Source organism: Gadus morhua, chromosome 6 (assembly GCF_902167405.1).
Source record: "Gadus morhua chromosome 6, gadMor3.0, whole genome shotgun sequence".
Lineage (NCBI taxonomy): Eukaryota > Metazoa > Chordata > Actinopteri > Gadiformes > Gadidae > Gadus > Gadus morhua.
The window spans coordinates 9,470,257-9,612,928 of NC_044053.1; the positions used below are offsets into that span (position 1 = coordinate 9,470,257).

At 44.6% G+C, this 142,672-nt stretch overlaps 8 protein-coding genes and 2 long non-coding RNA genes across 17 annotated transcripts in view; 4 read left to right on the forward strand and 6 right to left on the reverse strand.

Annotated features, from left to right (window-relative positions):
- Positions 1-2,746: 2,746 nt before the first annotated feature.
- On the reverse strand, positions 2,747-8,545 carry rchy1 (ring finger and CHY zinc finger domain containing 1). Its single transcript, XM_030358139.1, has 9 exons — positions 8,450-8,545; positions 7,373-7,492; positions 7,114-7,229; positions 5,586-5,664; positions 5,426-5,470; positions 5,247-5,305; positions 4,973-5,002; positions 4,674-4,794; positions 2,747-4,303 (listed from the first exon to the last, which is right to left on the reverse strand). Exons 1-9 carry the CDS (start codon positions 8,540-8,542, stop codon positions 4,004-4,006), a joined length of 963 nt encoding a protein of 320 aa, XP_030213999.1. The 5' UTR covers positions 8,543-8,545; the 3' UTR covers positions 2,747-4,003.
- A 3,290-nt stretch (positions 8,546-11,835) lies between these two features.
- On the forward strand, positions 11,836-14,577 carry kcnv2b (potassium channel, subfamily V, member 2b). The gene is made up of 2 exons (XM_030357930.1): positions 11,836-13,379; positions 13,961-14,577. The coding sequence occupies exons 1-2, from the start codon at positions 12,030-12,032 to the stop codon at positions 14,231-14,233; spliced, it is 1,623 nt and encodes a 540-aa protein (XP_030213790.1). The 5' UTR covers positions 11,836-12,029; the 3' UTR covers positions 14,234-14,577.
- A 313-nt stretch (positions 14,578-14,890) lies between these two features.
- Positions 14,891-15,551, forward strand: LOC115545106 (uncharacterized). The gene is made up of 2 exons (XR_003977058.1): positions 14,891-15,165; positions 15,493-15,551. It is a non-coding gene; the product is annotated as an uncharacterized LOC115545106 (long non-coding RNA).
- Positions 15,552-18,655: 3,104 nt separating this feature from the next.
- Positions 18,656-22,235, forward strand: LOC115545105 (purpurin). The gene is made up of 6 exons (XM_030357931.1): positions 18,656-18,801; positions 19,002-19,116; positions 19,482-19,618; positions 19,912-20,024; positions 20,763-20,975; positions 21,881-22,235. The coding sequence occupies exons 2-6, from the start codon at positions 19,003-19,005 to the stop codon at positions 21,889-21,891; spliced, it is 588 nt and encodes a 195-aa protein (XP_030213791.1). The 5' UTR covers positions 18,656-18,801; position 19,002; the 3' UTR covers positions 21,892-22,235.
- Positions 22,236-22,243: 8 nt separating this feature from the next.
- On the reverse strand, positions 22,244-28,835 carry idua (alpha-L-iduronidase). Of its 3 annotated transcripts, none has more exons than XM_030357927.1 (14): positions 28,519-28,834; positions 28,208-28,348; positions 28,042-28,124; positions 27,806-27,913; positions 27,281-27,376; positions 26,841-27,043; positions 26,228-26,407; positions 25,372-25,594; positions 24,515-24,727; positions 24,101-24,222; positions 23,793-23,918; positions 23,473-23,549; positions 23,030-23,130; positions 22,244-22,606 (listed from the first exon to the last, which is right to left on the reverse strand). In XM_030357927.1, exons 1-14 carry the CDS (start codon positions 28,668-28,670, stop codon positions 22,506-22,508), a joined length of 1,926 nt encoding a protein of 641 aa, XP_030213787.1. In that variant the 5' UTR covers positions 28,671-28,834; the 3' UTR covers positions 22,244-22,505. The 3 variants fall into 3 exon arrangements, 2 of the variants coding, with proteins under 2 accessions (XP_030213787.1, XP_030213788.1); XR_003977057.1 differs by lacking the exon at positions 22,244-22,606 and adding an exon at positions 22,723-22,881 and having other exon boundaries at positions 22,919-23,130; positions 28,519-28,835; XM_030357928.1 differs by lacking the exon at positions 22,244-22,606 and adding an exon at positions 22,723-22,881 and having other exon boundaries at positions 22,956-23,130; positions 28,519-28,835.
- Positions 28,836-29,113: 278 nt separating this feature from the next.
- tnksb (tankyrase, TRF1-interacting ankyrin-related ADP-ribose polymerase b) lies at positions 29,114-48,549 on the reverse strand. Of its 4 annotated transcripts, none has more exons than XM_030357921.1 (28): positions 48,069-48,549; positions 47,009-47,233; positions 46,614-46,709; positions 46,213-46,249; positions 46,036-46,111; positions 44,345-44,365; positions 42,740-42,834; positions 42,340-42,406; positions 41,859-42,045; positions 41,279-41,400; positions 40,777-40,868; positions 40,008-40,086; positions 39,454-39,625; positions 39,106-39,185; positions 38,609-38,754; positions 37,917-38,082; positions 37,032-37,251; positions 36,549-36,658; positions 35,991-36,179; positions 35,131-35,389; positions 34,643-34,725; positions 34,105-34,225; positions 33,721-33,818; positions 33,326-33,400; positions 32,961-33,075; positions 32,554-32,740; positions 31,329-31,485; positions 29,114-30,897 (listed from the first exon to the last, which is right to left on the reverse strand). In XM_030357921.1, exons 1-28 carry the CDS (start codon positions 48,508-48,510, stop codon positions 30,811-30,813), a joined length of 3,804 nt encoding a protein of 1,267 aa, XP_030213781.1. In that variant the 5' UTR covers positions 48,511-48,549; the 3' UTR covers positions 29,114-30,810. The 4 variants fall into 4 exon arrangements, with proteins under 4 accessions (XP_030213781.1, XP_030213782.1, XP_030213783.1 ...); XM_030357922.1 differs by having other exon boundaries at positions 32,970-33,075; positions 48,069-48,548; XM_030357923.1 differs by lacking the exon at positions 44,345-44,365.
- A 219-nt stretch (positions 48,550-48,768) lies between these two features.
- On the reverse strand, positions 48,769-79,476 carry piwil2 (piwi-like RNA-mediated gene silencing 2). 2 transcript variants are annotated; one of them, XM_030357926.1, is made up of 24 exons: positions 79,287-79,476; positions 78,454-78,910; positions 78,270-78,369; positions 71,529-71,628; positions 70,043-70,221; positions 69,759-69,843; positions 69,414-69,527; positions 68,684-68,801; positions 68,322-68,446; positions 67,166-67,246; positions 66,917-67,030; positions 64,304-64,492; positions 63,753-63,837; positions 61,498-61,587; positions 60,910-61,050; positions 57,777-57,890; positions 57,347-57,535; positions 57,070-57,171; positions 56,552-56,668; positions 56,177-56,265; positions 55,326-55,431; positions 49,541-49,794; positions 49,227-49,334; positions 48,769-49,114 (listed from the first exon to the last, which is right to left on the reverse strand). In XM_030357926.1, the coding sequence occupies exons 2-24, from the start codon at positions 78,907-78,909 to the stop codon at positions 48,958-48,960; spliced, it is 3,213 nt and encodes a 1,070-aa protein (XP_030213786.1). In that variant the 5' UTR covers position 78,910; positions 79,287-79,476; the 3' UTR covers positions 48,769-48,957. The 2 variants fall into 2 exon arrangements, with proteins under 2 accessions (XP_030213786.1, XP_030213785.1); XM_030357925.1 differs by having other exon boundaries at positions 78,454-78,945; positions 79,287-79,474.
- Positions 79,477-85,210: 5,734 nt separating this feature from the next.
- On the forward strand, positions 85,211-112,755 carry htr7c (5-hydroxytryptamine (serotonin) receptor 7c). The gene is made up of 2 exons (XM_030359490.1): positions 85,211-86,112; positions 110,600-112,755. Exons 1-2 carry the CDS (start codon positions 85,646-85,648, stop codon positions 111,339-111,341), a joined length of 1,209 nt encoding a protein of 402 aa, XP_030215350.1. The 5' UTR covers positions 85,211-85,645; the 3' UTR covers positions 111,342-112,755.
- A 19,009-nt stretch (positions 112,756-131,764) lies between these two features.
- Positions 131,765-133,237, reverse strand: LOC115545704 (uncharacterized). The gene is made up of 2 exons (XR_003977141.1): positions 132,746-133,237; positions 131,765-132,256 (listed from the first exon to the last, which is right to left on the reverse strand). It is a non-coding gene; the product is annotated as an uncharacterized LOC115545704 (long non-coding RNA).
- Positions 133,238-133,935: 698 nt separating this feature from the next.
- The window catches only part of atad1a (ATPase family AAA domain containing 1a), a 10,382-nt gene continuing 1,645 nt past the window's right edge, over positions 133,936-142,672 (reverse strand). For both annotated transcript variants that reach the window (XM_030359108.1, XM_030359109.1), the window contains exons 5-10: positions 140,562-140,762; positions 139,234-139,340; positions 138,687-138,776; positions 138,249-138,299; positions 137,507-137,676; positions 133,936-136,503 (exon numbers count right to left, since the gene is read on the reverse strand). In XM_030359108.1, the coding sequence (XP_030214968.1) occupies positions 136,374-136,503; positions 137,507-137,676; positions 138,249-138,299; positions 138,687-138,776; positions 139,234-139,340; positions 140,562-140,762 (749 nt within the window). In that variant the 3' untranslated portion in view covers positions 133,936-136,373. The remainder of the gene's footprint in view (positions 136,504-137,506; positions 137,677-138,248; positions 138,300-138,686; positions 138,777-139,233; positions 139,341-140,561; positions 140,763-142,672) is intronic.

Genomic DNA, 142,672 nt, shown 5'->3' on the forward strand with positions numbered 1-142,672 from the left:
CAACAGCAAGAGTCGTCTCGTATGCATGGAATAAATCAAGTTTAATGATTTGACAAACCACAAAATATGTTTATTGTTTCCTCCAACCAACCATACTTGTGTCATCCTCTAATCTGAGCATGCCTGGGTTTTATTTTAGTGAATCATAAAAAAGGAAGCAGCAGCTCTAGATAGGAAGTATTTGTACAGCAATTAGCCAGCAATGAATGATGCGTTCTTGCACATAGCGTGGCAGTATATAAGGAGAGGGGCCATTCAGATTGGTAGTACCAGACTGTTAGTGTAAAGCAAACTGGGGAAACTAAGCTGAAGTATTTTTGTGCTACTAGAGGGGCTTTATGCCAGCAGGATAAAACGATAAAAGATATAAAGGTAAGCTCGATGCAATTTATATTCAAGTCATGAAAGGTTCAATCTTATTTTGCTTTTCTGAGTACATGGGACAAGACAGATCAACGCTTCCATTGTGTTACTTGGTGTGGAAATAATTTGATTTATAAATGCATGTATGTTTAAGTGCTTACATTTAGTTAATTTCTCTTCACTTTATGCAACATTACATCGCTTTTGGCTCTGGTATGTTAAGGCATAATTGGCATCATTTACTGATTAACTGATTATCAGCAATGTTAAATTTAATTAACTGGATCCCTAGTTGTATTCCCCATACCAATTTTTTGTTGGATTTGTATTATGCAGGTAATAATTCATTAATACAGATAACTAAAGGAACTAACATGAAACATAAAGAGATACTAGCAGTAGAAGAACAGCACTTTGGGCCAGACCAACAAGTTGAAGAGAGAACATTTTCAAGCAGAATGGTTCATCTGGCATTATAACATAAGCACTGTTTAATTCTTTCAGCAGACAAGAGACTACCATGTCGTTTCAAAGGACCTTGTTTTGCGTTTTCTTCATTTTCTACATTAATGTAGTGGTTTCCAAACCTGTAAGTAAAGATTTAATTTGATATATTTCTCAAATGCATGAAGAAATCAAAGCTTTTGTCTTGTGTCCAGTATTGTAAACCGTTGTCCTCACTGCAAACCCAGGTGAAAGAAGAGTCTGAATCAGAGTCTAGTGACTCCGTGTCAGACGAGGAAGCAGAGAGCTCTCTGGAGCAGACCGAGCCAGAGCAGGAGGAGCAAGAGCAGCCCGGGCCAGAGAAGCCCCAGCCAGAGCAGGAGGAGCAAGAGCAGCCGGAGCCTGAGGGGCCAGAGCAGCCCCTGCCAGAGATGCCCCAGCCAGAGCTGGAGGGGACAGAGCAGCCCCTGCCAGAGATGCCCCAGCCAGAGCTGGAGGGGACAGAGCAGCCCCTGCCAGAGATGCCCCAGCCAGAGCCGGTAGGGCTAGAGCTGCCCCAGCCAGAGTTGCCCCAGCCAGAACAGCCCCAGCCGGGGCTGCCCGAGCCAGAGCTGCCCACGCCAGAGCCGGTAGCACTAGAGCAGCCCCTGCCAGAGCTGCCCCAGCCAGAACAGCCCCAGCCGGAGATGGCAGAACCAGAGCTGTCCCAGACAGCGATGTGCCAGCCGGAACAACTCCACCCGGAGCCGCCCGAGCAAGAGCAGCCCCAGCCGGGGCAGTGCCATCCAGAACAGCCCCAGCCGGAGCAGCCTCAGCCTCCCCAGACAGAGCAGCACCAGCCAGAGCAGGCAAAGCTGGAGCAGCCCACTCCGTGGCATTGCCATCCGGAGCAAGCAGAGCTGGAGCAGCCCCAGCAAGAGCCGCACATGCCGGAGGAGCCCCAGCCGGAACAGCCCCAGTCAGGGCTGGGAGAGCCAGTGACCACAAACGCCCATATTGACCCCCTCTGGAGCGAATCCCCGCTGCCTGAATCTTGGACTGGCACTCCTCTCAGCTCACACCTGCCTGCCACTCCCTCGGCTCTGCCTGAGATCGCAAGCCTACCGATCTCTACCGGGATCCCCGACCTGATGACGCCCCCACCGGATAGTTATCCTACACATGACCCTTTTGGGGAAGCTGTCACTCAGAGCATGCCAAATACAGATCCCATTAATGCGGACAATGCATATGCAGTGCCCGAAGTCGCAGCCTCAAATAGACACGGGTGTACAGAGACGGGGTCCGTCGCTGGAGACGTTGGCGCCGGAGAAGATCCGCTACATGTTACCATATTCCCCCCAGACACTGCTACACCCTTCCCACACGTTACCATGTCAACGTCTTCGCCACACTTCCACACCCCCCAACAGCCAATGCCAGTCTCGTGTGCCGAGGCAGCCGCAGGCATTCCCATCTGTTTCACTATCCACTATCCACCATGCAAAACAGAAGCAGCAGAAGCAGGGCCACTTAGAGGTGACGTCTAACCGTTAGTGGGAAACAGATGTAAATCGTATGTTTACTATTGGATTCTCCCGTTCACTTTTTATCGCCACTGTTTTGAGTTTTATATTGAAATTTGCAAGGCAATTTTAGCTAGTGTACACATATTATTGGCTGGAACTTGTTTTAGATTTCATGTCATGGAACTGAAACCTTGTGAGAAGAAACACTGATTCGATTTAACAGTTTTACCGTGGTAAAATGTATCAAAAACTGACTTGAATAACGATAAAGGAATGAGTTTGATCCTATGGTTTTTGGTGCTGTTGCTTCCTTCAATCTGTTCTTTTTATTTGAATTGTATATGTGAATGCATGTTTATGGGCAATCAAAAAAATGATTGCAGTTCAATTAGTTGTGCTTCAATATTAAAGAAATCATAGTAAACACTGCCTGGATTTTCTTATTAATCGCATGAGTTTATTTTTGTCATGTTAAACCATAAATCCTCTGAATAATTTGACAAACGATTAAAAAACAAATCTGTTGAAGCATAGAAGTTGATAAGACACTTCCACCACACACTACACACTGACCGTGTGTAGTTGCAAAACATCACGTCAACTAAGTAAACTGAATTTTGCAACAGGAGTATACAGAGAAGTCCCATTCTCCATTCACTGTGTAACGTCTCCATGCTTAAAGTGTAAGAAACATAAAAAAAATAGTTCAGCCTCCAGCACAAAACAAGTGCAAACCAATAAAGGATAGCACAAAGATTTAACTTATCATTTGAAAGAGGACCCTGAAACAGAAACTACAAGTGTGTGTTAGGGGGCCACTCACACTAGGGCCGCAGCCCCGTGCCCGAGCTCATTTGCATACTAAAGTCTAGAACGTTTGGCTAGTGTGACCACGCCCTCCGTATTCCAGCACGGAACAGCCCCTTGGCCACGGCACACTCGGGAGAGGTGTGCCGTGGCCAAAGTACAAATGCTAATGAGATGACACTTGCGGATACGAAACGTGAGCTGGATGACGTAGTCCTTGCGCGACACTTCTTTCTTTATAGGTCCATGCCCTTCTTCCCAGCAACAATCATTTTAAACAATGGCGGCAAGCGGTTCACGAGTGGGTTTACGTTGGTGCGATAGTGAAGTCGAGTGTTTACTTGAAATTTGGGCCGACGACAGCATTCAGTCGCAGCTGGACACCACTCTTGGTGATGACGTATTTATCGTATTCACGACGTGATGACGTATGCATGAAGGAGTAATCATGCCCAGGCCACGGCCTTTGGGAGCAGTGTGACCACGGGCCAGCGGGGGGAGTGGGGAGGGGGGGAATCGTGCTGAATCTTCCTGCAGCACGGAACAGGCAAACAGCCCTAGTGTGAGTGTGCCCTTATTCAGCCATGACTTCTCAGATCGTTCCTCGTTATGGTCAAAAACTTCAAATTTACAGTCAGAGAAATCCCCCATTGAACACTTGATCAGAGTGCAACATTACCAGAGTGTTGAAAGTGTTATTCTAAGACGTAGCACAGAAGCGCAACAGTGAGGAGAGTGGGATTCATAATGGGGGAGAAGTTTAATCTGGAGGAGGAGTTGAAGGTGATTTCAGTTTCATGTGTCGGGGGAAAAGTTCATGTGTCTGGGGAGGGGGTAACGGTCAGGGGGAGGGGTTTAATGGTGGCGGGGGGGGGTGCAGGTTACTGGGCTGGCGCTTCCTCTGCGGCTTCCTCTTCGGCCTCGGCGTCCATCCACTCGTCGCTGTCACTGTCCGGTTCAAACTCAAGGGGTTCACCTCCTTCTACCTCCTCCTGCTGCTCCTGCGGCTCCCCATCGGGGCCCGCCTCCTCCGCCCCCTCCCCCTGCTGTTCTTGAGGGGGTGCTGGAGGCTGGATGAGGCCTCCGTCCTGCGCCGTGTTGTAGGAGCCGCAGCCGGTGCACTTCATCCCCAGCACGTGGAAGGCCACCGTGCAGTGAGCCTGGCAGTCGTTGCAGATGATCTGCAAGCAGACGGGCAGAGGTGATGTCAACGGGAGGCCCAGCAACACGGGAGCTCCTGTACCACGGGGGGACGTGGCAAGATAACATCCGAATACACCTTGGGGGTTTTAATGAGAGCAATCTGGAGCTGAAAACTGTCTGCTCTACTATCACATCACACCATTTATTTGTGTTCATAAAGGTAAGAAGGTCAAATATTTCACTTGCATTGTCCCTTTGCTCAAGGCCTTCAAATTGAATGCATCCCAATCCTGCTTTGGATTCTACCGATGGTGTAAGAACCCAAGCTAAAACCTTGTTGAGCCTTCGTCGACTGCATCACAGCCACTTCGAGCCAAGTCTCAACTGACAAAAAAGATGTGTACTGACCTTGACGGTGGCGTCCTGGTACTCTGTGGGCATTGGGGACAGGGCGATCTCTTTGTCGATGTGCTCCCAGTGGGTGCCCATTTCCCAGGCCGAGTGCATGCAAAGAGGACAGCGGTACGCTCTGGCCAAAAATATGACAGCTTTTATCAGATCATTATTATCCCAGTGGTACACACTGACACAAAATATAACAAATGGAAAAAATGACATGAGAGATCAATAATGTTGTTTATTTGATCAATAATAATAATAATAATGCATATCTATCTAGTGAAATATGAATCCTTCAAAAGACTTACCCGGTTTTGATCATGTCATCGAAGCATGTCCTAAAAAGAAAATATCGTAAGCTTATTTAATAAGGGTTGTTGATCTGAAGATAATCTTTCGTAACCAACTGTTATTTCAGGTATGCCATACAAGAAACACCATATGGGGACGTATTCCCTTATTAAAAGGATTTCTTTCCCATTTCCATCATATTTAAATTGTTTACATTATTTATATCTCTCACTAAATTAAGTCGAACACTTTATCATCTCAATGAAATATTGACAACCAAACAGCGTGTACTTGTGTAGAAGGTGACCGCATGGAAGAACTTGAGCTCCGATTCTTGAAGTGTGGATATCCTTAGAAATTAAGTACAAAGATATTTAATTCAAGGGTTATGGTTCATTCAAACCAAACCAAAAACCAAATCCCCTCTTTGAGATGTGAATATACAGATCATAGGTAGAATATAAACCTACCTCCATGCACACTGGGCAGTTCTGCCGAGAAACATTTTCAACGCACTAAAGTAAACGATAAAAGAACAGTAAAAATTAACATTAAGAGTTGATGAAACAAAATAATGAAGGATTATTGATGATTATTCTTGGCATTATAAAGATGAAGGCTTAAACTGACCTTGTGGTTTCCTCTCATGCTACTGACGAGACAAAGATTACACTTGTCACAATGGAAATACTTCTCTCTGGGTCCTATCCTGCAGGGTTCAAAACAAGACATGGATGAGGCTGCAACAGGCTGCTAGGGTAGGCGCCTTGTAGCGGGGTTCCATTCAGACCATCTAGTCCTATGCTACATGTTATTTCTTTGAATTTATTTGCAATTTCTACACGCTATGTCTTTCAACCCACTTTCCCTCTTCTTAAGTGTCTTTCCCCTGAATGCATTCGAGTGCCTTAATTTGGAAAGGTGATTTATTTCCTGGTATAACAATGAAATATATTTAGACATATTTATTTAAATGCTAAAAACATGACTGCACTTAGTAGTTAATCCAGTATCCCCGTTTGGGGCTTTTCAGAGCGCGCTTACATCCGGTTTGGGGGGAGGGAGGGTGGGCAAGTCTTTTGTGGAAGCAGTGACCCATCCGACGACAACATGCTGACTTGCTGTAAGTATTTCTTAGACCGTTGCTATATTTCGGATACATCATGACCATGACAATGTGCATCTATCGTCTATATCTGACTGATGACTAGTACTTTATTAGTGATATCCAGAGATGCCGAGGGGGCCGTGAAACACCAACCGGACCCACGACCACGAATGTTATTATTTCACAGCGTCTACTCTATCACGCTATTATTAGTCGTTATTATAGTTTATGTGTGTAGAAAAACGGCTAAATCTAATTTAATTATTTTTTGAGGTCTGTCTGATACGGGGTCTCCAAGGAAAAAACCGGATGGGTTTCTTTGGCAACAACTATGGCTGTGAATATTACTACGAGAGCATTGCGCACCCCGCTGTACCATAAATGTCCATTATTCGGTAATGTGTGTCTACAGTTTATGTTGTTAGGTGCAATGATCATGACAAGTGGCATATTTAGGGGGTTAAGGAATAGAGTACAAGATTAATAGTCCTTGAATTTTTCAAAGAAGCGATATGGGAGCTAGTGTGTGTGCGTGTGTGTGTGTGTTGGTGTATGTGTATGAAATTTAATTACAGGTACTCAAATAAGAATAACACAATCACAAAATAATGTATTTGTGGACGGTATATAGTGTAAGTTTGGAGTTGTTTGTGTATTTATTATGGAATCAACTACAACTATGTTCTGCAGATAAATCTGTCTGTCTCTCATCCCAGAGGGCCACAGCCTCCCGGGATAATGGATGTGAAAAAGGAAATGTATGATGAACACTGTGGGGAACCGGAGGAAAAGGTACCGCATGACACGAGATAAAGACTATTCTTAACAAGAACATAATAATCATTAGCCTGCACCCATTTATTTTTAACCGTAAGCTAACTATTTTCTCACAATGACATTTGTTTTGCACAAAGTATCTAATTTCACAGATCTATTGTCTTGTGAATAGTCGGATGTAAGCGAGCTCTGAAAAGCCCCAAACGGGGATACTGGATTAACTACTGCACTTAATTTTGCTTCTTTCAGATATGTATTAATACTGCTGCTTACCTGCATATGCCGCATGGCTGACAGTGATACTGCTTTTTATCTTTGTCGAACAGATGGCATATGTCACAGTAATACTCGCCAAACTCAGCATTACACTGTTGGCAGGTCTGTTGGGCCTAGAAAGAGCATAACACATGATCAACCATCGGTCTGCAGTGCACATTCAGTTTTGATGACGATATAGCCTTTCAACAATGACAGGCAGCCATAGATTTGGTGTTCTTAAAAATAACATGAATCCCGAGGTCGCTAGCCCTACCTGTTGCACTGTCAGGCAGTCAGAGCATTGCACCTCTGTGACTTTAAAGCGATCCATCTGGTGGTTCTCCTCGGCATCGTGGCAGAGTCTGCAGACATACAGTTTGCCACAGCATGGCGCCTAGGAGAAGACGTGAAAGAAAAACAAAGGGGCCTCAACATCACATACATATTGGGGGAGGGAGAATAGAGACCTTGACATTTTTATGTAATGGCTAGTCTTATGAGGATTTCAGGCAATGGCAAATGGTTATTAAAAAGGTTAATTGATGTTGGTCAGTTAGACTTGAAAGATGTTGTGAAAATCAAGAAGCCATCTACTTTCAAAATGTAAATAAACTAACTTTTAGTGAAGTACACTTGAGAGTCACGGTTAGTTAGCCACCTTAAAACGCAAATGGCAGGCTGGCCTCTATCATTAAAATGTGGGCAAATAAGGAGGAATTCAAAGTGCAAACTGTCCATGATGTGCGGCATTGAATTACAGCTAGACCTGCACGTTGGTCTTTAATTCGTGCTTTGCGTATAAGGATGTCTTTTAAGTCCCTACACCTGCCGGGTGGAGGTCTCATCCGAAGTTATACAATCCACAACGTGTCGGCTTCTGTCACTGTTTTGGTAAAGGCTGTTGTCAAACACGGTAGTCTAGTCTGTTGTCGTGGTATCACCTCCTGCAGAAGCCACACTGTACAGAGTACTAAGCGACCATGGTTCAAGTCAAGTTACCAAAACATTGACAGTCTCAAGAGATATTTTATGGATTTAATCATTTGTTTCGCTTCGAAATAACCAGATCCCACGACGGGCAACGAAAGGCCATCCATGCAAACCCTTGGCATATGTTAAAAGACCACTGCTACCCAGGAAAGATGGTAGAAACACGTTTCATACACACGTAACTTATAAGTTTACAAGATTTTCAATGGAAACACCTTGCGACCCAAAGGACTGCGTATTATTATTATACACCGACGTTTTTGGTCACAAATGGGTCTAAATGTAGCCATACATTAAGCCATGTGATAAGTAGCAAGCTGTTTTACGGAAAATGTTATGCACAATTCTGAAATATTCTCACTTTTAACAAGCAGCTGCGGACGTAATGTTCACATCCAGGAGGGGAAGCCATTCTTGTTCTTCTTCTTAGTGTTTGTGTCGGTTGAAACAACATTTCGGTGCGTTATCGCCACCGTCTGGACAGACGGTGAGAATAAACCAAAATAATAAACATAACTAACCATAACTTCAATTCGATGGATCAATGTTGTTATTTTAACAAACTCATGTTGTTGAAAGTTAAAGCACTCATGGTGGTTTAGTAAATATTTTACTACTATTTCGTACTTCACTTCTCAGTTATTTTATTACTGCTCTTCCATCACTATATTTTTTAAATTAGAAAAATAGATGTTAAATTATTTCTTTCAGCTCGTGGTGCACTTCGTCCCCTTCGGATGCTTCTTTCAAATAAAAAAAATGCTATTTGATTTATTAAATTGCTCATCCCTTAATTTTCTTATCCTTATCGCTCTGCCATTTGTTTTTACTATTTCTCTTTATAAGACTTTTGGTTTCTGCTTAACTGAAGTCTGGTCTACTTTGGTTGAATCTTTTTCCCATTTATCAGCGTTTTAATTTCCACTATCGAACCACCAATGCTGGATCCGATGTATTGTTAACTACTATCCCCATCCTCTGGATTCTGGACAGTGATTTTAAAATGTCATGCAACCTATCTTGCCTGATTGACCTGATAAGACTGTATACTCTTCCATACTGCACATGGATCCGAACAAATCAAAGTATGAAGTGATCTAACTTCCTCTAATGCTAGGCTTATTGCAATCATCTTCCCATACTGATAGGATTACTTGTGATTTATTTTTTCATTTTGAAATTAAATACTTGTACAACATGATGACCTTTCCACTTTATTCCTCTTTTGACCCATACGTAAACACATTAAGGGATACATAATATATACAGTTCATGGCATTATCTATTTTCCCCTCCATATCTTTAGCGGCATCAAGTAATTCTATGACTTCTCCACACAATGGTAGAGGCCATGGTGGTTAGCTAGGCAGGATATACAATGGTTGTGCTATATTAGTCCCTGACAACCCTATTTCAAACGCCTCCTTCTCCCACACCCATCCAAAATATTTTATCATTCTCTATCTCCCAACTTGGCTCTAAGTTTCCTATTGTTTAGATGAACATTATACACTTCTATATTAACCAAATGAAAGTTGTTTCCTTGACATTTCTCACGACAATTCCCCTCATCTTACCTGCAGGGCTGTCACTCTGAGTGTTTTATGTGAAGCACAGCTAATCCTGAAGGCCTAGGCTTCAATGTCATCTAGTTTTTCTTAAGTCTGGTGTTTGCAGACTAGCTGCTTGTCCAAATGCCACCTACCCAAATTGTCCAATTGACAAATTGTGTGATCTCATGAGGCAAATATAAATTGCACGTCTATCTACTCCCCACTACCCACTCGGTCCCAGACCAAATCTCATCTCTATTGTTTTCCATCTTTGAGTTAAAACCACATCCCAAAGAATTTAAATCCGGTCATCAGTTCCAACTCTCTTCGGTTTAGTGTCAGCTCCATCTTGGTCCCATCTTCCTTCGGGTAAAGAATAAACGTTGTGTCTTTCTGCTGAACATCTAAATCCACTTCTCACAGACCACATTATGATGTACTCCAATTATTGCATCTTAAATGTAGGCAAATCACTGCCTCACGTTTTTTTTCTTTTAAATGCCATTGAAATTAGTTTTTGAAAAGTAGACACCTTTGAATTTATAACTTCTAAATATTACATTTAAATATACAAATTCGTGGACTTCTAAAATTCAAAACATCTTGAAAGTGATTTGCTTCAGTTTTAATCTGTGTTTGGGTTCTGCCGTTTATAGATAGTATGAGATATGTATGTGCATCAACAAGGATTATAGCCAGATGTCCTCTATGCCTTGTGGCTCCCACTGTTTCCACATGCTGATTATAACCTACATTCTTGATCTACTAAGCTGCTTTCTGGAGAATTAGCTCTGCAAATCTTGCAAACAATTGTTCCTGACAGAACAGTAGAGTTTGGTGGAGGAGGAGTTAAATCCAGAAATTGGGAAAACATAGAAATTGTAGATAGTGTATACAGGAGGACACTGTAACTCGACGAGATTAGAAAAATAAAAAACGGTGTTAACTGTGGCAAATATTTCTTGAAATAAAGAAGTGTATTAAAATAGCTGTCCGAACCATTACAAATTAAGCCGTCTGTTGTACATTTAAAGAAAGAAATAATAAAAAATCTATATATTTAATTTAATGTGGAAATAACCCCTATTAAAAACATGATTTTGGGGGAGTGGCATTATGACTGCCATGAAGAGCGGGTCAATTCGCACTGGGGCCACCCATGCTCAGAGTACCCTCCAAATGCTATATTATTATACATAAAATGAGGATAGATTAAACATAATTAGGAATTCCCATTTCTATCATACATTATACTGAACAGACTGCAGCTCTCTTTAAAAGGTATGTTTCTGTTGAGGCTGGCAGAAGCCCTGGGTGGAGGTGAGTCGTAAGCAGGTAGTGTTGGCTATGGTCTGTGGGCTGTGTCTGGCCCAAGAGAGGATGAGTGAAGGTTAGTCACACACACTCTGTTCCCGCCCCCATCTGATACTGGATTATCTTTAATCAGCATATCAATAATCTGTCCTATCCTAAGAGGATTCCAGCCTCACGCAACATTATGCAATGCATTAACCAATGGTTCACATTCTAAAAATGAATATGGGTATGAATAGGTTTCTGGTCACATTAATATCTTCCAGAATCAAGAATGGGACTGTAACTTTACCCCTAAATGTTAGTGCTCTTGATTACTTGGTGACTCTGTCCATTGATTCCTTTATCACTACCTCCACAATAGGAAACAGGTTTACACATAATGCCTTCATTCTGTTTAATGTGGCTACCCATTGGGTTTCCTTCATGTTGTTCATGTTTGCCAAACCCAAAATACATTTAGAAATATGCTGTAAAATGTCCATATGCTTGATGTCCATTAATGTTGTGTTTCTACTTAAACTAAAAATCCATGGCATTATAAGATATGCAGTGGTATTTCTCCATAATACCACTCCAAGATGACTTCCTTTAAATAATCTACAGGGATTAAAAAATAGATTAATGACTAACAGCACAGTGCCAGAGACTTTATATTACACACATCAAACACATTAGAGGACCATGGACAGTTGTTGACTGCTGTTCTAATAATAACTCAATTTAATACAACTACTATTTGAGCATTCAATTGACGACCAGTTCATATAAAACACAACTTCAAAATGGGACATTATTGAAGTTGTGTCGACGTATACCTTGGGTTGTGCCACACGGCTGTGCGTCACATGCTCGAGGGAACCGGGCAGAGGATAATGGTACTTAGACATCCTGTAAGCAGGCCGATCCTCCCAGTCAGCAACATTAACAGGGCCACGATGCATCCAGCTCCTGCCCTCCATCCACACATAAGGGAGGGAAAGTATTAGCCGATGGTAATGCCGACGGGGTTCCGTGCTGCACTGTCTGCTGTGTAACCCTGGAAAAGGGGAGGACAGCGGGCGGGCATCAGACATGGGTAGCACGGCCAAGATGGTCAACCTTTGGAACAGGAGACAGAGCCTTTTCCCCAACTACAAAGTCTCAGGGGATTACGACAATCGACGGCCGTCGACGGACAGCGTTGGGCCGCTGGTCAAGGGGAGCTGCGTGAAGTCATGGAGGTCCATGCAGGACCTGAGCCGGGACATCTACGACATCTACGCAGAGTACGCAGACTACGAGGAGGACGAGGTGGACAAGGATGAGAACCTGTTCTTTAGCTCCTCGAGACACGCCCCAAAGAAAAACTACATGATCAACATCAACGTGGGCGGCAAGCCGTACCAGATAGCCTACAGGATGGCCGCCAAGTACCCCAAGACCCGGATAGGAAGACTGGCCACCTACACGGACCACAACATGAAGTTGGACCTGTGCGACGACTACACCGTCACCAACGACGAGTACTTCTTTGACCGGGACCCGGACGTCTTCTTCAGCATCTTCAACTTTTACCGGACGGGTGTGCTGTGGATCAAGGATGAGCTGTGCCCCCGCAACTTCCTGGAGGAGATCAACTACTGGGGGGTGCGGATAAAGAACACCCACCGCTGCTGCCGCATATCCTTCGAGGAGCGGCAGGACGACCTGAACGAGCAGCTGAAGATCCAACGGGAGCTGGAGGCCGAGGTGGAGATCGAGGAGAACGAGGAGCTCTTCCAGGACATGTTCCTGGGCCACTTTCGCCGGGTCATCTGGAACCTGATGGAGAAGCCCTTCTCCTCGGTGCTGGCCAAGCTCATGGCCGTGGCCTCCAGCATGTTTGTGCTGATCTCCCTGGTGGCCATGACCCTGAACACCGTAGAGGACATGCAGTACAGGACCCCCACGGGGACGCTCAGCGGGAGGACCTACTGCGAGCACGTGGAGTCCATGTGCATCGCCTTCTTCACCATGGAGTACCTGCTGCGCCTGGTGTCCACGCCGGACCTGGAGTCCTTCTGCAGGAGCATGCTCAACACGGTGGACCTCGTCGCCATCCTGCCGCAGTACCTGCAGCTGGTGCTGGAGTTCTTCGACAACGAGGAGAACTACATGAAGCACGAGGCCGACATGCAGGCGGTGCGGCAGGTGGGCAAGCTGGGCCAAGTGCTGCGCATCATGAGGCTGATGCGCATCTTCCGCATCCTCAAGCTGGCCCGCCACTCCACGGGCCTGCGGGCGTTCGGCTTCACCCTGCGCCAGTGCTACCAGCAGGTGGGCTGCCTCTTCCTCTTCATCGCCATGGGCATCTTCAGCTTCTCCGCCATGGTGTACACCGTGGAACACGACATGCCCCAGACCAACTTCACCAGCATCCCTGCAGCGTGGTGGTGGGCGGCGGTAAGGACACAAGACAAAGATACTCTTCATTCACTTCTCTGTTGTCGTCTCTGTTTGAAAGCAAATGACAGTAGGTTAAGTTACATTCATTAGATAGGTCATTGATGATGGTTAAAGATGCCCCGGAATCCATCGCAGTTCATCAGCTCACATCACATCAAACAAATCTAAGGGAACACAGGGCACTTGGGTGAATTTGTAAAAAATTGGGTAAGCCAGGAGCATCCATGAGGTAAAGAGGGTACAGGGGGGAATAGAGACAGAGAGGAGCTCCAGGTCTCTCGAGGCAGAATAGAGAGGAAGGAAGGGGATGTAGTGGTTGGTCCTGTTGTGTTCAGGATGGCCTAGTGGACAATAAGTTGACTCCTAGCTGAAGGGTTCTTGGTTTAAAACCCAAGGTCGTCAACTTCGTACCTGTCGTCATCCTTCAGCGAGATGCCTAACCCAAAACCTGCCCCTTAATGACCTGTATCTGAAATCAATGTAAAACACTCACTTTGTATGCACGCATCTTCTGAGGGACTCATAGCAACAAGTGACAAAAACAAAACTTAATCACAACACACCTCTCTCTTTCTCAGGTCAGTATCTCCACGGTGGGCTATGGAGATATCTACCCAGAGACCATCCTGGGGCGCCTCTTTGCGTTTATCTGCATCTCCTTTGGGATTATCCTCAACGGCCTGCCCATATCTATCCTTTTCAACAAGTTCTCAGACTACTACGCTAAGCTCAAGACCAACGAGTACACAGCTAACATGAAGAACCGAGGAAAGGTTAGGTTCGCCAAAAGGACAGCGAGAATAGTAAACCTTTGTTGTCGTGGAACAAGGGTTGGAGAGGTTGATACTTGATTTTTGTTGTATCATTTCATATATTTTGTTATGAATTTCGCACAATATGTATATGTTATTTATGTAGCCCAATGTCCTCCTTTACTTTGCAATGTTATGGGCTTGATTTTTCAGCTGAATAAAGAAAAGTCAATCTGACCAAAAAACGAGGTATATTTTACAAATATTGTGCTTTCTAGTTCTAATACAAATATCTGCTGTTTTGTTAGCTGAATTAGAGAAACTTTCTATTTGTGGCCTCTCTTGTATCACATCCATAATTTACAACGGAACATTAAAAGGGGATATGTTGGGGCTTGGCCTCATAAAGCTGTGTATACAATAAATTGCTGTGTTATTACTTATACTTTTGTTTGTCTCTTAACTACACGGGTGTTTTTGTAATTGAATAGAACTACATCTGTCTTAATTGACACATAATACACAGGATTTCATACAAAAAAACGGTGAATTCACAACAAACTAACTTTGCGCAGTAACAAGTATTTTGTGATAAGTTTATGTAGGCCTATAAAGACGTATATTCGTGCATGGTAATTCATTCCTTATTATAAATCATTTTTAATGCATGTTGGGTTAGAGTTTTGATACGATAAAAAAAAGATTAGGCCTATATGAATAAATACAGACAATTTATCCTCTTGTAACTGGAAATCTACTGCCCTCTCCTGGAAGTCTACAGGTCATGCAGAATCGAAATTACGGAAGATCATATTTAAAAAAAATACGTAAAATATATATTTCCTTCCAAACTGAGAATTTCGTTCGGTAGATAAAATTAATTTTGATATAATATTTATATAACCATTAGATATTTACGTCACTGTCTCCCACAATCCCTAGCGCCGGTGAAGTGACCTCTGTAGTGCACAAACCGGTATTTGCAAACTGAAGCTATGGCTCCTCCCGTCGCTGTATCTCCACTGATCAAGGTTTGACTTTTATTAGTTATCAACCTTAATCGGTTGTATGACACTCTAACTTGCTGTCTAATTGCACCGAGATCGTCTTTGATGAGCGAAAGCTATATACCCAGCTAATGCTAATGTTATTATGCTATTAATGTGAACCAGTAAGCTAACAGTGGACGAGCATGAAACATGCATCACAAAAACAAAGATACAACAAATACACTATTGAACTGTGTTATAACAAGAGATTTAAATGCGTGCGTTGAATAAAGATATTTCAAACAACTTCAAACATAAATCAATCGTGAACAAGAATGTGGTAAATTAACATGTACTATGTGTCCGTAGACCGCCAGGTATTCAGCATTAATTGCTGGGATCATCTATGGAAAAAGGAGATATGGTGAGTCACTCCAGATGCAAGTGACAAATGTCCAAAACAATTGCATTTAAAACGTATAAGAATCTAACCATCTGATTGGATGAATGGATTTGTTTTCTCAAACGTCCAATGCAAGTAGTTATTTTTGTTTAGAATCAAATAAAAGTTTCTTTCTGGCAATGCATGATACAGTTCAATTATCCTGTTATGTAATTTGGTACAGTACTTGAGGTCAGTACTGAAAAGGAAAACAAGGGTTTTGCTTATTGTACATCTTGTCCTTTCTCCTTCTCAGATGAACTGAAGCCCATTGCTGCAGAGGAGAAGAGGGTTGAGGAGGAGGAGAAAAAAGTCAGGGAGGAGAAGGAGCGCATCGCCAAGGCGATTGCCGAAGGTAGTCTCTTGCTTTCTCTCTACACCAGTGACATTGGATTTACGATAGTTCGAGTGTATGAGCTGATGTATAGTTCAAATCGATATTAGTGTGTTGTCCTGCATGTTTTGCAGTGTACTAGACATGGCATAATACGTGTGTGTGTGTGTGTGTGTGTGTGTGTGTGTGTGTGTGTGTGTGTGTGTGTGTGTGTGTGTGTGTGTGTGTGTGTGTGTGTCTAATGCCAATCTAACGATTCCACTAACCTTAAATTATTTAGAGAAATCTTTCATTTTAGAAACGTGGTCATTTAGCTCTTCTATTTTTGGTTGATGTAGCTTCTCAGATTTCGCTGGTCTGACATTTTTGTTTCATAAACAAGTCACTTTGAAACTTGAAAAGTGGCTATTAAATGTAATGAATGTCTCTTCTTTTGCTTTCAGCCTCTGAAGAAACCATCCTGAAGTAAAAGCTCTGGACCTGAATGTAGTCTATGTGTACAGATCCTAACAACCTTGTGCAATCCCCCTTTCCCTCGCTCGTGCTCGCTTGCTTTGGAACACCAGGTCACACCGTCTCCACTCCCCAGTTTGTAGACTCTCACTGTACCTCTTCTGACTTCGTGGCTACCCTCCTAAATACCATACTTGTATAAAATGCGCTGTTACATTACAAATGCATTTGTTAACTTGGGTTATTCGTATATATTTAAATATTGATATTAAAGTTTGGTTATGAACACAAAACCAGAATATTACCCTCTTGTATGAATGGAACTTTTTCTTTACCCAGTATTTTATGTTAAACTATGCCAAGCAAGCAAAAGCATTGACATATTACATTTATTTTTGATAAGAGAATGTTATATTACATATATTTGCAAACTGTCAATGATACTAAATGTGTCATTCCTGTGTTATTTGGGAATGGTTCCTCCAATAAGAAACATGAGGCTTATTATATTACTTATATATTCAGCAAACTTTCAGCACAAGTCAACACTTTCAGCACAAGTCACAGGGGTAAAATTAAGACCCTCCCGGTTTGAAGGCGGGAGACCTTCGGAATTAAAAACTCAATAACCACTGTCCAACTTTAACCGGCGCTCCCACATTATGAGACCACCATCGATTAAGCTACGAGCATGTTAAAATGTTACATGGTGCGACTTTTAATTTATCACGTCAATTATTTGGGCAGCCAGGAAGACACCTGCTTTCTTTAAGAAAGCTTTCTTAAGTGTAATACTTGATATGACCTTGTACTTAAGTCTGTTCTCCATAACATGGCCGGTTAAGATGTCTGTGAGAGAGAAAGGCAACCCAAATATAGGCTAGGTCTATATTTAGTCAGCTTTCCTCACTTTGCTCACACAAAATTTAGTATTACGTGTCATAGAACTGCATATGGTGACTGTGGTCGGATTAACAAAAAGTTTGTTTGAATATAATGTATCCACAACACACTTTTAATAGATTTAAGTCTAAATGTCATCTACACTTAAATCCCCTTTACAAATTAATTGCAATTTTCAATTGCAATGTACATATGATAGTAGGCTTAATTTACACACGTCTCATGTATATAGCCGTACACATAGTTCCTATTGTAATCCATACATTATCAAAAGTATAATTCCGACCTGATAGTGGGGTTTAAATCTCTGTATTTAGCTACCTTTCACGTAACTTGCTTCAGTTGTCTGGGATTATAAACTGAAACACTAGACTGCCCTCTGTCACCTGGACAACAGGGGTGAGGGGGTATTTGTACCGTGTTTGTAGGGCCAATACAGAGAAGCTCAGGCGGTGCCTCCTGCCGTGCCTTACTCTGTGCTCCCCTGCCCCAGCATGCTTACATGCCCACAACAGAGTATAACAGGCTACTATCACAAGCTCTCAGTGGAAAACTAGAACTCTTATTTCACTTTGAGTTAAAAAAACTGTCAAAGGAGCAGGAAAAGTTAGCATTTCACTGCTAGTTGAAACATGTCTGACTTTGAATGTGACTTATACAACTTGTACTTGAACTTGAGAGAGGGTTAGGTAACTCCAGATGAATACTAAATGGTAAATAGCAAGAAACTAGAAATAACTATTATGGTTCTGTTGAAAGAATATGTGAGATACGTTGAAAGAAACTACAAAGCATATAACATTAGATTGTCAGAGGAATATTTCTGCTCCAGGCCACATAACAATTCTCTTTCTGTTAAACTGGCCTACAACATACAAGCCAGATAGTTCCCTCATCTTTCAGACTATGAAAGTAGAGAGCGTCATTTCACTGGCCTAAAAGTATATAAATATCATATAATATAAGTATACAAAAAACACATTAATTAGGTTGATAGTTACAGTGATCAAATACCAAGTTTCATCACATATACATAATTTACTCCATATATTTATGCCTTCTGGACAGGCTATGCTACAGTATATAATAATGTAACATTATTTTGTAATTTAAATAATTTGAAGAAACAAACATTATTAAGTCTGTCTCGAAAGTATTTGACCTAATGTAACTGGCTTACGCAGCCATGTAACATCCACCTAAATACACCTGTGGTTGTGTCATGTAAACAAGGGTGAGTGTATGCGCAGGTCAACTCATTAACCTGAACACAGCTATTATTGTTATGTACAGCCCTGCAGTCATTACATAAAGCCTATACTGCTGTATGCAAAGGCTCCCACAGATTACAGTGAGGATTTGCTTTAATTGGATCAGTGATAGACTTAAACTCTGCATTTAGTTGCAAGATGTGAAAACAAACAGGTGGGCTTGTCTGTTGTCTAGGCTATAAAGGCTCCCTCTTGGTGTTTACAGGGGCATTCTCTACAGAGACATTTTGACAGTGAACAACGTTTGGAGATCTACTACCTTTCTACAGCTCCATGTAAGTTGGCTTGGACATTATGTCTGGAGATTGGTGGCTTGCAGCAGCCTCGTTTTTATCCTTACTTTTGTAAAGACTAACATATGTATGAAATCCTAAATGGGAAAGCAACCAGACCCTTAACTAAATTTGTATTATTGTAAGTGTTGATTTTCAATAAATATATGAATATAATTATATTTGTGCTTTCCATCACCCAGAATGGACTTCCAAATGTTGTCTCTGTTGATGGTGGTGCTGGCCTGCGTGGAGCAGAGCCTGGCCTCCTGTGTGGTGGAGAGTTTCACCGTGAAAGACGACTTCGACCCCAAGAGAGTGAGTCAACAGAACACAGATAGACCTAGACCATAATTACTGCATTATTAGTGATATCATGTTTATACCTCTGGTATAGTCATTGAAACATTTACATAATATGTTAAAATCTTATTTATAGTAACCAAATAATATATAGAGCAATTTTAGTAGTTTTAGTAGTTTAGTAGTTCTTTAACAATTTTTATTTTCTGAAATTTTCTTAAACTTTTTAATTGATTTACCATGTGGTTATTTTGCTGTGACCACTAAATGTACCGTCTGAGATTAACAAAGTTAATTTGTATCCTTAGCGACAAAACGAGGAGAAATATACATCGTACTCACTGTGCCGTCTTGTAAACGCTGGTGTTTCTGTGCGGCAGTACGCAGGGAAGTGGTACGCTTTGCAGAAGAAGGATCCGGAAGGTCTTTTCCTCGAGGACAACATCTCAGCCGAGTACACCATCGGGGACGACGGGTCCATGGTCGCCTCCTCAAGGGGCAGAGTCACCCTGTTTGGGTGAGTTTTCAAAGTTTCTAGAATGATAACTTGCATATAATTGAATCAAGTTAAAGTGCAACACAATGGCATTTAGAAGTAGGTTTGGCCATAGATCATTTGATCAGTCAGTTCGACTTATTTTTAAACATTGGAGAATAGCGAAAAAAGGACATGGGTTCAACAGTTTATCTCCTTGTGCAATTCGTCTTAAAGTATATCCTGCCAGAGTTTCTTACACCATGGGTCAGACAGCTTATGTCCGACAGACAGTATATGTTAGACTGACGGTCTTCTGCCTGAAACTACTTAAGGTTCTGGGTGGTGTGTGCCGACATGGCAGCCCAGTACTCCGTTCCCGACCCCACCACCCCCGGCAAGATGTTCATGAACTACCAGGGCCTGGCCAGCTACCTGTCCAGTGGAGGTGAGTCCCAGTCCAATCACCACTCATGCTGAAGGTGTCGCCTAGCAACAACCCTGGTGGTGGCACCGCACCTGAGGTCACGGTGGGGTTGCTGACTTATAAGCTGTAGATATGTGTGTGTGACCAAAAAGACACGCGCACGCGCGCACGCACACACACACACACACACACACACACACACACACACACACACACACACACACACACACACACACACACACACACACACACACACACACACACACACACACACACACGTCTTTCCTGCTGCAGTAGGGGAGTTTCTCTTTCGGTATCCCACAATTTACATTAAAAATGGATTATGGTTCCGTACATTTGGTACCAATTTCACAATCACGTCCGTTGTGTGCTTAGAAAGGAGGTGTGGTAAATGATGGCATGAAAGCATAGTGAAGTTAACCAAGAGTATAGATTTGAAATAGTAATTTCAATGAATCGCAATAATCTAAAACATACAAAGGATAAATTAAGACAAACAGGGAAATAAATAAACCAAAGAAAATAATTTTGGGGAAACAATTCCGAAATGATAGAAGATTGAAATGTGACCCTATTATTTTTCTTAAACTCCTGTTCTGCTGACAATTTGCACAAAATAATCCTATATCTGTTTTCCATGCCAGTATGTTTTAGGCTCACTTAGTATTTTTTTATTTTCAACGCCTTGTAGACACATCTCACACACAACCACACAGACTAATTGATATTCCTCTCTAGGTGACAACTACTGGGTGATCGACACGGACTACAACAACTACGCCATCACCTACGCCTGCCGCACGCTGAAGGAGGACGGGAGCTGTGATGACGGCTACTCCCTGATCTTCTCCCGTAACCCCCGCGGCATGCCCCCGCCCATCCAGAGGCTCGTGAGGCAGAAGCAGGAGGAGCTCTGCATGGTGGGACAGTTCTCACCCGTCCTGCAGTCCGGTACGTTTACATCACCTGCCACACCACTGGCCCCTCTGCCACACCACTGGCCCCTCTGCCACACCACAGGGCCCTCTGCCACACCACAGGGCCCTCTGCCACACCACAGGGCCCTCTGCCACACCACTGGCCCCTCTGCCACACCACTTGCCACACCACTGGCCCCTCTGCCACACCACTGGCCCCTCTGCCACACCACAGGGCCCTCTGCCACACCACAGGGCGCTCTGCCACACCACTGGCCCCTCTGCCACACCACAGGCCCCTCTGCCACACCACAGGGCCCTGTACCACACCACAGGGCCCTCTGCCACACCACAGGGCCCTCTGCCACACCACAGGGCCCTCTGCCACACCACAGGGCCCTCTGCCACACCACTGGCCCCTCTGCCACACCACAGGGCCCTGTACCACACCACAGGCCCCGGCTCCGGGACTGCAGCTGGATGCTACTGCATTAGAAGAACACACACTGGACTTCCACACAAAGAACTGAAAATAATTCATTTAATTTACTAAAGGGCAAGTTTGAAAAGTTCAAGTCGATTGGTAATTACAAGCAATCTTAAAACGACCCTTAAGTGAGTTGGGAGTGTCCACCCAGATGTATGATGTCTAGATCAGCCAACCAGTTGGGACGATCACTGGGTAGCCTGGGAGATTGAACTGTAAAGCATGCATCTGGGGCGAACCTTTACAGGTGTATTTTGGTACAGTGTTACCTGGCTGCTTGTTTGGTCGCCAGGATGTTGATTTTAATGGCTCATCAACGTCACACCTGATGGTGATGTCGGGATCATTTAAGAAACAACCAAGACGACATTCTGGATTTCAATAAGAATTAAAGATACAAATAATAGAACTGAACTTATATAAACCGTTCTCCTCTTGTGTCTTCTCAACAGGAGCTTGCTAAACTCACCCAAGCCTAAGGTTTTCCGGTGAACTCCTGCATTGTGCTGGACTGCTCTACCTGCGGGGGCCATGGTCTTCTCAAAAAAACAACGTGGATGGTACGAGTGACCAGTATTTCTTTAACACCGACCGTGATTATATCTGAATGTATACACTTATGCAGTACAAGTACAATACTATCTCCCCTCAGTAAAAAAAAAACTTTCTCAATGTTTATCAGTGTAATGCCAAATACAATAACTACAAATAGGAAAGAATCCTTTACAGTATCGACACATTATTGAGGAACACCTTCATTGTTTCATCAGTTTGTTTTGGTGACAATAAATTTTACAGAAAAAACAAGTCTTCGGTGGATGTCCTTCTCTTTTATTGTGCAAGAACATGCAGTCGTTATTTCAGAAAGAACATGTTCCAAATACCCGAAATCTAAAAACAGAATGCAAAAAGGTGCTTAAATTGTAGAAAAAATAAAAATGTTCACACACACACACACACACACACACACACACACACACACACACACACACACACACACACACACACACACACACACACACACACACACACACACACACACACACACACACACACACACACACACACACACACACACTAGTGGTCCTGTGAGTACGGTTCGGCCAGAGAGTAGGACCCCGGTCGTCCCCAGTAGTCCAGGGCCCGGACCCTGTAGACCCCCCTCACCTCCTGGTCAACTGTGGAGACACAAGGCACCCCGTATCCTAGTTAACATGAACCCCATGATCTCGGTTAACATAAACACAACAACGATTACCACCCTTTTAATAAGTTGTTCCTTAATGTTTAGGTACTGCATAAATGTTTTAAATGTTTATTAATGAACACTTATTGTAAAGTGTTACCAATGACTCAATATAGACCATTCCATGACTATCTGTAGTTGATCAGTATGAGTCCGGTGGTCAGTATTCATCCTCAGCAGGTTATTCAATTTACCGAGGGTATTTACCTAGAGAGTAGACGTAGGTTATACCGAGGGTTCTTACCTAGAGAGTAGACGTAGGTTATACCGAGGGTTCTTACCTAGAGAGTAGACGTAGGTTATACCGAGGGTTCTTACCTAGAGAGTAGACGTAGGTTATACTGAGGGTTCTTACCTGGCGAGTAGACGTAGGATGTAAAAATAGAGTGCCGGTCGTTGATGCGATGGAAGTCCTCGCCATCCCTGGAGAATTCTACTTCAAATGTAAGGAGGCACCTGTGGGGATACAATCAGCAGCAGAGAACGTTTGGCTTCCCCTGTCTGGTAAGAGCCGGAAATTGAATATGATGCAATACACTTCCTTAACATCGTTAAAGTTCCTCCTCCCTGGAGGAACTTCCTCCCTTGAGGAAGTTAAACGATGTTAAGGGAGTGTATTGCATCATATTCAATTTCATTGTTGTTTTTGGTGCTACAACAAACAAAGAAAGCTCATTACATATTTGCAATGAAAACTTTGTTGTTCTGACTCAAATATAGTCAAATAGAAAAATGCCTGAATCTGTTTGAATGCCGAGGTGAACGTAATAAAGTGTTTCAGGGTCAGGAGAAACCTACTTAGAATCCACACAGTGGTCGGACCAGACAATCAGGACTTGGCCTTTGGTGATCTTGATGAAGCGCAATCCATTGACCTGAAAAAGAAAAATGAGCAAACAGAGACACAACACATGTACTTGCAATTGTGTTGAAATATTGCTACACCTACTTTTTGCAACAGTTTAGCCAGTGACACCCAGAATACACACAAAGTGCTTATACACTACATAACCCAGAATACTGTCTAAGTAAATCACTACCATTCAAGCATCAAGCATGGTATTTTTATATAGATAATCTCGGGGGCCAAATTGATGGTGTGTGATGGGAGGGCTGACCTGATCGGGCACTGCCCTGGGCTTGGCACACACGTGGACCAGGAGGACGGAGGGCAGGGACAGCTTCAGATCCAGGGTCAGAGTGTCCCCTGCAGGCACCGGCCAGGGCCCCTCAACATGGGGGTCCTAAGTCAGCCAAGGGACACACACAAAAAAAAACATTTGGTGTGTGAGTTGACAGTAGTTGCAGACACATGCGCACACACGCATGCATATAGATGATCACTAGGTAGACTACTGAACACACTGGACTGACTGGACTGGTTGACTGGCTGTGCGTCTTTCGTTAGTATGGATGTAAGCCTGACCTCTGCGGCCCTGAGCTGCTGGAACTGCTGGGCTGAGGGGAAGTCGGGACTGCCCATGGCCCGCCACAACTGCTGGGGGTTGGTGACGTTGTTGTCCAGGGAATATGTGACGTAGACCAGGTCTGGGAATGGAAATTATATAGGGGGAATCTCTGGGTTATTCAGAGATATACATGTTCCTTGATTGGCCATGTTGTCATGGTGAAGAGGTTACTAGGACAAGTCAAATTGGGGTAAACAAAACAAGGGAATGTAGCAATTTTTCCACCAATTTCGCTATCAATTTGAGCTCTGCCAAAGCATGATAATGAACATAATACACCAAGGATAATACTGCATGCTGCACAAAAGTAAAATACACATCAGCACCTTAGTCGAGCTATCAGATAAAATAAATAAATTCTTCAAATGAACCTTTTTGTGCTGCCAGTCCCTTTAGAGTCAGGGTTGCACGCTGAGTGCTGGCGGAGGAGCTGCTGTCATTGCTGTTGTAGATCAGCACAGCCGCCTGCCAGCTGTCAGAGGTCCCTGGGACCCGGGGCCTCTGGGAGCTGGCCAGGACCCCCAGCATGCTGCCGTTCAGCGCCCTCCCCGAGTCCACCACCTCAGCTTGGACCTCGACGTCTCCTGAGGAGTCAAGCACACACCACTCCCATGAGACCCGGATTCACCCATAGGACAAATGTCAAGACACAAACTAAGACATTTGACAAACTTATTACATCATTATGTTGAAACAGTGAAAAAAGCTGGGCACGCATGACGGCCTTTGGTGTAGTCATACATAGCCAATACATATACACTGTATACATATAAACATCGTACATTCAATATATAAATAAACGGATTTAAATAGATGAACAGTTAAATATAAATGAAGGCGAGTATTGAGACAGTGAACATTGACGCTGTTTGCTTCGGCAAAACTGGTTTATATTACATTTAATACAGCACTTCATCAAGAGCAATGGGGGCAGAACTCCACAGGTTTGTTTCCTGGGTCGTGACCCAGGAAGAACAAAACACTTCCTGGGTGGCGATCATAGACATATATACTGACGACTAAATATCGCAATCGACCTCAAAGCATGCGTCAACAATGCCGCCATTTATCCGCGGGGTAACCACCCACCCAAATGGTTGTCTGACGGGGCAGAGGTCCTGCCCAGTCAGAAGCCCCTTCTCTTTAAGCACTCCACTGAACAGCCCAGCTCAGGCACTATCCAGTCAGTATACATCTATGGGTGGCAGTGACCGTCTCCCCCCCTCACCTAGCAGAGCCAGCAGGCCCATGACGGTCAGGACGGGCTTCCGGACCAGCTGGACGTGGGGCGGCTGGGTGTTGTTGACCTGGAAGCGGGCGGTCAGGGTGCGCTGGGCGAAGGGGTACGGGTGGTAGCTGAGGAAGGCGTTGTCGTTGCTCAGCAGGGTGTAGTTGATGCTGCTGCCGCCGGCCGCCCCGAGGGACACCAGGGCCTGGTGCTGAGCGATCACCTGGCAGGGGGAGGGGACAGAAAGGGGGAGGGGACAGAGTGGGAGGTGACAGAATGGGGAAGGGGACAGAAAGGGGGAGGGGACAGAGAGTGGAAGGAGAGGCCGCTTTGATATTTTGGAGTGCACGTGGTTCTTCCAGTTGGATGACTTGAAACAACTGGTCACAACACGATTCTAGTGTGGAAAAGGACAGTGTTTTCTTTTCTTCACTACAAAGTGTTATATGGAACAGCTCAACAGAATTATTAAAACAAGTAAAAAGTTAAAAGAAAAAAAGAATACAAAATGATAAACAAAAACAGTAAAGTAAAAAATATTTGTCTGGTCATATCTCAATGTTCCATCTAAAATATTCAGATTAGGCATTTATTTATAATGTGTCATGGCTCTTATAAATGTTCCATTTTTCCCAAAGCTTTTCAGGAAAAGGACTTAAAAATATATATAATTTAAATAATCAGTTTTGTGTTCATGGACAAAAGAAGAGAAATCTTTATTTTCTTTTTGTCGTACATTTATCTGAGGGAGCATCCATGAAGACTGTGCTGTTAACATCTCCCCTGTGCGTTCCCGGACTGACCAGACATTACCGTAGCCCTCTGAACCATCTCCACCCAGCAGACGTGGTGCTACCTTGACCACCATGGCGGCGTAGGTGACGTCGGCCCTCCACGGCAGGGGCCTGGACCAGCCCACCATGGGGTCCGCCTCGTCGTTGTAGACGGCGAGGCTCCGGAACAGGGGGAAGCGGTCCTGGATCTCCTGCATGGTCTGCACCTCCTGCTGCAGGATGGGTAGGGAGAACCCCCCTCCCTGGAGCCGCAGGAAAAAAACGCTTATTTTAGTTATAAGCACGACAACGTGGGCTTTTGGACCTTGTAGATAGATGACTGTGATTAAAATGTCCCTGTACAGAACAACCAGGTCCTCATTTGATCATAAACACTGATGTTAACCATAAGTCAAATAATGCTCTTGTCATTGTTGTTTTTTTCTCCAATAGGAACTTTAATTTATCCATCCATTCATCCAACTTTTGTTGTTGTCCGTGTGGGACCCCTGTCTATTCTGTCTATGTTTGCAGAGCCACCGTTCACTGTTATCATCCCTTAAGGGGACTCGACTCCACGCAAACACCAGGAGAACCCACGCTAGAACTCAAACCCACGTCCTTCGGCCCTGGCTTGTGGAAACAGAACTAGTTTGCACAGCCGTCTTCTGGCTTGATAAGTCCCCTCCTCCTCACCTTCTTGTGCAGGGCGATGTAGTCCAGACGGACACCGGTCTGGCCGGTGAAGAAGTTGGTCCCGTTGTAGCAGTGCTGCAGCATGGCCCAGCAGTAGGGCGAGTGCGGGGGGCTGTGGCACGAGTCCCCCGGGCCCCCGAACCCCAGCACCGGGCTGGCGGCCCGCAGGCCCTCCGAGCAGGCGTCGTAGTAGTTCAGGAACCCTAGAGGAGGTGCAGGGTCGAGAGGTCAGATCACAGGTTATTAAGGCCAGAAGGCAGATTCAGTTGTAAGTCCAGTGTTACAGCAAAAGAGCGACGCAAATTATTAAGTGGGAAATACTGCCAGAGGGAAAATCTGCATATACCCACACACATTTGTTTTTTGACATTTGGTGGCACATAGCAAAATGAAGTCCACTTCATGCACACGGAAAGTAATTCTATCCAACAGCACGGTACCTTGGATGGACATCGTGACGTTGTCAAAATCGTGGTTGTTGGGTTCATTCCATGTTTCAAAGTTCCACTGGGAGACGACCCCTAGACCATATTTGTCTGCAAGATGGTTGAATACAGGATATAGGTTGCATAGGTTGTCTCTTTAAGTAGTGAAAGTAGTGAATAACATATCCTTAAGGATTTGGTCGGAACACTGTGATTTGGGATACAATGGATGTCAATGGCCAAATGTCCAGTTCTGAACATTTCTACACCGAGAGATGGGGAGAGTCTAACAAAAAACATTCTGATCAAGCTGATGAACGTCTTGACATAGACCATTTCAACAATTAAACTGGAGTCTTAACAAACTGTCTCAATCCTTTTAGGATATATTATTTCATTACTTTTACTACTCAATGAATGGCCAACAACCCGAATTACAGAACAAAGATCATGGCTGTTTTCATCTGGACATAGACCTCAACAGTTAACCTGCGGTCTAAACAGACCCGTCAGCTCTCTCTCGACCATGCAATAACTCACCGATGTACCGCTTGGCAACAAGGTACACCATCTTCCTCCACTCCTCCACCTGCTGCTTGTCCTCCAGGTCACTGAAGAAGTTGGAGGCGCTGCCCATCAGTTCAAAACCTTGCAGTGTAACAACAGGTACAGGAGGCCATGCGGGACAACAAAATGAGGACTGTTCAACATTTAAAAGGAAAGGTCAAGCACAGGGAAAATAGTACTTTTATGATTGGACACGGTTCGACCTATACCTGGTCTCAGTCCGTTGATCCACAAGAGCTCAATCAGCTGATCCAGCTTTGTGAAGTTGTACCGTGTTCCTCCTTCACCATATCTACACAGGAAATCAGAAATATGTCCATAACTACATGCTACTATGTCACTGATCATTAAAGTCCAACATCGTTCTCATCTTACTGTATCGTTACTAGCTCCAGCATCCAGTGGATGCGGACCTGCTGGATCCCTCCGTGGGGAACCGACCCCACATAGGCCAGGTTCAGTTCCTGGTCTCTGCTGAGGACAAACTGGTGGGCCTCGGTGTGGGGGAGAGGGGGGCTGCAGTGGAGCCATTGAGGTGTAAAGATTAGGGTGTTTCAGTATAATCATTTGTAAACAATTCTTAACATATGAACCAAGACAGGATGGCTAATCAAGTTATACCGCGACGCTTTCTTTGCCATTTAGTTATGTGATTTAACTGTGGATCTCAACAAGGATTTACCTACCAAAAACCAGTACTGGTCCAAAAGTGTTTCAATTCTCCAAGCGGCTTCTCGACATCCACTGTGATAGTAAACGAGGAGCCTGCCGTGTGGTCAAAGTTTATCAGGAAAGCTAGAGTAAAAGTCCACTTAACTACTTGTTTATAAGTGAGCATGTTGGCGATGGCTGACAAAAACAGAGACAAATCCGCAGGGGATCAATCTGGCACGGATTATTAGCCGCTAAAGGAAAGGATTTGTATTGTAAATTGTGTCATTTTTATTTTTGACAGAACTACAGCAAAAACGATCTTCCAAAGTGAAGTAGCAATGAGGAATGACGTTTTAAATACGCGACCCCATTGGTTGAGTTGCACAGTGGGCGTGTCTACTGAAAGCGTCATTTTCACTTAACTGGTGTGCTGCAAGTTTTCACTTCTTTAATCTCTGGATATTTTGGACAAATTAAGTAACTAATACTTATGGTTGCATTCCGTCCCATTCAAATATATGTATGTTTCATCATGTTGATAGCTAGTGGTTTACAGATCCAATGCAAGACTACTTTCATGAACTCACGAAACTAAATAAAATAAAATAATCAACGTTCACACTGAAATAAAAATAACAGGCTGTTACTGGGACGTTTATTCAAAAAAGAAAAAAGGGGAGATAAAGGCATGAAAGAAAATGTAATTTACAGTTCGCAACAAGTTTTCTGTTAAACATCGACAGTTATACACATCCATTTACACAACCTGTACATCAAAATAAAAGAAAACTACACAAGGCCCCACCCTCGAGAATTAAGGTAACATCTTGAGAATTAATTTCAAAATAACTTAAATAGGTTTTCTAAGTGCAAATCCATACGTGTGGGAGTGAGACCCAGGTGGGCTGATGAAGGCGGGGGGGGGGGGGGGGGAAGCTCTCATGAGCCATACTGACCATAGGAGCAGCACCCAGGGGTCGCCTGCTTATGTATAGTAGGTACAACAAAAAGGCATCGTTAAAAAAAACAAAGCAGGGGTGCACTGCAGTCTGTACTCAACATGATATGATACCCTCACATACACACGCAATAATATTAACTCCACGCCGTTCATACAGCTTCTCTGCCGATAGCTCTTTGCATTGGTATAAATACACATTTACAATGCATGGCGTGCAATACGATGCATTACTAAGCGTTTGTTGAGTTGCCTTTTGTTCAGGTTTTATATGCTTATTTAATGGTGATGAGCCCTCACAATGCACTCTAAACGTTCACACTCCTTCACGGCCTTCCGGTCTCCTACAGGAATACACGCCTCCTCTCTTGATCACACAAGGGGCTTGCACAACTATAAGCCTTTAAAGTTCCAACTGCAACAATGTACACCCCTGAATGAATTACCTTGAAGAAAAGACAATGACCGTCAGACTGGCTGCATAATAACATGTGAGTCGCGTGAGAAGCCGTATGTACAGCAGAACTATGTCGTCGTCGTCTGTGCTGGTGCGTGTTGCGTTACTTGTTAGCGTTAAAAACACAGTCACAAGAGGATGCTTTGTACAGGAGGAGCCAAGACGTCTGTCCATCTGATCCAGGGGCAGTAGTGCGTGGTTGTGTGTCCCATCTCGACACACAATGCTGTGTGTATATGTGTGCACGTGTGTGTGTGTTCATAATAACAAGGCAAGGAGATAATTTTGGAGTGGATTGTCATTAAAGGAAAATAAACACAAACACTTCATGGTCTTGGCAAGCGTCCTTGCTGATGTAGTGGTTGATTTGTGATTGGTGGAGAGTGACGGGTAGGGGGAGGGGCAGTAGAGGAACCCATGCAGGCTATTGGGCCATACATGCATCTGTAGCACATGCCAACGCTAACAAAAACAACCGTCAGCTTGGAATCTGACGTGTCATCACCAGGAGTAGGAAATTATTATTATCCCATGGGTCATCATGTAATACAGACCATGTATTTTACTGAGATATACCATCTACTATATACACCTTGTACTGTACTGAGATATACCATGTAATGTATACCCTGTACTGTATTGGGATATACATTGTATTATTTACCTTGTAGCGTACTGGGAATATAACATGTTCTGTACTGGGACAGAGCTGAATTGAAGTATGTGTTGCAAATAGAGGGAAGAGTGCTTATTCAGCATTTTCATAATAAAATAAAAGGTTGAAAAAACTATTGCGCAAACCGACAGGGTATAGCGTCCTTGTGTAGCACGTGGGTGTGTGTTTGTGTAGCGCATTTGGGAAGCGTGTGTGCGTAGGGCGCCTGTGTGCGCTTGTGTGTGTGTGCGTGACTAGGACTTCTGCTCGGCTGCTGCTGCAGCCTGTGGTGTGCTCTCTGGCTTAAGGATCTGGTAGGTGATGAGGTACTCCGGGAAGGCCTGAAAGAAACGCACAGAATTAGCACTGTTGAGGCCTCTGAGGAGCATGTACAGGACGCCTTGTTGACATGGTGGATGTCCAGATGGAAATCAGCCATGACACGTTTGTTCAATTCAACCACTCTCGCTGGTAGATATGAAGTGCTAAATCCAAGGTTGTAAGAATGAGACTGGTGGATGGTGGTCGATTGATGGCAAACTGCCTAATTACTAAATGCATCAACAACGCGAGAGGGGTCGAGCAAAAATGATGGCTGGTTATATTCTGGACATGGACCATATCAAAATAAAACATGGTGCGAGAAAAGTCCAAAGGCATTGAACATATTTACACAACGTACTGTACGAATAACAAAGTGGCGTGGGTCGAGGAAGAGCGTGGTCTTAAGTGACCGCTGTTCCCCGTCACGAGGCGCCGCGCGTCACCGTACCTGCTCTCCGCGGTAGATGACGTACTCGGCGTAGGCCAGGCCGTTGACGCTGGGCCGGCCAATCACAGAGTGGTGTCCGGGGGGGGCGTGGGCCATCTTCATGGCGCTGAATTGGAGGAAGGACTTCCCCAGGGTCACCCGGCAGAACAGCATCTGTCTGTGGGGGCAGAGGGGGACGGCGCACATAGGAGGGGGATGTGGAGAGAGTGGGAGGAGTAAAGGTTAAACACTGGGTACTGAAGGGGTGTGGGGAATGAATAGGACTATTCCCAATTCTATTCTAGCGGTTTGTCTAGCAGAAGCCTGAAAGGATGGCGTTGGAGTGGGGCGACGCCCGGTCAGGTTTCAGCAGCTAACACAGCTGGACCCATGTTGAATCGGATCGCTGAGTCCAACTTTTGCTACCCGCTTCAGATCGCTTTAGTGCAGAGCACTTACTGCAGACTTTATGTGCTTTAAGGACATTAGTGATTTTTAACTGAAAAACCTACAAATGCCGCTTTTCCACCGCACATGTAAATCGACTCGACACGGTAGCAGCACGGGTCGTTTTCCACCGCAAATAGTACCTCCTGGACGTGGGCGGGGTCGGCTGCGCGAAAGGGCCGTGACGTATTTTTGTACGCGACGCAAACAACACCTACGCAACCCACACATGGACAGAACCCACATAACAACAATGGAGGACATCGATAACATTACTATTATTAGCTGGCATGTTGAAGAAGTTGAAGAAGTGGAATATGTTGGCTGCGGCGCTGCTATGGCTGTTACCAGCATGGTTGCCATGTCGCTCTCGTGACTTCGTCACACTCTCTGGCCAATCAGTGGCCGGCCGTCTGCCGACGTCACCTTTTAGCATCAGCTCAGCCGCTTTGAACCTAGAGCGAGGCGGTACTAGAAAAAGCAGCCACTTCAGGTACCAGATACCATGTTTTCGCGGTAGAAACGCAAAAAATGCGAGCTGAGTCGAGTCGAGTTGGGTCGAGCTGGCAGTGGAAAAGCGGCAAAAGACACCGGAGCTGTGTCTCCACAGAGACCGGCCACGTCTAACTCCATAGATGAACTATCGTTAAGAATAATTTCCTATATCCCAGTACATTAGGCTAATAGTAACCTATATTCAATTTTATGCAGATTCCGACATTGAAGGATGTGCGCGCACAGAGGACCCTGCGCGGGAACAACCACACCGATGCGTCAGCGGTCGACGGCGGGCACTGACCTGTGGCAGAGATAGCAGGAGCGGTCTTTGTGCGTGGGGCAGCCCGTGCCGCCGCCGATGCCGTACACGTACTGGTTGCTCTTTGACGAGTTCTCGGCGAAGTAGATCCCGGCGCCGAACATGCCCCCGATGTAGGCGTGCCGCTCGTCGAAGCCCTTGTGGATGATGGCGTTGATGAAGGGGGAGCCTGGCGGGGGGAGGGGGTGCGGTTAGTCGCGCCGCCGCCAGTTATATGCTTTGCCTGCGACTGTGGTGTGGCTTTCATTCAGACCTGAGGAGGGGTCGGGTATGTGGAGCAGGGGCCTAGGGTTTCAAGAGATGGAACTTGGGGGGGGGGGGGGTGCATGAGAAGGAGCCTAGGAATCAAGGGAAGGAAGCGAGCGAGCGTCCGAGGGAAGGAAACTAGCCTTGGTTACCGTGGAAGAGCATGCGCTCATTGTGGTGGTTGTGGTTCTCGTCGGCGATCTCCTTCTGCCGGTGGGTGTAGCGCTCCCGCAGCTTCTTGTTCACCACCTTCTGGATCTGTGGGAGGGCATGAGACACCGGTCAGGACAAACACTGTGAGACGGACGGGCCTCGCCGCTGACATTTGTCGTTGGGTTTGGACTTGAAATAAAAGCTGACACAGCCTTTATTTTATGACCCACTCAACTTGCAAACAACAAGATGCGTATTGAACCAGCATCCTAGCTCATGGACCAATCAGAAGAGCCTAGATGTAAGCTAAGGGAAACAGGAAGTGGAACTAAATGGTGATTGTAGAAGTAAGGACCTTGATGATGTTGTAACGGCTGAAAACGCCCCCTGCGTTGCCCCCGTCTCTGTGCTCTCGGATAGTGCTTTGCATCTGAAACACAAACACGCAAACACTTAGCAGCAGCCATTGATTTGATCTCGGGGAGGAAGACAAAAAAGAACCCGATAGTGTACATTGACAGACTTTGACCACTAGACATGATAGTGTAAGATGATCAGTATGATCAGTCACTGGCATAGACAAATCAGTTGACAAGACTTTTTAGAAGGTGTGGTTTAGCCTTTTTTTTAGAGAGTTACCCATGTTATTAAAGTATTTATACAGAAACCAGAGTACCGAGTCCAGTTTATACAGATATCAACTGGACTAGAGAAGTACCAGAAGGTAGAAGGTTCAACGCTCCAACCCACCTCCTCCTCCACAGACTGGCACTCCTTGTCATCGGAGGCCAGGTCGATCAGGACCGTGCCCTGGTTGGCACAGTGGAATGTCAGGTAGGGGTTGGCACCTAGACCCCAGAAAAGAGAAACACTGTTAAGTCACAATGGGGGACGCGATAGGCTGAAAGAAGACATGTGACCTTAGGGTTACAAAACAATAAATAAAAAAAGTGATGTAACTAAAAGATGTATTGATCTGCACAGTAACCCTGAAGAATCCATTTAACCACTGGAGGAAGGCATCCAGACACATCGATACTCTCCCTAGTGGGCCGTGCACATGGACGTGTGTGAGACTGTGGTGTGGAGGCTGATTCAGGACGAGCACGGAGAGATGGACGGCCCGCGCCTCACCTTGCTGGCCCCCCAGCAGCCGCTCGATGCCCTTGATGAGCTTGTGGCGATGGCCGTAGGCGTTGATCCCGATCTCCTTCAGCTCCTCGTGGCCCATGTCTGCTAGCACGTCCAGCGTGATCTGAGGAGAGAGATGGAGGAAATGCACACAGACACAGAGAGACGCCCACAGAGACGCACACACAGACAGAGAGACGCACAGACAGAGACAGAGAGAAACAGGAGTTCATAGTTTAGTAAATCGTTCAGAATCCCAAGAAGACAAATTTAAAGCTTTTAGAGACTTGAAGCCAAATAAACTGGTATATTTAGTCACAGTAGTCCTACAGCCAGGAGATGGGTTGAAATTAACTATGAACTAATCTGGTACCCAATGTAAAATTAAATATCCGTATTTGACTCGAATAGAACACAGCAGGTCAGTATGGCTTTAAAGCGAATCATGGTCCTATAAAACAACCATTAAAAACGGATGGGATGGTCATCCTTTCCTAGAGAGGATGATGAATGTGTCGGAGGCTGGGTGAGCTGGGCTGACCTGTTCCCTCTCAAAGATGTCCCTGAGGTGTTCCAGGCCCAGGGTCTTCAGGAACTGGCTGATGTTCATGTCCAGCATCGCCACTGCAACGCAGACCAAAAGACCAGGTTATCACAGCACAACACACCACACCACATCCTCCACAGCGTCCAAACCACCACAGAATCCATAACCGTCTTCAAGGATCACTGCAAGCCTGGTTGGAGCATACTGACCTTTTCAAGACACTGGTATGTCAAATTTGACCTTATGTGCAGTGTTGTTTTATTTTTATTTTAGGAAAACAAATAAAAAAATCGTACATTTTTATCCTTACAATTTTTACCAACATATCCGAATCAAGTGACCTCAAAACCTCTCAGATCGAGCCACGTGCTGCCTTGTGTGTTTTCCCATTCCTCGACACACTTCCCACCATAAACATCAACAGGCCCATCTAGTGGTAGTGAGTGCCGCCATGGCCCCCCTGAACCAGAGCCCCCACTCACTCTCTCCGTCCTTGCGGTCCGAGCCCGAGGCGCCGTCAGCCACCCCGGAGGCGCCGCTGCCCCCCGAGGCCCCCGCCGCCCCGGCCAGGTCGCCCAGCGGGCCCGACAGGTTGTCCATGCTGCTGGCCGCCGACAGGCAGGAGGGCGTGGAGGCCGGGGAGATGACCGAGGCGCTGACCACCGTGGCCTGGGGCTTGAAGCAGCTGGGCAGGGCGTCTGGAGGCATGGCGTCTGTCAGGAGGGCCCGGATGTCGTCCGCCTACGGGACAGAGACACAGACGGACAAACAGACGAGAGACGTCAGGATCCAGGAGGGCAGGAGTGTGGCTTACGTGGGTCTGAAAGGGGAGCAGTGCAGCTAGCATTACAATGCTAGGCGAGACACTATCCAACTCCAAGAACAGGGTTGTAACCCATACTTCAAGTACTTGGTGCTTAATACTTAGTTCTTTCTTCAATAGCTGGCACTTAAAGATTTTTTTATGTGTAGCGTCTTATCCTTGCAATCTTTGTTGTCTACGGAGAATGGGTTAAACTTGCATTTGTAAGTGCCTGGCACTTGTTTCTATGAACATCTTCACCGTACCGACAGCGAAACATTGTTGTTTCTCTTTCTTCTGACAAATGTACTTATTGCTTTGGATGAAAGCGTCTGCTACATTCCCTTAATGTAAATGCTTTTTATGCACTATTAATACTCATAAAGCAGGTCTTCCATTTAGCGGCTTCCTCTCTCTCTCGGTTGGATCGGTAGAACCAACCCATCATCATGTTAGGCCCTAGCACTGCTAGGACATGTTTGTGCTGGACCAGGGTCTCTCCGGGGCCCTCTAGGGGGGCAGTGGGGGGCCGGTGCCTACCGTGGCCAGGTCCAGGGCCGTCTGCCCCTCCTGGTTCTTCATGGTGGGGTCGGCGCCGTGCGCCAGCAGCAGGGCACACAGCTGCGTGCGGCCCTTCTGGGCCGCCTCATGGAGCGGCGTGAAGGCCCACTTGTCCGTGGCGTTCACGCACGTGTTGTACTTGATGAGCAGCGCCGCGATGTCCACGTGCTGCCGGGGGGGGGGACGAGACGGAGGTCAGAGGAGCAGACGGGGGGGCGCAACGCGACACATGAATTGATAATTAGGTGTGGCTTGTCTACAGTATAATTGCTATCATGTTATTGTCATAGTATTAGTCATAATGCTATAATTATTTTTAATTTGTTCTGGCAGCCTTGTTGAATAGTTTTTCATGCCGTCGTGTTGGCTTGTCCGTGTGGGCGACGCAGACATTGTTTATTAAACTGAAGGCGAGGACACGTTTTAAAAGGGTTTGTGGAGGTCGATATCATGCTACAATGTGTGGGCTACAATGACACGAGTCCCATTGTAGCATTAGGTTAGCCTAGTGGGGTACGTGGTGCGGTGGGACCTCACCCCGTAGGAGGCGGCGTTGTGTAGGGGGATGAGGCCCCCCTTGTCCTGGGCGTTGACGTCGGCCCCGTGCTCCAGCAGGTACTCTGCCACCTCCAGGTTGTTGTAGCCGGCTGGGGGACACACGCATACACTTTTTGAACTTGGAGCTATAGCATCAGCATTTTGCGAAAATACACGCTTTTTAAAGTCAAAGGTCAAATATGCAAGCTTTGTGATTTCAGTGCCAGTACACAGAAAAACAAAACGCTGAATTCTCTACATTTCCGCTGAGCAAGAAACCTTGATCCCTGTAGCCGTTCAATAAGCAACATCACAGAACGCGTTGAACACATTCAGTCACACCGTTTGAATGCATGAACAAATACTTTATCGACAACACAACAAACCATACACCGTTCTCCCCCACACATTCAACAACCCTGCCGCCATGACCTCCGACCCGTCGGCCCGCTGGGCTCAGCCGGGGGGCCCCCCCTGACATACCTGCGAGGTGCAGCGGTGTGGAGTTGCGGCCCTGCGTGTCCCTGCAGTTGATGTTCTCCGGGGAGCAGAGCTTCTGCACGCGGGCCAGGCAGCCCTTCTTGGCGGCGTCCAGCAGGGCGGCGTCGCCGCGCAGCAGGTCCTGGATGTCCGTGTCCCCGTCCTTCACCATGTCCAGGGGCATGTTGCCGTCACGGTTCTTCTTGGTGGGGTCCGCTCCGTGCTGGTTGGGGGGGGGGAAGTGTTTTTTAATGTGTGGTCAAAGGGTTTCATTGCCAAATGTGAAGTCTAGGCTGGTCGTTCTTATGACAAAGAACACGGCCCTGATTGATGATAGGAGAATCAGTTGATTGAAGTGGGTTTTCATTTAGATTTTCATGCTAGGGGGGGCTCATTCTCCATCTTAACGAAATGTATGAACAGGAAGATTATCCGCTCCTCAATGAATCCAGAAGCTCTCGCTCGGCTCCAAAGCACCTCGGTAACAAACTGGAACACGGGAACATTCAGGAGCCACTGAGGTGCCGGTAAGGGGGGGGGGGGGGGGGGGGGGGGGTATCCGAGGATACCGAGAGGAGGTTGCGGTAAGGGGGGGGGGTATCCCCAGGATACCTAGAGGAGGTTGCCGGTAAGGGGGGGGGGGTATCCCGAGGATACCGAGAGGAGGTTGCCGGTAAGGGGGGGGGGTATCCCCAGGATACCTAGAGGAGGTTGCCGGTAAGGGGGGGGGGGGGTATCCCCAGGATACCTAGAGGAGGTTGCAGGTAAGGGGGGGGGGTATCCCCAGGATACCTAGAGGAGGGCGCCGGTAAGGGGGGGGTATCCCCAGGATACCTAGAGGAGGTCGCCTGTGGACCTGGGGGCTGGCCCAGTGACCCCGGGCCTCACCTTGAGCAGCAGCTTGCAGATCTCGTACTTCCCCTTGGCGGCGGCCTCGTGCAGCGGGGTGAACTTCCAGAGGTCCGCCACGTTGACCGAGGCCCCGTGCCGGACCAGGAGCTCCGCCACCTCGTAGTGGCCGTAGGAGCACGCGTTGTGGAGGGGCACCAGACCGCTGGGGGGGGGGGGGGGGGGGGGGGGGTTAGGGGTATGGATGTTAGGATTAACATCTACATGGACATATAAATATACTTATCCCTCGCAATGTTTGGAGCGCGTCCCGGAAATGACAGACCGTTTGTGTGTGAAGTTTGACAGCCTTGCGGCAACATTTGTCAGACGGTTGTTGGGGTACGTAGGACAGCCCGGAAATTAATTAAACGTCTGATTGACTGTCAGAAGCTTGTCAGAGGTTTTGACAGCCTTGGTGGTAAAAACCTCCTCCTAGCGTCGAGGTGTCCCTGAGCAAGGCACCTAACCGACGGCTCCCCGACGAGGTGGCTGTCGCCTCGCATGGCTGACGCTGCAGTCGGTGTGGGAATGTGTCTAAGAATGTCAGGCTACATTGTAAAGCGCTTTGGGTGGCCACTGGTTACAAAAAAAAAAACGCTAAATAAATGCAGCCCATTTCACCAAATGCTATATATTGTGTTGTATTATAACACAATAAGAAGAAGAACTCAACCCTCTGTGGCGCTCACCCCTTGTCTTTGGCGTGGACGTCGGCGCCGTGGTGCAGCAGGTACTCCACCACCGCCACGCGGTTGTAGCCGGCGGCAAAGTGGAGCGGCGTAGAGTGGCGCCCCTCCAGGTCTCGGCAGTTGACGTTCTGCGGCGTGCACAGTTGCTGCCGTGCACAGAGACACACGCACTATGATTAACACACACCCTGTGATTCGGATGTATTCCGCAGTGTGGTCTGGATGGGCTCATTTAAATATTTCTAAAAATGGGATTGATATTTCATGAGATGCACTTCACTGGAGAGCTGAAGAGCTCTCCAGTGAAGCGCTCCTAATGAAATATCAATTTAGAAAAAGGGTTTTATTTTTCAGTTTCTGTATATTACCACCATCCAAAATCCTTAAACTTCCTGGCAATCAAGCCACAGTGGGTGATGTGTAATGGACTACAGTATATTACAGTGTAAGAAGGCCAGCAGAGGAGGAGTGCCCGGCCACTCAGCCAGAGGACATACCTGCACCGTGTCCAGGTCACCGGCTTTGGCCGCCTCCAGGAACCGATAGTCCACGTCGGAGTTACGGGTGGGGACGTTCTCTGGAGGAACAAAGACATAGCAATCATCAGCTACCATTCATTAACCAAACGTCTTGAGCAGCGTCAACACACCGTTGGAGATCGGCAAGTTTATACCATTTACTACTTTTTTTCCATTTAGCAAAAACAAACATACTCAACTCAGTGAATTGCTCGTCTTTCTGCTGATTCTAGGTTAGCTACAGTCAGGTAGATTGTGGAGCATATGGGGAATCAAGCCCAGGGCCTTTCTGCGCTGGGAGGGGCTCCCACCCAGACCAGGGCTTACCGTTGAGGATCTGCTGCACCGCCTCGTTGCCCATCTGGGCAGCAGTGAAGCCCTGCAGGGACACGATGGAGGGGTCGGCGCCGTAGCTCAGCAGCAGCCTGCAGGTCTGGATGTGGCCCGCCAGCGCCGCCCGGTGGAGGGAGGTCTGCCCCAGCGTGTCCACCGCGTTGACCTGGTGGCGCGGGGGGAGAGAGGGGCAACAGAGAGGCCTTTAGCAACGCAGGACTGGTTCAGGAATGAGGATCGAGGTGATGATTTACAATTAGGGTTGTATTGCCCATCGTTGGTGATGTACTTCACCAAACAGGGTAATGATTTAGCGGAGTAAGGGAAAACCATGCTGGGCTCAAATCAAAGTTGTTCTTGTGTGCCTTAGTTGAACTATTTTCTACTAGAGGACGTGCAGAACAAGCTGAAGGTTGATTTCTAATTGGCACACATCATTAATGCCCCGAGTGCTACGATGATCGATGTTCTCATCCCTCCGTAGCTGTGCGTCTGTAACGAGAGGCTAGCCAGGGTCAACGCGTGGTGAACAGGGTACGGGCCGGTACCTTGGCTCCATGCTTCTGCAGGACCTCCAAGATGTCGTTGTGCGCCCTCTCAGCGGCAACATGAAGTGGCGTCATGAAGCTGCAACACAAGGAAGGGAGTGATCAGAGCCCACGGGTCAAGGAAGGGAGTGATCAGAGCCCACGGGTCAAGGAAGGGAGTGATCAGAGCCCACGGGTCAAGGAAGGGAGTGATCAGAGCCCACGGGTCAAGGAAGGGAGTGATCAGAGCCCACGGGTCAAGGAAGGGAGTGATCAGAGCCCACGGGTCAAGGAAGGGAGTGATCAGAGCCCACGGGGCAAGGCGTTGAGATGAGGCAAAGTCAACACTTAAAAAAAAATAAAGGCTTACATTACGGCTTATCAATCAACTCAGTTGTCAATAGTTCCAATTATATAATGTTTTCATTTAGCTGAAATGCTATGGCTTACATTTTATGTTGTTTCGTTATAACGCCATGTGTGTTAATTTAACCAATTAAATTTGCTGTTGCCAAAAAGGGCTTGGATGCAAAAACAACCGCGGTGACTCAACTACAACCGTGTCTAATCTAGCCAGAAGCATCTAAGCTCGCTAGCAACATAGTTACAGCAGCTGTTTGATCTTGCATCAAAGGAGCCCTGTATCAGGTTTGAATTGCGGTTTCCCCGAGTCAAGTCAACCACCACCCCAAACGTCCGTGGGGAGCGGTTTCCCTTGGAGGAGAATCCAGTCCACCGGCACACTATTATCCTGGCAGATAGCAGCCGTCTCATGATTGGCTGTTCTTACTCTTTGTTCTTCTCGTTGATGTTGGCTCCCTTGCGCAGCAACAGCTCGGTCACCTGTTTGCGCTTGGGGTGAGGGGAGGCCACCGCACAATGCTGTGAAACACAGGAGCAGCTCGTTAACACTCGGGTCAACACACAGGATTAGGATTTGCCAGGAGTCTCTTTGTGCTAATCTACTCCTCCGAGCACGTTAATTAAACCTTCATTTTTTCACACTGAGGCGCATTGGCTGCGCAAAGGGACCAATGACGTCTCAATCTAAATCATATCAATACAGCAAATCGAAAAATCCAGAAAGCGTGCTGTAACACAAACTTTGCCATCGGATACAGGCTAGTGTCTACCAGGGCGGTCTCATTGGTCTGGGGGTGCTTTCTAATATCAACAGTACGTTGGGATAAAGGGTGCGTTGGAATAAAGGGCGCTTCCTCCAAGGGCTTTCTTGTTGGCCTGGCGGTGCTTTCTAATTCGCACGGTGCGTCGGGACAAAGGGTGCTTCCTACCAGGGCCGTCTCGTTGGTCTGGGGGTGCTTGAAGCTGATGATCTCCAGGGCCAGGGTCTTCTTTACCTTGGCCATGTCGGCCTCCCGCGCTGCCTGGAGCAGCGAGTGACCTTTGAACTCGTCTACAAGTCACGGAAAAGACAAAGAGAGATGTACAATTGTAAGTGGGCCTCAAACATACTGCCATGAAAAACTGATGAGGATTCTTTTTCTGAGTCATTTATAAGCGTTTTGTACAAAATGTCAGCAGGGTAGGGGTATAATAATCACATATCAATCTTCTATCATTTCTGAATTATGTTATTCTTTACTTTATTTATTTCCCTGTCTTAATTCATCCATTGTGTTTAGATTTTTACGATTCATCGTAATTACTTTTTCTAATCAATAATCTTCTTCTCTGCTTTCATGCAATAATTTACCCCACGTCCTTTCTTAGCACACAGCGGACTTGATCCTGAAATTAGTACACAATGTCCCGAAACATAATCCATTTTTAATCTAGATTGTGAGATACCGAATGATTACCACCCCTACTGCAGGATTGACAATTACAGTGTGTGTGTGTGCACATGCTCACAGGTGAGTCTCTCCTTGAGCTCCGGGGTGGGGGCCATGTCCACGGCGCTCTTGCTGTGGCAGTTGAGCAGGGTGGGGTCCGCGCCGTGGCTCAGCAGGAGCGAGCACACCTCCACGCGGTTCTTGGAGGCGGCCTCGTGCAGCGGCGTGAACTGCCACAGGTCCATGGCGTTGACACAGGCCCCGTGCTGCGGGAGGAGGGACGGGGGACAGAACATACGTGTTAAGAGATAGGTCGGGCCATGTGATGTTCATGCTCTGTGGTCCCGAGTGGCTCAACTGGTAGAGAACGCCATTAACACTGCTAGGCTAAGGTGTCTGATTTTCCACCGAGGCAAACCAAAGCTCAGGATATATGAACCCATGGCCACTAAATGTTTATAAAATGAGTGATTTATGTACATTCATGGCGGATGAGAACATTCCCATTATCCAATGAGACTGAAATAGTGTTTGTAAGATAGCGTGCACATGGGCCTTACTTTAAGCAGGAGCTCTGTGACCTCAAAGTGACCGTAGGAGCAGGCGTTGTGAAGTGGAACCAGACCTCTGTTGGGGGAGGATGAAGAGGACGGGATAGGTCAGCATAGATTGTAAAACTTCCCTAGCCTAACATAAGGTCAAAAAGGTCAACACCCTTTCACACCACAGGAATTCCCCCCCAAAAAAAAAAAGAGTTTTGTTAATGTGACAAGTGTGATATTTGGCTTATGGCAGATCAATATCCGGAGGGTTGGACCATATACAAATAGAGTAGTCCAATGGCTCAACAAAAAAAAGTGATCATATTTTTTCTCAATGCAAGTAAAAACAGCCCTACTTTATGTGAACACCTCTACATGGTTTAAACAGGGCCGCCAGCGACCCAGAGAGGCGCCTCACCCTTTGTCCTTGGCGTGGACGTCGGCACCGTGCTGCAGGAGGAGCTGGACGATGCGGACGCGGTTGTACCCGGCAGCCAGGTGCAGCGGCGTTGACTGTGGGAGACAGAGGGAGACAGGCACCTCGTCTGGTTAGGGCGCCAGTGGCACGTGGGGTGCGGGAGTATGTCAGGTGCTGCCTTTGGACTGAGGTGGGGTGTAAGGGATGCGGAGGCATGAAGGGCAGGGGGGGGGGGGGGCTGATTAGGGCCGGAAGCAATGTGCTGCGCAAGCCTTCACTCTGTAAGTTGCGGATGGATGGTAACGACGACGACAACGACGGTGGTGGATGGAGGCTTTCCTTGGGGGGGAGGCCCTGCCCCCCAAACGCTGAGCCACTCTGGGCAGCGGGCTGGCTGTCAACGGGAGCCAGCAGGGCGTCAACCTCGACTAGCACTGACCCACCGAGGGAGAACCTTATGGAAGCCAAACTTTCCTTGGGGCACTGGGGCTTTTAAAAAACAAACCAATCAAACTGAGGTGACCCGGCTAGTCGGTATTGGAGATTAAAAAAGAATAAAAAAAAACTTTGCGAAAAAAAGCTTAAGAATGCGTAGAGGGATGAGGTAAGTAAGGCTGTTATAGAGCGGTTTTTTTTGGCAGACAAAAAAAATTGATGTTAGTTAAAGCGAAGCCGCAAAGCAGATTCTTCAAACAAATTAATCCTCCAAATCAAGTGCAGGTCTACTCCACCGTGAAAGGGTTGGGGTGATGGGGCAGAACGGGGGGGGGGGGGGGGGGGGCTATTTAACTCTAAATTCTCATGCACATGGCTGAAGATCAAAACCAAAATGCCCATTGTACAAGACAACCTCAACACACTGACAGCGTCTGTTGGGCAAAGAGCAGGCAAACAAATCAAGGTGGCGTCATCCAGTGTTAGGATAATGTGAACGATCAAAGGGAGTCAAATTACTGAGGGCTGCACAGCACCAAAGGCAATGGTACAGTATATGCACTACAAATACTAGTACAGTTACAACATGGGGAGGGGGGGGGGATGCACACATTCCCACATAAACATGTATTAAACATATTGACACAATGCAGGGTGCAGGCCTTTGAGCATGCATGAGTGATCATAGAGCACATAAATACAATTAAATGATTATAAAGAATAGACACCGTGGCTTGGCGAGCAAGTAGCTAAAGACCGAGTGTGAGTGAGTAGGAGGTTTCATTTGGAACGGGTGCAGAGAGTGAAGAGAGGCATCGAGAGCAAGCGATGGAGAAATATGGCGATCCTCTCCAAGCCGAACACGGTTGGAGGGTGTCCGCTCAACGCAACTACCACCCACGCACACTCTTCCCGTCCCCAACACAGTCCATCCTTTTTCCTCACACACACACACACACACACACACACACACAGACACACTCAGACACACACATACGAGCATTAGGGCGGGAAAGATGAGGGTGACCCATACACCAAGGTCCGTGGTGTGCAATTAACGTGTGACAGCCAGCTCATTGGTCAAATAATGGATTAACAGACTAAAAAATAAAAATAAATAAAAATCACAACAGTGCATCAATCAAGTGGCAGTTATCAAGGTCAACTTACCAGCATTTTTTGGGATGTTGACTGATCGACAAATGTTGCCAGAGTCACACGGAAAACAAAACGAAACAAAAAATTACAAAATGATAGCATCTTGGTCACAGCAGTTCTCCCTGAAACACAAGCCTAGGTCTACAGGTCTAGGTATATAGTCCTAGGTCTATAGGCCTAGGTCTTCATTGAGAGCAGGGCAGAGTACAACAGCTTTGGGGTTACAAAAATTATTATTGGGCTCTCTAAAAATAATAAAACAAAGCAGGGGTGTTCATGGCTCTCAGTGGTTCAGTCGGGGTCCACGACCACCCCCGGGGGCGGGTCTTTCATGGCGGTCTGGGTCCACTTCCCCCCCCAGACCTGCATTGGAACCCGAGCTGCAGCGAGGGGGGTGGGAGGCTGAGCCCAACTGTTTGACTTAGTTAATGTAGAAGCTAAACTCTTGAACTAAACACAAAAAATGAGAAATCTTTTCTCAATATTGAATGAAGGGCACGGGCTAGTGGGATTTATAATGGCCACAATGGGGGTTCAGTTCAGAACTTTTTCTTTTTTTATATGGATTTTTTAAATATACGATACAAACATACACAATTATTTATTATGGTAACATAAATAACCCGTCTCCGGGTTCTTCCAAGTAAAATGTTTTGATAAGACCATGTTTCAATAATTAATTCCATCTACACTAATGCCTGGATAAATAATGTCGGTTGAATGTAGTTATACGAGTAATATGAATCCTTAAGCTAGTCCTAAATTATTCAAATCAGCACATCACCAGCACTTTGGGAATCAGACATCCGCCAAATGTAAAACAACTTGTCTGGGTTTGTTTATTCCGTCAAGTCACGTGAGAACATCGAAAGGGAAATTCACAGAGCCAAAACTAACCCAAACCACTTTTCCTATTCCCCACTCGAAGATAGTCCCAGTCTTCAGTGTGAAAAAGTCAACATTTACACACAAGAAAAATCACTGCAGAGGGAGACCTGCTGAAACTACACGGGTTGAACTAGATAAAGAACCACACATCTGGCCCTTTTTAAACGGTGGCAGCAGCACTAAAAATATCTACTAAGCAGTGTACTTTTCTGTACCTTTGCTAACAAAAGCAAATTATCCCGAAAGGGAAAGTTAGGCCAACCATATGACACTGACCCCTTTGGGCTTCAAGTTATCAATACCCAACAAATATGTGCACATAACACCATATTCAAGAGGTTATGAACAGAAGGGAAAATCACTAAGTGACAACCTGAGCCTACACTGTGGAGATGATAAAGACAAAACAAATTATACGTCAGAGCAAGAGGTGTTATGTGAATACCACAGGCTGTATAAAATGGTTTGAGACTCAATAGCTTATTAAAATAAAAACATGTATTAAGACTAGAAGCGTGTATCATCAGTTTACTAAATGTGCAGGATCCCCTGCTAAAAATCCTTCTTAGTAACAACATTACTTCATAAATTTCAGTACTGTTGTTTATCCATCCACACTCAAAGGGTGCTTTTTCATCAAACACACATTGCTTTATATATATATATATATATATATATATATATATATATATATATATATATATATATATATATATATATTTTTTTTTTACACATGTTAATATACACTTGTTATTTGTTGCAGATAGGTATTTCCTGACCCGTCCTGTGATGCGTCGGGGCAGGCAAAGTCTTACCTTGCGACCGTCGCTGGCGTGGCAGTTGACATTCAATGGAGTAAGCAGAGCCATGAGCTTCTCCTCATTCCCACTCCTGCGGGAACAACCAGAGCAATGGGTCAGCGTGGCTCTGAGGGGCTCAGCATGTGGACAATAACAGAAAATGTGATGGGAAAACTTAGTGTATGTTCCCACCTGGCTGCCTCCAGGAGCTCATCCTTCTTGTATTCACCTAGATCAGAATAATGACATAGTATATTTAACAGGAATGCTGATTTTGTTTATAGTGATAGGTTGCATGTTTGCCCATGACATAAAAGTCAGCAAGAACTAATTATTGTCAGATGGTTATTTTGTATCGAGTTCACGATTGTATAGCTAGAGAAATACCGCACACAACCTTGATGCCAAAATACACAATGATTTATAATAGCACCTAACTTTTGAGCCTTGCTTGCTAATAGCCAAACAGAAACATTAACACCAGTCCTGATTTGTATGGATACCTAATACGTTGATGACAAAATAGGACCTTACATAAAATACAATAAATCTGGAAGTGTGACAGTGGAGAAGATTTGAGTTGAGATACTGACCGGTTAGTACAGCTTTGGCTGAGGGGTCAGCCAAATCCAAGGCAGATTTACCATCTGTGTTGCGGATATTAGGATCAGCTCCGTGCTGCAGTAGGACTAAGCAACGACAAAAACGTGAGAAGAAACATGATGTTTTCATTCTAAAAAAAGGGATTAATTAAGCCACTACATTACATTATTCATTAGGCCAAGTAGTATAATTATTTCAATGTAAAAATCCCTAATTATTAATCTATTTCACTGACAAAAGCAATTATCATTAAGAAATTAACCAAAAGCATCCTTTTGCTTCAACACATACTACACCGCCAGCCAGTCAAATAGTAATTTTGAACAAAGACAGAAGCACAAGGAGTTGCATTAATTTGGAGCAATTCTTAAACTTTAGAACTCACCAATGCAAACGTCTATCTTGCCCTTGATTGCAGCTTCGTGTAAAGGGGTGTAATTCCAGTTATCCCGGGCGTTGGGGTCGGCACCTTGGCATAACAGGAGACTGACCACCTCGGCGTGGCCAAACGAGCAGGCATTATGCAAGGGAATGAGTCCTCCATCGTCCCGGGCATGGACATTGGCCCCTGTCTGTAAGAGATGCTCAACCACATCTTTTCTGCCAAAACCTAGGGATGCAGGAGGGGATATCAATTGTATTCACACGTGCTCCTCTCTGTGTTTAAACAACAGAGACGCTGAGAATACATTTAATTGCGTCACCATTTCAGTTCTGGGTTATTCTCACTACTTTTCTAACGTTTATTGACAATACTTTATGGCAGCCGGAAAGGGTGAATTCTGGAAGCGGGCCGTCTCCTGTTTCAGTTGAGGGTCCTACAGCTGAACACAGACCACCCCTCTGAATTACAGACTACAATAATTAGGGGGCCAAAGTTGACTAAATTAAAACGACATAACATCGTAAAGTGGAGCCTACAGGCACAAGTACATACACATTATGGTCATCGGCATACGGTTCACTGTACGTTTTTAAAACGTGTAACTGTAAACAGTAAATAAACCCTAACGCTACAATGAATTATAGTGCTATGTACAGAGACAACCACCTGGAAATAACCAACCAGTAATACGGTGCAATCGGCGAAGGAAATAGTCCCGCTTCGTACAGCACTGACGAAATGTGTTTTCCTGCTGAATGCCGTTCATTCAACGGGAACAGCGTGGAAACATGGCAACACGATACAGTTGCCATTTTCTAGCCAATGGAGCTTTTGTTTAGGGATGGGTGGGGGCATGTTGTTAAAACCAAGGCCTACGCAGACCCAGTCCGCACAATACCCTTAAAACACACGGTACACCACGGGTAAAGGTTGCGAACACTGCATCGACATGCGATGCAAGAGGGTGCAATACAGAAGGGAGATGACACGGCGATGGCTAGCACGGTCGCGTATATCGCACAATCAGCGACGAAAATAAATCGACACGGCGTCAGCTTACCCGCAGCGAAATGAAGGGGGGTCGATTTTCGCCCGGCCATGTCCTTAGCGTTTACATTCACCGAGTCGACGAGCCTCTTCACCCGAGAGACGTCTCCATTCCGACAGGCCTCGAACAATTCCCTGAAAGCTCCACCGATGCCACTGCTCCCGTCCGTGGGACTCGTACAGCCGGAGCCCGGACTCGAGACGCTGCTACCGCCACCCGATGTTGTTGTGGTGGAGCTGGCACTGCTCGCCAGGACCGCGGCTGGTAGATCCGGAGAGGCCAGACTTATCTCCATTCCTCCGCTGCATTCCCGTTCGCCTTCAGGGGGTACGGTGGTCGAAGTCAACAACGCCATCGGCGGAGAGCCCGGCGGGCCGGCTATAAGAGAGCTATTCCGTGGCGGGGACTGAATGGTACTTTGCTGTTGCTGCGAGGAGCGACGAGACACCGCCATTATCGCAGCTCTCTGGCAACAATAATAGTCCTCCCCGTTTCCTGTGTAAGTGGTGCTGCTTCCGGTTACGAAGACTGTCAGCTGTTTCTACGAGGTTACAGATAGATACCTGGAGAGGTCCAGGGATACTTATATGCTTAATATGAATGCAGTTTATTTTAAGAAAAGCCTAACGCCAAATAAGTGTTCATACATATATGGTGTCAATTACACAAGACTCAATATTAAGGAGCAAATAAAGCCGAACTTCATAAATGATAGGTTTCATTTGGTTTGTAACCCTGTTTATTATAGTATTATGAAAAATACTTGGAACAAGTAAACATAAATACTGGTTGGAATTCAAATGAAAACCTAAAAGGAAAAAGTAAAACCAGTAAGAAAAAACAACAAGATTAGCTAACAATTACAGTGAAGGCACTGTAGTTAAAGGAAAAATAAAAAGAGTTAAAGGAAATATAAACGGTCCGATAATTGGATTCCTGGTTCGGCATGTAGATACATGCCCGCAAGAAAGGCCAGCTTGTGGGCATATTTGCAGGGTGCTGGTACTCGGATGGTTCCAGGCCAGTTCCAGTAAATGTGGCACATCTTGAAAGTGAGCCTAGAATCACATAAGTTACCACGTTAAGACAAGGTGATTTGGTTTGCCCGTGAGCAAAATTATGACCAGCTCCAGGTCTTCTTAACACCAATTTGTGAATTTGTTATTTTACCGTTGCAAGTGGTCAGGGGGCAGATTGGCTGTGTTGTACACCGAGACGTAGTGTGTAGGGAAGCCACATCCTTGGCGGATGGAATGTGCCATCAGGAAGAAGTCCACCCTGAAGTGATACATTTTTGTTATCATGGTTAACATTGAAAGGCAGAATAATGAAAGGACAGATGTTTTTTATTTAAAAAACTTAATAGAGCCACAAGCCAATCTCCCCCTAGTGGACAATAAAGCTCTTATTCTTATTCAGGGTGGCTATTGGCTCTTGTAAGGCCGTTATGGCCAGTCTACCAAAGATATGAACTGGGAACCGACCATTCTCTCTGTGTCAGGGTGTGGTCCAGAACAGTCCCAGGTGGAGGGGTCACGAGGCGGTCCCCGGCCTTGGAGTAGAGGGTGGTGTTGATCCTCTTCTGCACCACTATGAACACCAGCTTTGGCTCATAGCTCGGGAACGTCCTGAAAGACTTGAGCAGCTGCGGGACCTCGTGGGCGGCCACCACATTTAGCTGGCTGTCTGACACCCCGTCCCGGTACACCACGATCTTCTCTGGCAGATTGTGGTTCACCTTAAGGAAACAGACGTATGAATCAGAGTGCAAGGCTCCAGAATAACATTTCACATTTTGGAATGGTGCAAAATGTTAGGTGCACTAACCCGTCATTTCGGTGCACCCAATATTTCCCCCCCACGCCTTTTACCGCTGCAATAATACATTTGAAGTGTACCTGTCGCAGTACACGGCGTGTTTGTTGGAGACAGTTTTTTTTAACGTTTCAATTAGAAACGTGGATGCTCCGACAGCAAAAGCCCTTTTCCCAGCCATGCTTTAACGCACTCTTTGCAATAAATACAGAGCATATTTTTAACCGTCTGATCATACCCGAGCCACAACAATTGGACAAGCCGTTCTTTGCGAATTGCATATATTTTGGACTTTTTGTATGTATAAGACTCAGGCTCCGATGATCCCGTCTCCACCCATGTTGGGTAGGGATTAGGCATTTGACCGGGGAGAGGGGAGACGGGTGGTTGAGCGGTTACATCCGCAGATGATGAGGTCAGGGCTGGGCCGTTCAGGGCCGGGGACAAGTTGAACAGACACAAGCATTTTTAATTGACGAAAGAAAATGATCAATAGTTCTAATTGTTCACGGTTGTGATGTCGCTTGAGGTACGGTTTAACACATGCCTTCCTTTATTTTCCCCACCCGCATTCAGTGAAGAAGAATATTAGGTTCTGTTGCAATCAGAAGCAGAGTAGGGGCACGTCTTTGCACGTCAGAATGTGGGAAGGAAATATAATAATAATGTGACACATACAGAGACCAGTGCTCGAAGTGGGCCGGCACTTCTACAATTTACCCTTAGGCGTACTTTTCTTGCGTACCGGCACTTGTCACAGGCTGCTGGTACTCTACTCTGCCCTATCAAAGTCTGGTTGTCTCTCTATCATATTATGATCCTATAAAGTGGACCGAACAAACAATAAGGTGAATAGGCTAAATGTAAAAAAAAACTACTTTACCCAGGGGGCACTACTGCGTTCCCATGGTGCACTGTGGCGATCACCGGGTTCCATTGTTTAATTCGCGCCAGTCTGCGTTGGCAGCTAGTCAATGTAATGACTGCGAGAATAACCTTTCCAAAATGTTAAACTGGCTCCACAAGAGCGAAAGGACACGAATGGATTCAGAAGAGGACACGTCCGATCTTCTAAAATCAAATGACTTGTCAACATTAGCTTTAGCACCGCTAACGAGAACGAGCGTTAGCACCGCTCCTAGCTGTCCAAAGCCTGACATGCCATCAGCCGAACGACCAGACCGACCAGCGGCTCCCGATAACGCAGTGTTCTGTGCAGTAATAATAACCCGGTGAGTCGTGCAGATGAATGGCCTGACTGTTGGGTCAAGTGACCAAATAATGTATTTATTTTTTTAATCACAAAACGACTGGCTCATTGCCAAAGGAAAAACGCTAGGCTGCGAAGTGTGCAGCAAAGTAAAATTGCTTGCTGCTCACACAGAGCAGGGACTGAGGCTGTCACCTGAGTGGAGTGGCTGTTCAATCTCTGCCTTTGTTACTGACAAGGCTAAGCAACAGCATTCACTGCGTAAGAAAATCAAGGAACACAGATTCCAGATCCCATTTAAAAGCAGCGGAGACAGAAAAGAACTCAGAACGTAATGACATTCACCAGAGTGTTCCGAAAAGCCTACAAAATCGGTAAGCATGGGCGTCCATTTACAGATATGCCAACTGATGTGACCTTGCAGGAGTTAAATGGAGTGAACATGGGGCGAGTTTTGCACAAAGACAAGACATGTGGTGATATAATCGACCATATTGCTACAGACATGCAGAAGAAAACGACATAATCAAAAAACAGACGAAAATTGTGTGTGTGTTGATTGACGAATCCACCACAATCAGTGGCAAGACTGTGTTGGTGGTCTGTTTAAGGGCAGCTATTGCTGATGCAGTGCCGGACACAATCTTCTTCGATCTTCTTGAGTTGGATGGGACCACAGCAAACATAATCGTACACACATTAATGACATGCCTTCATAAATATGGATTCGATGAGAACTTTTTGGGTGAGTGTTTTGTGGCCTTTGCATGTGATGGAGCAACTGTCATGCTTGGCAGACACGCAGGGGTTGCTACACAGTTTTGTGCTTAATTCCCACACCTATTTGTGTGGCACTGCTCAAATCATCGCTTCCACTAGAGTTCTACAATTCCAGCCTGAAGACTTCATTGCACCACACACTAAATCCTTGTGTAATTGGCACTAAGCATGGTGATGCAGATTTGCTCACTAAAGCAAGTGTACTCCAATAATTAGGTGAGTGCTGCATGCAGCGCTTAACTATTGTTCTTCATAAGTTTTATTAGGTGAGTGCTGCATGCAGCGCTCAACTATTGTTCTTATTAAGTTTTCTTAAGCTTTCTTTCTTATTCTCTACAAACTTTGGGACCTATCTCCTTCCTCAATTTTTCACCTAGAGACTCCATTCAAATTTTGAAATATTTAGAATAGCTTGAAACGCCTCTTTTCAGATTTTTTTTTATATTTTATGCTTTTTAAAATATTCTACTTTTAAAATACTATCTTTTTTTTTAACATGGGAGTCAATGGGAGGACGGCAGAGCCATCCTCTGTAACTTCAACAGTTTAAGACGTAACTAGATACATTTTCAACCGTTTATCTTTGTTCCAAGCATTAAACAAACGAAACAGAATTTCGATATAATTTAAACTTTCTTCAGAATCACAGTTTTAGTTTCAAACAGTCATATTCTACAGTTGGTCCCATTGAAGCCTTCTGCCCATTCTGACACTTAAATTACTTAAGACATCTTAACTCGGTCAAATTTCAACCGTTTACCATTGTTCAAACCATTTAACAAATCTACACACTTGTATCTTCAATAATATCCAAACGGAATTTTGTTATCATTTAAACTTTATTCAGAATCACAGTTTTAGTTTCATACCGGGTTCGTTTTCAGTTGGTCTCATTGATTTACGTTGACGCTGGAGCGTGAGGACGATCAGCAGTGTTGCCAGATTGGGTGGTTTTTCTTGCCGGATTGGGCTACTTTTGGAAGGCGTGTTGCAGTGTTGCCAGATTGGGTGGGTTTTCCCCACTCTATTGAGCTACTTTTAATCACGCACCGGCTTGCCACACACACACACACACACACACACACACACACACACACACACACACACACACACACACACACACACACACACACACACACACACACACACACACACACACACACACACACACACACACACACACACACACACACACGTTCAATTCATTTTACATTTCTGCATTTTTAGCAGTGGCGGGCCGTCAGGGCCAGGCCTTCTCTGCTGGCCTAGACACTTTCAGAACAATACATTATTTTTATAAAATATATAATTTACCGGTATACCATATATTTTTTTTTCATTCATTTTATCCGTTTTAATAAGTTTGTTCACATAAGTCTAAATACCTATTTATTTGTTTTTCCTTCAATTGCTTTGCCTCCAGCGCGATAATATATATATTAGAGCCCTTATCCAATCAGATTATTTAGCCGAGGCCTTCAGAAACCTGAGAGAATCCCCTCGCTGATAACGCTAATGGGGACTATGTTGTTGATTGACATGTTCATCAACCAATCAGATTTTGAGTATGCCGAGTTGGGCGTTTCCTTTTACACGTCTAGGCCTTCTAGCTGGCCATGTTTGGCGCCATCAGGAGGAAAACAAAAGGAATTACAACTAGCTAGCAGCGAAATTATATAGATCATTAGGTTCGATGTTTTTAGATAAGATTCACTTTAATTACAATGGATGACAGAGGAGAAGGACTGGATATTGCGGCCGACTTGTTAAAAAAGTCTTTTTCGAGAAGGATTTTCTCAGAAAAGCTAGAAATTGTGAAACACCAACACCGCAGCTAGCTGCTCTGACCCAGCGGGCAAAGGAATTGTGCGGTACTTTCAATCCAGCAACTACGAGAGGCATAGTTGGCTGACAGCGTCAAGTGGTCATTGTAATCTGTATTGCTGCCTGGGAATGCTTGCTATTTGCAACAGATCGATGTGGTGTTTGGAGCCACGGTGGGTTTTCCAACCCGAGTTGTCTCACAAAGTCGGCATTGAGACACCAAAGTACGGTGGGCTACTTGCATGCAACAGTCTTGTTGAAGACGTTCGGTGACACCCGAGTGGATTTCAACTCAATGAGCAAGTAAGAAGGGAAACAGAGCTCCACAACGAAATCACACTTGATTTGTAAAGCCCATATTATTATTCTTTTGGTTTAAAAAAAACAACCCGTGTTTGTTAAAGTAACATGGGATTGTTTTGAATTGGTTCTTGTTTGGTAGTATTGAATATGTATGCTTTTATTGCAAAAGTCCTCTAAATCAAGCACAGGTTCTAAGAAAGAAGCACGTACTTTACAGCGTTTTTACGACATAACGGAGGGTTTTTGGCTGCATTCACGGACAGTCGGAATTTGTAGAATCTGAAGAATATTACGGTCTTTTCAGCTTATGACTAGGGTAGGCTACGTGCGTTTTGTTGTGGTTGTTTCGGCTTAAAGAAAACAAAAAACATTATTCTTAAAGCCCGTTCAGTTGTCAGGGTCATATTGGGTGGTTACATCAACATGGCAATAACCCTGACGTCATTATTAAGTCATTTGAAAAGCGGTTTACTTCAGGATGATTGGATCAAAGGCCTCATGGTAAAAGTTACGGCCCATTTACGTTTTCTTAAATGGTGAGCATGTTTACATTGTTTACTCCATTTAGACTTTTGAACTTTTGTTCAAATCCCTTCACTTGATTTAAGCCATTTAACGTTTCTTTATGTCTAAATCTATGTGGCATTATTAAAAAATATTTTCAACCTCACTTTGCTGCAGAAAAAGCATTTTCTGCAGGAAATGCAGTTTTTAGTTGTAATGATTGTCCCTTTGATTAGTAGCTGTTGAGAGGAGGTGTGTTTTTGTCAAGTATATTTTAATTTTTGTCTTGTTAACCCATGGATATTAAAGCTGCATTAATAATTTTTTGGTCACTTGGGGGCACACAAACAACCTAACATTACAGCTGCACAGCCCGGTCATTATAACTATCACTCAAATTCTTATGGCAGGCATGTTAGCTAACAATTGCTACAGTATATATCCATGATATTTAAATCATATCTGACATATTACATTTACCTACCTTTTAGATTGGACTGGTTTAGTTTACATCAATTCCTAGGATTTAAGGACTTCCCAGCCTGAAGACTTAATTTCATTACACACCAAAGCAAGTGTACTCCAATAATTGAAATGGTTGCCAATTTGATTAAATAGTTTTTGAAGCTCAGCATTACCTCTTAGTTATTTTTTATACTCAAAAAATCCAGAATTTTAAAATGGTTTACTGATTTGCACGCGTCACTTACATGTGAATAAGGGAGTACCGGCACTTATTTTTTTCCACTCCAAGCACTGACAGAGACAGACCTGCTAAATGTCCGGCGTGTCATGTTCAGTAGTTGAACGGATGAAACTGTATGTTAGTTTACCTCGTAGTACTTCTGCAGAGCAGCCAGGAGGCACACCTGGAAGCCGTTGATGATCTCCTCATGGGCGGACTGGAAGGTTACTCTGGAGTACCACTGTGTGAGCAGGCTGAAGTGGAATCCCACAAGTGTTAGTGGAGCATTGTTTTTCCGCAAATTTCAGTCATGTGAAAAAAATTGTAAAAATATAGATGCTCGTCCTTTTATATAGACATTGATCAAGGAACATTTCTTAAAAAAAAAAAAAAGGATAGAGCGCGTGAGAGGCCACTTGTATGCCATGGCGTCATTCAACAAAATGTATTACCAACAAAACAATAATTATACCCAATTATACAGCATTCTAAAAAATAAATTAAGAACATTGTTAATGGGTTTGGAGTAGAGCTGTCAAGCGATTAAAATATTTAATCGCGATTAATCACATTAATGTCAGTTAACTCACGATTAATCGCAATTAATCACAAATAATTTTTCTATGCTAAATATCCCTTGATTTTTTTGTCCCATAATTCTTCTCATTTTAATTCTCTTATCAACATGGTGAAGTGCATCGGCTTGCCTTGTGCAAATGATTTTTTATTGATAACAACATTGGCATATACTGATCAAAGCAGGGCGATAAAAAAAAGCGCCTATAGTGCAATTAAACGACTGCTTTCAACAAATGTCATTTGAACATAGCAGTCAGGCTACTGCTTCTTTGTTTTGAGCCAAAGAAAAAATAATTTTTTTTTTTTTTTTTAAATATAATAATTACGTTAATCGCGCGATAAAAAATTTAACGCCGTTAAAATTGGTTTGCGTTAACGCCGTTAATAACGCGTTTAACTGACAGCTCTAGTTTGTAGTACCTATTCAAGCTTGCTACAAAACCCATGGCAGATCTGTTCCGCTTGCTGGGATCATGGTGGACATCAACTCCGATCACCATGAGATGTTTCTGGTGAACAAACAACATCCTTATACATGGCAGAAACTAACCAAGATTAAGACCTCCTTGCAGTGTATAATCTATAATCTTTAAACAGGCGAGCCACCTCTTCATCTTAAAAAGTTAATTTATTCCACAATGATATTGGCATAATGTTATTGATAATTATTGTTGAAGGGTAAAAATGCTTGTGTGTCAAAACCATAGCCAGTTGGCCAAAAACAATGATATAGTTTTCCTAACTAATTGTAATTTGTGTAGATTTCTGTGTCAATTATATTAAATATTAGCTCACCAGAGGGACGTTGACCGTCCACAGCTCTCCTCCCACCTTGCAGTTCATCTGAAGGAGGATCTTTTGGGCAATACTTCTCAGCTTCAGAGGCTGCGAAATTGTCCTAGAATTGATCACCTACGAAGGGACACATTTCAATATGAGTGCATACAGTCTAGGGGAGGAATGGTTCATAAAGTTATTGGGCCACGACCTCAAATTTTGGGAAAGGCTGCTGTAGTGGTTTGAGTGTCCGACGGCCAGTCAAAGAATACTGGCTGGGTTTAATGTCGGCAGTCTGTCCGTAGGCATCTTTGAGCAATATGTCTAGCCCCTACCTTCTGCCTTTCAACAACATCTAAATGATGCATCAAAACCACAGAAAAGGAAGTTGAAGTGTCAAGTCACTTTGGATGAAATAGTCTGCCGAATTACTATTTGGCAGACTAGAACTGACAGGAACATCGGTTCCTGTCAGTTCCTCTTCACCACATACTTTGAAGAATGTCTACAGACGTGAGCCATCACTTGTCAACGACCTGCGAGGGGACGGGGTTCTTGACGCAGCACAGCTTCTTGATGGCACTGTAGAGGTCATCCCGGTTGCCTGGGATGATGCAGACAACCATCTGCATGTTGGGCTGCACCAAGACGGGGAAAGGGGGGCAATAGTGAATAGGTTCAATCTCTCCATGACACAATTTAGAAGACAAATATATTCTAAATATAGAGCTTAGTTAGATATTTTTACTTCTGCATTAGTAATAGGTTGTAGAGTATTTTTAACCTAAAGGCAATTCGTTTTTTGGGGCAAACCTCGCTGGTGAGCTGAGAGTGGATACTCTTCACGTAGTTCTCCGTGCGGTCGTCGCGCAGCTCTATCTTGATTGGTCGCTCGATGCGCATTCCCATGGCGCCAGCCACCTTCTGAAAGGTGGACAGGAGCTCCTCCGCTTGCTCCGCACAGCGCCGGGTGTAGAAGATGGCCCAGACTTGTAGAGGGATCTGACGTGCAAAGACAGGTAACATGCATCCCTTCAATCTATTTAGCTCACGGCTGGTAGAGAGGATTTACAATCTAGGGTCAATTGGCTGCAACCAGCCGAGGAAATAGGATACGAGACAATAAAACCCAACTAGCAGCATAAATCTCACTGGTTTCAAGTGACCCGTTAGTCAATCTTTCATTATCGAGTTCAGACACAATGTTCAGGTGTAGCGGGGGTAGATACACCCCCTGACTCACACAGCTGATGGAAGCCTCTCTGCCGATCTCCTTGGACCAGGACATATCAGCACCAGGGACAATGGATGCCGACTGCATGCAGATCGTCTCAGGTGGAAGAATTCGGCCTTCAGTCTGGGAAGGTAAACAAGGAACAGGATAGTCGGGTGCTTAGAGTGTTTGAGTTTGGAACCAAATGTCCACAGTCTTCCTGTAGCCATCCCTGGTCAATATGATTGACCCCAATTGCTCCTGTCTCATCAAATTACATTTGGATGAAAAAGTCTGCAAAATATTTAATATTCGAATACTCGTTCCAGAAAAAAACACTATCAAGAACAACTTTAATAATCCCTATATACTCCCTGGAACCGATTTTGACAGTATATGCATGTTTTGTTGAAGATTTAATAGCTTTTGAACGTTAATTAGTAGGCCTAAGTAGGTTGAAGTTCCTTAGTTTTTCCCCGTGAAAGCGAACAGCTGTTGCTCCATTCCAAATCAGCTGTTCTCTGCCATCTCAGCCCTTACGGGAGCTTTTCAATTCATCCTGGAATGTGCATCTTTTCAGGGAATTTGTACAATAAATCCATAACAAATACCGAACATTGATTGTCTTATGTGTCCATATTATATCCATTATATTGACCGGGTATTCCCAAGACGCTCACGCTCTGCAGCAAGCCAGTCACAGTTGATTGGCGCGGCGCTGAACAGCGAACGTAAACAAACAACTAAGCTAAGGTTTTAAGTATTACTTTTCCTCCAGAGATCCCGCTAATGTGTTATAAAGTAAAGGGAAACAAGATATCTATTCTTCCTCCACCTCTCTCGCTTCTCTACTTGGTGTCGCCGACGCTTATAGTTTGCCTCCCTCGCTCTGGTAACGTCACATACGTGAAAAAAAACAACAAAAAAAACAAAACAAAACAAAGCTCCGAACACTGATTTAAGCTTCGAATACTAATTTTCCGAACGAGTATTCGAATAATTCGGGCCAGCCCTAGAAACGGGAGGTATTCTAGTCCGCTCAGGTATGCGCCAGAGACCCAACATTATGCATTGTACATATTTATAATTCGAAATTCGTCCCAGCCTTAATAACAAAGATGCTCAAGGGTCTATAGCGTATAACCGCGTTGTCTGATTAGTTTGATTCATTTTTCACAATTTACCAGGTCTCATTTTGAAGACCGAATCACCGCGCCAATTGTTTCAATGGGAATTGCCTCGACCTATACTTTCAACATAAAGTGTAAATATATATATTTTTAAATTCTTCCCAGCCTTTATAGCACAGATACTTTAGGGTCTAAAGCAGGCATCTCCAAACGGCGGACCGCGGTCCGGGTCCGGACCAAGTGAAGGTCCTATCCGGACCAAGTGAAGGTCCTTTCCGGACCCATGACCAATTTAAAATAATAAGAAAAAAATAAAAAAGATTTCACTATACAAAGTATGATTATGTTAGTAAAATTATTTCTCACTGAAATACAAATTGAAAGGCAGAATAGTCTGTAGTGCAGCATAAAAACAGCAAAAAGCAATGATCTTCACAGAGCGAAGATCATGCCTTCACCGAACTCCCCCCCTCCCTCCGTCTGTCACGGCATGTGCGTAATAGCGTCACTCAGAAAATAGCCAATCAAATTTTTTGTTTACCGGAAGAGCGATTTGGAATGAGAAAATGGCTTGCTCGAAAATAAGGCAAGTTGACCCCGAAAACAAACATTTTAAAGATGAATGGACTGACCAATACTTGTTGATTCTCCCCAAAGGCAGTACAAAACCTTTGTTGTGTCTTTTATGTGTGGAAACCGTGGCGCTGATAAAAAGTATCCCCAGAAGTCAGAAGTAAGAGCGTGGAAAATATCCGAGCTGAGAGCTCAGTATGAGAGGTCTACACGTGTCTTCACGCACTCATTTACAGGCCAGCAACGTGCAAATGAATGCTCACTTAAGATTGCATAGATTTTGGGGCAACATAAAAAAAGATTCAGTGACACGACTGTTGTGAATGAGTGCTTGAACGCCACTGCCGAGACGTTACTTGAAGGTAAACAAAGGAATGAATTGTGTGAAAAAATAAATGCAAATCCCAATGTGAGCTGCAACGACAACCAGTAGAATCCAAAATGTTATCAGATGACGCACTGTCACAGCTTCATGCGGCTGTTCCGAGTGCCCCATCCTTAGCCGTTGATGAGTCTTCAGATGTAACGGATAATGCCCAGCTTTTGGTTTATGTGCGGTTGTTTCAAGACAAGAAAGAGATCTGAGGACCTGTTGGGTCTAACACCACTTGAGACACTGTTTTGCTCACTTGAAAGGAAGGCCTAATGCTCTTTTTGTGTTTATTTGAAATGTAGGTCTGGTGTACCTGTTTTGCTTACTTGAAATGTAGGCCTAATGCACTTTGTGTTTATTCGAAGTGTAGGCCTATTGTTCATGTTCTGCTTACTTCACATGTAGGCCTTATGCACTTTTTATGTTTACTTGAATTGCAGGCCTAATGTACCCGTTTTGTTTACTTGAAATGTTAATATGCGTTACTTTGTCTTACTAGTTTTTCATGGTTAAAAGTAAGCTATTTGGAAATTGAAAATAAATACATCTGAAATTATAAGGTAATATGCTGTGTTGATTGTATTTGACAAAAGAAGGCTATTAGGACGTGGTAGGTTCGGACCTTTCTTGGAAGGAATCCTTAGTAACTGGACCTTGTTCAATTTTAATTGAAGACCCCTGGTCTAAGGCATATAACCGCGTTTTCGGATTGCAGTTTAATGCATTTTTCACAATTTACCAGCTCTCGTTTTGAAGGTTGAACAGATAATTTGACTGAAACTACTTAGCAGGTATTTTTTTTGTTTTTGCGTTTAAGATACTAATTGATTTCTTGCCGACGATCCATGGCTGCCTTTGTGAATGTCGGCACACATCGAATAATCGATTATTCGTTCATACCATCCACCAATTAAAAAATAAATAAATTGACAGACAGCGGTGGAGCAATCCCGTGCGTAGCCCTGTATGTTTATGAAACACGACGTGCCTGGAACAAAACCAAGTCGTGCCACGCTAAGTCATAGCGAGTTGAGCTGGTACTGTCTTTGGAAAAGGGGCATTAGAATGATGGATCAGCTGGGCTTACAGTGATATTCTCGCTGTTGACGTCCAGTCCCCAATTTTCCAGTTCTTTTATCGTCTCGGGGTTGTTCTTTATTTTGTATAGGAGCTGGTTGATTGAGGTGGTGTGCTGCTCACTGCTGACGTTGATGTGCATCGTCAAGTCCTGCAAGAGACAGCCCGTCATTCTTAACCAGCCCAAAACAGAAGCGCCCTCCCAATACAAACTACTACTACTAGATAGTCATCTGACCCAACGTTTTACTGAAGAGAAAAGTTATTCTCTCCCATCCAGATGCTGAGAAACTTGCTCATGCAGCGCAATAGTGGAAGTTACTCCACGCTATCAAATCATGCTTAAATGGTTGTAATTTAAATGTACTATAAATGCATTATACATTGTGCATACACGTCCAGTATCACATCTTATTTATTATTTCTGAGAATCACTATTCTTAACAATCTCTGATTCATTGATTCTACACATAAAATCAATATGGCACATTCAATTGTGGATGCAGAGGTATACGGAATAGTATCATGGCCAAAACAGTCAACCCTACCCTATGGAGCCATAATAGGGCAATGCACAGCAGGCCACTGGGGTTTTTACCTTCATGGCACGGAAATCCTTCTTCATCCTTTCAGGGATCCCCGTCATGAAGCAGAGCTCGGGTACCAGGAGAAGCTCCCCTGTGATTTGCTGCATAACATCAACAGTAAGTTTTCATTTCGAGAGATACATTTAGTAGAATTACCGTGACATTTGTTGCCTGAGGATTATAAACATTGCGCTGCGGTTCTTGGTAGGGTTGGGCAATCGTCTACAAGCTTCCATCGTCCGATAGCGCCCCCTGGCGATCGCCGATAGTCGATACTATCGGGGGCAGCAACTTTATAATTGTTTTATGATAATAATTATTTAAAATAATTTATCACTTTGAAAAAATACCAATCTAATTTTTTCTTAAAAACGATAACGATGGTCTTCCCCTTGGACCAGCGTGAGCCTCCACTGATTTAAGTTTCGATACGTCGGGGCCGGCGGCGCTGTCATGATGACACACGCAGATGACATGACACACAGCTCGTAGCTGTGTTCGAAATCGTTCCGTATCACGGATATAGTGCACTATATAGGGTGCTCGCCATTTTGTTGTGTTATTCGAAATCTCACTGGTTAATTTCAAGCACTAGTATATAGTGCACTTAAAATACCCCAAATTTGAGTGTACATATGATGTTCCCTACGTGTTACTCGCGTATACCACAATGCAATGCGGTCGTGTTTTTCCGGAGAAGAAGAAGCTGAATAACCGCGAAAACGAATACATTTAATGATCTCCGGCTTTCGTTTAGAAATGTCAACAATTTATTTGGGATTTAACATAGAATATTTAACATTCAAAATTAATAAGAAAAACCTTGTTCAAGGAAATGTAATATTCAACATCAATACAACCTCCAGCTTTCCTCGAGAGTGCCCGGTTTGTTTACATGATGTGGGCGCATCTGTCTGCGTCACACAAATACCCGGCGCATTTACTGACGCATATGACGTTTAGAAATGTTCAGCGTAATGTCCAAATTCTCGTTTGTTTGTTCCCTATGTAGTGCACTATATCATGAACACTATAGGGAATAGTGAGTGAGTGAATAGGGAACGATTTCGAACACAGCTCATGTACCACAGCTGTGACCCGGAAATGGTGCAGCAGGGTGTGATGTCATTTCGCCGTGCGAGCAGACCGGTAGGTTTCGAGCCCCTCCCCTCTCGCAGCAGTGAGTGAATACGGCAGGTCAGCGCTACATAGTGTGTTTTCCACCTGTGCCAGTTCATTTCAATTACAATTTGCGGGGCTTTTTAAGTTGTAAAAATAGCTACCACAGCGCTGTTTTTCAAAAAAAAAAAGATAAATAAAAAAATAATAATAATTAGCGGCTATTTATCGGCAACTTGAGACGATTGACGATAGAATCCATCTATCGTCGATAGAATCGACTATCGGCTCATCCCTAGTTCTTGGTTTCACAGTGGGGAATGTGTGGCTGATGGCTGGTTTATATCTGCGTGCCTTGATTACAGGGGCGACAGTTACTCAGGAGGTAGAGTGGGCGGTCTGGCAACTGGAAGATTGCTGGTCTGATACCCCGGCTAGTCTTAGCCAGGTGTAATGGTCTTTCTGAGCAGTACCTTTACCAAAGTTGCTCCTGACGAGCCGTCTGTTGCCTTGCATGGTAGAGCCATGTGCAAAGGCGTGAATGAGTGGGTTTGATTCAGACATTGTAAGGTGCTTTGAGTGGCCATAGGTCGGAAAAGCGCTGTACAAATGCAGTCCATTTACCATTTCTCAATGCACTTCAGGTATGCAACCTCACCAAGCCCAAGGGTCCAAGCAGCTTGATTCAAGCCAGGTAAGGCTGCCTAACCAGCCAACAACCACACACATGACGGGACACAATACTTCTGTTCTTCTTGCCTGCTACTCACACAAAGTAAGCTAAATAAATCGAATGTGGAAAATGTATCCTAAACATATTTCACATAAAATGACAGAACTCATTATACACAGCCCATAACATTTCCCACAGAGTTTGAGTTCAATAACTCTCATTAGGGATATTATGTTTGATTTGAAAACTCATTCATAATAATTATAATAGTGTGAGGCTTGTCATTACGTCATCAGTGACAGCATTTGTCATATCCTTCAAATGGAAAAAGAAATGTAAAGCAGTAGATTCTAGCCACAAGAGGGCACACTGCCGTAAGAATTGAGCCTCAAACAAACAAACAAAACCGTGTTCGACTGTTGGGAGGACTAGGATGTGTTTTCTGTGAATGTGATGGTAATGGGTTCAGTTCACCTTCCCTCCTGGGTTGGACCTCTCCTTGGGTCGATTGACCAGCAGGGGTTGGTCCAGCTCCTTGATTGTGATCCCATAGTTCTTGCTGCTCGGCCATGTCACACATAGTACATGTGCAGTTGAGTATTAAACAGCTGTGGTTTTACTTTTTGGGCCAGGTATTCTGCTTACAATAAAAGCCTGGTATTCAAACAAAACAAGAGGCCCACTTGCCTCTTGAGCCTCTGGTTCAAAAGGGCATTTTAAAAGCGATACGAGTTAGGCATGCTCGATTATGGAAAAGATCATAGTCACGCTTATTTTTCATAGTCACGCTATATTCAGCATTTCTCTCCAAAAAAAACACTTGGTAACTGAGAACAAAATTTTCAAATAGAAAAGTTCAAATAATGAAAAATATAAAATAATGGAGAATATGTATCCATTATGTATCCAAATGTTTGACTAAAAATACCTTAGAAAGATGTTTTGACCAAAAAATCGAAATTACGATCAAAATTAGAATAATTGCACAGCCCTGATAGCAGCTATGAAAAGGCGGTTGGTGGTACCTGTAGTAGTCTACGAAGGTGGTGGTGGAGCCGTCAGCGAGTGTGAAGATGTCTTTAGGAGCCTTTTTCCACTCAATGTCATCGATGCGGTACGTGCGGTTGTTGTAGCGCGTAATGACGATGCTACCGACCAGCTCCTTGGCACACTCGTCCTGGAAGTACTCCGTGCTCTGTTGATAAATTATGTTCCTGAAAGACAAACAGTGGTCATGACACGTTTTTAGTTTTAAGTCAATTAAGTAGGGAATTTCAACTCTGTGCACCGCAGTTAACTTTAAAGGTTAACCTTCATTATATACAACCGCTTATTGTACTCCCGAGTTTGTTGTCTTGTTCTCTTGTCCTGTCTGGTTGTGCTGCGACAAAGCAATTTCCCATTGGGGATAATAAAAAGGTACATATCCATCCATCCATCTTCTAGCACCATTTTCTTCATGTACCAGCAAATCCCACGATTTAGTCAATTACCGGGCACTGTTCTCATCAAGCACTCAAACTCCCCGACTGGTCTGAAAGGTCAATCCAGATCGCCCCCGCCTATTGCAAGCCTAGCCCAGGATGGCTTAGCGAGGTGTCTTAATGAATATTGCACATCTCTTCTAAGCATATTCATAGGACAAGCGGATTTAAAACATTTATATTTCTAGCGCTTGTGATTTCTGTATGAAACAAGACATCCGGCAAAAAGGTCCATCATAGACATCTCAATCCTAGATTTGTATGGAAGGGGCAGTATTGACATGCTCCGTGTAAAAACTTGCAAGAGCATGTTACATATCTTGGTTGGCTGATCGATTGGTCTTGATTTTTTTGGCACGTCTAGGGCTGTGCGATATGGGAAGAAATTAATATCCCGATACAATTTCTCCATTTCACGATATACATCTTAATATTTTGAAATCTCCTTTAAAGGACCCCATGAAATCACACTTTTACCCTTTACTGTCAACACTACAATCCCTGCAGACAATATACCATTCTTGGTCACTTTCCAGGTGGTTTCCATCAAAACATTTTATATTTTCATGTTAGTGATTAATCACAATTGAGCTGAAATAAGACACTTTTTTTTCAAACAAAGCACAAACTGCAAAAACAATCTTCAAAATTACAATAGAGGCAAAATTAAACTGAGAAGCTCAGGAGAGAGAGAGAAATAAACATTAATAGGCTTATAAACATTAAGGCTGAATCATCTAAAAATATTTTACACAAATAACTAATTTAGGCAGCATTTTCTTTATATGTAGGCCATTGCAATGAATTAAACTAAAATATTATAAACTAATTTTGATACAATGTGTCCGATATTTTTGAACCCATTGAATTAATTTATTTAGGAATTGTAGGTGTGCTGCCCTCTACCCCCAGCGCCTTGCCGTGGTCAAACAGATAACTCCTCTCCCCAACAAACCACGCAGACACGTCCCAGTTAACTCTTTATGGTTGCTTGAAGTAGGGTAAAACAAAGATGTTTTCCGAGGCTAACTTATAGCTAGAGAAGTAGCATAAGACGAGGGAGCACCTTGTATTCCGATTGTGTGTAACTGTTACGGAGTGTGCAGCTGGTAACCATGACGACATCATATCAGACAAGACGTTACAAGAATTGGCGCGTTTTGCTCCATGTCCTCCTCTCGATATCCAAAAAACTGCCAGATCACTGATCCCTTATTAGTTATTTTCGGAACCAGCAGTTCCGAAAATAACTAAAAAGGGAGCCGGCCGGCGTTGCAAACTGTAAGAAACTTGAAAATGAGTTCCCTCCCTTCCGCACCTAGATGTCGCGTGGGATTGGTTGGCGAGTGTGTGACGCAAGTGTTTTTTTTACCCCTCACTCACGTTACGGCGTGAGGGAGAGGGAGAAAGCCCCCGGAGAATGTTTTAAACACGAAACCAAGGCAAGTCTCGGCTGCTGCTTGAAAAACCCCAGATGACCCTAAAACACTCGATACTTACGAAATAATAATTTTATGTATCTCACACAGCTATTTCAGAGATATATCGAGTATATTCGATATATCGCACAGCCGTAACGTCAACTAGTCTTCGCGACCCGGTACTGGCTCCTGGGTTGGGGGCCGTTGGTATAAACCATACGATTACTCAAACAAACATTTGTTTGGTCAAATATAATTGAATATGATTTGTAATCATAATCAATGTTATGTCTTACACAATAAAGCCTATCCTTAAAGATTAAAAACCTTGTCTGCATCAGTCCCTCCAGCCACCGAAAAAAATGGATTAACAAGTGCTTTTCTCCTTATAAAGATAACGATGATTGTCCGACCGATGAGAATTTGGTCAGGCAAGGGCACATCGACCAACCGACCAGAAGGCGTCAGCCCTAATGCATTCCAGATTTGTCGCATACTAAACACGAGGAAAGATAACACGACATCTGTATTTCTAGACGACAAGACAAGCGTCGCATTGACTTTGGATTCAGATATGATACTACACTGTTACTACATGTGGAGTTATTTAGCGTTAATACATTTAAGGTTCCTCTATATAACTACATGTGCTGTGACTCATTGTAACTCCATGTTTGGTTACCCATTGTTACCACGTATGCCGTTCATAGGATGTTTTGAAGAGTGAACTCACATGGCATTAAGCACCGAGTCGTTCCTCAGCACTTTGTGGGCCACGTCCACCGACAGAAACAAACCGCCGTCCGTTCTCTTGATGCTGGTTGTGTACCCAGGCCACACCTGCAGTCTGCAAGCACACACACACAGACACACACACACACACACACACACACACACACACACACACACACACACACACTAGACAATGGTTCTTGGCTGTCTCCTGGGCATTTAGAGAGCAATGCCAGATCTGGCAACTCACCGATGTTTTCCCAGAATGATGGCACTTTGTGGGTCGAAATGATTGTGTCCAACAAGCTTCAGCCCAACCATTTTCATGATCCTTCGGTTGGTGACACAAGTTGGCAGGAAAGAAGACGTGAATGTTTTTAAGTGTCTTCGTCAGGATGGGAGGCATATGACACGCATACAATAATTTCCTCCTTAAGTGCTTGGCTTATTTAATCGAGAGGAAAATTATTAATAAAACACCCTGCCGCCACCTGGCTTGCTGGAAACGCTGTTTAATAATGATGCTACAGATGGAGTGCACTTTGTGGCAGTTTAAGACAATGTTTATAACAAATGTATCCTCGATAGACCTTTAGCAGACCTTCCGGGCTCCTAGAATTATTTTTTAACAAAAGAGTGATCCCTGGAGATGGAAATCAATTGATGAGTTTATACACTACAAGCGGACGACATACAAGCTTTCTGAAACCTCAGAACACTCAATCTTTCACACACAAAGCCAAGCTTGTCAAATTAACATCAGTGAACTCGCTGTGGTTAGGTCCCATCTTCACTCCCGGATAAGGAGAAACTGCCAAGCAATTTTCTATTTTTAGGAATTATGAGTAGATATCTAACATGATTCAAAAATATTTCAAAATGTCATCAACTTGTCTGGGAGCTGCCCGCTATAACAATATGCAGTCTGCATGACATCACTACTTGGCTTTAACCCAAGCTTTTCATCATCCTTAACCATGAGAAACGGACAGCATTTATATTACTTTTTTTATCCCCTCCGTGACCACCCTAAGTATTGAACGCTTCCCATGGCAGCCATTCACACGTACCAACAGATTCAGTCGCTCATTGATCCCCATTCATTCACACATTTAACATCCTCTTTCATCAAAGATGACCGGATACTTCTTGAATCAAAAACCTTTTGTTCGCCGCTACACGGTTGCCAGAAGACCTGCTCTCTTCAGCTACTGGCGCTCTTTCCGCCTGAACTTACATTTATGACATAACTGGCAAATTCCAACTCGTTTTTTCCACTTCCAAAAATCAAGTCAGAAATGCTAACCAAAGGTTTGGGGCATGAAAATAACCATATTGCATCTCCATCTCCTGCAGCTATATTTGACTGCTTCTATATTCGTTCCCATCAGCCTCTGCTCTGGTACCTCCTCAGCACCACGTTGTAGAAGGTAATGCAGAGATCCGAGTTGGGGGGCAGGATCTTGGTCATCTGGATCTTGACCTCTATTTCCTGGTTGTCGGTCCGCCGTTCGCTCTTCAGGAGCACCACCTGCGTACCGACGAGAGAAGTCCAGCCTCAGCGAGTGACTATTGTTCCACGAGTTGCTTTGATTCATTCATCAAGTCACATTCCCCATTAGGTCCGTGAATGATGTTTTTTGACGATTAGGTCACAAACAATTTTGTTTCTTTGCCTTTTCAGTCACAGCAAGAACATTTAAGACATCAAACGTAGCTCATGATGGACTTCTGCCATTGATGGCTTCTTTCATTTGTAGTCACTCACATCCTTCAACTTCATCGGTAGGAAGAGGATTGAGCCATCAAAAGCCACAACTTCTCCGGTGGTCGGGCGGTGAGCCTTCATCATAGCAAACCGCATCGACATTGACTCAATGTTGGGCCTAAAAACATACGACAGAAATACAGACCAGCTGTTAACGTAAAAAGAGAAGGCAACGACCTTTCCTTCAGAGTGAGTTTTATACAAAAAGTAGAATTTTGACTTTATAGCCCCCTTTGATTGTATTTGGGGACCGTTCCTGATGGATGGTGATAAAGTGAGTTGAGAGCCCTGGCACTCGCATGCCATTTTCTGTCGTGTTATATTGTTAAATCCTTGTTTTAGATGATCTCTGTCGAAGTGCACCAAAGCCATACTGGAACCAGTTATGACACTAAAACCATTCTGCTCCCAGACACATCCCCAACGTGCACATCTGCACCGTGCACACGCACATCTGCACCGTGCACACACACATCTGCACCGTGCACACACACATCAGCACCGTTCACACACACACACCCACAGCACCGTGCACACACACACAGCACCGTGCACACACACACAGCACCGTGCACACACACACAGCACCGTGCACACACACATACACACACATCAGCACATCCACACAGTGCACCTCAAACACACCTCAGTATGGCCGCTGGATTTTTTTATTTACGCGAAACTCTGAAATGTATTCCTTATACCTCCATCAGCTAATTCATATACTTACGTAAATGTAACATGGTATTGGTACACTGCCTCGTTCTTGAGGCCGATGGACACGTGGTTTGATCCTATAGTTATGGGTCGTCCTTTGGTCCCCACCTTGTTCAGTGGCTCTTTGCTGGGGAGAAGAGTAACATGGAGGAAGTGAAGTTATCAGCAATTAATCAAAGATAAGGCGTGGCAAGTTTATTAATATTGCACCTATTCCAACACAAAGAACATTCAGAGAAAAACAAAAACAAGCATTGGCACCAAGCACCAGAAACACTTTTCTAAACCAAACAGAAGGCAATATAGTGTTTATATTTCTATCCACATATAACACCCGTGAAAGTTAAGTTCCAAGTACCTTGTTTTGTCCATGGCGAGAGGCACTTTGGTCGGAGTGCCGATAGGGTGCCCTGGAGATTTTTGAGTTGGAGCCTGCATAGTTTCTATGGGTTAAAAAAACACTGAATTTTGTATTAGGCTGAAAAACCTACATAAAATACCTAACGATAACAAATGGTTACCAACCCTTTGATCATAAATGACACGCCTCCACCAATCCTTACAGGGCTGTGTGACAAATAACCCTTGACATACCGAGGCTTCGGATGCGTCATATGACGATGAATCATTTCTGTTTCCTACCTGCGGCAGGGCTGGTAGGGGGTGTCGGCAGACTGAATGTGGTGGAGGCGGCAGGACTCGGGGGGGCCTGGAGGAGAGGGGGAGCCACAGAGGGTCCCCTGCCCATGCCAAGGTAAGGCATCGCAGCCCGTCCAAGGCCCATCATCCTCGCACTGGGTGGCAGGCCTCGGCCAAGGAAGCTGAAATAGGTCATGACATTCGAGTTTCACGGACATTCCCGTTTAATTATTTTTTTACCAGTGGCCGCTGGAAACACAGACGGCTTTGTGCCTCACATTCACCCACGTCGTGGGACTGATTGGCCTGTCTACCATGCAAGGGAACGGCCAGCTCATCGGGAGCAGTTGGGGTTAAATGTCTAGCTCAGGGCAGAGCATGTGAGCGGAGCGGAGCGCCGCGCAATTCCCGCTCCCCGCTCAGGAGGATGTCCGCTCATTCGCTCTGCCGCTCAACGTTGTGCCAGGGCGCTCCGCTCAAAACCGCTCCGCGCTCATCTTAAATTTCCTGCCGCTCCGGCGAAATCACTCCACGCTCCGCTCAAATTTACTTCCCAAACTCCATCTTGCTACTCTCGCGGGCACACGAGGAGCCAGTGTTGCGGGGGGGGGGGGGGGGGTGGAAGGGTCTCACGTGACGCGATTTATCCAATCAGGTTGCTTGGATGCTCCCATTGAAACCCATTCTATTCTACGTGAACCACCTACATGTAAGCCGCTAGAAGCAGTTAAAATCGGAGCGGACTGGAGCGGAGTGAAATCCCCGCTCCGGCCTTTGAATTTAAAACCGCTCTGCGCTCCAACCCGCTCCAACCCATTTCTTCCGCTCCACGCTCCGCTCACATGCTCTGGCTCAGGGACAACTCACCACTATGAGGAGCCAGGGACCTAACCTGCACCCTTCCGTTTGCCAGACAACCCGCTCTCCCTCTGCGAGCAACTTTTGTGAAACACTAGAAGCCGGCAGTAAAACATGGTGTGTAAATAGGAAGCTCAGTGTGTGCTCAAGCACTACCAAGCAGTAAAGTAGGAGCAATAGGTTTGTAGGCGTTGTGTGCTTATCACACTTTGCAGTATGATCGGCCCTGTAAACTTGGTATTAACACCCCCATTTTTTCTAACAAAGCTCAAATGTAGTTAAGTAAATTAATTAAAACCTTTAAATAACTTTTATTAATCATTACTTCACTACTACCACCACCACCACCACAAACAGAAGAATGTGTAGTTTTATGCCTCTAAGGCTGTGCTACTACTTTCTTCTGTGTGGGCGTGTGTTGGGTCGTAATTAAACTTTAAAATTAGATATTTGTATCTACCAAAATGAAAATAAATAAACTAACCACCCAATTGCTCAAATATGCAACATATGCTAAATATGCAACCTTTTCGCCTGGCAAAAGGTCAAATCAGAACGAATTTGGCTGGTGGCAGGCATAAATTATGGGCCCTGTGTTTACGTTTATAGTATCAACAGCCAGGAGTCCTACCTGCTGACTGGAACCGTGTTGTCCTGCGGTTTCTCACCCGTCCCTGGGCTGCCTGGTGGCAACCTCATTTCTGCAGTTGGGTCTCCAGCCGCCATCAGTCCTACGAGAAATACGGATTTATAATGACAATTAATTTATATAATTAATACATTTGATTTGTAAAGCATTTTTCATAAAATAATCTCAAAGTGCTAATTAAAATCCAGTGATATAATAAATTAATAAAAAACAGTTTTTTGAAGTGCAGAGTGAGTTGAAGTGCAGAGTGAATTTGGAAAATTTAAGAACGCCTGCTTGAACAAAAAAGTTGTTCGCCCTTTTTTAAAAATGTCCAAAGACTGGGGTTTTCGCAGATGGTCAGGGAGGGAGTTCCAGATGTGAGGGGCAGAGGAGCAGAAGCCTCGGTCTCCTATGGTGTGAAGTCTTGTGCGGGGCTGATGGAGATCTGTGCTTTGGGACCGGAGGTTATGGGAGAAAAAGTGAGGTGTAAGGAGGTCTTTGAGGTATTGCGGGCCGTTGCTGTAGATGCAAAGGTGGGTGATGAGGGCGATCTTGTATTGAATTATTGTGGTTATGGGGAACAAGTGGAGGTTCTGAGGTTGGGGGTGATGTGGTCATATTTGCGGGTTTTCATCAGAGTTCGGGCAGCGCAGTTCTGAATGAATTGAAGTTTCTGAAGGTGTTTATTGGGTATACCGATGAGCGAGAGAAAGTGAGGAAGGGGAGGAGTTAAGAAATGTTCTCGATATAGAAAAAGCAGGTTTTTTACAGATGTTTGGTGTGGTTTGCAAAGTTCAGTTGTGGGTCCAGCTTCACAACGAGGGTGCTAACTGTGGTTGAGAGGGGGATGTCTTGAACGGAGAAGGAGATGGTGGTTATGGGTGATGACTGGACCTGATGAGGGGTGCCAATTTGTATGGCTTCAGTTATAGAGCTGTTCAGCTGGAGGAAGTTGTGACTCATCCACGCCCTAAGTTCCTCGAGGCAGTTGAAGAGGGCTAGAGATGACGGTGAAGAGGGAGAAGATGATGATGATAAAGAGACCGGGGTGGAGCATAGGTTGGGGTCGTTTCTCAGGTACAACTGAGTGCCATCGGCATAGCAGTGAAAAGAGATGCCGTGTCGGCTGATGACAAGACCCAGTGGCAGCATGTATAAAATGAAGTTCAGGGGTCCTAGGACAGATCCTTGGGGGCACCAAAAGTGATGGGGGCTGTTGAGGACCTGGCAGATCCCAGGCTGAAGTACTCCGTCCTGTCAGTGAGGTACAAGGTGAACCAGTCAAGTGTGGAGTGACGGAGACCAATGTTGGTGTGGAGGCAAAGGGTCGTCTTAGCTCAGGAGGTAGAGCAGTCGTCTTGTAACCGAAAGGTTGCTAGTTCGATCCCCAGCTCCCCAGTGTTGATGTGTCCCTGAGCAAGACACTTAACCCTAACTGCTCCTGACGAGCTGGCTGCCTTGCATGGTTGACTCTGCCGTTGGTGTGTCAATGTGTGTATTAATCCATTTAAATTGCTTTGGATAAAAGCGTCTGATAAATGCCCTAATTGTAATCGAGGCGGCTTAGGAGGATATGGCGTGAGTGTCAAAAGGCGCTGAGAGGTCGAGGAGGAATGAGCAGGGAGGGGGATCCAAAATCAACAGAGATGAGAAGGTTATTGTTTACCCTCAACGACGCTGTCTCTTTACTATGGGCAGTGCGGAAACCAGATTAGAATGTTTCAAACAGTGAACTACATAGTTGTTCCTGTAGCTGTGCAGCAAACAGCTTTTTCCAGCACCTTGGACAGGAATGGCAGATGGGGCCGGAACCTCGGCCCAGACTGCCAGGAGAGGCAGTCTGGTTTGAGGTTCGGTTTTTTCAGAAGAACAGTTTTGAGTGAGGGTGGGACAAGGCCAGAGTTTAACGAGTGTTATGTTATTTGTGTGATGAGAGGGCTTATGGCAGACAGGTTAGATTTGATGAGTGTTGTAGGGAGGGGGTCCCGGGGGGAGGTGGAATCTTTTTGATGAGCCCATCAACTTCGATCTGTGTGACTATAGCGAAAGTGCTGAAAAGGGCTGGTTGTGGGCAGGCAGATAACAAAGATGGAGCTGGGGAGCCTGAGAGATCGGTTGGAATTGATCTTAACTTTTAAAAATACAAGAAACCTGTTGCAGTGTTCTGCTGTGGGTTCGGTTTTTGGGATTGTGGAGATGGTTTATGGTGGAGAAAAGCTGTTTGGAATTTCCTGGACTGTTATGGATGATGTTGGAGTATTAGATGGACCGGGCATCTTTAAGTGCCGCTGCATAGGCCTTCTGGTGATGTTTGTAGGCCAGCTTGTTTTCCACCAGGCCAGATGATTTGACATGCCTCTCTTGTAGCCTGTGTTGTACTGAAGGCCTATCTGGTGTAATAAGTGTAAATGTATCATACTTATTAATAATAATTCATAAAACTAATTCTGTGTGTGTGTCGGTTATGATGGAGCCTTGTTTCATCCTGCAAACTGTCTCCTCTAAAACCACGCTAGTTTTGAGATTAGACCAACACGCACAAAATACGCAGATGGAGCTTAAGACGCCACGTGACTTCTTGAGTTTAAAACCGTGTTAAACTCTAAAATGTTTTAAACTATATAGTTTTAAACTTCAACAGACTCCCGCCCTCAAGTGAGTTAAGGTTTGTCAATTGAGTAGGTCCAGACTCTCTGTATAAATTAAATGAACTACGAGAGTCTTGTAGGACCAGGCTAGGTGAATACTAAATTTATTCAAAATTTGATCCGATATTGATATCGGAAATCAGTCCGATATCAGCCAAAAAAGTGAATATCGGATTTGATCGTTACTAAATCTAAAAAATCCGATATAAGCGCTCCGACATAAGCTGTCCATTTACCGCTCCAGGACTTCTATAATAGGTGACTCTGGTTTGATCACACTCCAACACAGTAGGTGGTAATGCCCCTTAATTAACGTTGGTGCCGGCCGCGGAAGAAGAGCGTCTCTGATCCAGCATGCACAGCCCACGTGATCACAACAACGACAACGTGTGTGCCTGCAGCAAGGTGTAGTGATGTCGGCTGTGTGGAAGTATTTTACCGTAAACTCGGACAAAGATGTTGCAGCTAAATGCAACATTTGTCAGGCGCAAGTGTCCCGTGGAGGGACAGAACCGGGAAGGTTCAATACAAGCAACCTCATCGCACATTTGAAAAAACACAAAAAAGAACATGAGGATTTTCGCGAGAGCAGCAAGGCGAAGCAACAAGCCTCTGGCTCGCTTCAGCAACCCACGCTGGCCGAAAGCTTTGCAAGACGTGACAAACTACCACGGGACAGCAAAAAGGCAATGGCCATAACAGAAAAGATAGCCCAGTTTATTGTGCTTGATGACCAGCCCCTGTCGGTGGTGAGTAATGTCGGGTTCAAACGCTTAATGGAGCACCTCGAACCTCGCTACATTATTCCTAGCCGCCACTACATTGTAGACAAAACTATACCCCGGAAGCACAAAGAGGTTAAAAAGTGTATTGCCGCACACGTGGAGAAGGCAAATGCTATAAGCTTCACCACCGACATCTGGAGCTCAGACCATCGTCCGCTGTCTCTGTTGAGCCTGACTGCGCACTGGGTGGACATTGACTTCACACTGCAGAGAGCAGTGTTACATGCACGTGAATTCAGGGGATCGCACACAGCTGATGCAATCACGCATGCCATGGAGGAGATGCTGCATGACTGGAAGATTGAGAAAAATAAGGTCCATGTCGTTTTAAGAGACAATGCTGCTAACATGAAAAAGGCAATGAATCAGCTAGGTGTGTCAAGCTTAGGATGTTTTGCTCACTCTTCAGCTTGTAGTCCATGAAGGGGTCTTGTCACAGCGAGCTGTAAGTGATGCACTAGCCAACGGGAGAAAAATAGTGGGCCACTTCAAACATTCCCCCAAGGCTTATTCAAGCCTTGAAGACCTGCAAATAGAGCTGAATGTCACACCAAAACGTCTCCAGCAGGATGTCCAGACACGATGGAGCAGTACAAAGTACATGATTGACAGCCTCATTCATCAAAAACGGCCACTGCATGCCTACTCATCTGAAGAAAACCACACCTTGCCAGCCATTCTAACAGCAAACCAGTGGGGGCTGTTAGAGAAGACCTCAAAGGTTCTGACCCCCTTCGAAGAGCTAACAACTCTAGTCAGTGCCGCCTCTGCTACCAAAGCCGATGTCATCCCCTCTGTCCATGCACTGGTACGGTTTCTCAGTAAGGAGAGTGAAGATGATCATGGGATCCTAACTATGAAAGCCACCCTTCTGGATGCAGTCCACAGACGTTTCAGGCATGTGGAATCCGAGCCCCTCTACACCGTGGCAACACTGCTGGATCCACGTTATAAAGACAAGGGAATTTATGTTAAATTCTTACATTTATTTAGCCTAATCTGATGTATATGAGAAAAACTGTACTGTTTACAGTGAGTTGGTTGTAGCCTATGTGACTGTGTTGTGACTGCATAAAATAAGATTACAGGTTACAGATTAGAATCACTGTTTACATTATCATGACTGTGTTTCTTTCTGTGAGCACAAATGTGTGGGGACTGGGTTTGAAAAGCTCTAAAATATACATGTTACATTATTTTATATATTTTAAATTTATGCCAGGTACTTCACAAACCCGGAAAACCTGGGACATGCAAAAGCAGCGTTAAAGGCAGCGGTATGTAAAGTAGAAGAAGAGCTGAAGACCACGCCTCCACCTGATGTGACCGAGCCAGTGGACAGGACTCCACGGATGGCGGGTGCAAGCAGCAGCCTTGGCAGCATCTTTGACGAAATACTGGAGGAGAGCAGCACAGCAGCAGGTCCGTCTGACCAGATCACCACAGGGGCAATCTGTGAAATGGAGAGCTACTTCTGTGAGGCTCCGATTGAACGGAAGAGCAACCCTTTACACTACTGGAGCCTAAACCAAGCTCGACTCCCCACCATGGCAGCAACAGCAGCTAAATTCCTCTGTGCTCCCTGCACGAGTGTGGAGAGTGAAAGGCTCTTCAGCACAGCGTCAATTATCATTGAGGAGCACAGGAGCAGGCTGACAGCACAGTAGGGCTGTCAAAATTGCTCAAAAATGACATTCGAATGTTCGTTTGGAAAAAAATCACGAATTCGAACTATTCGAATATCTGGTTGCCTATTTTACGCAGTTGCCGTCAATATGTCAATAATGCGACAAAACCATGGTTCAAATTAGTGGGAAATATATATATCATATAAACAGCCCAGTAACGTGGAGGCCTAATCATGAAAAGCCACAACTTTGTATCGCTTGCATTTCACCACCACACCTGCAAGCGCGCAAACTATAGTAATCTGAAGAAGACGCCCGCTTCTGAATGTTACAAAGTATGCTAGTGGTAACGTTCCTTGCTTTGCTTACCATTTATCGAGAAGGCCTATTAAAATCGATAAAGAAAAAAATGCATGTCGCCTACGTCTTCCACCATGCCAGCGAAAGGGCCAGCACTACGCACCGTTCGGATTCATGAAAAAAAAGCTGTCTCGGACTTTGCCGAGAACATTGCGTTATAGCAGCTTTCACCAGCCAGACTACTAGCTCCCTGAGCTCTACTTCGGATGCTTATTGAATGGCATAGCCGAGCTGGAATACCTATATCCAAGTACGGAAACCCCGAGGGGATAAAATACATTCGCTCTTCACAATACTAGTCTGTTACACTTGTACCGCGGGAGTGTTTTTTCACATTCGAATATTATGAGGGACATCGCGAACAGACAGAGGCTCATTCACAAAGCAGATAGAGGCGCTTGTACCGCGGGAGTGTTTTTTCACATTCGAATATTAATTTTCACGTTCGAATTCGCGTTTTTGGATACATTTCGAACGAATATTCGAACTTCGAATATTCGTTGACAGCCCTACAGCACAGCATGCTGAAATGCTTATCTTCTTAAAAAAAAATCTCCACATTATGCTCGGACTGCAGAAAGTGGAGAAGGAGGAGGAGGAGTAGTAAGGGTAGTCAGCACTGACTGATTATTATTTGTTTTATGTTCTTGTTATTAGAGTGATGTTTATTGTTTTTACACTCTATTCTTCAGTGAAGACTAAGAGTAATTACTACATTGTTTTGGGCACAGTCAGTCAGTGAAACTGGAGCTTTGTGAACTCTTAACTTAGAGCAGTTGGACAGTGGCCAATATTGTGTTGTTTTTGTCCCTGCCCACAGTTGTTTCCAACATATGCTGACAGTAGAAAAATAACTGAAGTGAACTTGAATTGTTTGCACTTTAAAATTTAATTTATTCTATTCAATTGTATAATGATGTTGGTAACCAGTGGTTATTTTGCACTTTAAATATAAAAAATAATAATATTTTTTTTTGTTTTTATTGGATTTGTTGAGGTAATACTCTTATGTTGAAGGTTAAAATTTATGTAACCAATTGGTTAATAATAAATGAGTCAGTTTTTCCTATACCTACTGTTGCTGACTATTGTTTTCTGTTATATCACTACAACATCAGTAACAGTAACATCACTTTATCAAGCCTTTTCTAACATTCCACACAACAAAATAAGGAATAAATATATGCATGATTTGTGCCTATATCGTATCGTATTGATATCGGTATCGGCCAATACTCAAGGCTACAATATCAGTATCGTATCGGAAGTGAAAAAGTTGTATCGGGACATCCCTAATAATAGTACAGTATAAATACAGACCCCCTGGTGGTCGTCCTCGTCCCATAAATGCTTTGGATGGTTCCAGGCCAATCCCCCGAAACATGGACACCAGAGAGGAGCCTTGATTGGTCAGGTCAATCTGGGAAGACACAGGGATGGAATGTTAATCAGTGAAAGGCATGCATCCTGGTACATTTTCCTTAATAACAACGTCAGTACTAACCGTTCTGGCTGTCACTTCTCCTTGGGCCACATTCTCAGACTTCTTCTCCGTTTTATCAAGCACCATAGGTTCAGACGGTTGTCCATGCCCAGGTTTTGGATGCAAGCCTGGCAAACTGGGCGGTTCTGCTGCGGTTCCTACCTTAGGTTCAGCTACAGGGAGCCGCATGCCTCTCGCCAGGCCGATCCCTACTCGGTCTTGAGCCGTGGGCATTCCTCTTGCAAATCCAACCAAAGGTACACTGGCGAGCATTGCTGCTCCTCGGCCAAACTGCATAGGTGATGAACCACCAGGAGTAATGAAACCTCGCCCTATACCGATACCCCCTGTGGAGAACGGTAAGCCTCCACCACGACCTGCGGCCTGTTCTTCGGGCTTGAGCACGCGTCCCATCGGCGGCAAGGGCATACTCTTCTCCCCCGGGTAGCCGGGCGTAGGCGGCTTGGTAGGGTCCATTCTTTGGTAAATTTGATGTGGATTTATGTTTGCTTTCTGTGTGACACAAACAAACTAGTTCGAAACAGAAGGCTAGTCTGATTGTATTTTATGACAGACACGTGTTACCCAACTAAAAGCTAACAAGCTAACCTTACACCAGACATAAGGTTACGCTAACGTGGTCAGTAGTCCCGTACGGATCGCTCGGTGGGCCTCTCTAGATATTGAGTGCGTTTTTCATGGCTCTAAAGTAATTAAAATTAGAAAGATAACGGTTCTGTATTTGATTGAGTTGTAGCTTCCCGGTTAAACAACGAATTTAACACAAGGCATGGTGACAAATTGCATCCGCCTTAGCAGCTCACTCTTCTTTGTAAACTTATGACTTAACTCACCTTCATATGCGTCTTTCGGCTTGGAGGAAAATTATTATAGCTGTACACTATACATCGAATTAAAAGTTGCCGTCTGCCCTCGCTCGATGGTGGCCGTAATACTGTTAAGAAACACGCTGTCACAGTGACCTTGCTTCTCAGCTAATGACTGAATGAACGTTTTTTTTTTCTAGATTAGTAAGTAAGGCATGCCTATTGGTTTGATCACCTGTCAATCTAATATGATTGCAGCATCTCGAAGAGTCGCCTTTACTACAAAAATCGCCCCCTAGTGGCTCAAGTATTACCTGCAATTACTTTAAAACCCTCAGCAGATACGAACATCTGCCATAATGTATACTGTATGTTGAGGAAATTACAAGATTGCACAATGACAGTAGCACGTCTTGTCACTTTTTGTGATGAAAATAGGTCATCCAACGCAAGTGTCTCCTGTTCAGCTTTTAATACATCTGTATTGGACCTGTTGTACTGTAATGCATATTATATTAAACAATATATCATATTATATTATATACTATTGAGAGGGGGAGGGGGAGAGTGAGACAACATGCATAATACATATTGAGATGCATGTAGGTTTAGATTCTTTGGATGTTAATGGTATTCTATTTTTATCTCATGATTATTTGCTTTACCATGCAAATACATGTGATTTTAACAGCATTGAGTTGAGAGATACAGTATAGACAGACAGACAGACAGATGGATAGAAGGCTAGAAGGATAGGTAGATGGATAGATCAATGGAGAGAGAGGAAGATAAAAAATATAGTTTGATGATAGCAGGCTATAGAGCAATAGATGGACACTGGACAGATGTACAAATCACATCACTTTGTCAAACACAATGATGATATGATCATTGTGATTAGTGTCCTATAATGTGGGTGACCAGAAATCGCCAAAACTCAGGTTTCTGGGTCTATTTCATACCACCAAAGTCGCCATCATCAAAAGTCTGATAGCTTTCTTCAAACCAACATTATCCTTCCATCTCTCTTCTACCCAAGCGAAGCCTTGCCTTCTGGATCCTAATCAGACCCTTCCTATCAGGCTGCTCCTGGGATTATAGTTTCTTCATTGGAACCATATTGAATCGAAGGAGGGAACATCGCAATCCTCAATGACCCTGCCTCTCACGACGTCACAACATGTAACCAATGGACATACATGGTGGGACACATTAAAGTTTGCATTGTAATACAAAATTGAAGAGAAAAAATTGACCTGACAATTAGTGTGTCCTTTGTCCCACAGATCTGTAGAAAAAGTAAAGAGAACCCACTAATATAGGCCCCGGTGTCGCAGGATATCTCTGTACTGCCAGTGTCCAGTCATTCCTCATGCACCTGACTGCTAATGAAGTGCAATCCAGACCTTATCGCGACCTGGGCTTATCTCCGCCAGGTGTTTCACTCTCTCACAACGGAACAATCCATCACAATCCATCTCTTTATTGCATCAAGTAAGTTCCTCAAGCGGATGCAAGGACCTAAGGGGGTAAAGGTTGGCATAAGCACACACTCTAAATGGTCACTTCCAGAGTTATGCTGTGTTTATTTATTATGCACACGATTATTATTTTTTGTTTTGTCTGTCGATGCTTTACAGTTAGGTATATGTTTGAGATCTGGGGAATTATATGGAGAGTTCAGCTGTGCTGTTTCTCCTTTTGAATAATGTGTCTTTGTCAAAATGTATCATGGTTCATACCCTCTGCATGTGGTTGGTAGACCCACAACCAAATACTGTTGCTTAGGCATCTTGTCTCTTCACTCTGCATAAATATGTTGAGATGTATTAGGATGCTCTTATTTAATTACAGAGTTTCACTGTAACTCAAAAGGCACAATTGGATGGAGACATAGTTTTAGCACGTTTGTTGCAGCCTTTTAGAACTTGACACAAACTACATTTTGCATGACTGATGTCACATTCCAGCCGCGTCAAAGCCAAAGCTTTTAATTCTTCACGCTTGCTTAATGTCTCCTGCTCTCTGACATGATCTTTTTTTGGCCGCGGCTTTGCATCCCACAAGCATCTTTTACGTTTAATACACCCATTGTACATTTAATTTAGCATTAAAAAATTGCCTCTGTATAAACCCACCGTGTGGGTAGAAAAAAACAATGATGAATCACACTTTGAAATTAAACCATCTGGCTGCATCGTATACATCCATGAGGACAGCTTATTAAATGGATAACACGGCAACAGATAATGTTTTTTGGACACTCATACACGCAGGGGCCATCCAGCGCCTTGATTTGTAAAGTGTAAAGTGTGTTCAGCTATTGGTCTTTAATCACAGACAGGCTTTGTCACTTTGTTCCGCCCCGCAGGCTGCTGTGGAACACATCTATCGTCCAGGTCCAGGATAAACAAGCACACCAATCCAAGACCCATTTGCCTTGCAGCAATTGTTTTTCCAAAATAGAAAGGCCCTTGCATGAGGGGCGTACAGAGCGCGAACTCTTTTTGGCGTCCGGTAAAAAGTCCCAGAGGACGTACAGTTATACTCTTCGTAACACATCGTTCTGTCCTTTCAATGCCTTGTCTTAAAATAGCCCTGCATCTGAAATGATTTCAGTTATCTACATCAACGCTGCTCCACAACACTGAGTATCTATTTCTAGATACATTACGCTATGCCAATTACTGCACTTTACTATAAACCGATTTCATAAAGCATGCAGAGTGTAAAATAGTAATGAAAGTTCTCCAGAGTTCTTTTGTGATCTAAGGGCAAGCTAAACTTTGGTTTTCAGGTCACTGGTTAGACACATTAGCAATTAGCCTTAGACCGGCTCCCGGCCTCGAGGTAATCACAGACATACTCCCAAAAGCATTAGGTGGGCGATTCTCCCCCTACACCTGGTTGTGACAAGAGTAATTGAGTCAGTGTTCCAGAAAATAGCCCTTTTTCTATCTTCTCCTCAGTGTCCGTTTTGTCCACTCTTTCTCAGCCTCTTTTCTCTGTTTCAGACACATTTTCTAGTAATGATCTTGGAGTCATATCATAGATGGCTGCATTTTCCAGCCTGCACAGTTTCTCGAGAACAAAGGAGAAATAATGTAATCAAAGTATCTAACCAACAAATTGCGGGAGATTTAATCGTTTCCACACAAAAGGGTAGAGACATCAAATTATGTTTCAAATGTAACCCTACAGTCCCGTTTTGCTGATAGTTATCAATATTACTAATGAGCAAGGAGGAGCAAATGTAAACCCTGCCATTCAGTGCTGATGTAACCATGGTTGCAATGAACAATCAATGAACTACAAAATGTATTTTTGCAAATTGCACCTTTTTTTCTTTCTTCATAAGGCTCCTCTGAGAATAAGTACCAATAACAAGTCTCTCCTCCTAAAAATACAAATGACTTGACTATAAACTGGTTTGATAAATCTATCGATTCTCATTGCAATATCTGTGCAAATAATAGTATTTAAAGAGCTTTCGTTTTACATCTAAACAATACCACCATGATTCGCCTACTCTTAGAGTACAAATATGTATATTTTCTTCATCCACTTATTGGCAAGTCCAACCCCTGTATGTGTGTTTCCTATGATCTCCAACACACCCTTAAGTGTATTATGTAGGTGACGTGACCTGAGTGGATAGGTCATTAGGTCAACAAAATGTATATTTGTGTTTAATGGACAGTATCTGAACTGGACTCTAAACATGGCGCCTACTGTTTAAACAGCTGCGCCCATAATAAAGATGATGCACTGCTACTATTTACTCTACTTTGACAGTTGAAATGTCAAATTATATGTCGTCTTTAATGGAATGATCTTCATTTGAAAGTGAGACCACATACATATATTAGGTACACCTTATCGTCCAATAAAAACTGGATTCATGTGTTTGAAGACCTTCCAACAATGATGCTATCGTCATTGATCGTAACAATCTTTTGGTGCATTTAGATCTTCCAGTGTATGGTTTTTAAAATATGACTCACAACTGCATCCTTTGTAGCTGAATAACATATCAAAACACATTTAGTTGCCTTGTAATACGTTTAAGATCATGTGACAAGGACTTACAAGCCCCAGATTTAAGGGGTATTAAGTAGAATCACAAGAGCTTTTCCATGGTTTACGTGAAGACTCTCCTGGAGAAAAAATGCTCCCACAGTCATTTGAGTCAAGGGTTAAGTCTTTAGGTAAAGTATTTGAATGAAGCTGCAAGTATAAGAAATTATTCATAAGCCTAAACTGTAATACATTTAGAATAAAAGCGACTGCAAAATGACAAAATGTAAAATGTACTAACATATTTTTTTTTTTGTTTACTGCTTTTCCTCACATCCAAGATAAATGACAGGATTCTATACTAGTGTGCTCTTTTTCAAATACTCCATTAACCGCCTGGGTATTTACAACAGACAATGTGTACATCACTACATATTTGATTGACCATCTAGTCTTTTGGGATAACAAATTGATTTAGCGTGCTTTTACAGGGCATGTTAAAGAAAACCACCCTATGTCTCCTTACTGCAGATGGCTCTCGGGCTTCCCAAGAAGTAGAAAATATGTTAAACTAGACACACAGCCATGAATGACGCAGATAGGACCTATCAATTTCCTTGGAGACACGGACCCATATTTATAGTTATCGGTATGAATGCCACCAAAACACAAAGAAAACATGGATTACCAAGTGGGGAATCAAACAAGGTCTCCGGAGATTTCTCTCTGTCTCACCGGTTCCTAGAGCAGTGTTGTACTGACCCTTGCTTGGTTTGGCAGGAGCCCCGAGCCGTTGCATCAGACCTCCAGGAGACCGGGGGTGGGTGACGTAGCTCTCTCCACCCTGACTGCATGGTGCGATGGCTCTCTAATGTTTCTGCTGTACTTCTGTGTGTGGGGGGAGAGGAACAATATCACTGTCAGGCTGGCTGGCAGCTGGCGGCCACATCTGATGTGACAGTCATCATTAGCCAGTTGTCAGTCGGGTGGATACGGGCGACAGACTGCATCCCAGGTAACGGTTGCGGCGGGGGAAAGGCCAAGGAGACTGGGATGGGAGGTTTAGTGATTTGAACGCACTGAGGGAGGGCTTCACAAACAGAGATGGCCTTTCCAACGCTAGAGGGGAAGCATGCTCCAGCTGTTCCTGCCTTGATGAGTAAGACGTTGGTGATGATGATGGTGGTGGTTGTGAAGATGATAATGATGAGGATGATGAAGAGGATGATGAAGATGATGATGAAGATGACGAAGATGATGCAGAAGTAAAGGAGGAGGAGGACAACGACCCAACTAATCATCCATTTCCAAGGACACTGCACCCTATATGCACTCACTATTTCCCTTTGCTCCAAACATAAACTGAATGTATTTCGCCCCCCCCCCCCCCCCCCCCCCCCCTCATTTGAATAGATGTAATTGCTCCAGGATGCCACTCAATGATGGCTGTGCGCCACATTCATTGAGTGGCATCCGAGCAAGATACTGAATGGGTGAAGGTATTGTGTGGCGGGGAGTGAGACCGCTGCAGTTCTTTGCCAAATAACAAACGGCGAGTAAATGGGTCATCAGTTCAGTGGTTTTCTAGCTTTGGAAAGTTGAATCTATTTATAAACAGCTGACATATCCTTTCGATTGTGTCAGCACAATGAACATAAAACTCATATCCCCTTTCAGTTAATGAAAAAAGAGAATGCTAGGGCCCCTGGTTATTTGGTCTTACGATCATCTCCTTGGCCAAATGTAACATGAAAAAAAAATCTCGAATTTAAGTTTTAACCAATCATTTATCACACTTAATTGGACATTGTTTATGTCTAATTGAATATCTCTTCTCCCATACCATGAACACATGGCCAACCCCCGCCCCCCCCCCCGTTACTCCCCCAACACACACTCACACGTATCCTCAAAGTTATTCCGCGGACGGTTCCTGGTTCCTATGTTGTGCGTTTGTGCGTTAGGCGCTTATCGGACTACAGAGCGCTGCGCGTACCTGTGCCATAACCCAATTTGGAATACGGAAATCAGCATGATCGACAACAATACATGCTTCTTCTCCACATTGGATTTAGGAAATTGGATTTAAAATGTTGTGACCACACTTTCTGGTCCGTGGATCGAGCCGCCGTGTGGGACGTCGACGATCTCAGGGGCTAAAAATACATCTCTTTAAAGTCCTCGAGCGGAACGCTGTGATGGTGAGCGTTTACGCTGTGACACAGACCGTCAATGCAAAGGAAAGGCCAGCCAGGAACAGGACCAACACAACGGACCCCAAATCCGACCCTCGGTGATCAAACGATGCGCGTAAAGGGAATGAACCGGCGAGGAGCACTGCGCATCACCATCAGGATACTATCGGCGTGATGTTCAATACGTCGGGCATCGAACTCACTTTTCACAATAAAGAGGATATCTCCGAAGTTATCAATGGCACCGTGCAGCGTTGGTACAACGTACCTGGTACTATTAGTCCCACGGCCATGTGGAACGAGTCTTGCGGCGAGCAGTTGCTGGATTTCGGCCGGCCGGAGAAGATGGTTATCGGTGTGATGTTGGCGATCATCACGGCGATCACAGTGATGGGAAACACGTTGGTGGTAATAGCAGTGTGCGTTGTAAAGAAACTAAGACAACCTTCAAACTACCTTCTAGTGTCCTTAGCAGTCGCGGACCTATCCGTGGCCATAGTTGTAATGCCGTTCGTAATAGTGACAGACCTAACAGGAGGCAAATGGCTTTTTGGAGAAGTGTTCTGCAATATATTTATTGGGATGGATGTAATGTGCTGCACTGCCTCCATCATGACCCTCTGTGTCATCAGTGTCGATAGGTAAGTTGCAACGTTTGGCGGAATGGTCAAGGCGCTGTTCGCCAGAATTACGCATGTTTGTACGCCCTGTGTTTTTAATGATCAACTATCGAATAGCACTTGCAATACATCAATGTGTAAGTGTTTTAGCATTGCTGTGATTTTTGTGTTTCGGGTTTGTTTAAAATAACTAATGACTGAATTGTAGGGCCCTGTGCCAAAATAGAAAATTATCAATTTACGCACGATAAGACTCTTCAAGAAATAAGGGCTGCAGGAGCCAACAGCCGTTTAGGCGAATCCCCCAAGAGGGGTCCCAAGAGGGCCACTCTTGAGACCCTTTGGTGCGGTTAAATCAATTGTCAAATGCGTTTATAACCAACAAGCAGAGTGTAATTAATTGTCATTATTTCTAAATTGGTTAGAGACTGCGGTTCCACTTAGGAAGTTATCAATAAAGTGCGCTTTGTATTTCCATTTTTACATTATTTTATTTAAAATCCAATGTAAAATCTACATTAAATTATGCATACAGATTTCATTCATACAATCTTATTTCAATTTAAAGCATGGTACTTATATGCAAAGCTCATGGGCCTGGTCGTATCTATTCCATAAATCCTGTGATGTGACATAGCCTACAGGCCATAGTCATCCAGCTTATTCTGATGTATAGACTTTTGCCTATAGTCAAACTAAAACAAGTGTATGAAGCTAAATCTAACAGGGTGTATTGATATAGACAATTAAACATAGTTTAATTATTGATACCAGAGCAAACGCTAATTATTTAGCCTATTATTCAGCCTCTCCTATTGGGTGTAATTTGTTGAGTCTACTGAGTGAGTCCATGGACTCCTCCATCAACAGTCAATCTACTGCGGAAAGCAGTAGAATCAAAATCAGCGAAATAATTACAACATACAAATTTGAATGCAGCGATAGGACAGAGGATCACTGTCTGGGAGACTGATTATACCTTTGGATTTTGCCCAAATCCAGGCTTCAGTTGCAGCTTCTCGTCATTCCATTCCAGTGTGAAAATAACAGCTCAGTGAGGAATTGATGATCAGATTATGTCCGACTTCCCCTAGGGCACTCATTCCATGACCAGTTGGAACAAACGCAATCCCCCCCAGTGGCAGCTTATACCTCCATGACGAGAAACAGGGACATGGATATTGACCCTGTGGGCATTAAATGTATTTTTGCTACAACAAATGGGCTGCAAACCAAGATATACATAAATGCACATCTGAGCCTAGAGTAGAGCTGTGACCAATAGGGACTTGCAATAGTACTAGGAGTGAGGTCGGGGGTCAAAGTGAGGGGTTTAGGTTGGATGTTAGAGCGAAGAATGGGAATGGGTTGATTTGTGGATATGTTGTCCTGGATCTCCCTGCAGTGAACTCCCTACCAATGCCAGTGCCATATTTATGGAGGAAATAAGTCACCAGAGCCTTGGAGATAATAGGAAAATGCAGGTGTGTTGACCCTGCTGGCAAGCAAAGGAAAGCTTCCCAGATCAGTTAACCTCTGTCGGAGTGGGAGCCAGGGTAGTGGTCACTGGTAAGATGGCCTTCTCGTCTTGGACAGGAACTTATTGAACCATTGTCCATTAATGTGCAAATGGGTTCGACGGGAGAGGGGCTTCAGATCGGTGTCTTATTGGATCCATCTCCCGGAGGGTGTGGCGGCAGCTCAGCGGGGGCTCATGTCATTTTGATTGATCAATTGTATCTGCGATAAGGATAACAGCACACACACACACACACACACACACACACACACACACACACACACACACACACACACACACACACACACACACACACACACACACACACACACACACACACACACACACACACACACTTTGGGACTATCAGGTCTAACAGGATAAGCCGTCACATGGCACGTCTAGGGTAGACAGGTTTCTGGGCAATGTCACCGTAGATAGGTTCCAGGGGGCAGATAGCGTAGACAACAGATAGACAAGCGTCAAGATGGCAAGGATTGGTTGTGACGTTAACTGTGTTAATCCCAAAAGCCCGGGATATAAAAGTGCTTAAATAGCATGTGGTTCATTACCTTTAATATAATTAAGACAGGTATGGATCGAAGACAGATAGGTCGTTAAAAGGTCAGATTTGAGTCGTAATATTAGGATTTATGCACGTCGCTTTTCTTTGGTAGATTCACCGGCCTTTTCCATCAGATCCATGTAGGCTATAAGGCATTAGTGAGATTTGTTTTTTCCGGTAATCGGTGTAGATGGATGCTTCCAATTTATGTGATGTCCTCTGCCATCCCCCAAAACCATTTTTAGGATTATTATCGTTCATTTAAAGATTAAGTTAATATTTTAAGGATTATTCAATTGGGTAAAAAGATTGAACAATTACTCACACGCAGGTTCATTAATGAGCAGCGGAAACACAAAAAACAAGTTTGCAAACAAGTTTTTTGTAACTCAGTTAACTAGAGCAAGCCTTACAACCTTTCAGAAGTACAAGGGCCAATTCTGTCTATTTATTTATGCAGTCACATTATAAGCTTCCAGTCAATGATATTAGAATGACACTATCGACAAACAATATGCAAAAGAAAGACAAACAAACACATTCACTTCTGGTATAGCAATGTACATCATCAGGATTAATCAGACCCCATGCAGTACGATGTTGTTTATACATGGATAGCACTGCTGTAGTTGCTAATGTGACCAGCCGTTTATGGCCACAAATGGTTTATTGCCCTCTAGCTGTGAGCGCAGCCAACCATGTTGGCAAACGGCAAACCGTTCTCTAAGCCAGAGCTAAGCAGCCCATTTAGGTTGGGCATGACAGAACAAAGCTTGTATGAGCACTGTAACATCCAGCAATGACTCTGTGTCGTGTTTCTAGATGAAGTTGGATGATCAGCAAGGGATCTCGGGTCGTGTTTGAATGACACTGAACTACAGGAGGATTGCATCAAACGTTGCTTTGAGGCAGTACTGTTTTTTGAAAGAATACAACCCAAACAATGCTTCAAACATCAGATAGGAGAGTTGGAAATTGGATATAAAACACAACTCCAATAGCCCATAACTGATAAGGAACTAATTTGAATGCAGGCACTATGTATAAAAATAAAAAGAATCGTGCCAGATTTTCCTACAGACAAACTTCATTTGAACCGTGTTTTTGAAAACATAATGCCCAAAAGGATTTCAAGTATTACAAGTATTTTCAAAGTATTACATCAAGCAAAAACAGGGCACAGAGTACAAGCGGGAATGCCATCGCTCGTTACTGCTGTGGCTAACGACGGACCCTACAGGCGCGTATTGATCAAATGTTCTTTAAAGACATGGAATCACCAAATTACAGGTGCTCTACTTTATGGCTAGATATTTCTTGTTTTTATGAAATTGGTGGAAGTGCTACGGGCCTATTAGGTCGGTCCGTCCTGTGTGATGTGGCTGGCAGCGGCAGTGGCGGGGGCAGCTGCAGCCGGGGGGTTAGGGGGGGGGGGGGGGGGGGGCAATAGCACAGAGGCGAGGGTCACTCTGGAGGACAGGATACAGCAGATTTATGAACCATGTCCAAGTTTAGTTGAATAGAAGTGTCATGACATGATAACTCATCTCGCTACAATCAGAAGATGCAGATTTGACTTTGTGGGGTGACAGTTTATTGGGTGTAAATTCTGTTTGTAACCATTGTTATGAGCACTACCAATTATTCAGCAGATGTTTTTTATTGGGCAGCAGGTACTTGTAAGGAATCTTGCTCTGCAGCTAGACTGTGGACACTGGGAATCAAACCCAGTTCCTTTGGCGTACATCCTTGCCACTTTACGATCACACCTAAGTGTGTCTTATATAATATGCATTGAAATATTCTTGGGTATTTTTGGGGTTTGTGTGCCCATATTTCACCGCTTCTTTTAGTTGCATCACTTTCGGGTTTCGACAAGAGTCTATAATAGTGATGGACTGCACCAACTTACTACTCTATATAAAATATACCTGTGGGATGGAGGGTGAGGGAGGGAGAAAAGATGAATGGGACAGAGGGGAGAGGGAGGGAGAGAGAGAAAGGGTGGGAGAAATGCTAGAGAGAGGGAAGGAGCAAGCAAGAGAGTGGGAGATAAAAATGGGAGAGATATAGAGAGGGGAATAATGGGAGCGGGAGGGAGATGGCAGGAGGTGGGGGTGACAACAGAGACTTCACAGTGGCTCGGAACACACAGTGGTGTTGGGATCGTATGGTGTGGTGTGATTGAGCGGGTCAGCAAGCCTTTCTAGAGTGCTGTCTAATCAGTTGTAAACCACTCCCAGTACTATCACGTGCAAGCGCTTATTTATAAATCGGCAGGCCATATGTTGTTGTGTAATCTTTGATTGGTTTATCTGATAGCTTATTTACAGTGTCTGGACTTCATATGGTTCTATGTTGCTCTTAATGCGTTAATTATTCATGGAAACGTTTGAGCAAAACACATCCCTTCTTTCATAGTTTGCCAATGAGCATTTTTTTGTTCTTCTGGTCAAACAAAAGGTTTTCAAAGCAGAATGTAAAACCCACAATTACAATCAAGGTGTTTCAAAAATGCAATCCCTACTATTTATTCTGAAAACCAAAAATATTAACATATTGAACACATAATAATAGTGGCTTTGGCCTTCTGCCTTGAACACCTTTGTTTTTCATATCAAGTTTGTACAGCAAATGTACCTCATCAAACAACAAATAAATGTAATAGTCTTTCAAACAGTTTTGAAAGTGACTGACATTTCCACAGATGTGGTTCACAATATGTTTTGAGAAGAGCAGCTGTCCTTTTGAGCTAGAGCAAATTCATCACTTCCCACTTGGGGCGACTCGCATTCGCGATGTACGTGATTCGGTCTCCGCAGACGCCTCTCTGCTGCTATGCCAGACACACTCACGGACGGCTAACCATTTGTCACCTTCAACGGCCTCAGCCGCCGCTTCCACGCTCAGTTGCAAAATGAAACTAATGCGGTGGAGAGCAGTCTCGCTCAGCCAAAGAAAACAGGGAAAACGAAGAAAAGGCGGACAAAAAGGGCATTATAAAGTGCTTTTGTGATGTATTGGGCACCAGATGGAGATTGTACATTCCACGGTGTGTTCCCAGGCTCAGGAAGGGGCTTGTGTCTGGAGTGGGTTTCTCTGGCTTGCCTGACCTCTGACCCATATCCTTAAAAGTAACTCTATCCTAGGCGGTGACTGGGGCCAACCACAGTGCATGTTCAATTTTTCAAGAGTCATGAATAAGTGATTGATTGTCTACAGTGGGGTGGGGGGGGGGGGAAGGTGGGCTTTTCTAAACTCCCGCCGCTGTCTGGGATTGAAATAGGGCACGAGGATCAAGCGGGAATGCTAACGCGCTCCGTCTCTTTTCTGAAAGAGACCGACCTCCAACAAACATACAGGAAACATCCGACTCATGTCACACTTTCAAAAGGGTAGATGGCGTTGGGGCGCCCCAGGGGCTCACCGGGTAGAGGGCGTACCATATAGGCTCAGACCTGATCGCAGCGACCCGGGTTTGAATCCTGCCCGTGGGGTCCTTTGCTTCATGTCCTCCCCTCCATCTCCAATACCTTGCTTTCTATCTCAATCTATAATAAAGCATAAAAAAATGCAAAAAAAAAAATAAATAAAGGACTAGATCGCCAAAGGACACTGGGCAGGGGAGGGGGTTGTGGGGGGGAGGGGAAGTGCAGGGGATGGTCCAGGGTCGTGGCTAGAGAGGCCCCTGCTGGTGACGGCAGCGTGCATGTGTGTGTGCGCCAGTGGAGCCATCCCAGTCGGCAACATGGCTGATGTGTGGATCCCTGGAGACGGCACACACGACCTAGCTGAGGCTTCCTCGGGTAATGCGATGTGACACTTTGGGTACTCTCTCTCTACGCTCTCGCTGTACCTCTCTCACTCGGGGTCTCTCTCTCTTCACTACTCTCCCTCTCTGCCTCTCTCAATTGTGGTCTCTCTCTCTTCAATACTCCGTCTCTACCTCTCTAACTCGGTGTCTCTCTTCCTTCACTACTCCCTCTCTACCTCTTTCACTCATGATCTCTCTCTTATCACCACTCTCTCCCTCTATGGCTCTCGGGAAATGTCTAATTTGTGGTCTCTCTTTTCTCTATTCTCTCTCTCTCTCAACCACTCTCTCTCGTGGCCTCTCTCTACCTCACATCTTCCCAGCATTCTGCCACCTTCTACACGTCTCCAAATCTCTCCCTCTTTTGTAGCTTCCCTCGCAAAAACTGCCTATCTTTCACTTCCTCTATTCTACCATTTTTTGTTTCTCTATCACTATGTTTTGCTCTCCATTTCCACCCTCTTCTTTCACTCACTCTTCTCTATCTACACACACACTCCCTCTCACACACTCTCCCTCCCTCTCTGTCTTTCTCTTTCTTACATTCATTACGTCCCGTTCTCTAAACGTCTTTGCTATCTATTTCTCTATTTCCCGCTCTCTCGCTCTCTCTCTCACACTGACCCTCGATCTATCTCCCTCTCTCTCTGACCCTCTATCTATCTCTCTCTCTCTCTCTCTCTCTCTCTCTCTCTCTCTCTCTCTCTCTCCCATCCCCTCTCTCTCTCACTGACCCTCGATCTATCTCCCTCTCTCTCTGACCCTCTATCTATCTCCCTCTCTCTCTCTCCCATCCCCCCTCTCTCTCACTGACCCTCTATCTATCTCCCTCTCTCTCTGACCCTCTATCTATCTATCTCCCTCTCTCTTTCTCTCTCCCATCCCCTCTCTCTCTCTCCAGCCCCCTCAGAGCCCTGATCTGGGTCCTCCTCCTCCTTGTAACACACAGAGAGGAGCAGCCTTCTCCCCCTCCTCCCCGCGCTTTCTGCTCAGATCGAAGAATAAAAAACAACCACAAGTACGCTCACACAGCCAGAACAGACCAAGGGTTTGTCCTTTTGTTAACGTGTTGCTCGGCGTGTAATATCTGTGAGGGATTTCACAAACCCTGGAGGGGTGCGGATATTCATAGTTCACTCGTAAGCCAGAGTATCTTCTCATTCAGTACACTGCCACTCTTGATAATCCTCAAAGAGGAACGCAGTGTTTCCCAGTGAAAAATCCATTACTGCTCATCCAGTTGAGTTAAATAATAGTCATGGTCGCAGCGGGGGATCCCAATGGGAAATATTTCGGGGAGAGAGGGAGCTGCGCTGGTTGTGTAACTCAACAAAAGGCGTCTTCTCCTTTGAAAAAGACTGTACTGTACTCCCCGTGCTCAGTGCTGAAGAAACACCCCCAGAAGCAGGGAGGGTGCAGCCCGCACTGTACACGCTCCCAGTCACAGTTCAAACACCCAGAGGTTTGTAATGAATCAACGTCGTCGTTCCATCCCTTCCAGCGAGATGAGAGACGTCTCCGTGTGGACGCCTACAAAAGAGGCGCACAGAGCAGAGCCGCTGCTGGCAGGCGGCGCTGTCACCTTATGACGCCATGACTCAGAAGCCCTCCTCAGAGACTTCACTGTTTCATAACCGCGTCGTTAGATGTAGGCGAAGATGTCGAGTTTGACCTTGGGTTTAGCAAGGCTTTTTTGGTTTGCGATTTTTATGCATTATTTCATACAGAGATGGAGCGATAGGAAGGTATGGGGACAATATGGTACGCGCTCTACCCCGGAGCGAGGTCTTTCGACCAATTTGAGGTATTAGTTTTGTCCGGTAAACCTCTTCTTGTCGCTAGGGCTGGATTAAAAACAAAGAATTCAGCATGCAGAGTTCATTGATATTTCTGAATATAAATTCTGAAGCGCATTTTATGAGAATTCAAATTCTGTTGGGTGCATCTCAAACGTTTATTTGTAAATAAAGCACATAGTGCATCATGTGATGTGTATTCCTATATAGTACAAAACTGTATGCCATGGCATGAGAATATATTGATTTTGATACAACGCCAAGGAAGCAGGCCTTGCACACACACTTCCCTCTGACAGTTGAGGTGTGTTTCCTGGGGGATAGATAACAGACGGGCTTGCTTGAAAATAGAAACTGACAATGTGTTGTTGGGCATTTGAAAAGTATTTAAAAAAAGACATAATGATGAGAATAATGATGTGTCGATGAACATTGTTCCAAACTGCAGTTCATTATTGGACTTCAAGATGCCAGCCCCTAAATCACTAATCTGAGGGCCCCTGAAACCAACCTTCATGTTTCCCCAAAGGGCAAATCATGCTCCAAAGCAGCCTCTAAACCAAGGCTCTCTACAGTCCTATCTAGAATACAGCCTGGTTCAACTATTTCTCCCCTGCCGCCCGGATCTGACATTTCTTTGTCTTCTTAAGTCTCCATGCTTATAGCTGTAGTCTTTTTCCTCTGATGAGGAGCTTCTGAATGAACCCTCTAACAGCTGTAGTCTTATTCCTCTGATGAGAAGCTTCTGAATGAACCCTCCAACACCCAGCAGGGTCATAAGAGGTTTACAGTAACCCGAGTGTTGGTTATCTGTTTGCGAGAGGCGTAGCGGAGAGTCCCTTCTGGAATAAGTCAGTACTCTTTATGGTGTATTGTTATCTCTGTACGCCTCCTGCACGCGACGAGCATGTCGACAATCCCCGCTCGTTACTGGACTGTTAGCAGCTTAGGGAACCAAAGTGCCAACGGCGTTCAGTTTTGAATGCAGGTGCTGCTAGCAATGCATGGTCTGTTTGGAATGACAAGTCAAGATCATTATTCACCTCTAATGAGCTGCATGCAGGCAGACCGCTGAGTCATATAATAGATTGGCCACGAAATAAGCCCGCGAAGCCACAGGCACTCACATGACCGTGCACACTCACATACGCACACAGACATACACAAGCCCACACACACGTCGCCCACACGCATATTCATGCCTGCGCACTCCCGCCTGTGTGCAGCCGGGCACACATTCATGCACACACGCATACACACAAACACACATACACACATGCGTGGACACATGCGAACATGTGCCCGCACATGACCTTGTGCACCCTCAGCACACACACAAAAAAAAAAGCAGCGCATTCATAATTCATATTTCCCTGTGGTGGTCCATATGTAATAATTAACATAGAGTTCTGTGTGATTAAAGATTACTCCCTTTTCCATAGGGTAATCAACCACAACATAGTTTCATGTTTCATGATCATAAGGCGTCAACAATTTATGTAAATGAACATTTTTGATTTCAGATAAATACTTTAAATATTTCTTTTTCAACTAGATGTACATAGCTCATTCCTAGTTCTTCCATATGGTAATATTAATTATACCAAGAAAATATAGGTTATGTGTGAATCAGATTGCATGTGTGTGTGTTCAAACAACATCTACTATGAGAGACTCGAATGATGCCCCCAGTTCCTGTGGGAGCGGCCTATAAAATAAATATTAGTTCATTTAATATCGTCTCGCCTCGGCTATCACGTGCCCACATACACATACCCGCACACTCACAGGAGTGCGTGTATGTGCGCTTGTGAGTGTGTGCGTGTGTGCACTCACTCAGCACTCCAAATGCATCTTCATCGGTGTAAAGCTAACTGCAGCAATACCTTCTAGGATTTACACCTCAATCAACAGCAAAGAGATGAAATGTAATTCACGGCATGTTCCGTCACACTGATGGAATAAACCTCATCCTGTGGAGAGTTCCTGCTTGCCCAAAGAGCTCAACTAAATCCTGAAAGTTTTTTACACTGTCCTCTGCAACAACTAAAAGGACTACTTCTGAAGGATCCTTCCTTGATCATTTTTTTCTGCCCTTTATGGCGCGAGGTATAGAGGGTGTTAAAATGTATGGACAGATAAGCCCTGTCAGACTGTATCCTCGATTAAGGGCTCTACAAATAAAATCGACGCAGCTTGACTAGTAATGGGAAAAGTCCTGGGTTCCAGCTACATTATCTGTGGCCTACCCTGAGCAAGATGCGTATAGGGGGGGGGGGGGGACCCCAGAGGCATCCCTGCTTGAGCGGATGTGAAATGTGTTGAGGAGCCCAAACATCGGAGAAATAGAACAAAGCTTTCAAACAGCTGTGGGCTGTTGTCACAGACAATTTATATTGTGTTTGGGGCTCTAGGTCTTTGTTTCTACAATTTATTTTGATCAGAGGGGCAGGATTGTGTAGCGACAATGACGAGGGTGTTTAGACTTCCAGCGATGCTGAGTCAATTCCCTAATGTCTGCAGACCACCCGTCAGCATCCAGGAACACGATGAAGTCCCCGCTACTTGCTCCTTAGTGACAAGAATGTATCTATTTACATTTACTGAAAGTCGTTTGGATATAACATATTTATTCTGTCTACATTGAAACACTATAAACACAATTGTAGTTAATACTGACCTGTTATTGTATTGCATTCCATTGAATTGGTGTCCTTGTGGTTGACCTCAGTGACATACACTGGTGAGTGATGAGGTCTGACTGTGGATTGTGCGTGGATGATGGCTGGTATAAGGAGCCTCACCAATCAGTCCCGAGTGGAGCTGATTGGGCTGGCTGAAGTTGCACACCTGTTGTGCATTGAGAAATCACTATACACAGGTTATGCCGGTTACCACCAAACACACTCGAGGATATCTCCTGCATGGAAACGTGGAGCACCGGTGTCATTCATCATTGTCTGCAAACCTTACAATAAACCGATAGTTACGAATGTAACTACGGTTCTATGAATCCTGGATGACCGCCAGAGGCGGTGCTTAAAGCACTGGATCTCCACCTCGCGCATGCGCATTTCGAGTACCTAATACCAACATAGTCACCTGTGACCCCCACGTGACACCGGGAAGGCTATATCTTCCGGTGTCATTAGAGGATCTGTTCCTAGAATCTTCTCGCGAGAACACAAGGATTCTGAGTGACTGAACGCTCTGGCGGTCATCCAGGATTCATAGAACCGTAGTTACATTCGTAACTATCGTTCTATTTCATCCTTACTGACCGCCAGAGGCGGTGCTTAAAGCACTGGATGACCCATACCAAAAAGGTCACAAAGAATCCAACACCCACCTCACTCATTGGAGATAGCAGAGCTTGGCAGTAGGACCACACTCATCGGGTGAGGACTGGCGACGTTGACGCGGTAAAACCTTGTAAAGGTGCCCGGTGACGTCCATGATGCCGCGGCACAGATTGACTCCAGGGGTACACCTCTTAGTGCGGCCCATGATGTTGATACGCTTCTGGTGGAGTGGCACCTCAACCCGGATGGCGGGGGGCGGCTACTGGCCACATAGGCGTGTTTAATGGTGTCGACGACCCAGTGGGACAGCCTCTGTTTAGACAAGGCAGAACCTCTGTTAGGGCCACCGTGACACACAAACAGTTGCTCGGACTGCCGTATACCGGCCGTAGCAGCAATGTAAGCCCTAAGCGCCCGTACCGGGCACAGCATCTCGGACTCATTCCCCTCAGATGGGGAGTTAAAACGTGCCAGCTGGATAGGCTGGTTAAAATAGGTGCGTGAAAGCACCTTGGGCAGGAACGCCACATTGGGCCATAAAACCACACCTGAGCCATCAGGGTTCCACCGCAGGCATGTATCTGCCACGGATAGGGCGTGCAACTCCCCGACCCGCTTCGCAGTGGTAATGGCGAGCAGAAAAGCCACCTTCATGGACAGCCACTTCAACCCTATCTGGGTCAGAGGCTCAAAAGGAGGTGATGACATGGCCTCCAGCACCAGGGGCAGGTCCCAAGCTGGAGTCCTCAGAGTCCTAGGGGGACGCAGCCTCAGGGCCCCCCTAAGGAAGAGGGACACCAACCTGTGGCACCCCACTGTGGCTCCGTCAAGCATCTCATGTCGGGAAGAGATAGCAGCCACATAGACCCTCAAGGTGGAATGAGAGCGACCATCATCCAGGAGGGACTGCAAAAACTCCAGAACGGTGGCCACGGAGCAACGCGCTGGGTCTACTGCCTTACCCCTACACCAGTCAGAGAATAACTTCCATCTGTTGGCATACTGTGCTCTGGTAGATGGTGCCCTGGCATTCAGAATAGTGTTCCTGACGGTCTCAGTGCAAACATTCAGCAGTGAGTCGGGCCCTGCAGCGGCCAGGCCCAGAGCTGGAGGCGACGGGGATCTGGGTGCCAAATCTGGCCCCCCAGCTGTGAAAGGAGGTCCTTCCTGCAGGGGAGGCGCCATGGAGAGCTGCAGCAGAGCCTGCGCAGCAGTGGAAACCAGAGTCTCCCTGGCCAGTAGGGGGCCACCAGAAGTAACCTGTGGCCCCGCAGAAACACCCTCTGAAGTGTGGGGAGGATCAGGGGCAGCGGTGGGAAGGCATACAGAGGACTCTGTGGCCAGTCGTGAGCTAAGGCATCCTGTCCGAGGGGGCCGGTCACCTCCGTCCAGGAGAACCAGAGGGGGCAATGTGCGGATTCCTCTGATGCAAAGAGGTCCACCTCCGCCCTGCCAAAGAGACCCCACATCGTCTCCACCACCTCCGGATGAAGCCGCCACTCCCCCGGTGGGGGCTTCTGCCGCGATAGAAAATCTGCGACCTGGTTCCGTTGCCCCGGTATGAAGACCGCCCGCACGCTGGCCAGGCGGGGATATGCCCAGGCCAACAAGTTCCGAGATACCCGGAGTAGCCGTGAAGACCGGGTCCCCCCTTGGTGGTTGATCTGAGCAACAGCTGACATGTTGTCGGATCGAACCAACACATGCTTGCCTCTCAAATGAGGCAGAAAATGATTGAGTGCTAGCTGTACCGCCCTGAGCTCGAGCACATTGATGTGAGCGTGGTTCTGGGCCGGCCACTGCCCTTGGGCAGTCCTGCCCTGCCAAACCGCGCCCAATCCCGATAGGCAGGCGTCTGTCGTGACCAGCTCCCGACGGGATGGAATGGTGCCCATGGGTACACCCACAGACATATACGACCTCTTCCTCCATGGGGACAGAGAGAAGAGGCACTGCCGAGACACTCTGACCTTTCGGTGCCTGTGCCACTTGGGGTCCAAGTGGAGGCCGTTCAGCCACATCTGCATAGGGCGCAGAGACAGCAAGCCGAGGGGCACCACAGCTGAGGCAGCTGTCAGCTTGCCCAAGAGCTGCAGGCAAAGAATGAATGGTACCATCCTGCCATACCCGAAACAGGGGGAGGCAGAGGAGGATGTCGGTCACACGCTGAGGTGACAGGTAGGCCCTCATAGCGTCCGAGTCTAGGACCATCCCCAGGTATGCGATGGGTCCAGGCGACTCTTCACAAAGTTCACCGTCAGGCCAAGCCGGGCCACGTGCAAGAGCAGCCGAGCCGTGTCCCGGGCCGCCTGAGACTGGGAAGGTGCACAGATCAGCCAGTCGTCCAAATAAGGCAGGACCTTCATGCCCTGCTCCTGCAGGGGTGCGAGAGCTGCCGCCACCACCCTGGTGAATACCCTCGGAGAGAGGGAGAGACCAAAGGGAAGTACCCTGAATTGAAAGTGCCGGCCGCGAAAGGCGAACCGGAGGAAGTGCCGATGGCGCGGTGCAATTGGGACGTGGAAGTATGCGTCCCTTAGGTCCACCGTGGTGAACCATTCTCCCCTTGCGACCACCCGCAGCGTGTCGGATGCGGTGAGCATGTGGAATGGCAGGACCTTCAGGAACCTGTTGAGTCCCCTCAGGTCGAGAATTGGGCGAAATCTGCCATCTTTCTTTTTTACTAGAAAGTATCTCGAGTAGAATCCTCTGGGGTGCAGCAGAGGATCCACTGGCTCGATTGCCCCTTTGGCCAGGAGGGTGGACAACTCCTGGTCCAGAGCTAAGGCCTCTGCCGGGTCGTTGACGACAGTCATTTTGACCCGGCTGAAGGCTAGGGGCCGGCGTCGGAACTGTAACTCGTACCCTTGGGTCAAGGTGGAAACCACCCAAGGGTCTGAAGTACAGGCAGCCCAGTAACTGAGCTGCTGATGGGAAAAACTCCCGACGACCGGCCCCAAGGGCCTAGCGCCTACCCCCCCGGCCTCCTGAGGCTCTGGGGGGCGTCGGTTGGGTTGTGGGGCACGGAGCTGCCAGGAAGGTAGGCGTTCGGGGGGCCGAAAGCCATCCGCTGGCTGTTGTGCAGCCCGCTGAGACCTACGTAGGCCACCGGAATAACCAGGTGGCTGAAAGCGCTGCTGGGGGACTGCCGAGGGGCCCCCAGGCCTGCTAGGAGCGGACACACTCCTATTTAGGCCTGACAGTTGCTGCCTGGTCTGCCTAGCTCGGGCAGCCCCCTCCAGTGCTTCCAGGGCAGCTGACCCAAAGAGCTCCCCTGGTTCCACCAGCACCGCACGAAGGACCCTCCTACATGTCTCCGTCAAGGGCGACTGCGCAAGCCACACCTGGCGGCGATTCTGCACGAGGGTGGACATAGTGCGCCCTAACTCCTTCGACATGAGGGCAAAAGCCTGCAATGAGGCGTCACTCAGACTCTGCAGCGACGGCTCGGCCTGGGCCTGCTGCAGAGAGGTCGAAAGACCCAGCAGCAGGTGGGAAAGGGAGTTCCCAATACGACCCATGCGCGCCGCTGCGTCGTAGGCCTTTGACAGGAGGTCGTCTGTGACCCTGCACTGTGGCCGAGGGCACCTGGCATTTGGCCTCAGAGCCTCTGGCCCCCCAGCTGTGAAAGGAGGTCCTTCCTGCAGGGGAGGCGCCATGGAGAGCTGCAGCAGAGCCTGCGCAGCAGTGGAAACCAGAGTCTACCAGAGCCAGCAGGCTCGACTGCTGGCATGCGGCCCAGCCCAACCTGTGCCGCATTCTGCATGGCAGCCAAGGTCCGGGCATCCGACGTCGAGTGGGATAGGGCCCTAGTGTCCCTCCAGCAAGCATGGAGCTCCTTCAGATACTCCTCTGAGGCCGGGACAGGGTTGCGCCTGAAGAAGGCGCTGGCCTGGGCTGACTCCGTCTGCACCGCGTCAAGCTGCAGGCGAGCCAGAGCGGTCCGCAGGACGGCCGCCATGGAGGTGTCTGCTGCCCCCTGCAGGTAGCCTTGTGCCGAGGAGCAGGAGGCCTCATCCAACGTGTGAGAGGCATCGCCCTCGGTCATAGCCTCATCAAAGAGGTTAGCCGAAGCCGCCAGAGAGAGGACATCGCTTTCAAAATGGGAGGAGGGAGGGCCGGGCTGTAGCCCCGCCAGCCCCTGACCAGTCCCAGGCTGAAGGGCCAGGAGGAGGGACCGGATTTGCTCCATATCGGACGCCAATCCGTCCACCCTAGCAGCAAGCCCGCCCCTTGCCTTCTTTTTGGGGGGGACACCCATAGCCGCAGCCCCATCATGCCGCCGCCGTCCCGAACGACCGGGCTGATTGGGAGGGAGGCTCATTAAAGCAGAGGGGTCGCTGGCTGCTGCCCGATTCTCCAGCTCTGCTAGCCTAGCCACTCTGAGCACCCAAGGCAGGAGGCTGCAGTTCATGCAGGCGCTGTCCGTGAGGCTCTCCCTCAGATGCTCGAGACCGAGGCAAGGAGGGCAACTGTCGTGGCCGTCCTCAGGCTCAAGAGGAGCCGCACAGGCGACACAAAGGTGAGCCATTATAGAGGCAGCCACCGGTAGCGTACTGGGAGCGGAAGCGAGAGCACTTCCCTCGCCAGAAAAAATGAAAAACCGAAACTAATTAGCCTGAGCGTGATCGCTGCTACTAATTATCAAACAAGGGCCAAATGCGGTGTTAACGGGAGCGGGAGCGAGAACACTGCCTTCACCAGAAAACTAAATCGACCGATATTATTTAGCTTGAGCGTAAGCGCTGCTGCTAAACAAGGGAGAAACCAAACAAAAACGTTACTGGGAGCGGGAGCGAGAGCACTGCCTTCACCCGTAAGTTGTAAGGGAAAAATAAATGGATGGTTAGAACAGAGCAAAGCTAACGGCTAACACAACAAACAATAACAGAGCAAGAGGCGACTAGTCACAGGTGACTATGTTGGTATTAGGTACTCGAAATGCGCATGCGCGAGGTGGAGATCCAGTGCTTTAAGCACCGGTCAGTAAGGATGAAATAGAACAGCTTTTAACATCCCCACCCTGGCCCAATCCCAAAGTGAGCCCTGAGGACTAAGGACTCACAGACTTAATTGATCTCAGGTGCTAAGTGAGCGAGTGTGTGAGGCCACATGGGCTGAGATAGGTATATGGGATTGGGGCAGCACTTAACAAGAGCACATGTTACCTTGGCAAAGTTTAATGACAAAGATGGTGCTGACACTTGCCGGTTTGGGAATTCTTTTTTTTTTTGTTTTTTGTTCTTTTGTAAATGCAATGAAAACAATCGGCTACAGTAATTTATTGATATTAGAAAATATAATTTTTACTTTTTAATACTTCAGTATAAAGGATGTATTGAATAATTTAGGTGATTATTGGCCTACACATAGGGCCTACTAAACATAAATCAGAACGGGCTACATTTGGCTGGATTATAAAAGGTGGTAGACTAATACTCTCAAGAGACTCTCAAGTCTCACGCATTTCAACCCATGCACACACCCATACGCCACACTTCGTATTTCTCACACAGAGAAATTACCAGTAGGCCTATAATAGCGCCCACCAATTTGCGCCGCTATTTAACAGTGGAACAAGTAGGAGTCAAATGGCTTCCCCGTACATAGGGTAACCAGACGTCCCCCCCCCCCACCGAGTCTCACTCTAACTCAGTTCAAAACTTGAGAGCCCTGCTAATATGGATAGCCGTTTGGGAGCAAAAAAGCCGGCTCTTGTTGGTGAGCTGATCCAAATGATCCGGCTCACTGAGTAAGGCCGAAATTCCCATCTGATCGCGCATTGACAGTAGCGTCGTCTTGTTGGTTACCTTCCTATTTCCCTCTGGTCTACGCGGTAAACGTCACAACGCTTTGAACTGTGGGTAATTCCCTTAGGTGAAGTCTGCTTTGATGCGGACTCACATAAAGGGCTCGATAGGCGTGGACTCAAACCCTCACGCCCTTTGGAATCCGACATTGTGACAGCGAGAACGCGCAATAGAGTCTGTGAGTCCGTGAGTCCGGACATTGGGATTGGGCCCCTGTGTCCTTGTCTGGGGGAGCCCAGTAAAAGCCACCATAGGAGGCGTGTAGCACTACGCCGTGTAGAATGCATAATGATGCATTGAAGTTGTATCTTTTAACTTTGTTTCAAAGAGTATTGATGTAATTAGTCATGATGTAAGGAACTGATCATGGCCACAGCCCACAAAGCTGTCCAGCCCACAGAAATCTCTTGTTCCATAGCTACATTTTACAACGAATGAGTGGGTTGAATCATTGGTTAGCAGTCGAAGAAGATTCCCTCTCATGACAAACCAAAATACGCCGCTGGTCAAAGCCATGCTATTTATAGAAATAATCTTCAGAAAAGGACATTAGGAATTTATTATTCTCTTTTAATTTGATGTTGATTAGAAAGGCTGAATTTGCATATTTAGCATTAGCCAGATAATGACAAGAAGCTTCAGTTTGTTTTCCCATTGGGTAAGCAAGCCACTAGAACACATTCAGACACAAAGACAAGGAAATTGCTATGGATAGATAAACTCCCTATTTAGTTGTATCTATACAAGGCAGTCCCAACATTAAGTAAATAACTTATTTTATGGTTTTAACGTACGCCTAACCTTCAGGATTAGATTTATGTTTTTAGATAAAATAAAGAATCAGATCGTTGTTTGTTTACATTGATATTGTAAATTAAGTCAGAAAGACACTATTATCTAGAGCGGCTTGTATTTGTAGATGCTCAATGTCATTAATGAGAAGGTAGGGCTAATAGGCATCTTGCTCAAGAATGCCTACAGGTAGAAATGGAGGTAGGTAAAGAGAATATGTTGAGGAAAAGGAGTGGATCTCAACAATGATCTTTACCGCCTTAGTGGCACCTAATCTATCGCATGTGTCCACACTCCAGCTCCGAGTCCTCCTTCTCTATGTGTCCAGCCTCTCTAATCATGGGTGCGTCTATATGATGACATACAGCTCAGGGAGCTTCTCAACCTGCCAATGTGCACTCGAGAAAAATTTCTGCCTCAAGGGCCCCCTGGTGGGCTCCCCGGGTTACAGCGCGGACCATGTAGGCGCAGTCCTGAACGCAGCGACTCGGGTTAAAGTGCGGACCATGTAGGCGCACTCCTGAACGCAGCGACCGGCGTTTGAATCCCGCCCCTGGTCATTTACTGCATGTCCTCCCCTCTGTCTCCCATACCTTCTTCTCTATCTCACTCTTTAAAAAAAGCATAACATTTAAAAAAAACATTAAAAAAAGGGGAGAAAATTATCAAATATAGATCCAATGTACAGCCTAGGAATTGTACCCTCCTGCAAGTACCACGGCCTGTGCTGAAGCGATATATATAGGGTCGTATGGGGAGTCATTCGCTGGTATTCACCGCCATCTATAACGGCTTCCATTGCGAATGATGGTGATTGCCAGTGTGGTGTAAACAGCCGGGCGCATGTGGGGAGCTGTGATGCCTGGGTCGTACCGGCTACCGCAGTGGCTTTATAACAATTATAAGAAACCGTGAAGCCGATTCCATATTCCCTTAAGGACCTATGTCAGGGGCAGAGCCGGCTGGGGCCCCTCGGGGTTCGTCCTGTCAATACACTGCATACTTCATGTGAGCTTTCACACACACGCACGCACGCACGCACGCACGCACGCACACACGCGCACACACACACACACACACACACACACACACACACACACACACACACACACACACACACACACACACACACACACACACACACACAAAAACATACACATTCACATAGGCTACATATACACGCACGCACAACCAATTACATCACATTTATCGAGCTGATGCTTATGCCCAAAGCGACCGACACGACTCATTCCTCACACACAAAAATACACACAAGCACAAAACCTATGCTATTAAAATCAACATCATTGTTAAAAGCTTCTTGCTCTTTTTGACCTTGAGGCCAACAAAAACTTCCTTTGAATTACTCTCTGAAATGATTTGCAGGCGTTTAGATTCATGCTGCGTTCCCATGGAACCCAGCGGTAGTCTGCAGATGGTCAGCACCTTCTGGATGGCACTGGACAACCAAACCAACAGTCAGATGTAATGGCAAGATGGCATTACGGATCACAAATGATGATGTGTTGATTTGCCGATGTCGTTTTGTTTACAGGAATGGCACAAAATATATTGAATACAATCATTTTCCGTCTATTATTCGATGTTATTATGTAGCAATGGATGTGGCTTTAAAATCAAAAGAGAATAGCTTCTCGTCCCATTTGTTCTTCCCGTTTGAAGAAGCTACGTAACACTCAGTTGTAAATTCCATCTCTGATGATGACAAAGAGTTAAAATAAAGTCATAATTATATCCGCATTGCAATCTACAATCTGCCTGAGTCAAGGTCAGCATAGCAGTAGACATTGATTGGTGGATTTCATTTCGGAAGTCTTTCTTCCTTCTTTTCATTCTGGATAATGAAAAAGAAAACATTAGAAATGTGGGGATAGTTTATCTCATAAGACACCTTCTGTTGGTAGTTTCCCCAGGCATCCTTGTATTGTTTTATCATAAAGTATAGCAGCATTCTCTCAATTTGCACTCTATGAGTATGCACTAAATTGCGACTACAGCAGGGTGTTGTGACTGCGCATTCGTCACAATGGTGTGGAGATAACGAAATGGTCTCGTTTGAGTGTATCACCCCAAAAAACGAAAGCAAAACCGAACCGACAAACGGCAATCCATTTCAGCCAAACAAAACAAAACTAAACAAAGTGTTCCACATTGATCGATGTACTTAAGATTCAGCCAGGAACACGGGGGAAGTGGGTGGGGGGTGGGGGTGGCGGGTGGGGTTAAAGGTTAAGAAAAGGACAAATCTTAGCTTTGGAAGGGTGAGTCAGAAAAGCGGCGAGTCAGTTGAAATGTTTCTCTATTTCTCGCTAATGGTCATAGAAGACGAATCTATTCTGGGCGATTTTTAACCACTCGGTTTCTCTCCTGATCTTTCCAACGGCCATGATGACGGAGATGGGGGTTCCTCGGGTGAGGGGGGATTTATGCTGCGTTCACCGAGCAGGAGTGGTCCTATGATGGGGGTCATGGCGTATGACACATAAAGATGGGTTTCATTTCTTCTTTATCTAGTTTTGGAGAGATGTTAGATGTTAGAGCACCATTACCTGGGTTTTACACACACACATACACACACACACACACACACACACACACACACACACACACACACACACACACACACACACACACACACACACACACACACACACACACACACACACAAACAACCCCCCCGTGGCAAAGGCACATATGTGCAGATAGTCACACACACAACGCTAGATCAAGGCTGACCCCTCTATGATAGGCAATAATCCTATTGGATTTAAGAAGCTTTGAAACTTGACATGTTTATATATTCTTTACATTCTTTCATCTCCCTGAAGCACAAATACAACTGCTACTGAGCTGTATCCAAAGGAAGGCAATTTCCTTCTCTCCCGCTCCTCACCTCAAACACCACAATGGTTCCAGCAGGATAGGAAGTTACAACTAATTCAACCAGCTATGTCTTGTGAGACCGTCCACATCCATCTTCTCAGGCCTTTTAGGGGGAACCAGAACTCCATCTATGCTCACCCCCCCCCCCCCCCCCCCCCCCGGAGGCATTGTGGTAAATATTTCACAGTATATCCGACTATCTTCTCTGGGAGACATAAAAGGATCTGAGTGGGGTTCCTAGAGAAGACCCAGCGTCAGACCGCCTTGGCATTTGCAAAAATAGCTCCCTTTCCCATGCCCTTGCTGGTAGCCTGGTGGAAGTAATAGACTTTAGACTTTAGACTCCATTAGCTCACAATGTTTTGTCTGAGGGATGGGCACCCCTCCCCGGCCCCGAGGCCAAGTACAGCTGAGGATGTGCTTCAAAATCCTCCAGAGAATATAGAAATAGCAGTATGTGTTTACATATAAAAACCCACACACAGACATATACAGTGCATGTAAATTAAACGAATCCCCCTGGCTCCCAGGCAGGCCATGCTTTGTGTTTGGTTGGTATTGTGTTGCTGACGTTTTGTTGGAGGTGGGAATAACAGCACTGTGCTACTGAATGAGATGACTCATGCCGAGATGTGAAATCATCATCGTCGTCGTGCTACGATTGTCAAAAACTGTGATTTATCCACGAGTTACGCAACTATTCTGGTGACACTGGTAGGCTGAATGCTAGTAGAAGGTGAACTGAGAACTTTATAGCTTCCTTGAAGGTGTGATACAGACAATGGGCTGATGAAAATGTAACACTTTAAAATGAGGGTACATTATTTGAACATTAACATTAGCTAATGCAGTACACATTTACTAATGGTGTTCATGTTTACTGACGGTGTTAGTTTTAACTAAGGTAATGGTGTTCAAGTTAACTACGGTTATGCATTTATACATTATTTAATATAGTAAGGATTAACCCTAACTCCTATGCTAATGTTATATAATAATGATTAGTATTGAATTAGCTAATGTAAATGGTAACTTGGTGTACCCTTGTGTGAATTACCATAAATATTATGCATTTGTATGTTTATGCTTCTATCGGCACACACAGAACGTGAAGTGGCTTAGATTTGCTCCTTGTGTTTGCATCCTCCCTGGGATTCATTGAAATATTCATAATCAGAGTCTCTAACGTGAGGAACACACACCAACTAAATAAATAAATAACTCCCCCCCCCCCCCCCCATGCTGCTCCAAATGGATGCAGCGTGATGTCACTTCCCCTCGGCAGTCACATGGTGCAACAGTCCCTGCCGGACACGCCGCAAGGAGTGACACGTCTGGAAGCCAGCCGCAGCGCGCTCTGGGCGAGAAACAACAGATTCCTCTCTCGGAGTCGTCTGAGCGTGTGAGCCGGGACGTGTGAGCGGGGATGTGTGAGCGGCGGCGTGTTAAGCAGGCGTGTGTGTGGGGGGGGGGGGGGGGGGAAGGAAGCACATAAGCAGGAGAGAGTGTGTGCCGCCAGGCCTCTCAGGGCCACCAGGAACCATCTGGACTTCATGTACGATCACCAGTGTGGTGGGAATTTTGGACCACGTCAATAGCTTCTGTTCGATACTGTTGAGAATAAAGAGTGATCTGAATTGATAACAATTAGGCTAATTTAATCGAGTAATAAAACATAAAACAACATACACCAATACATAATCCGAGGCCTCAGATGGAGATCACTGACAAAGCATTGAAAAAAGCAAGGACTTTTTATACAGAAGTGCTGAGAAGAGCTCTGCCCCCCACTAAAACTATAGTATTGGTTAACCAGATAGTAAACTATCGATGAACCTCCTCAGGATTTTGCTAAGGGGGGGACGCAGCCGTGCTTAGTCAGTTGGAAAACCTGGCTTCTCGACTTTCTCAAGGGGGAAGGGAAAGAAGGCATGTATCAACTCATACGACAACTCAATTACACCAGCCCAAGCTTCCATGAGAGCCACCCGGGACGTCTGGGTCTCCCCTCTCTGTGTGTCTCTGCCTCTTTATAAGACATTCGCTCTTGTGTGTATTCAAACAAAGCGTGCGTTTTGGGTGAAACAAGTCAGGTGATCAGGAACTTAAAGACACAATGTGTGAAGTGTGGGGTTTAAGGAGCTCATCAGAGGTCAGGGTAGATGGGGTATGGACCCTCGTTTCAGTATTGAACTGTGGGATATAAGGATAAACTCTGAACTTGTTCCTATTGCTCACACTTTGCTCGGTTTACCATTGACCTGGATTATCTATTTTCTTTGGTTCTCTTGCATTCAAACAAACTCTGCATGTGCAGTTTTGGGCTGGCACTATCTCAGTATGAGAGGAATTGTTATAAAAATTGTTTTTCTTGTTAACATGTTGGTATGTGCACGATTAGGACATTGTGATTATTACATAATAAGGAAGTCTAGAATCAATAAAACACACATTGTTGTAATAGAATGTTTTCTCCTAAAAATTGTGGATGGAGGGTTCCCCATATTCTCTCGGTCACCTGACAGCAGTATAAAATACAAAGATTAGTAGGATTTTTGCATAAAAGTGCCTTTGTACTCTCTCATAAAAGGCCAAAAATGAGTCACAGGCGGGAGCTGCACCCCTCAACTCGTTCAAACCTTTCGCTCTCTATCCCGCCCCCTCTTCTTTTGAATAATGCATTTGAGGAACAGTTTTGCATTGCTGTGTATTTATGTTGCATGTATTTAGGTGCATTCCACCGCAGTCCACACACCCATCCAGGGATCACCCACGCCCTCAGCTGACATTACCTTTCAGGACGCATTCTGCCCACCCATCCATCCATGAAGCCAAATTACATGTTTAGTGAGCTCTTCTGAATTCTTAAGCTAGAGAGGATAGGTATTTGGGGATTGGACACATGCAAATATTTATATAACCGAATAACAAGGCTTACCCGATGGGTTTCTTAAAGAGGGATAGAAAAAGGCACTGTGTTTGGTGTTTTGAATTGCTAAAAAATCTTGCCCTACAATTTATCCTGACCTTATATGGTTCAAAGCAGAACTCATTCATAACCATCTCATTAATGCAACATTGGTCATCCAACGACTCTCATATTACATAACTCTCTTATCAATGGTCTAGTTGGCAATGTTGATTATTTAAATGGATAAAACTTAACAAAGTAATGAGAGATAAGCCAATATGTTTTTAATAAGATGTGATTTTCATATAAACAGACACCATAAAGAGAAATATCCCAAAATCTTTTATATCCACAACAGTTAAATTTGATCATGTTACAATTATATAGAACAAGCCTTAGAATAGCATAGCAGTCAACATTTCGACAGCACAGGGGAATGAGCCACACACAGTCTTGCATGAGGTAATACTAATGCTAAAGTTTCAGTAGGAGCCACAACAACAGGATATTTTACAGTAAATAGCGAGTTCTCCTAAAGACATTGCATAAATAACACAATCTTTTTTGCCTGATGGGTTAACATACTCTGACAATTATAGGGGGATTACAAAAAGCAATTAAAAACCGCTTGCTTGTGGAGTTTTGTGGCTTGTTGCAAGCTAAGATAAGATAAACCACACTTTATTGATAAACCAATTCACGTTTAACAGTGCTGTTGGGTTTAGGGTTGTTACGTCCATGACAGTGAATACGCAGAGGCTAACAGGGAACCAAGTCGTGGATTGGAAATTAAAGCAACGCAGTTTAAATGTAGAACCATTTGTAATAGTTGAATAGGCATCTTATGCAACAGTGCTTGGATTGAACGGTGGCATGAACTTACCTTGTTCAATTCAATGCAGCGTTCAGAAACATTTGACAGAAAAAGAAAAACCCTTCAAAATGATTTTGAGGCCGAAAATCCGCTAGCATTATAAGTGTGTCAGGAGTAGAGGCCTCTTCCCCGCTATTCGGAGATAACTGACCCACTCATGCCTAGCGGCCTAAGCACCCACTCTCTACGAGTCTGACCCCTCTCTCTCTCTCTGCCGACAGGTACCTGGGCATCACCCGGCCGCTCACCTACCCTGCGCGGCAGAACGGCCAGCTCACGGCCAAGATGATCGCGGGCGTGTGGCTGGTGTCCGCCTCCATCACCCTCCCGCCTTTCTGCGGCTGGGCCAAGAACGTGCACACGGCGGGCGTGTGCCTCATCAGCCAGGACTTTGGCTACACCATCTACTCCACGGCCGTGGCCTTCTACATCCCCATGCTAGTCATGCTGGTCATGTACTACAAGATCTTCAAGGCGGCCCGCAAGAGCGGCGCCAAGCACCGCTTCACGGACTTTGCGCGGCGCGAGTGCCTGGAGACGGTGGCCAGCGAGGCGCTGCGCATGCACGGCCTGAAGCCGCAGGGGGGCGTGGCCGAGGAGTGCGTCACGCTGTCCCGCCTGCTGAGCCGCGAGCGCCGCAACATCTCCATCTTCAAGCGGGAGCAGAAGGCGGCGACCACGCTGGGGGTGATCGTGGGGGTGTTCGCCGTGTGCTGGCTGCCCTTCTTCATCCTGTCCACGGCCCGGCCCTTCATCTGCGGCGTTGAGTGCAGCTGCGTGCCCATTTGGCTGGAGCGCACGCTGCTGTGGCTGGGCTACGCCAACTCCCTGATGAACCCCTTCATCTACGCCTTCTTCAACCGCGACCTGCGCTCCACCTACCGCGACCTGCTGCGCTGTCGCTACCGCAACATCAACCGCCGGCTGTCCGCCGTGGGGGTGCACGAGGCGCTCAGGGCCTGAGGAACGCTCTGTACGTGAGTGCGTACGCCGCCTATGGATGCTATCTTCCTAGCCGCCGAAGCTGTCGTTTTTTAGCCCCGGATGCTAACGTTTCAGGTCAATGCTAGGGGGGAGAGGACTGGTTATGGCGACTTTGTGCTTTCTTATAATTGGACCTTTAAGGATGACCTGTTCACCGGTTGTAGATGAGACAGAGAGTGACAGAATGTGAGTTGCTGTCAGTGGAGCTCCGGCCACTCCGAGTAGGAAGGGAGGTGGGTGAGATCATTGCAGTCTGTATGACTCAGTCGACTTCGGAGGAGGAGACCCACTGAGCGTATTTGATGGGCTATTCAAGGTGACACTGGTTTTCTGCATATGCCACAGTTCTGTTCATGGCCTTAACAAAAAGAAGAGACGAACAGTTCATCTTTGCAGAGAGAAGAGCATCCTCTGTGGGAATTGTCAAAGATACTATGCCTCCCAAAACAGGGAGAGGTTGTAAATTGTCCATTAAGCTAAATCATGTCCAACTAAACGTAACTAGTTCCACTGGAGACAACAAAAAAAACGGAAGCGGGAGACCCCGGGATTGAGATTTTTGATCAACAAATTCTAATAATTATATCCATTTAATCTTCTCACTGAACACAAGCCTTATGAAACATGACTCAAATCAGTTGATAATTAGATCATAGGCCATAGGACAATCAGGAGCAACAACAATGTAGTCCAAGTCATGCATAGTCCTTGTAGTACATTTGGAGAATGTTAACGCTGGTCATGTTCAGAAGGGCCTTTTGGTGATGTCTGCATGAGAAACATTTCTCTAACATGCTGTTGTATGCATTAATCATGAGATATGAAATATGGAAAATAAGTTTGACATAGTTTTGCACCGTCGGAACTCGGCTGCGTCTCTCAGCCCATCAATCATTCACAACTGTAAGAATCAGATGAGGAGGAATATTAGACGCATTGTACCCAGAACCTTGTTTTTTTATTTGTTTCTGTGCTATCGTGTGATTTATCTAGCGTCAGTGTGAGCTGGAGTGGTCACTGACCGTTCTGCTCAAGATGGCAAAAGAAAGTTGAAACCACTCAAACACGTACAACTCAACGGTTGTCACTTCTGTAGAGTTCGGTCCACGGATACGGTCAAATGACCGCGCCAATCGGAGCCCTCCTCGACCTTCAACGGGTCTCCTCAACTGTAAATATCAACAGTCAGATGTGCTTTTTTTCTACCTCAATTTTTGGACGCTTATATTGGAGATATGTCATGTAAATAACATTATTTTCATGCACGCAATACTGTGTTGGTTATATTGTGGCAGGTCTAATCTAATGTGTGATTGCATTTTATGACTAATCTGTCATCGGCCTTCAGAAGCAACCTGGATCACGTCAGAAATAAAACAACACTTGGCTAAGATGTGCCCGTCCTTCCTGTCACCGCCTATCTGCCTCGTAGTTCATCCACGGGGTTTACTCATTCAAATATAATTCCCTCAATGGAGTGAGTCTCAGTTGATTCACCGGTCGACTGTCTTTGGTATACTTGTCCTAGTAAATGCAGCCCCTTAGGTGACACTCCTCACTGTCGTTCTCACAATAAACAGTGTATCACTGAAGATACCGTTGAAACAGAGCAGATTGGACAGGGCTGTCAACATTGATAAAAGACACACTGAATATATTTGATAAAAGCAGAATGGCGTTTATTTAATGAACTAGCAAAATGCTTTTGACCTGCTTCACCTCTGTCATCCATTTCTCCATTTTGCAGCTAACGTCTGGTGAAACTGGGGAACCTGGGGGTGAAACTGGTGGTGAAAGTACTGGTGACATGGTTCAACTGTGGTGAACCCGTTGGTGAGACCGTTAAGGAAGATGACGAACTTGCAGCACCAGGGTGACCCAAAAAAATAGGTATTAGTCCCTGCCGGCTCCAAGGCAAAATCTTTTATTCAAAACTTAAGTAGCGGCAGCTGTCTGAATGTCAACCAGAATGAGAAGGCCCTGCAGGAATCCTTCTACTGCGCAATTATGGTGGTTGATATGAATCATTATTATTAATATTGACACTTTACATTCTGTCTCAAGCTTATTGATTTAAAAAACAAAGTTGGCACCATTAGCGCTGTACAGAGAGGAGAATGAAGAAAACAAAGTTGTGATGAAGACTCAAATGCGAGCACAACACCCATTGATGCAAATTTGGAAACCACAGTCAATGGAACGGACTTGGCAGAATCAGCGGGGAAAGAAGACCCTGTTGAGCACGACTCACACACGGCCACCAATAGAAGCAGATGAATATCTGAAATGTCAAGGAAGGGATTTGATTCCCTAGCTGTTAAGAAGTGACATAAGGAAAAGGTTACCTTAGTGTGTTTCATAACCCACCTCACATGGATTTAGGCCGCCCAAAACAAAATATAAATTAAATTTACTTTCGCAATCTTCGGAAAGAGCAACTGAACAAAGACATTGATTGGAGTGGCATATGGAGGGGCTATATAAATATGTTTAATAACCCACTTTATATTAACTTGGGTTGAAAATAATAGGCTGGCAAAAAATAAAACACCATTTATTTCGAAGCGGAAACTAAAAATCGACACATTTGGAAAAATAAAAACTGCAATTGACGTGGCTGGGAAATGTAAACCAGCGGGCTGGCAGACTCTCTAACATCTCCTCCAGGAGATCCAATCTTGCGGCCGCCAGGTCACCAGGCTTCACTCCTGGCTCACGGGCACATGAAGGCCGGCAGGAGGCCACTTCGGATCTCCAGAAAGGAGTCAAATAATTATTGGGGGCGCAGAATAGTGCGGAAGAAAAACGATAGGTTATGTTGCTTATCTATTATATGCGATAGTGCCCCGGTAATGAAACTCAGATCAGATACGTGTGATGATGTGCTCCCTGGATCCCCTCCCTCCCAGGTATATAAGATTGTGCAATGAATGGGATAGTATAAGTAGAACACAACAAGAAATAGTATTTCTTTTTTGATATTTGTAATGCGCTTACTCTATCCTGCAATACCAAAGATAGTGCAATGATTACGATATTATCATTTTTATATATATATATATTAGAGCTGTCAGTTAAACGCGTTATTAACGGCGTTAACGCTACCCAAATTTAACGGCGTTAATTTTTTTATCGCGCGATTAACGCAATTATTTTATAAAAAAAAAAAAAAAAAACTTTTTTTTTTTTTCTTTGGCTCAAAACAAAGAAGCAGTAGCCTGACTGCTATGTTCAAATGACATTTGTTCAAAGCAGTCGTTTAATTGCACTATAGGCTCTTTTTTTGGGGACAAAAAAATCAACGGATATTTAGCATTGAAAAAGAATTTGCGATTAATCGCGATTAATTAGAGTTAACTATGACATTAATGCGATTAATCACGATTAAATATTTTAATCGCTTGACAGCTCTAATATATATATATATATATATATATATATATATATATATATATATATACATATACATATACATATACATATATATATATATATATATATATATATATATATATATATATATATATATTTGTAAATATATATATGTATAGCCTCAGACAAATACATTTTATTTAAATTATGGACGTTTTGTCCATATTTCTCGTTCTCGAGAAGTTGCAATAAAACATCAACGATTAAAGCAAATATAATGCCACATGCATACATGAGAAATTATCGCGCCAATGTATTTTTTATATATTCAAATGCATTACCAATCGAGCCCCATTTCCTAGTTTCCAAAAAAAGATCAGCTAAATACATACATACCTCAGAAAGTGTGTTAATTTGAAACTAATCCAATTAATGTGTCACAACCAAAAATAGCACCTCCTCCCCCAGAGAGCTTCTAGCCAGTGACATTCCTGAGTAGGTCTACCATTAGTCTGTGCCACATCCTAAGGGGTAGGGCCAGGGGCGAGTTAACATGCAGAGGAGGTTATCTCTAAACTGTCAAAGGGACAGCAAAAATAGTTAATTTCTCCTGAAGGCACCATACTGTAATTAGACTCTTTCTATGGAAAGGTAAATGCATGCTGTTCAACATCACTGCGATCAGAAGAAAAGTACATGATGCCACCCCTCTCAACACCACCGTACCCAAATATAGTTCAAAGAAAGCTCCATGCATCTTTTTGCTCGATTGTATTGGTCTTATCCGTAACATCTTGTGTTTGCCTCCAAAACATTTCAGATGTTGACTCACTGGGCTGTATCTTCACACATATTCGTTTTTGAAAGTGTGAGCTGCCAAATGTGCATTGAAAACCCAAACTGCCAAAAATGCACTCCTACGCAAAATAACTATGTGCATGTGTGGTCACCTCAAGCTTCTCTGCCTTTCAGCCATTCTGGCAAACCCTGACCTCTGAGTGGAGAAGTTAACGATGCTAAAATGGTGCTGGCTTAAAACTTGGTCTCAGTGGTTAAAAATAACATGATTTAGAAAAGGAAGGTTTTAGATTAGGGTAATGCTGTTATTTCCTCGAGCGCATGAATAACATGTAGATTGAAAGGTTATGTGATGCTATGTTGTATTATAATGTTTCATGCTATAACACTTGACTACAAATCTTTCATTTTACAACCACTTTTGGCCACTCACGCATATAGATATCATTTTTAAATATACAAATTTGACCTGACATACTATTCAATGCTATTCCAATCCATTAGGGACATGCCTCAACTTAATCGGTCTACTTTTTACCATCTTTTAAGTAGTTTCACATCATTGTGTTTCATCCACACATCCATCTAGGCAATGACCCAAGCACTGTAATGGATTTGAGAAAATGGACTTGCCTGTATGCCAAATAGCTAAATAAAATGCTGGCATGAGTCACTCTTCTCTTCAAGTCACCGACACCACATAAGACGCTGTATTCAACACTGTTCCAATGTCCTATTCTCACAGCCATTCAATGGCTATTGATGAGAGTATGATTAATTCGACCACAGAGTCTGGTTTCAAAGAATATTAGAGTTGAAAAAAATGCACATATGCCATTGGGTGGGCGTTTACAGCCATAGTGTGTCACATAATGTCAGTGTGCTTACATTCTTAGCATGGATGTGCCCGGGTTGAATTTAACCCCTCACCCTGACATTGTTAATCGTATGCTCTGCTATAGAAAGGCTTTCTAATGAGACGTAGGCAGAGGAGGAGGAGGAGGAGGAGGAGGGTTGGGGTGTGTGTGTGTGTGTGTGTGGTGGGGGGGGGGGGGGGGGGGGGGGAGCATTAATGTGGTATTTTCTTTACAGGTGTACACACGCGTATGAGCGGACATGGCACACACCTCCCAAACCCTTTCATCCTCCCGCCCGTGTTATCTCCGGTATATATCTTTGTCCTATTAATAAAACGCTGGCCATTCCCTGCAGGATTACAACGCTCATTTACAGGAAGTAGAGCACATTACACGTCGGCCGTGTTCAGGGTGAGCCCTTTGATCACGCCGTGTGGAACACCAGCTACTTTTCCCCGGCCTGCAGGGCTTAACGTTGTGAAGACCGTGGAAAATCGCGGGCGGCAGAAGCGGAGGAACTTCAAATGGCTCGTCTCGTCCAGGTTGTTAGAAGGATTGCCCCGACAACGTTCCAGATCAGGGAAGACGTGGAGACAGGATCTGGTAGGTCTGAGTTTGGCGACCCAGAGGTACACCCGGGTGTACTTGGGCTGTCTGAACCTGTTACAGAGGGAGTCAGCTTGAACCTGCGGCTTGTCACTGCACATCGCCACTGGTCCATTAGCCGGAGCAAGGACTCGCAAGGCTACCCGCTACTAAAACTCTCCCTGAATCTTCCACCGCAAAAGGTGGACTCTTGTCTGGTTGAAAGCTACCTAAAAGATTTATGGGATGCTTTTGCTTGAATTGAGCCTCATAGGGTATGCGTTTATTGCATTTGCTCTTAAGAGTTTATTTCTGACATCGCTGAGGTTTTAATTCACTAATTCCCTATTTTTTGCATACATTGTCATAAGTTAATCAGATGTGTTTCCAATTTCAGACGATCACATTATAATGTGATTAAATTGTACTTCCAATTCACTTAGTATGTTATTTTAATACAGGAAAGAGAAAATGTCAGCTGTCCAACGGCTTGATAAATATAATGGATGCGGCAAAAAGAAAAAAACCACATTGAACGACCTTTCCCTCCAAATTAATTAAATATCAATCTCAACTGTCAAAAATGTTCCCTTGATTCATACACATCGATTTTTCTCTGTAGCCTACTGCATGTTTTCTTTGCAGCACTTAGTGACTTCGATGACACCCTGTGCCAATGGTGTCTAAAGGAAATGACCTTTCAGTGCCTTTGCGCTCTTCGCCGTGGCTGAAGTCCAGTCATGCAGGTGACATGACCTTCAGACACACACAGATGAAACAACAACCTGCAACTGCCCCCGTGACGTTCTGGTGATATTTCCCTGCTTGCTGAAGCAAGACACGGTGTACTCCCTCGACTCCTCGCCCGTAATAGTACGCTGCCTCCTGTACAGAAAAAAGTAATATATATATAGTGGAGCCTCTGATTCACTGCAACACAATCCCATATATAACAGAGAGTCACACACAAAGACCCTTCCGGGCCAATTCACATCCACTCAACAAATCATTAGGAATCTCAATTAAGAGCGCCGTCAAAGAACACTCTCGCCCCAAGGCGTCTAAATAGATGGACTTAAATACACGTTTGGGGGACAAAGAACCTGGGCTTGAGTTGTTTGATGAAATTGCTCAAAAATCACGATACATGTATACTCGGGGGCCATGATAGAAAATAAGTCCCTGAAACGCATTTGACTGCCTCTGCGATTCAGAGTGTCAACTGGCATCTGCGTGGAGTGACGGATAACTCGGCAACATGCCCTGTGGTCCACATAGAAAATCAATAACAGTTGCAAGCCCACATACGTTACCAATCACACATAACCACGCACACATCTACAAAACCATTGCACACGAATAGGCACACACACACACACACACACACACACACACACACACACACACACACACACACACACACACACACACACACACACACACACACACACACACACACACACACACACATAACCGCGTGTTGTGCTTGGTAATGTGTGCGTGGTACACATTACCACGCACACACACAAACACACACACATACATAAATACACATCAGTATGCACACACACCCATAACCTCTTGCACGCGCAATAACACATGACCGCACACCGACACACCACACTCCTGAACTTCTTCCTCGAATGTCCTTTGACGTCATTCAAATGTACTTCTGTCAACATATGGCCTGAAAGGAACACAATAAATACACAACCGCAGTTCAGGGGAAGCTAAAAGAGCACAAGCAAATCGACATCCATTGACTGCTGATATATTTCCCATTTACCAATTGACTGGCTTGATAGAAATGTAGTGGAGTAAAAAACAAATCAACCAAAGTGCTTGCCCTCTTCCACCACCACCATACTCAGCCGCAGCACCTCCACTGTTTTTCCCACCGAATCCTTCCCCCTTCCCAATCAACACGTGGTGGCACGATTTCCAATCCCGCGGCTCGTTGATGAGCCATTTCCCTGTGTTTCCTGAGCTGGAGGAGCAGGGGGGAGCGCGGAGCGGCACAATCATTACCGCTGATGCAATCTGTGGGAACCTCGGAGCAGTCTCGCTCTGCTATTTGGTCAAGGTTACCGAGCTGCCTGACGCAGTCAGAGCGTGTAGTGTGGGGGAGAGTTTGGGGTGGGGGGTCTTCTGAGGACAAGTAATTCAAATGTATTCCTGGGCTAAAGTGGCTCTATTTTTACAAGCATGTTAGCATAGCGGGGAGAAGGGAGAGGGTGGCGGGTGAGATTTCCTGTGCTGGAGTGCTGGCTGGGGGGCCCTCAAGTCACAGTGGTGGGATACCAAAGTGGATATTAATATTATATAAATAACATATACTATTATTATTGATCAAATACACATATAATATATACATAAATATACATGTATAGTTACAAATATATATGATTTATTTGATCATTATGTGATGAAGACAGGGGGATACATGAATAAAGGAGGAATACTGTTTTAATGAACAATAAACTTGGAGAATTTTTTAATCGTCTTAAACGAACAATTGGGCCGTGGGCCAAAAGTTCCTCCAAATATGGGTCGTAGCATGAACTATGTTGGCATCCCTGTGCTTAAAGATCAATCATATCAGTGTAGCCTAAACAATTATTGCACAAAAATGTAATAAAAGGTTTAAAGAATCATAGCATATTAAGAGATTTGGTAAACAACTTCACTTGCAAAGTGAACATATCTTTTTATAGTATTTATTTTAAACCACATTGCCCTTGGTATTTTAACTGCCAAATGGCCATTGTGACGACTTACTCTCGCTAGCTAAAAACTAATTCCAACACTACCCACGAGGCGCAACCGTGTGGGAGCTGTGATATCAAGGAAATAAAAAAGCAACATAAATACATATGTAACTGGGGAAGGAACCACAGGCTGGTTATATTTGTTTCAAATAAACTAATAGCCCTTTCATACCCGGAAAACAGAAACAATTCAATACTGCAATACATTTGTAGAAAATTACTTTGAATATTTACAAATTTCTGTCTTCTTTACATTTACATTAAGGACTCTTTTATCCAAAGTGACTTGCAATGTGGTTGAAGAAGTAGAAACAACAATAGCCTATATATATCGCTGTTGGTACAGTAAAGATGTTCATAGAAACAAGTGCCAATCACTTAGAATTACTAGGTTAACCAATTCCCCATATTCGACAAAGATAGCTTGGATAAGGCGCTACACAATGAGTAACCAAGGTTTTTAAGTGCAAGGACGTACAACATACTTAATTTGTGTACATTAAGTTCAACATACATTAAGTGCCACATACATTAAGTGCGTACAACATATATTTTTCTAACAAAATATGTGCAATCACTGTTCCACTGAACAACAAACAACGTCTAGAAGGCACCATGGTTGACCCTATGTTCACGAGTCCCCTCTTCCTCGAGAGTAGGATAAATACCAAACTCATGAATCAACTCGTGAATTTAATCTCACCGCCATTACGGCGCCAATGAGACGACAACGGAAAGGTCGTGCCTTTTAAATGGAGGGGAGCTATGTATGTGTTTTCCTTTCTCCCGACTGAACGTGGGGTGTGAGCTCTTAGAGATGGAGAACCATTGCTCGAACACTAAAAGGATGACAGCCACATAATGAAATAACACCTCTGACTGAGTGATATGTTTAACACCCTCCCTTTTAACACCTTCAAAGTACAGTACCGCAACGATTCACACGGTCTGCCGGTGACGCGGACAGCCCGCCGCAAGGCCGCACACAATGCGCTGTTGTTGTGCGAGACCCCGTGCCGTTGAAACGTTGAAAGACTGTGGGCCACGGAACCCGACCAGCAGTAGCAGACTGTAATGCCCTGTCGTGGAATAGGTACGCCTTTACTACAGTTGGTAAAAAGAGTTACTCCTTAAGGCTTCGTTATGGTTGCACCACGTCGACATAACGCAAGGGGGTTTACGTACCCATTACGTCCTTGCGGACCCTCCTTGCGTCCATCTCAAGGGCCGGTTGTGCGTCTCCCAAAAGTTGTAACCTTGCGTCGAGGAGACGCAGCAACAAGGGCTGATTGGTCCGCTCACGTAAACCCGACGCAGAACCAAAACAGGGTAACGAATGCGTCGAAGCGACTGCATGGTCATTGCGTTCTGTCAACGTGTAACCATAATTAACCTTCAATATAAATCACCATGAGGTCAAGGAGAGATGTTAAGAAGGATCCATAGGGACTTTGGAAAAGACAAGCACGTTGCTCAGAGATTCTTACCTTCTTACCTGAGGCTACATCTTCTTCTTATGGTTTATTAGATAGGGACAGATACAGTGCACAAATAGAGGACAGCTGTTCACGTGGGTCTGCCGTGGGGAAACTACAACTTCACGAAGATGGACGTCTTGACACTCATCTTGAATGCTTTGCCCCTTGCATTCTTACCGTGTTGTTTCATGGACCACCCGGTGAAAGATACGACCTCATTACCGAGGTTGTAAATGAAAAAAAATGATAATACAAATAAGAAGTTATTAAAGGTTCTTAGTCACAAAAGGGCAATTCAATTGTTGCCATTTTGAGAATATTTGATCACGCTCACACTTTAGTACACTCATATTCATGGGCATAGGTCCCAACTATTAGGATTTTATAAAAATAATTGTTGGTCGTGTTGATCATCTCTTTCCGTGATCGGCCATATGGTGCTTCACTTTTAATGTACCTGCAGGTAGGATTTGTAGGGCGGCATTATCTCCATTCCTTTTGTAAAGGATGTTCAGTGTACCCTATGCTAAAGGAGATAAGAAAGGGAGCATTGAAGCACCTTTCCTAAGCATTTAGAGAATCCGAAAAAGCTCTTATCGTGGCTGCCACTTACAGTAGATACTTCCGGGTCTTTTCATTGAGTAAGGAAGTACTGACTGTAACCCTTTACCTGCGTATGTGGCTAAAGGTCAGTGTTCTGGGGAGAGAGTTATGGTTCATGACGAACAAACAGCACCGCAGTCTGCTGAATGGAAAGAACAAATACCGACATCTGTACAGAATGCTTTTCTCCAATTAGAATATAGCCCAAGCGTGTGAGGCTGTGGGCATATATGGACAATCAATTTGTGCCAAGTACAGACAGTGTGAAACGCAAACGCAAGAGTGAAAGAGAGGGCGGGAAAGAGAGGGACAGAGAGAGAGGGTGGGAGAGAGAGACAGAGAGAGAGGGGCAGAGAGAGAGAGAGAGAGACAGAGACAGAGAGAAAGGGGCAGAGAGAGAGAGAGAGAGAGAGAGAGAGAGAGAGACAGAGAGGGAGAGTGGGAGAGAGAGAGAGAGAGAGAGAGAGAGAGAGAGAGAGAGAGAGAGAGAGAGAGAGAGAGAGAGAGAGAGAGAGAGAGAGAGAGAGAGAGAGAGAGAGAGAGAGAGAGAGAGAGACAGAGAGGGAGAGTGGGAGAGAGAGAGAGAGAGAGAGAGAGAGAGAGAGAGAGAGAGAGAGAGAGAGAGAGAGAGAGAGAGAGAGAGAGAGAGAGAGAGAGAGAGAGAGAGAGAGAGAGAGAGAGAGAGAGAGAGAGAGAGAAAGAGGGTGGCTAAGGGAGCAGAAGAGTTCCCAAGTAGTTTGGTCCTCTAAGTATCCTCATCATTAAATATGTCAACTTTAAATACTTTTTGAGAATAAATATAGCAAGGTCTACTTTATTTCCATTCCATTGATGAATTGCCAACACTTTCCACTGTGATGATAGCCATTTGCATAGAGGTCATTGGGCAACAATCTCATGATGTTGGTTTGCCATCGGTACACACTCGAGAAGTGTGTAGTGCCTCTGCAATCCCGACTTCTGCAGGAAACACTGATTAAAGCACACAGTTGGAAACTCAAAGCCAATACAACCAGCAGGGCTAATGTATCAAACAGATTCTTAACATTCGCTTCTTTGTGCCCAATCCATTGGGGATCAATGTGTCCATTGATTGCATGCCCATAATATACCTCAAATGATTTTGAGAGGGGTTGGATCTTTGCTGCGTATGATTTTGAGCAAATCCAATCTCCCATGATCGGCATTTCACATTCCATTTGGGGGGGCTGTGAGTGTGAGTTTCAGATGAATTTTCCCTACAAGCTTCCTGAAAGGGAAAACAACCCGCCCGCTCTCAAGTGCATGAGCAAGGCAAGGGGTTTGATTGGAGCCCAAGATACGATCCTTTGTTCACCGCAAGAAGTCAAATACCAATCCTGACGGCATTCCCATCGGTGGCTGTGGAAGGAGAGTGTGAGGGAGAATTGGAGCTCAAGTTGGTCATGGATTAAGTTTCTTTGCAGGCAATCTAAAACAAATCCTTCATGGATAACTAGCTTTGTAGGCCTGGCCTTTATTTTTTTACATCAATTTGAATGATTCTACTTTTTAGCTACCACATATCCATCACAATGTCTGCAAATGTCGATTTTGCTACTGACACACTCGCATGCAGACACGGGCGGGCGCACACACTCACTCACTCACTCACACTCTCTCACTGGAGGGAGGACATATGGGGAAGTTCTCAATTAAAACCAAGTTACAGTGTTAAAGATGAGGCGTGAATGTGCATTAATGCTTGCGAAAACATTTTCATAATAAGTCCATAATAAATCTCACCCGCAAAGAAAGTAAACCCTCTAGAAATAATCACAAACTGTACACAAACAAAATACACGCATAAATACATCAAGACTGAACCTCACACGCAAAGTCACTCCCCTATAAATAAATGCATTCAATTCACACATAAATTACGACACCGCAGGGCTGAAGTGAGATAGGGCAGGCTGCGCGGGCTGGAGGAGCCGATTAAAAGACGTCTTTAACAGCCGTCCTCCCACCCTGTGCGCTATCTGAGCAAACATCCCCGAGGCATACGGCTGCTGGCGATTTGTGTCCCTCCCCCACGCCCACTGCAATAGTCTGCAAATACCCTTGAGAATAATTCAGCTGTGGAGCGCAGGGATCAGGGGATTTCCGATTTTGGGTCTGATTACCCTCTCTAGAGCAGGGAACCATAATTTAAAAAATGTGCTAATATATCGGTGTGAAATGGCTGGGTAAACTTACTCTCTATATTTTGTAGTATGAGTAGAAGACACTATGCAAGTACAGCACGGTAAAACAAAAATATAGACCAAATATACACAAAAATATACATAAAATATAAACTGTATAGGCTACCTAATTAAATAGTGTATACAGATATTGCTTGGATAAAATAAAGTGTTAAGATGTGTGAAGGCGTGGCTTGATATTACAAGATGTAGTCCTACCTGCGTAGAACTCCTGGTGTCACGCCTGGTGTCATCATAGTAGCCTACCAACACAGGTGTTTCTCATAACACTAATAATGGGTCTGCTGTTTTTTTGTAACAGGGCACATGGTCAATGTGTTATCTTAACTTATACAACCCCTGCCCTGGGACATAAAAGTACCACCGGACCCAATGTTACGAATGACACCTGTGTTTGTCCTTCAATGATGCCTGTGTGAAAAGGGGCTATTTGGTTTAATTCAAAGGACAATGTATTGGTCGTAGAGACACCCAATATTGCTAGGACTCTCTGAGTCTGTGCTTTCGCATATGCCATGCCTTAACTAGTCATAGGCCTACATATGACAGTTATGAGTTCATGAAATGAATAAGTCTCACAAAGTAACATGTGTCTTTATTGTTTTTAGCTCCTGTTGAAGTAGAATGTTGAATGTAGAATGAATTTGAGATGTACGCCTTCTATCAGTGTAAAACCTTATTTTCTGTTTCCTATAGTAGCCTAATCCTAAAGTTTTTTAGAAACGTTATTTTGTGCTTCATCACATACAGACAGACAGCAAGGGTGATACGAGTGTAGTGTGCTCTTCTTACAAACATATTGTGTCGGTTATAATCTATCTTTTCCTGTTGCAAGTAAACTCCACCTGTACATGTACACACACACACGCACACGCACACACACACACACACACACACACACACACACACACACACACACACACACACACACACACACACAATACACAATACATTAAGGCTCTAGGAAAAAAAACACTTTCTTTCATAACCATTTTTGACAAGGAAATTGGATTTTATCCTTTCAAAATATACTCTGTCACAAACTAGAAATTGTTGAATGTATGGATTAGACTGACAGGGTTTATCGTAATAAACTCCAAATCATCAAATCAAAAGTAAACCTCACACAGTCATTCGTGCAATCCCCCTCTTGTGTGTAATACACTTTGACGTCTAATACCTATATATCTTATATGTAGACACGTCTGCAGAGCCCTTGAACAACTGCAGAACTCTTCAATAATCTGATCACTCAAAAAACACAGCCAATCTGATTCCTCCACTAAATAAAGAGAAGGAGCAAATCAGATTGCTCGAAATAAATAAAAGATTTGTGGAACATTGTTGAAATGTAGAAGTTTAGACTATATTATTATGTGTAAAATACCGAAATGGGGTTATTGCTGGATACCAGAACTGGGACGTTCTGACATAATTATATATATTATACCAGACAGACATCATATAAATAGGAAAAATAGCATTTTATCATAGCGTTTCATCATTTAGTATAGCAGTCGATTTTATATGCCAGCCATCCAAACATCCATGGTCCTCTGTCCATCCTCATGCCCATCACCATGACTGCTCCAACACCCCCAAAGATTGTTACTCATGGAAAACCATCATAGCGTTTTGTGTGCGAGAATTATCATACAAATATGTAAATCATATATACACACATACAGTATGAAAATACTGACAACCAGAATGACACAGGTTGACACATGTAGTTCACCAGTGATAACCAACCTCGGCAGTATTAACCCCTGATTCCCCTTATCAGTGGTGACAGTGCTTTTAAATGGTACGACATCAAAGCCGAAACAAACACAAAGGACCACCCCCACACAGTCCATCTCTATTAGGCCAGCGAGACAATTAGAGACCCAGAGCAGTGAGGAAAAGGAGAGGACGATTTGCATTTTGACTCTGTTCTTCTTGACAGAATAATTGGGAGCTCTACCAGGACACCCTCATGTTGAATACACTTTTATTCCAAGGGGCTCATATCGGATTCTGCTGCCGCAAATGAAACTGACTCGCAGACACACAGACACATGCAGAACATACAAATAAACAAACACACACATATACCCATTTACGCACGCACGCACGCACGCACGCGCACGCACACACACACACACACACACACACACACACACACACACACACACACACACACACACACACACACACACACACACACACACACACACACAAACATACTCATGTATAAACAAGCAAGCATTTGCACATATTCACATGAATGCACACACACACTATATAGTCATGAAAACACATAATCAAAGTATGTCATGTATAATGATTAGTTATACATAAAATATAAATAAAATACAACATATACTGTACAAATACTGACACCATGACAAGAGAACACAGCCAGACATGAGAACACATGAGCCAAATGGTGATTAGTGGCACGTTCTCTGAAGGGAAAGGGGAAAACCTGCCTGAATGCATTTCTAAGGACCCTCAAACTTCAAGAACAAAGACGGACTGAAATGTATTGAGCACCAACACAAGCCTGACCCCTAAATTCTACCGATTGAGTGTGTTTTACCGGAATTGCACAACAACCTGTTATGACGCATGTCGCTTCATCTATTGTCACCGTTCATTGTCACATCTTTAACCTCAGGGGCAAGCTGACAGCCCGTTATTTCCGCTGCTACAGGAACTAACTGTGTTATTGTAGAGACTGAATGAACATGCTTTTTTGTTTTCTCTCTAAGCTTTCAAAGGGGGCAACACGTTTTTTAAGTACTGATTGCTGATTCAATCTTAATGGAAGTCTAGCTTTGTGCACAATATACTAATCGTTCACCACCATCACTTTAGTTTACTTGAACACAAAGCTCTCTATCTGCTATTTTTTAAGTGACTCAGTGCAAAATAAATAAAATAACACACATCTAATCTGTTTTGTTTGCACCATTGCTGCAATCCATCCATCGAATCCATCCATCCCTCCGTCTGATTATCCATCCAAGTAACCACCGGCCCAAACATCCATCCATCTATCAATCCATCTACCGGTTTCAATCATCATCCATCCACGCTCATCTGTGTGTCTGCAGCACATCTGCATCCTGAGAGACGCAGCATAAAGAGAGAATTAATAGATAATCAGGCGGCCCTAATGATGCAGCCTCTGTTCTGTTAGCACCAGTTGCAGTGAAGGACAACTACTTAACCAACCCTAGTTGGAGCACGAGAGCGGGGAGAGACAGAGATGGATGCAAACAGGCCTAGGCACCGAGGGCAGGGGGACCAGAGAAGCTATCTGTTATACAGCAGAACTGTCAAGCTGCACTGAAGCTCTCAAGGACACTTAGTTGAGTCACACACAGAGAGGTGGAAATAATGTCAAGCTTTAAAGAGCTCCGCAGTGTCCACCCACGCTCCAACAGGAACAGGAAATCAGTGCAGACATGTTGGATCTCAGCAGCGCCGCAACGAATCACGTCAGCACACGCCTTGCGCTGAGCTTTCAGTTTCAGTGCTTTGAGTGAAAGCGTTGATGTTCCTCTTTCTTCCTTGACATTAATTCTAAATGGCGATGGCACGCTAAACGTTGGTTATCGTACCTAAAATCAAGTGGATGTAGCCATGTAAAACTGTATCCACGACTTAAATATCTATCACACCATTTTTCGGTGGTTTCCGCAGTACTCCGCATTGTGTTAGGGTATGCTGACCTTCTTCTCAGGATCTGAAGTAGTGGATAATGCTCTCCCTCGGGCTAAATCAATGCTCCGGGTCCCTGGTCACCAGGGATACCCTGACAGGGACATGGTAACAATATCATTAAATATTACAGGGAACATTTTGGTCACACATCTCACAATGAACAAACATAAAAAGAGAGGGAAAAGTACACAATCATCTGTGCAAGGATTTCAGCCAAACAACTGCTGGAATAAGTGTTGAAGACAATCAGTATTGTTCCAGAGATACTCAATGACATTGAAACTCATTGCAAATGGTTGACAGAAAACTAAAGCAGAGATGCGTCAAGAGAGGGAAATGGATTAATTGGAAACATAACAGGAAATTAAATCGGATGGAAAACCGGTCATTTCTCCAGCTGCACACGACCATTCATAAGTTTTCCCATTCATTGACTACTCTGAATGCCGTGGCCGCCTTGCTATCATAATCCCCGACATCAGGAGGTTAAGTTCATCTCACCACAGCTGAAAAGCAGACAGGAAATTGTAATTGGAAACTCTCTGGGCTGTGGTCTGCTCATTACCCGTGTCGAAATACAAAACCTCTGCTCCTCTGCCTCAATCTCCTCAAGCACAGGCTCCGGTGCTCATAACTCAGCATTTTTGACAAAGTGTGACGTCAGCTAAGCCCAACGCTTAATGCAAATAGTGCTTGAGGAAAAAGGAAATTTGGGGCAATAGGATTAAGTTACTTCAAAGGCAAATTTTGCTTGTGTAAGGCAAAGCACGCACCTGTGCACAGATATTCAGCCCTCCCAGCAGCTCTGTAACCTGTGATACAGTATAATAAGAAGAAGAGGAAATCATCCTAACGTCTGCCTCGCTGATTAGGAGGATGTCTTTATCGAACAGCCATGATACATCTGGGTACACGATATTCACTGGGTCATCTTAAACTGTTGAGTTGTTATTTCCAGGATTAAGACAAACGTGAACGCGAATCCAGTCGTTTGTCAAAACTTGATGGAGTTGAATGTACAATCATAATACAGAAACTGTGTGGATGTACAACGAGGAAAAACAAGACAGTTGCGATGTGTGCACTACATAAATGACCTCCACAGGGAGGAATACGTCAAACACACACACTACTATAGTGCCAACAATAGGGGTGTGTTGACCTGCAACTCTTTTTGACGAACAGCCATTGTTCAAAAAACCTGTGCATCAGGGATAATGGACAACATACTGTGCAATTATCAAAAAATACGAGCGGGCTGCAGGGGATGTATAAGTCCTTCCTGACACACTGGAGCGGGGGTGTTCGCCTGTGAATACTGTGCTGTCAATAACCGCAGGCCCACTCCTTCATTTTATTAGCACGATCATTTAGAGTCCTGATTGAATTTTAGCGTCCACATAAATGGCTCCGGGGTTTAGGTTCACAAATCAAATCCCAGGCTGGTTTGAGGAATATCAATTGCGCATTACAGGATGTTCTTTCCGTGCTTGAAGTCTATTTTAATTTGCAGGCTAATTTGTTTTAAACGGTTGTCTCCGGACGGTGGTTATAGAGACAGATTTTCTGAATACTCAACTACTCTGACTAAGAAGAGAACAACAACGTGTTGTCCTTTTATTTATTAGTATCTTCTATAAAGCCTAGAAACGTTCCAAGAACTGTGTGACACTAGCCAGACAAAAGCCTCTGCTTAAACATCATAAACAGTCTTTGGGGCCACCTTCTTGTGGATTACAAAACATAATTCTAAACCCACAGATAGCATAAACCTTGTCTTCTTCCTATGAGACAGGTTTATTTGTGTATTCAGGGATCCATTCTAGGCCTCACAGCCTCCTTTTGACACTGACAAAAAATCCCAGAATTTCCCTTTATCGCATAATCCCAAACATTTGCAAATGGCAGGGGATGATTATTCGACGAAGCCCCATGTCATAAACAACTGGAGCGTTCATTTCAGGGCCATGTTTCAAGATCCCTTTCAAGTATATCACTGAATATTCATTGCCCAACAAATACTCGCCCCAAATCTTTCTTCAATTCCCCATTTTATTTTTTTTATCTTATCAATCACACATCTAATGCAAACACAGGTGAAGGAGCACGTCTGTCAGTAGCTTTCTATGTCCGAGAGGAAAGGCCCTGGGAAGCAGCTTTGATATGCATGACCTGTAACATTACCAGAGGCAAAGCAGCTTCACTCAGTGAGCCCTCACAGCGGAGATGCTACAATGCATTAGACTCATCAGAAGGAAGCATAACACTGATAATAACTAGCTCCCATCGCTCAAAGAGTGAGAGAGGAACACCCAACACTTGGATCGTCCGTTGATTCGCTCATCAGAGTTGGTGTACGTAGGCCTCCAGCACTGACATATTGAACCAAGTGATCTTGGTGGATTCTTGGTAGAAAATAATTAATGTGATGTATTACAAAATCCTCACATGCAATTATTTTCTCCTTGAATCTGAAATGTGTTTACTTGGCAGTATTGTCTGTGACCTTGTTTTTAAAAATGATCAGATTGAATAAATTTGGATTAATCCATCTCGGGAATTCGTCTCTGACCTTTGACGCATAATTAATGACTGGATGAGTGTGATTCTATATCTGGGATGTGTTACTATGCAAATTATACTTTGCACATGTTTGTCATCATCATCAACACTTGCTAGTTTAGAGCAAAGAAAGAGCAATGAGTAATGAAGTGATATACATATCATTTGGATTTGGTTCCTTTATGCCAAGTCCATTTTGAGAAGCTCGAGAAGGTTCCTGGCTCCTGTAACATTATTCCTCTGTTTGCACTCTGAATCAGAATTTATTTTCACCATTGATTAATGTGCCACAGAAATATACCACCAACCCACCCACTACTCAGAAACTTGCAGCCCAGCACTCCCCTGTCAAAGTGCTCACAAGTACATTCTTCTCGAGTAAGAACGCAGCAGCAGGCAAAAAATGTGGGTGGTTTCAGTAGATTTGGTATTGTTTTAATAATTCAACAGTTCTCGCCTTACTACTACAGCCCCTAACATGAAATCTGTGTTCCCTGAAGGGTCTTCTAGACGTCCTAATACGGCGCTCTCCATTTGACATCCTCAGGTCACAGGGAGTTCACGGCAGGGTCGCGGGCGGTCAGGGCGGAACCGGGTCCGTGGGCTGCCAAAACCGTACCAGCCTTGTTCCCACTTGTTTCCCGCGAGCCAGAACGGGGGCACGACGCGAGTTAAGTAAAGCTGAGCGACATCCATGTAAATTAATTTTCCTCTTATCTCCCCGCACATCAGCCCCATCGTCTTCCCCTGCCGGTCGTGCTGCGGGCCTGATTAATTAAATCACGCATCATTATCCGTCTATGATTTGCTTTGCTGCTTTCCTCTGTCCACTTGGATTTGAATAAGCTGCAAATCTCCCATCTCAGATAAAATGTGTGTTTGTGTGTGTATATATTTATATAAAAGATATACAGCGATACAGATCTATGTAATTAAAGTAAATACATAAATGGGAGCATGTGTATTGATGTCAACTAGCAGTCAACAGCCCTCTGAACCCTTAGAGTGGGTAAGTACCACTCAATGGTAAAAAAAAAAAAAAGACACAGGGCTCCGCCACAGAAGTCTAATGGCCTCTCTCTTTACTTTGACTTCATTCACATTATAAACATTAAACTGAAGGGCTTCTCCTGCTGGTCTCACTGAGGAGATACAGAGGGAGAGGAGTCTTGTGAATGAGATGTGATGAAGGTCAACGACAGCCAGCTCAATCAGATCCGCAATACCATCAGGTTTCAAAGGTAGCGTTCTAAATTGTAGTATTAATTACTAATCCTATTTAGCCATTTAGCAGCCACCTTTATCCAACGAGACGTACAGCATAGACACGAGTTGAACTGTTGGCTGGGAGACGGACAACCTAACCCCTGGACTGCCCTGCCCCCATTGGTAGTCAGAAGAAATAACTAACAGGCTCCTTTCACACAAACAGGATACACACATCTTTCTCTGACTTTACTACTCGTTCTTTTGGATGGAATGCCACACTTTAAATGATATGCATATGTACATACTCATACGCACATGCACACACTGACTGATACAGCACAGAAATCAAATTCAGATTATTAAGATATTAGTGTAATATTACACATCATCGACAGACCGATACAACTGGCATAACATCAGGTGAGCAAACATACTAGAAAATATGTGGTACATGTCCTATTAAAACAAAAATCCTCTCTTTGTTTGATGAGTATGAGCCAAGCAATTTCACTCTGTCTTTCTCTCTTTTCCTCTCTCTCTTTCATAAGAAGCTCCTGTGGAGGTGGAGAGAGGTCATGGCTGCCTGGGATGGCACTGTGTTCCCTTGTTTAAGCACACAACAAGAGAGAAGTTCAACAAGTTCCACAATCAACCCACTTCAGAAGATAGCTTGTGGTAAATTCCAATGTAGATTTCACAGAGATCACCGAGTCGAGATCTAATCTGAAATAGCCAAGGACATTGAATCAATAGTTGATATAATTTCTGTCACAAAATAGGAACAGACAATTTATGACACAATTATATACATGGTTATATATTCAGGGTATAAATGCGTATTCTTTTTAATCATCAAGCTTCTTGAAAATCCTTCGGGCCAGGAAGAAAGGACTAAAGAGGAAGATTTATTCACAATGACCTTTATCGCTTTTTCTTTTTGTCAATAACAAAATAAAAAGATCCAACTACAAACCTAAAAAGAGAGCTACATAAAACAGAACACAATGTTTTCCTTCTAAGCAGCTGATTATGCAACAGGCACTTTTGTAAATAGTCCATATAGCAGCTCTTAAAACCCAATTAAAAAAACAGGGTGTCCTACGGTGAAGGCGGTCACCATTAACGGCCGTTTTACAACCAAGTACGAAAAAAACCTCCAAAAGAAAAATAGGAACTAAGATCAAATCTGTTATAGATTAGCAGGTATCCTACCTAGATAGCAAATGAAAGGTTGAAACCATCACACCGCAGCTGAAAGGTGTTTTATCGACTGTGAACTCTTGGACAAAAGAGGGCTTCAATAGGAGCCTGGGCATATCTCTCTGCAAGGGTCCTTTGACGCACCTCCAGCCCCCTACCCACGCCCACAACCGCTATCTGCGAGCACTGTACTGGCGGCCGATGTTGCTTCATTCACGGTTATTGACCGGGACGAGGGCGCTCTTGAATTGAAAAGAGAAGCTTCATGAATAACAATCAATAACCCGGCTGGGGGACAAAGATTACACACAACGCCCTGTAACACCTGGCAGGAAACCTCTCAAGCCCCGCGCCTCATCACTGCCTGAGCCACTGTTAATACCACTCAAACATCTGGCTGGGGAACTACAATACTGCCATGTATTGTGTATTGCTTGTGTATTGCTCACACTGGCGTAAACGGGAAGGAGTACATACATGCAGGGGTGTGTGTGTGTGTGTATGTGTGTGTGTGTGTGTGTGTGTGTGTGTGTGTGTGTCTCCCTCTCAATGATGACATGTTTCTAGCCTCGATTTCTAAAAGTCGCTTACGATGCAACAACTCACTCCACCCAGGGTCATCGCAAAATATCAGTGAGATCAAAAAATAACCATTTTCCATGTTGCATCAGAAAAGGGGTCACCAAGCCAACTACCCAAGCAAAACAGCAGCCGGAACGTCTAGAAAGATGACAACTGACATTAGGGAACACGGTGAGGGAGGTGAAGCGATAGATGTGGGCTACTCTGTAATAACTAATACGGCCCCGATTAAAGCCTGCTGAGTTATATAGTCAGCGATCTTGGCCGGCAGCCATGCCGGGATTGAAAACAAGCAACAAGCAGGTTTTTTTTTCATCAGCCGATTGCTGGCGTGTCAAAAGCTGAGTTTGTGTGCAACTGGTTCCTTCAGTCTTCCAGTTTACCATTTGGCTAAAAGGACCCCTTTTTGGTTCATTTCCCAAAACAGAGAAAACGTTGCCGGTTTGAGAGAATAAAACCTTAATATATTAGTTCCTGATGAGAATAATACAACAAGAAACACACACGCCTACATAAATTCATACACCATCTGGGAGAGGTGCCAGATTAGGCATAATTGTCTAGAAGGAATATTAATTGACCCTTAAATATTTTAGTAAATGAGTGAGAAAATGTAGACATTTAAATATACAGAGCAAGAAAGCCTTTATTATATTCTGCAATACATGTTTGTCATATTATACATAACAGAAGAGAAGACCAGTGAAGGCTTGGAGAAGTTTTACCCTTTGGTCACTGATGTGAGTGTGACACAACCTTCGATTTAACTTAATGTCATTACCGTGTGGTGAAAGCCACACACTGATAACCACAACAAAGGTCAATGTTGAGGCAGGGGTGTGTGAAACCAAGACCATGAGGTCTGACAAGATGCTGGTGAGCAGATCTGAAGGACAACTGGTGTTTATTACTGCTGCAACAATTAGTAAAAGTAATCAGTTAATTAGAATTTAGATAGTCGATGAGTCATTGACAAAACTCTTGCTCCTCATCCTAAGCTTAATTTCTGAATAATTTATAATGGACTTCGACATTATTGATCTTTAAATGACAATTATGAATCAATTAACCAAATGCGGAAAATAAAAATCCCCAGTTGAAGTTGATATAGTTGCTTGAAATGCAGCCCTAATAAATATATTTGCTCAGGATTTTGACCAAACAATCCTTATAATGTGCATTTAATTCCCTTTCAGACCCAAAAACTGCTTAAATCTTAGGAATTCTGAGCTAAAACCGTGTGATCGTTCAGAGCATGGGGACACAGCGCCCCCCTGTGGCCTACTGGGCTGTCTACGAGGGAGAGCAGATGCTGTACAACAGACCCTTCAGATAATGGAGGGAAACAGTTGGCTCCATCAGAGAGGTCATAGATCCATAGACAAGGTGCAACTGCATGGCTACTGAAACATACTGCAGATATTTCATTTTCGTCTGTATATACATGTAGACTCCATAGTGACTATAGAATATAGAATACTATAGATTGATTAGATATGCAAGGAATGTTTTGTTCTCTTGAAATTTCTGTTTTACAGTTTGTGATGGAAGTATTAATTTACATTTCGCTGGTGTCGCGTGTGTGTGTGTGTGTGTGTGTGTGTGTGTGTGTGTGTGTGTGTGTGTCCATAGCAAGCAGGTAGAAATGAAGTACACATGGTAACCATCATGGCATAAAATAGTATGCAGAATATTATTGTTAATTCTATGTGAATAAAAAAATCTGAATCACTATCAAAGTGTAAATCATTTAAAACATATTTCAGCAGACACTTGTTAACGTGTGCGTGTTTGTAAAAACATAAAATAATAACATCCAACAATCACCCAGAAGATCCCAGGTTTTGGCCTCATAGATACAACAATAAAAAGCTTTTTCCCCACAAACAGTCATGCAAACAACCACACAAACAGCTACACAAACCAAGCCTCATCGTCTCACAGCTGTGAAGACGTGATGGTGCAAATACAACAGTGAAAGGTTCTTATGCTAAAGTATGATATGATACAGCTAGTGATATCTCAACGACATTCATCATGGTGCCCATAATGTAGGGCATACACTAAAATGAATCCAAAACACGCTTAAGGAAGGTCCCTGTACAGGCTAAGTCCAGGGGTGTTTGTTTGTTTCAAACAAGGTTGAAACCGAGCAGCACCCAGGAGGTCGTCAGAGGAACAGTGTCGCCAGGGCAACATGCTGATACCGCGTCAGTCGACGTGCACTGGGACAAGTTTAACCAAAGAAAAGCAGCAATGTCTGCCTGCTGCACTCTAATTCCTGGATCAATCCGGGCAGCGCCACGAATTAAAGCGCAGTATTAAACCCTCCCAAGAACCGTTTGGATCCCAGGGTGAACGCCTGTCAGATATTACAATACTCCATTTCCTTACATTGACACAATATGCTGCTCGAGTCAATGGGACACAAGCGGAAGGTCGCCCGTTCTGGAAGAACAACAAAAATAAAATAAAAAAGCTTTAAAGTGACACTAGCTGTGGTGTGCTGTATACACTGAAGGGAACAGAGAGTTTTGGATCGCTTAAAAATTCTAGCTGGGGGACGAACAAAACACAACAGCCTTTGCAACTTGAACGTCCTTATCTGCAGGGATTCTATCCAACATAGATAAAGCGAGTCAGGGATGTATAGGAGATCCTTCCCCCCCGACCGCGAGGTAACACCGAGTAGATAAAAAACGCGACAAGTCCCGAGTCAGACAAGTGCATTCTGGGTAGTGTGAGTGCAAGGGATGGCCAGTTCAGAATACTATCTTGCTAGTGCCTTCTGTTCCTCGGGCGCCGTTTATCACATCGTCCATCATCGAGGTCCGCCAAGAACGCAGCACAGTGCTCAAGAGCACAGAGGAACACAACGTCTACGATTAAAAAGGACCCCTGGCAGCCCTTGCCATGGAGAGCCATGCTTAAATAAACGATACTAAAGGAAGACACATGGCCAAACAGAACATTGACGGTGGATAAATGAGGCAAGATCCCCCACCCACACCGCACACAGACGCACATTGAGTCATAAACACACCCACACATGCCCGTTTTAGTCCAGCGGCACGTCTGCAATGCCGGACCCCATGATAGTTGTAGCCTGCTTGGACTCCCTCATCTTGTCCAGGCCGAAGAGGAGGTCCAGCTGGGTGATGGGACGCAGGTGATCCTCGTCCAAAGGCCTGCAGGACACAGTCCGCACACAGGTTACACTCTGAACGTCACCCGTAAGCCCCGACTAACACCGTAAGGATGCTCTGTAGGTCATCGGTGCGTGTTAAAGATCGACTTTTCATTGATTTCTCCTTGAAACAGTTCTTTGCACATGCGTTTGCGGTTGCCGAGCAACAAGGGATAACAGCTGACACTGACCTTGCTTCCTACTTAGTTATCTTTAAAACAGTAATTATATGTACCAAGAAAGCACTATTGTGAAGCATGATACACGAACAAAATGACAAACTGCCAAAGTTGAGACAACCCTGTTTACTTGATGTACATTTTTCCAAAATGTGTATTTTTTTATAACTTGGCAAATCCCACACCCATCTGTTCCAGGCAGACAGGGAACATCGATATATAGTCATGATAATAACACAGTCTGTCACACCCTAATAATAAATAATGACGTGTCAGCTTAGGAATTTAAAGCCCAATGTTAAAAGAAACACTTGAGCTTTATTACATTTAACCATATGGCCTTTTGGGAGATCAGGTTTGTGCCAAATAAAATACATCCCTTACTTCGTTTTGCTAATGTTAAGTCATATGTTCGTATCATTAATCATATTTAATTTGGACTAAAAATCACTTAATAATTTTTTTTTCTGTGTCACTACAATGTCAGTGAAAACGCTAAAACTAGAATGCTAAATGATCATCCCCAAAATATCTCGAAACTAACCAAAAACGAATCTGACACTAACCCTACCCTGACCCGACCCTAACCCGACCAAAACCCTTACACAACCACATCCCGACCTCAACACTAACTCTAACACCAACCCGACCATAATACCAACCCTTAAGGTTCGTTCACACCAAACGCGAAGGGGCGACACGATCCCATTCAAAGTGAACGTAGAGACCACCAGCGACAGTTTATGATTTGTCGAAAGACCCTTGATGATGAAATGAAAGACCCTCTGCATCAGAACACGGCGGCTCTGTTCGTCCGTGACCTACCGCTCCTCCTCCTGGTCCTGCATCTGCTGGGCGATCTGCCTCATCTGCTCCTTGCGGACGTAGTCCCTGACGCGGTACATGGCCGCGTCGCGACACAGCTCGCGCAGGTCACTGCCCGAGAAGCCGTCCGTCTTCTCAGCGACCTCCTTCAGGTTGATGGCGTTGCTCAGCTGGACAGCGACAGAGAGACCCAGAGAAGGGGAGCGAATCACACACTTTGACCAGGTGATTCACTTTTAGCAGACAGCTTTAGCAAACAAGTAAAGCAGACACATCATCGCAAAACAGTCATTAATAAATCATAAATGATCCATTATTGAATAGATGGATTCAATTAATAGTCATACACAACATTTAGAGCACCTCCTCCAGACATAACGGAGTAAAAGTAAATATTGCGATGGGCCATAATGCAAATTGGAAGCGTTTGAATAGATTGCGTTGATGCCATAACGCATTTGTAACACAACGATAAAAAACGGTTATTTGACGTTGTTTCTAAAATAGGGTTAAAGAAAAAATGCTGAATTCAACATGCTTACAAACGATCCAAAAGAATACCAGATCAACTACTTCAAGGAGAAATGCAGAGATTACACTATATGCCGATATGCATTTTTCAGTCATCACTTCCATTTAAAAGATGGGCAACAGCGATGAAGACAACTATGCATTGACCAAAAGGTTAACGTTGGCTTCTATGAAAAGTACAAAAAAGTGTCAAACTCTATCAAACGCTTACGTTCTCTCCCGCCAAGATGAGCTTCAGGATCTCTTGTCTCTCTCTTGTTTTCTGTGGAAAGTCAGACGGATAAAAGTAATGACCCACATCCATATATTATTGGACAAAAGGTTGACTGTTTAACAAACATTGATCAAAATAGGGAATGGTAAGTACCATAAATGTTCATCATTATGCTAAATACATGATTACGGTCTGGACTATTAATTCCAGCCCAAATATGAATTCAATCGATTTTTCTTTAAATTAGGCACTTTCGAAGAGCAGTGCATTTTGTTTGGAAGAGAAATGTCAGTCAGTAGCACATCTCTCATAACGGAAATCACGGAAACCCTGAGAAGAAGCCATCATGGCTGGTCAGGTTAGTTTACTAAAGGCCAATCCACAACAGCAGCAGCACAAGCAGTGTTAGTAGTGATACTGTGTGTTGAACCTTACAGGCAAGCCAACATGAAAGGTGGTGGGCATGCGACGCAGGATTGCTGGGTCCACATCTTGGGGCCTGTTGGTCGCCCCCATCACCATCACCTAGCATAGAGCAAGAACAGAGTTAACGAAACAATCACACAACACGGATCACCTACCATAGATAAAGACCACAATGCTAAAGAAAAAAATGATACACCAACCATCCCCCATAGCACATAGACAAATTAATCTATGAGGTTGTTCAGCCTTTAACCTGCCTAGCGGTCAAATTTCTGAAAAAGGTCATCAAAAGTCCCTACCGGCTATGGATGTGGGTATTCACTGCATTATCTGGCAAGTGGCTATAGTTCTGGATGGGGCCGTTCATCCTTTCACCTGCCTAGTGGGTATTTTTTATGGATTAGGTCATTCAGACTCTCACCTGGCTGCTGGCTTCAGTTCTGGTTGAGGTCATTCAGACTCTCACCTGGCTGGTGGCTATAGTTCTGGTCGAGGTCATTCAGACTCTCACCTGGCTGGTGGCTTTAGTTCTGGTCGAGGTCATTCAGACTCTCACCTGGCTGGTGGCAGCAGTGTCCAGGCCGTCCCACAGGCTCATGAACTGGGCCTTCATCATGGCTGTGGCCTCGTGGTCCAGGCTTGAGCGGTTCCTCAGGAAGGAGTCTGAAGCGAAGATAAGCAAGCGATGGTCTTTAGAAGCTAAATAAAAGCCTACGAAGTGTAGCTAGGCATATTCAACCCTGAGTTGAAGTCCTGTTCATTTTCTGGAGAGACACTTTGATTATGAATGCAAGTGAAGTTTGGCGAGAGATCACTTATTTACATGAATGAATATAAATTCCACAAACTTTGTAAACATTTACTCTAAACATTCACAGTGATATTGACATTAGGTATGTATTTGGTCTTGTATTATGAATACAATAAATCAGCAAAGAACATTGCTCACGGAAAATATGGAGATTTACTGATCTGTTGTAGACAAGGATGCATAATGTATCAGGAATATTATGACTTGAAATGTTCTGAGGTTCAACAAATATCATTTAATTTCCTCTTCTTGTTTGAATAACAGGAGAAACTGAAAATGTCTCACTCGGTTTAGCTTACTAGAGTTTGGGCTAGCCATTGCCATGGGACCAACATACGCCAACATGCTAAACGTCAACTGTTAGCAACACAATGAAGTAGGGGCGGGGAAAATAATCGATTATTCAATGCGTCGCAATTCTCACTAGAACGATTCTGTCTCGATGCAGATAAATTAATGATCGGAATAAAAATAAAAATAAATGACATTTCTTCTCTTTTTTTTTGCTGCAACACTGTTCGCCAGAGAGGGATAATTTTGTAATTTTAAAATTATTGAATTTATCTTCAGTGTGTATTGGCCAATCTGATTTATCTTGACACGATTGCGATTCAGCCTACGCATAGCATGCGTGCAAACTCACAGCCAGACACAAGAACTCCTTATAATTCAAGAGCAGCTTTTCCTTTAATGACATAGAAAAGAAAGATTAGAAATAAAATAAAACTGAAACCTATTTTTTGCATGCTTCCATATTATGTTATAATGCAAGCTGCATTGATCATTGCATTGTTCATAGAAAGTCATATTTGTGACAAAAGCTTTCTCTCTTATGAAATATTAGATAAGTTAATTCATCTGTTGATGTCTTTAATGATCATCACAAAACTCTGAGTAGCAAACCCAGGTGTATGTATATATTTTTGAAAATCACGCATGGAAATGTACATAAAAAAAATTGTTGCATCGAGATGCATCGATAATCCCTTCAAAATCGAATCGTTGAACTCATAATCAGAATCGAATCGTGAGGTGCCAAGAGATTCCCACCCCTACAATGAAGTCACACTGACCGATCTCATCGATGAAGATGATGCAGGGCTGGATTTTCACCGCCAATGAGAAGACGGCAGCCGTCAGCTTCTGTGATTCGCCGTACCACTTGTCCGTCAGCGTGGATGGCTGCAGGTTGATGAACTGACAACCGGAAGCTTTGGCTGTTGCCTTGGCGATCAGAGTCTTTCCGCACCCCGGTGGGCCAAACAAAAGCACGCCTAGGAGAGAAATTCAAAGAGTTATGGAACAGATATGAAAACATATTATTTGAAGTCTCCTACCTACTAGGCAACTTTAAAGTCGGGCCCGCCTTCGGCACTACACTTTACACACGAGACTGGTCTAGACGAACGGTCTTGCCTTGCCGTCGGGTCAGTGGTCCACACTAGGTGATTGGGAACATGGGGGGTCCACGCATGAACACTCTACCATCAGATTCTCTGTGCCTTCTCTTAAACCCTTGCCAAATCTAGCAGGGAACATGTAAACTCAAGTAGACACGAATGAGGATGACCTGCCCAGAATTAATTGATTTGGATTCAAATGAAGAAACAAATGCTGTGTTCCAATATCCATACTTCCATGAGTTCACTTAAACGTAGTACACTATCCGCACTCACTAAGTGCGCTTATTTTTAGATGTCAGTGTTGTTCCAAATCGAATACTCCGTGGTGCAGTAACAGGAAATTACGATCACGACTGCTTTGAACGGTGAACTCTTTACGCCTAGCAGCTATAAAAACTACAAAGTTACTCTATTATTGCAGACTATGTGGAAAATGCGCCGACTTTGGCTCAGCCTGGCTCCGCCCTCTTACGCTACATAGCTAAGATGGCTGCCGTTGAGTATGAAAAGCGTACATCGATCCACACTTAGCGATTTTTTTGAGTACACCATCCAGGTCCTTTCAGTACACTTATTTTTGCCCGATCTGAATTGGAATGCCCTACATCAGTGGTTTTCAAACTGTGGAGCGCGCCCCCCCTGGGTGGCGCCAGAGTTCTTCAGGGGGGGCGCGACGTGAGAAAAAAATTAACCCGAAAAAAACCCTGAAAGACGATGATTCAAATCATCAGTCGTACTTCAACTGTAGAAGTAACATAACTAAATCAATTTTCAACCGTTTATCTTCGTGGAAACCATTTAACAAATCTACACACTTGTATCTTCAATAATATCGAAACAGAATTTCGATATCATTTAAAATGTCTTCAGAATCACAGTTTTAGTTTCAAACCGGCGTCGTTTTCAGTTGCTTATAATTTAGGTCACCATAGCAACGCTGGTAAACAAACCCCGCCGAATAGTCGAATCTCTGGACTGAAAAGGCAGATCTGATTCGACCCAGAAAATTCAGAGTCTGGGACCCTGAATGAATCTGTAAACTGGCAGTTTACACAGATTAAGATGTTCAAATGTATTTAAAAAAGGTTAAGCTAAAACATGCTTAGATAAAGTTGTTAAATTGTGTTGTTTAAAAACGCAAAAAGATGTTGTAATGTTTCAGAAATATGTTTAGAAAATATTTTCCAAATGTTTTAAAATTATGATCGGAGATGTTTGAAATGTGTAAAATAATTAAAATAGCTTTCAAAACACGGGTATTTAGAAATAGAAATTGGGGGGGGGGGGGGCTCAGCTGAATTTTTTTCTCTGAGGGGGGGGCTCACTCTCTCACACTTTGAAAACCCCTGCCCTACATAATCAAACTAAGGCCAGTAAGTACGGATAGTATGATATTGGAACATATTTCTGTGTATTTAAGTTTATGTTCCATTCTTATAGGATTATTTATGTTCTTCTCGATCAATGTAGCGGTGCTTTTGTAGGCATGCTCCCCTCTAAAAATGTCAGCTCTATTATTCAAAAGACAGAAAAAAAAACAGAGAAATAAAATGAACAGTACAAATGGAATATGGATATACCGAAACCTTTCAAACGAAAGACACAGTAATTCCTAGTGTTTTTGCAGGTTGTAGGAGTTGTTGCTCTGGTAGATAAGCAGCAGTTTAAGCCATTTCAAATTACAGGGTTAGGTTAGGGTTATGGTTAGGTCCGATGACTTGTGTTTTCATAAGAATGATTATAGGTTAGCAATGAGACCGATGACTCACACATCTGAGTCA

What these genes read in the sequence shown, in the direction of transcription:
- rchy1 (XM_030358139.1), bottom strand. Translation starts at nt 8,542, where the DNA reads ATGTTGTTTCAACCGACACAAACACTAAGAAGAAGAACAAGAATGGCT. An exon ending in TCCGCAGCTGCTTGTTAAAA is followed by an intron (nt 7,493 to 8,449) that starts GTGAGAATATTT and finishes GTCTTCTCCTAG; the next exon opens with GCGCCATGCTGTGGCAAACT. An exon ending in CAGCCATGCGGCATATGCAG is followed by an intron (nt 5,665 to 7,113) that starts GTAAGCAGCAGT and finishes TGAACCCTGCAG; the next exon opens with GATAGGACCCAGAGAGAAGT.
- kcnv2b (XM_030357930.1), top strand. Translation starts at nt 12,030, where the DNA reads ATGGGTAGCACGGCCAAGATGGTCAACCTTTGGAACAGGAGACAGAGC. An exon ending in CAGCGTGGTGGTGGGCGGCG is followed by an intron (nt 13,380 to 13,960) that starts GTAAGGACACAA and finishes TCTCTTTCTCAG; the next exon opens with GTCAGTATCTCCACGGTGGG.
- LOC115545105 (XM_030357931.1), top strand. Translation starts at nt 19,003, where the DNA reads ATGGACTTCCAAATGTTGTCTCTGTTGATGGTGGTGCTGGCCTGCGTG. An exon ending in ACGACTTCGACCCCAAGAGA is followed by an intron (nt 19,117 to 19,481) that starts GTGAGTCAACAG and finishes TCTGTGCGGCAG; the next exon opens with TACGCAGGGAAGTGGTACGC. An exon ending in CAGCTACCTGTCCAGTGGAG is followed by an intron (nt 20,025 to 20,762) that starts GTGAGTCCCAGT and finishes ATTCCTCTCTAG; the next exon opens with GTGACAACTACTGGGTGATC.
- idua (XM_030357927.1), bottom strand. Translation starts at nt 28,670, where the DNA reads ATGCTCACTTATAAACAAGTAGTTAAGTGGACTTTTACTCTAGCTTTC. An exon ending in ACATCGCCCTGCACAAGAAG is followed by an intron (nt 26,408 to 26,840) that starts GTGAGGAGGAGG and finishes CTGCGGCTCCAG; the next exon opens with GGAGGGGGGTTCTCCCTACC. An exon ending in GACCACTGTGTGGATTCTAA is followed by an intron (nt 23,131 to 23,472) that starts GTAGGTTTCTCC and finishes GTATCCCCACAG; the next exon opens with GTGCCTCCTTACATTTGAAG.
- tnksb (XM_030357921.1), bottom strand. Translation starts at nt 48,510, where the DNA reads ATGGCGGTGTCTCGTCGCTCCTCGCAGCAACAGCAAAGTACCATTCAG. An exon ending in CGGCCCTGGACCTGGCCACG is followed by an intron (nt 35,390 to 35,990) that starts GTAGGCACCGGC and finishes TCTGTCCCGTAG; the next exon opens with GCGGACGACATCCGGGCCCT. An exon ending in ACATCTTTGAGAGGGAACAG is followed by an intron (nt 34,226 to 34,642) that starts GTCAGCCCAGCT and finishes CTCTCTCCTCAG; the next exon opens with ATCACGCTGGACGTGCTAGC.
- piwil2 (XM_030357925.1), bottom strand. An exon ending in ACTCTCAGCTCACCAGCGAG is followed by an intron (nt 57,172 to 57,346) that starts GTTTGCCCCAAA and finishes GTCTTGGTGCAG; the next exon opens with CCCAACATGCAGATGGTTGT. An exon ending in ACCCTGACACAGAGAGAATG is followed by an intron (nt 49,335 to 49,540) that starts GTCGGTTCCCAG and finishes GTATCACTTCAG; the next exon opens with GGTGGACTTCTTCCTGATGG.
- htr7c (XM_030359490.1), top strand. Translation starts at nt 85,646, where the DNA reads ATGTTCAATACGTCGGGCATCGAACTCACTTTTCACAATAAAGAGGAT. An exon ending in TGTGTCATCAGTGTCGATAG is followed by an intron (nt 86,113 to 110,599) that starts GTAAGTTGCAAC and finishes CTCTGCCGACAG; the next exon opens with GTACCTGGGCATCACCCGGC.